The sequence below is a fragment of the Euprymna scolopes genome, chromosome 17 (genome assembly GCF_053919585.1).
Source record: "Euprymna scolopes isolate OS-2025 chromosome 17, ASM5391958v1, whole genome shotgun sequence".
Classification (NCBI taxonomy): Eukaryota; Metazoa; Mollusca; class Cephalopoda; order Sepiida; family Sepiolidae; genus Euprymna; species Euprymna scolopes.
In genome coordinates this window covers 97,479,019-97,623,197 of record NC_136498.1, presented here as the reverse complement: position 1 = coordinate 97,623,197, position 144,179 = coordinate 97,479,019, and the positions used below count along the sequence as shown (strand labels likewise).

At 33.8% G+C, this 144,179-nt stretch overlaps 1 pseudogene; it reads right to left on the bottom strand.

Annotated features, from left to right (window-relative positions):
• Positions 1-19,035: 19,035 nt before the first annotated feature.
• LOC145297424 (5S ribosomal RNA) lies at positions 19,036-19,153 on the bottom strand (annotated as a pseudogene).
• Between the last annotated feature and the right edge of the window lie 125,026 nt (positions 19,154-144,179).

The window sequence follows — 144,179 nt, the reverse complement described above, 5'->3', positions numbered from 1 at the left end:
AGAACTTATTTACTTTAGACTTGAACACAACCATATTGTAGTCAGTCGGAAAGCAGGAAAACGGAAGACAATTCCACAGGCGTGCAGTTCTAAGAAAGAAGCTTTGTTCATGGAATCTACGTTTAGGTTTAGGCACAGATAAAGAGTGGGGGAAATTATTGATAGTGTTTACAGCTAGACGAGTGTTTCTTGTGAAAGTTTGGCGAGGGGGGACCATAGATTGAAGCTCAGTTGAACACTTTCCATGAAAATAACGATACATCAGAGACAAACTCGCAACATCTCTTCTGTGAGATAGAGGTTGCAAGGAGGAGAAAAGGACATCTCCTACGAGGCTACGAAGTCTATTTTGAACTCTATCAAGGCAGGACAAGTCCTTTCTAGCAGCTCCTGCCCAGATGTGGCAACAGTATTCCATCCTTGGACGTACCTGGCTCTTATATAGGTAGAGAATAGCATCAGCAGTGAGATATCTACTGGATCGATAGAAAGATCCCACCATTTTTCCAGCGGCCTTGGCAACAGATTTGATATACGTGTTCCATTTAAGATCAGGAGTAATGGTCAAGCCCAGAAGCTTGTCAAAACTTGAGGCCTCCTGAAGACGAGAGCCATTCATTTCAATTGATGACAAATGTGAATTAGAATGTTGATGATGTAAAGAGAGAAGCTTGGTTTTAGATGCATTAAAAGTAACCAGCCACTCCTTTCCCCATTGTACTACGTGCTCAAGATCAGAGGAGAGAGAATTGGAGAGAACTTGGTCGTTTACTGTCTTAGATGTGGTACCATAAATGGTAGTGTCGTCAGCATAAATATCTACAAATGATGTAAGGATATGATTTGGAAGATCATTAATGTAGATCAGGAAAAGAGTTGGGCCCAGGATGGATCCCTGAGGGACACCGGCATTAATACTGTGAGCTTCTGATTTTTGCCCTTCAACTACTACTCTTATGAACCTATCAGAAAGAAATGATTTAATAATTGAGAAGACTTTTCCAGCTATACCATAGCTAGCGATCTTATGAAGTAAACCTTTATGCCATACCCTATCAAAGGCTTTAGATATGTCAAGAGCAATTGCCCTAGAAAGATTGCCACCGTCGAGAGATTTGCTAATCCTATGCGATATAACTGTAAGGACATCTGCTGTAGATCTAGCAGAACGGAAACCATATTGAGTGTCACTAAGAAGGTAATTTTTGTTGAGATGTTTGATTACTTCTGTATTTAACACAGATTCTAGCAACTTACTCATGACGCACAGGAGATTTATTGGCCTGTAATATCGGTACTATTTTGATTTTCTTCATCATCCAAATCCCTTTTAACTTTCTGGTTAGTTCTGTGTATTTGCTTCGTTTCTCCTTTTCTTTCATACTCACCCTGTGGTCAGCTGAGACAGCAAAGTCTACGATTTGACAGGATTTTTCTTTCTTGTTAATTATTACGACATCTGGTCTTCTTGCATTTCGTTTTCGAGTTATGTTGCGGATTTATGCTTGTACCATTTATCTGTACGCTCAAAATGTAGCCGTTTGCACAATTCCAAATGCACCGCCTCCCCACTTGGTCATGTATGTTTTTGTATTCCTTTTGGGCCAGTTTGCTGCATTCACTTACTATATGGTTTATCGTTTCGTCTCTCTGTCCACAGAGTCAGCATTTCCTGTTTTCTTGTGTTTTATCGATCCTTGCTTTGATATGGTTGGTTCTTATCGAGTCATCTTGTGCTGCAGTTATTAGAGATTCAGTTTCTCGGTTCATATGTTCTTTTCGCATCCATGTCCAGGTATTTTCGTTATTCTCATCTTTTGGCATTCTTATGAATCTTCCGTGGAGTTGTTTCTCTTTACATTTTTCTTTTCTCGTTTTGTCATTTGTCTCTCTGTTTTCTGTTTTGTTGGTTTTCTCCGTGTCTCTCGCTGCCATAATTATCCCTTCAGTCTTTTGCATTATGTATTTTTCTAGTTCTTTTTTGTGTCCTTCACATAGCCTTCTATACAGGTCAGTCCTCTCCTGTCGTCTTTCCTATTCACGTAGAGTCTGTCAATATCGTCCTTTGGGTGTAGTGCATTATGCATGGTCATGAGTTTCCTGGTTTTCTGGTCGAGCTGTCTCATTTCTTCTTTTGTCCATCCTATAAACTGTCCAGAGTATCTCACTAGTGACACTGCCCATGTATTTATACCTTTTATTAGGTTTCTGCTATATAATTTAGTTTCCAGGAGTTTTCTTGTTCTCCTGAGGTATTCCTTTCCAATTTTCTCTTTCATTTCTGTTGCTATGATTGTGTCCGCTTCCAGAATTCCCGAGTATTTATAGTCGGCTTGTTCTCTAAGTGCCCTCATTTCTGTTTGGTTAGGTAGTTCCATGCATTCTGTCGTTTCCAGTTTTCCCTTTTTTTATAACTAGTAGTGCGCACTTTTCCATTCCAAATTCTATTTGGATATCTTGGCTGAAGATCCTGGTAGTGTTAATTAGTGTCACTAGCTCTTTTTCGGTCCTTGCAAAAAGTTTCAGATCGTCCATGTACATCAGGTGGTTCATTTTTTCCTCTGTGTTAGAGAACTTGTATTTGGCTTGGCACTTTCTCAGAATACTATTCAGGGGCATCATGACTATGATGAACAGTAATGGTGATAATGAGTCTCCTTGGAAGATGCCTCTTTGTATGTTAATTTCTGTTATGTGTTGTCAATCCGCTGTCAATTCCAGTTTCCATGTTTTCATTGCATTTTCTATTACATTAGTTATCCCGCTTGGTATTTTATACGTTTTTAGGCATTCTATTATCCATGCTTGGGGGATCCTGTCGTACGCTTTTTTGTAGTCGATCCATGCCATGGCTAAATTTTTCCTCCTCCTTTTTACCTCATTTAGGATCTTTTGATCAACATATAGCAGATCATGTGTTCCTCTTTTCCCTTTTTGGCATCCTTTCTGCTCCTCGGGGATGAGTCCACGGTTATTCAGTGAGTGGTAGATTTGTTCCCTCAGTTGTGCTGTCAGTATCTTCCACATGGTGGGTAGGCACGTGATTGGCCTATAATTGCTGGGAACGGTTCTTTTCTCCGTGCAGCAGTGTGGTTCTACCTTTTGTCATCCAGTCTGTATACAACTTCTCAGGTTTTGGGCTAGCCTTTCGTGTAAGGTTGTAAATTTTTTGAACCAGTATACATGTATCCCGCCGTGCCCTGGTGCTCTCCAGTTTGCCATTTTTCCTATGGTTTTCTTTAGGGTTTCCTTGCTGATTTCATTCACTGTTCCTTCTTCGATTTGTTGTAACTCTTCTTTCATGTCTTTCACCGATTCGGCATTTCTATTGTGATCTCGTCGCTCTTCCCATATGTTACTCCAGTAGAGTTTTGTTTCTGTCGGATTTGGTTGTTCTGTTTTTGTGTTTCCTCCGTTCACATTTTGGTAGAATTGGCGTTCATTAGTTTCAAATGTTATGTTTGCATTGTTCAGCTTTATCGTCTCAATCTCGCTTCTTTTGCTTTTATTTTTTGGTTCAGTTCTTCATGTTTCTTGTTTAGCCTCTCCCTTTCAGTTACATTTCCAATATTCCGTTTTCTCCATATTGCTTTCTTCCTGTTGATCATTTTGGTTTCTTTTTTATGTTTGTGTATTTGGGTTTCTAGTCTTATTTCCCATCCAGGTTTTATCGGTCCGCTTGTCTCCGGTTGTTGTTCTGATTTGAGATTCATACTTACCATTTTGGCGCCTGCGTAAATGAGGTTGTTTAATCTATGATTGTGTTTGTTGGAATGTGTGGGAGGAGCTTGTTAACCTTCTCTGTTTCTGTTTTTAATTTCTTCTACTCTTGGTTCTTTAAAGATGGGAGTTTTATGTTTTCCTCGTTCATAAACTGTGTTATTTTATTTATTTCATTTGCTTCATTCTCTGTAAGTTCTGTTTCATTGTTCTCGGTTTCAACGTTTTTAGTCTTTGGTTTTCGTGGGTCCTGGGCCTTTGGTGTTTTTACTTGTGAGGCTTCAACTTGTGGGGTTTTCTACGGGCAGTTCCGTTGGGGGATGCTTCTTGTTCAGTTTCATCATTCATTTTTCGCTGAATTTCTGTTAGTTCTAGTTTAGAGAGCCAACCTTTCTTGAGTATCAGTCTTGCTTGGTCCGCAATTCTTTGTTCTGTCGCTTGGTGGTCACTGGAGAGGTCCCATAGTTCTTTCATTCGTTTCCGATAACCTCCATATCTATATTCAGGATGACTTCTATAATAGCATTCCATTACGAGTCTATTCTCTTTTTTTTGTCCATTTCTTTCTTCGGTTTTTCCATTTTGATGATTATCACGGGGTGCAGTGTTTGTTCGGTATCATTTTGTTCCCTGAAATTAGAGGTTATGCTTACCTGTTCAGCGTCCATGTTATTTGAGTTTCTGAAATTAAGAAGTTGGCCAACATTCGCAGGATGTTTAACCTGTGGTTCTGATACAGGTATAGTGTTTGGCCCCCACGTATACATGAGGTATCGTGCACTATCGCACATACATATAAGGCATAAACAGAAGATTAAAAAGAAATAAAAATAACAAAACAAATAAATAAAAAATAAAATAAAGAAATTAAAATAAAAAATAAATAAAAATTAAATTTTTATTTTATTATTAAAAAGAAAATTATATGTATACATAAAAAAAACTAAATAAAAATTTTAACTAAGTATTCTACTCAGTAAAAGTCTGTAGTAATGCTCTGAAAGAAGGCGTTTTATGATAGGTCTACCTTACACCATAATGGTTAGTCGCTAGAAATGTTGGATGGGAAGAAGACGAGGAAGGCAATTTCCCCTGATGCTGTGGTAGTATTTAATTCCCTCGTTCTAAGTCGGGGCAATTTCTACGTTGATATCGCAAAAAGGATTGCTTCCGGTTATAAATTCGGAGTAACATTTAGCTAAGTTATTCGTCAGTCGCCCGCCTGGCTATTTTTCGCATTCATGTTAGAGGATTTTCATTAGTGAAATTTGAATGGACAGACATCATAATCATTATTATTATTATTATTATTATTATTATTATTATTATTATTGTTGTTGTTGTTGTTGTTGTTGTTATTGTTGTTGTTATCATCATCATCATCATCATCATCATCATCATCATCATCATTATTATTATTATTATTATTATTATTATTATTGACGACGACGACGACTCACAACGAGCTTTCAAACAGGTCATCAAGATCTCTCCTTGAAAAAAGCCTGTGGTGTTTCCGGAAAACTGAGTGACAACAAGTCTCCCCAGATATTCAGTACTCTCCACCTCTTTCGATAACATTTGCAAATAAATTTGCATTATCGCAACAGCTGCTTGCAATTGATTTCTCGTTGGCAGCGGCCATTGGTCTTCACATGAATTTGAGTGGCAATAAGCCTCCCCAAGGTCCCAGTTCTCTTCGCACTCGTCCAGCGGAGGTATGGTCAGTGCTCTCTCCTCGGTCTTTCCTTCCTCCTTGACTCTACTCGGCTATTCGGTCCCCACTCCTTTTTTTTTGGGGGGGGGGTAGTGATGTGGTAATGGGAGGATGGGGTGGGGTTAGAAAACTTATAGATATGAAGCTTCAATGTTCTTAGCTCCATGTAGCGCTTCATGTTTTGGCTCTGCAGCAGTTATTATTATTATTATTATTATTATTATTATTATTATTTATTTATTTATTTATTTATTTATTTTTAGAAATTCTCGCACAGATCGATATTTGTGATTAGTCACTGATAATAACCGTTTGTGTCTCTGAATGGCAACAAGTCTCTCCAAATTTTCAGTACTTTCTACCTCTTTCGATAACTACTAAGGACTTTGCGTTATTGCAGTAGCCGCTTACCGTTGACTTCTCACTGGCAATGACAATTAGGCTTCACTGGGATTTGGATGACAATAAGCTTCCCCAAGGTTTTAATACTCTCCGAACTCTTCCTCCTACATCTTTCCATCGTCTTCCATCTTTCACAATTATTTTGTGTCATATCAGTCGGAGGTAACGCCCACTATTTTTTGGTGGGGACATTTTATAATCTTTTTAGCAGTGTCAGTTCCCTTACTTTCATGTGATGTTTTTTCGTGTTTTTGCATGTCTTTAGTTGCAGTTTCCATGAGGCTGTTTAGTGTTCATAGTTTATCATTCAAGAATTTTCGATTATTATTATTATTATTATTATTATTATTATTATTATTATTATTATTATTATTATTATTGTTATTATTATTATTATTATTATTATTATTATTATTCACTCACTAGGAGTATTCACACAAGCCATCGTCAAAGATTGTTCTTTGAGAGCAACTAGTGGTGTTCCTTCTCTGAGTGACAACACGTCTCCCCAGATTTCCAGTACTCTCCAACGGGTTCGATAATTTGCGTTATCGCAACAGCCGCTTACCATTGATTATCATTGGATGCGACCATTGATCGTCACTGGATTTTGGGTGGCAACAAGCCTCACCAAAGTCCCAGTCCTCTTTGCACTCCTCCAGCAGAGATTTGGTTAGAGCCTTCTCTCCTCGGTCTTTCCGACTCTCTTCGATCCTCCTAGCTTTGGTATGGTGCCACTCTTTGGTGACACACACCTAATAAATAAATAAATATTCCAGTTTTTGTGATTCCGTGTGATACACTTTGGTGTTTTACATGTGTTGCATTTTCTTCATATCCACTGTGTCTGTGGTTCCTGTGTATTAATCTCCGCATTCAAGGGTTGTCCTTAATATTGCAGCAGTTATCTTTACTGTTATCCGTTGTATCTAAGCAGTCATCCCCCTGATTCCAATCTCTCCCATTCTCTTTTCAAAGTTTTTCGATATTGTTCCTAGCGTTCCTACTATTAGTGGTGTTATCCTGATTTTTTTCGTCTCCCATATTCCTTTGAGCTCTCTGGCCAGTTCAGCGTAGTTATTATTATTATTATTATTATTATTATTATTATTATTATTATTATTTAAACAAAAGATAGAACAAATATTGACTGTTTGTTTCCTTTGAATTTCTCTCTTTATCCCTTTCTTTATTCTGTCTCCTTTTCTTCTCTCTCATTTTGTGGTTAACGTTCTTCTCTTTGTAAATTCTACGTCATGACAAATATTATGATTGGGGAGATAGGGAAGGAGGCTAAAGTTATTTTTATGGCCATTGTTGCTGTTTTTGCGATGTTCGTTTCGGGAGCAGGCAATACTTGTATAGTGCTTACATTGGTCGTCATATCGCCGACATGACGGGTCACCCTGAACTGGATTAATGTCTGTCCGTTTGTCGTTTGCGTGCACGTTGACTATGGACGACACGGGCGAATAAAATAAATTCAGTGACAATTTATGTGGAGCGAAAATTATTCCGGGTCTCCATCGTCTTTGGAGATTGCTCCTTCTACATCATCCTATCCCCGTACTACCTTGCTGATGTTTGAATATCACCTCCCCACTGTCGACCGTACCGAGTACCAGCACCTCTCCGCCCCAAAAACTACGGTCCTTCCCTTTCACACATGCCTCCTCTCAGACCCCCGCCTACCAAAACCATATCCATTCCGAAAACGCGATTACTTTTCAGAAACGGTTGCAATGTCCACGGAAAATGGCCGAATATTGGCCTCTTCTGCTTAGTGACCCACCCACTCGCCTTACAGTGCTCAATATCATTTACCTCCCTTGTCTCCTCTATCAAATTATTTACTTCTTCCCCCTCCACCCTCTCTCTCTCACTCTCTCTCTCACACACATACTCTCTCTCTATATATATATATATATATAACATACAGACATATATATGTATATAAACACACACATAATCTCTCTTTCTCTCTCTCTCTCTCTCTCTCTATATATATATATATATATATATATATAATATTTGCAAATTATTTTTAACAGTAGATGTGTTTATTAAATTGTTAGATGAAAATATAGAATAGTGAATTATGCCCCTATCCTTCTCATGTGAAGAATGAGTTTTAAACAATACTGTTATTATTTTGACATGGTCTGTATTCTGCATAAGTACCTTATAATTTGAATTTAATTGTTTCTATTTACTTGACTCCCCACATGAGCAAATTCAGATAGAAGGTCAGTTCTTAATGTGGGAAACATCTAGCACCCTAAAAAGGGGAGAACTTTATGTTGGAACAAAAATAAATAAACATTGCCTGAGTCTCTAAGATATCTACTTCATTAACCTTGAACAGAATATACTAAATGCAGCATCAGAACAGCTACCACACATTGATCCTAGAAAAAGGTCAAAGAAGAACCGGGTTTGTATTACTGTACACATAGATTCGAAAAAGCTGTCAAAAAACAAATATATAACAAATAACTGTTATCAAAGGCAAGATAAGTTACTTTTCTACCAAACTGGATATATTTTTCGTGTTTTTATTCAATGTAACATGTTTATTCAGCTCGAAAAGCATAAAGTGTTTACCGATTTATTGGAAAATTCAAAATGGCGCCCGACTTTCTCTTTAACACGGTAAGTTTGGGAAAAGGTATTATAAATAATAAACTAGACAAAATGCTGTTAGAAATTCGTTCAATATATGTTACCATGACATAAGTTGATATATATTCGGTGTTTTTTTAATAGTATTTTGTCTAGTTTATTATTTATAATACCTTTTCCCAAACTTACCGTGTTAAAGAGAGAGTCGGGCGCCATTTTGAATTTTCCAATACACCGGTAAACACTGCATGTTTTTCGAGCTGAATAAACACGTTACATTGAATAAAAACACAAAAAATATATCCAGTTTGGTAGAAAAGTAACTTATCTTGCCTTTGATAACATTTATTTGTTATATATTTGTTTTTTTGACAACTTTTTCGAATCTATGTGTACAGTGATACAAACCCGAAGAACCAATTGATGAAATAGTCCGGGATCTTCAGACAAGATGTAAATATTAAATATTAAATATTAATATTAAATATTAAATATTAAATATTAATATTAAATATACTCGAAGCCAAATGTTTTGATGAAAATCACATTTTTTACGGGTGCAACCTCCTTCACGGGAAAAAAAGACATTGGTTTCAGCATTTTCCAATACTGTTTCGTTAACATTTCATGCTTCCACTGCGTGTGTGGATGGTAGGATTCGAAAAATTATCTATGTACGTGATGCCCACGCCCCATATTTCATTTAATGAATTCTGAACAAAATATATTACAATCCTTCGGAATTTTAACGTTATCTTGGATGAGCCAATATTTATTTAATGTTTTCCGTGAATTCGTAAATAAAGATTGATGACGAATTCAATATTATTGTTTTAAAAAACTACTTCCCGTAAATATATCATCTGTTGAACTGCAAAGAAAAGACATTTCGGAAAATAATTGATTTTTAAAAGATTTATATAATTTACACTCTATTCTCCCAAAATGTTCAATTTTAAACATAGAACTTTGCAAGCAGTCTTTTTATGTTGTTGTTGTTGTTGTTATTATTATTATTATTATTATTATTATTATTATTATTATTATTATTGAATAATAATAATAATAATAATAATAATAATAATAATAATAATAATAATAATAATAATAACAACATAAAAAGACTGCTTGCAAAGTTCTATGTTTAAAATTGAACATTTTGGGAGAATAGAGTGTAAATTATATAAATATAATATATATATATATATATATATATATATATATATATATATATATATATCCATATGGAGCTTTCACACAAGTCAACAAACGATCTGATTGGAAACCTATGGTGGTCTCTGGAAGCTGAGTGACAACAAATTATTATTATTATTATTATTATTATTATTATTATTATTATTATTATTATTATTATTATTGGTCTAATTATTAGACGTTACTTCCATTATTCATATTTTACGCCTTTTCTACATATGTTAATAAACAATGCTTATAAAAATTCTTCGTAAATTATGCACAAAATGATGACGTTACCGACTCCATAGCAAGCATCGGAAGCCACTGTTGATCACTTAATACAGAAGAATAGAATTTAATTAATTTACAAGACTAAATAAGAATTAGCACGGAAATAAAGCTTATAAACTATATTTTAGGTGTTTATACGCACATATAAACACAAATAAATTAATTTTAAGCATATATTCATTAAAAAAGCATACTTAATATTTTTAGTTAGCATTTTTTAAAATTCCCCTAGGCAATGCCGGGAAACAGCGCCTGCTAGTTAATAATATAATATGCAAGCCAAGAAAATCTTATAGACTATCCGCAGAAACAGCTCCATCGTTAACAATACAGAAGCATTTTTCTCTTATGCATTCTTAGTGGCATTTTTTATAATACTTATGCAGCTTCAAAGATTTCTGAATCGTTGGGATTATAATGAATGTGCATATTGACGAACATCTATAAAAGTGAGAATGTGTGTGTGTGTGTGTGTGTGTGTGTGTGTGTGTGTGTGTGTGTGTGTGTGTGTGTGTGTGTAAGAGAGAGAGAGAGAGAGAGAGAGAGAGAGAGGACATTTTTTCAGCCTATATACTCAACGGATTTTTAATCTACACACTTGAAACTTGGTATATAGGATTTTCAGGCATGTGGAATACTTTTTAATCAGTTTACATCCAGAAAAAATCTGGCTGCTAAGGGGTCAGCATTGAAAAATTGGTACAGGGCGGTCGTCGGATTTTTGTACATGTTTGCCAATTGTTTCACAAATGCACATGCGTGAATGGCTCACATGACAGATTCATTATGTTAAAAAAACGTAGATTTAGAAACCACTTTTTAAAACTCGTATCAAGCCGGCCTATTAGTTATCGTACACAACTCACTGTCTTTTGATTTTAGTTTTGATATTTGCTCGAGTATTTACTTTCTTTTACTCACAACAAATGACTTTAAAAGAGAATTAGAAGAACAATACTCACATGAACATGTCTCTGTTTCTGTATGAATTAAAATATAGGTATGTGTATTTTGCGAGTGTGCAAGGGCGAGCTACCTGCTAGTATTTTATATACACTTAATGTTAATATATCAAAACCACTTTATTTTCCCCTGCATTACTCTTACCCATCATTAGAATACATATTAATCGGTATTCCCTAACTTTGGATTGATGTAACACGAAAGCTTCGAACTAGAAGGTAAATAGCGTACTCACTTTATTATCAAAATGCCCTAACCAGATGGCCACGATGAGGGCTTCAAAGTTTGGCACTGAGCCAATCAGGAGAATACACAAAGAAAATCACCGGTGGGACTACTAAATAGTAGGGGTACTAATATTTAATCCGATTGTCGTGACATGGCTCAAGGCCATAATAGTGGTGCACTCAGCAAGAATACAATTCACTAACATGGCGAAATAGTCTAATGAGACTGGTATGTTGACCAGCACGCTAGGACCGAAGGAAGACGTTTCTTTTAATTTACTAAGCTGCTTCCATGGATTTTCAGCTTTCGACCCCCATGCTATTTTTTGACAGAATATCCTCCTCCACTCTCTTTCTCTCACCCCCTCTTTCTCTCTCCCCCCTCTCTCTCTCTCTCTCTCTCTCTCTCTCTCTCTCTATATATATATATATATATATATATATATATATATATATATAATTTAAAGGAGATTAGAACAATAGTCTAAAGAGCTGAGTGTATTTTAATGTAATAGTGAAATTACTAGTTTAATTAAAATACAGGAAAGAAAAAGTGCTCGTTGTAATTTAGATATATAATAAATTATCAATCACATTACTAAATATTATATATATATATATATATATATATATATATATATATATAGTCGGTCACCTAAGCTCGCATGCATAGATCATGACGTTATAATAATTAGATAACTATGGGCGAGTGTTACGACATTTAAAAATAACCGTTAAAATTTCAACGATATTTCTCGCGGTTGAGATTGGCCATGGGGTTTGTTCCTTGTTAATGGAGTCAGAGATGGCTTCGTGGCCGGGTTCGAATCTCCCGAGCAGTAATATGTCGCCCTGAAGTGATGATTCCCGAAAGGACGTGTGTGAGAACACTTCTCAACCTATATACTCAACGAATTTTTGATCGACAGACTTGAAATTTTGTATATATTATATTCAGGCATGTGGAAAACTATAATCGTCTTGGGGAAGCGCCATGTTTTGACAAACTTCTGGGACTGACCCTCACACCCTGAAATGAACACACCTACAGTAAATCCGTTGCTAAGATCACCGGGACAATGGTAGGATCATTCTACCGCTCCGCTGATAAAATCCTCTATCTGTACAATTTTTTTTTTTTTAACACAGTGGTCACCACTTATCAAGGTCCGGAAGCCACTCAGGGATAAGGGTTATTGCAAGTACATTACGTTAGGGTGAAGATTTGATGAGGTGTTTACTTAAGGGGGCGGTTCATTAGGAATTTGTTAACGTTGGACTTGAAGACATCCAAGTTGTAGTCAGGTGGGAAGCAGGCAGACGGAACAGAGTTCCACAGGTGTGCAGTTCTAAGAAAGAAGCTTTGTTCATGGAATCCACGTTTTGATTTAAGCACAGATAAAGAGTGGGGGAAATTTTTCACAGTGGATTCAGCTAGACGGGTGTTTTTCGTGAAAGATTCGCGAGGGGGGACCAGTGATTGGAGTTCAGACGAGCACCTGCCATGGAAATAACGATAAAACAAGAATAGGCTTGCAACGTCTCTTCTGTGGGAGAGAGGTTGCAGGGTAGAGAAAAGGGCATCCCCCACTAAGCCACGAAATCTATTTTGTACTCTGTCAAGGCAGGATAGGCTGTTTTTAGTAGCTCCTGCCCAGATATGGCAGCAGTATTTCATCCTTGAACGTACTTGGCTTTTATATAGATAGAGAATTGCATCAGTAGTGAGATATCTTCTGGAGCGGTAGAAGAATCCCACCATCTTTCCAGCGACCTTGGCAACAGACTTGATGTACGTGTTCCATTTCAAATCAGGAGTAAAGGTCAAACCCAGAAGCTTGTCAAAACACGGGGCCTCTCCCAGAATAGAGCCATCCATCACAATTGATGCCAGATGGGGATCAGAGCGTTGATGATGTAAGGATAGGAATTTGGTTTTAGATGCATTAAAGGTAATCAGCCACGTCTTCCCCCACTGAACCACGCGCTCGAGATCAGAGGAGAGAGAATCAGAGAGAACTTTGTCATTTACAGCCTTTGATGTGTTGCCGTAGATGGTCGTGTCATCAGCATAGATTCAACGAATGATTTAAGTATGTGTTTAGGGAGATCATTGATGTAGATCAGGAAGAGAGTTGGGCCCAGGATTGACCCCTGAGGGACTCTAGCATTAATACTGCAGGCCTCTGATTTTTGTCCATCGACCACTATTCTTATGAGCCTATCGGAGAGAAATGATTTAATGATTGAGAAAACATTTCTAGTTATACCGTAGCTGGAAATCTTGTGAAGTAGACCCTTATGCCATACCTTATTGAAGGCCTTTGATATGTCAATAGCAATTGCCCTAGAAAGGAAGCCTTTGTCAAGAGATTCACTAATCCTGTGAGATATAACCGTCAGACCATCTGCGGTAGATCTTGCAGAGCGGAAACCATATTGTGTGTCACTAAGAAGGTTGTTTCTGCTGAGGTGGTTGACTACTTCTTTATTTAATATGGATTCCAGCAACTTACTCATAACACACAGGAGACTTATTGGTCTGTACTGAGAGGGAGATGACTTATCACCTGAATTCTTAAATACAGGGCAAACTGATGAGGTCTTCCAGGGAGTCGGAAAGCACTTCTCCTTATGGCAGCGCTTAAACAGTTTCGTAAGTATGGGAGCAAGTTCTGGTTGAAGCTTTTTTAACACTATAATTGGGATGCCGTCAGGGCTAGTTGCTTTACTGGAATCAAGGTTCTTGATTAGCTTGGCGACCTCAGGCACGGATATTTGTATGTTACCTAGCGTGTTCTGTGTCCTAGGATGAAGTACTGTTACCACTTCGTGGCAGAAACTGCTCAGACCACCCTATCTTGATTTGATAGAGTCCAAAACCAGCTAAAGAGTGGGGAAATTATTTATAATGTTTTCAGCTAGACGAGTATTTCTTGTGAAAGTTTGGCGAGGGGGACCATCGATTGGCGCTCAGATGAGCACTTGCCATGGAAATAACGATAAAGCAGAGACAAACTCGCAACATTTCTTCTGTGAGAAAGAGGTTGCAGGGAAGAGAAAAGGGCATCCCCTACAAGGCTACGAAGTCTACTTTGAACTATCAAAGCAGGATAAATCTTTTTTAGCAGCTCCTGCCCAGATGTGGCAACAGTACTTCATCCTTGGATGTATCTGGCTCTTATATAGGTAGAGAATTGCATCAGCAGTGAGATATTTACTGGATCGATAAAAGGATCCCATCATTTTTCTAGCGACCTTGGAAACGCATTTGATTCGTCTTAGTGTTACGCTGTTGTCTTGCTGATCACTGTACATTCATTTACCCTTATCTTCGAGTGATCCTAAGACTTTGATAAATTGTGAATCACTTGTAAAAAAATCGTGGACTACTTCACGAGGAACAAAATGAATGCCTACAAGGTAAAAGATAAACACGTGATCTATTATAATATACCAAAATACCATCAAGAAAGTAGAAAGAAGAACATAGCTATAGCATGGATCGACTACAAAAAGGCGTACAACAGGATCCCTTAAGCGTGGATAATAGAGTGCTTGAGAATGTGCAAAATACATAATGATTATCAATATGATTGAAAAAGCTATGAGAACGTAGAGATTTGAACTGACAGCTGATGAGCAATATATAATTGAAATAAAAATACAAAGAGATATCTTCCAATGAGACTTCCTATCACCACTTCTGTTCATCATAGCCATGATGTCTCTTAACTAAGAAAATGCCAAGTTTATTAATACAAACGAAAGAATGAACCGCTTTATGTACATGTAAGATCTGAAACTTTTCGCAGAAATCAAAGAAATGGAGACGTTAATAAACACAACCTCAATCTTTAGCCAGTATATCAAAATGGAATTTGGAATAAGAAAGTGCGCACTGTTAGTTATAAGAAACGTGAAACTGGAGGCAACAGGGATATATAACTACTCAACCAAGGGAAGATGAGGACACTAGGCGAACACGACACCGAAGAATATCTGCGAGTTCTGGAACCAGACATCATAAAATCAACTGAAATGAACGAGTAAATTATTTTAGTATACCTAAGAAGAACAAGAAACTCTTAGAAACTAAATTATATACTAGAAACTTCATAAGAAGTATAAATACATTGGGAGTATCGCTAGTAATATAACCTGAACTGTTTATATGCTAGACCAAGGAAGAATTGAGGCACCTCGGCTAGAAGACCATAAAACTGATACCCATGTGTAACGCATACACGCAAACGATGATGCTGACTGACTTCATAAAAAGGGAAAAAACGGAAGAACTAGTTAGTATAGAAAACTTTGTGAATGACACAAAAAATAGGAGAATATATTACACAGAACATAGAAAGAATCATGAGCAGAGCAAGAAACATTGTAAAAATGAATAAGACAGAAAGCAGAGAAGCAAGAAAAGAAAAACGGGAAAATAAACACGTACGATTCATAAGAATGACAAAAGATGAGGCTCATAACATTTGGACATAACTACGATAAGGACATCTAAATAGATAGACTGAATCACCGAACAAAATAATGCGATTGGAACCAACTATATTAAGGCTAAGCTCGACAAGACACAATAAAACAGTAAATGCAGACGCGGCGGAAAATAAATCACATAAATGAATGCAACAAACTAGAAAAAGCAATATAAGAATAGGCACGACCAGGTGGGGAACTGTGCAAGCAACTGCATCTTGAACACCGGGACAAATCGTACAAACACAAACAAGTTACTTGAAAATAAAAATCATAAAATCGGATGAGACATGGAGGTACAAACGGATAAATCTATACAAGCAAGAACATTGGGTGTCATAGTAAATAGCAAGAATGTAAAATCGTAGATTTCGCTATCCTAGTAATCCGCAGAAGTCGTACAGGAAAACGATAATGTCAGAATTCTTTTGGACATACGTATACAAATTGATCAGGTCCTTGAACATTCCAGATTTGTCATAATATTGCTAAACAGAAGCAAGAGAAATTGCTCAATCATTAACATAGTCTGTCTTTTTGATCTCAGAGATCAAGAACATGAAAAAAAAATTCAACATCTGAAATGGGAATTAAATTATTGAAATGTAAAGAAGTCAAGTTGATTCCCATTGTAATTGGAAAGTTTGCAATCATAACGAAAAGCCAGCATAAATAACGAAGTTACCTCAATTGACTTTTTTTCAATAAAAGTTTTCAAATAAAGTTATAACGTTGTTGTCCTTAGGGCGACAAATTCATCGTTCCATCCTGTAATACTAAAAATAAATAAATTACGCGTTTCTAACAAGCGTTACATAACCCAATGGTTCCAAATAAGCATGTCGAACCTCTATCTCTATCTCTACATTTATATAAATGCAACTTTGTTTGCGTGTGTGTGAGTTCGTTCCTTATAGACTCCGAAACAGCTGAACAGATTTTCTTTAAAATTGACAGAACTTTAGTGTGTAAGGCTAGGGGTGATCTTAGTAAAGTTTTGTCTCAGAATACCCCAGATAATTACCGATAATCGATAATCGAAATCGATATTTCAATTTATCTATCATCAGTGAAGCCAGTTTTTTTCCATATCGTTGCTTACCAACAATAATAGAACAACGGACTGTAAAAATTCTACTGTGGGTAATATGAGAGCGCGTGTTTTAATTTTCTTTTTTTCTTGCATGGCCTGGTCTGTAGATTCAAACTCCGCACGTAAATTTTTTCATTAACTGAAAAGAATTTTATAAGACTTGAAAATTGACGTGTTTTTATTTTTATCATTATTATTTTATTTAGTTATTTATTTATTATTATTATTATCATTATTATTATTATTATTATTATTATTTATTCATTTATTTATTTATTATTATTACTATTATTATTATTATTATTTATTCATTTATTTATTATTATTATTATTATTAATATTATTATTATTATTATTAGTATTATTAATATTATTATTATTAATATTATTATTATTATTGAAATTATTATTATTATTAATATTATTATTATTATTAATATTATTATTAATATTATTATTATTAATATTATTATTATTATTAATATTATTATTATTAATATTATTATTATTATTAATATTATTATTATTAATAATATTATTATTATTAATATTATTATTATTAATATTATTATTATTAATATTATTATTAATATTATTATTATTATTATTATTATTAATATTATTATTATTATTAATATTATTATTATTATTATTAATATTCTTCTTATTATTATTATTAATATTATTATTAATATTATTATTATTATTATTATTATTATTATTAATATTATTATTAATAATATTATTAATATTATTATTATTATTATTAATAATAATATTATTATTTTGCATAAGGTGGTCTGTAGATTCAAACCCCGCATGTGAATTTCATAAAGTGTGTGTGTGCTTTTTTTCTCGTTAACGGGAAAGAAGTTTATTGATAAGATTGAAAGAATGGATGAAAGTTATTTGATTAGTAAATGTAGACCAGTTAAAGTAGCAGGTCCAGCCCACAGGGGAAAAGCTGAGATAAACAGGGAGGAGTTCATAAAAAATAGACTTGAGAGAAAGACGGATAAGTAAAAACTTGGAAGGGATAATTTATTTTGGAAGCCAATTATTTAAAGCTGTCCAACCCTTGCTGGCATGTAAAACGAGCATTCAACGGATGATGATGATGATGATGATGATGATGATGATGATGATGATGATGGTGGTGGTGGTGGCACTTTTTAAACCACTTTCATCGAAGTGAAAATTCTACTTTTACATAATCTACAGGGTGGTCAAAAAGTCAGGTAACATTTTAAAGAAAAACGATATTAGCAATACACGTATATTTAAGTACCATACATTGAAATATAAAATGAAACAAACATGAAATATGTTTATTTTGTTAATTTCAAACTTAAATCTTTCTTCAAAATGTTTAGAATTGTTCCCCTTTTTATTCCTGATTGGCGTGCCATATTTCGTGATGATGTTTTGGGGGTTTCATCCACAATTGCCTGGACAGTAGCAATATTCTCATCAGACCGACCGGTTCTTGGTTTTCCTGACCGAGGTAAGTCAACAACAGAACCGGTTTCATCAAATTTCCTACTTAATTTAATTACATGCTTTCGTGTTACAGTAAAGCCAGGAAACAATGTAGAGAACTGGCGAGCAGTTTCAGCAGCATTTTTATTGTACTGAGTATACAATCTTACAATAGCAACCTTTTGCGGCGTTGTTAACATTTGGGTGGCCATTATACCTGAAAGAAAGAAGAATATAAATGACACAACACATAGATTTAAAATTAAAGTTTATATATTACACTCAAATATTTAAACAAATAATATTAAACGAATAGAGCTTATAATGGATCATATTGTTTTTTCTACCTTTAACATGTTACCTGACTTTTTGACCACCCTGTAGTTCGCCTACTTTAAATCTTGCTGTAACATATTCATTAACAAACAAAAGGTTAAACGAAGAGAAACACAAACGCATACTCACTACATTTGTTTTGTCAGTGAGTGTTCGAGAAATAAAACACATACATGAAACAATGGCGAGTGGTTGCGATTTCAAAGGTTTTATTAATGAGAGAAGTCGTTCAGGAAGGGAGAGACCAAAAATTAATACCTTCTAAAAGAGACGCTAACACCCATTCCTTCTTACTTGTTTTTCTTCGATGCCTCCATTCAGTCTCGAAAGACAAAGAATACCCACTATAGGGGCAGTTGCATGTGTACTTTAGTGGCAAGGGTTGCGCAATCCGCAACCGCAACCACCCTTCTTCTGAATCTGCACTGCTTGGGTTCAGTGGCAAGGAGAAGTCCAGAACGACTGGAAAAAATGACGAGATAAACGGAGAGCACATACAGCACCCGGAAGTCCCAAATAGTCACCCATCTGGTACTGGCCAGGTTCATCGTTGCTTAACTTCGGTGATCTGACGGGAACCGGTGTGTCAAACGTGATTATACCGTACTTAATTTAATTTTCTTAGCCTTAGAATAGTTGACGGATGGATGAAGTCTTGAGGAAATATTCACTTAGATTTCTACATTATCGGCAGCTCGAAACCCTCTACCAAACCCTAACCCGAAACCCTCTACCAAACACATGATGTAATTTTCATCTTGTAATTCGACTCCAGCTTCTAGTATGTTTTGCCTAGGAAGCTGGCACCTCGCCTCACTCACGCTAGGTGCACTGGGTCTATTTCCGTTTGCCGCCAAGCTGTCCTAACATGTATTTAATGCAACATCTCCAAAATTCATACTAGTTAACATAATCTTTACTTACTAGTCTTGGGTCCGAATATAACATTGCTACAAAATTGCTCTAAGTCATTTTTTTAAAGTTTATATTAAATTAAATTAAGTTAACTCCCTCTATTTGTTTCTTTATTTATTAGTGGATCCTCACCCTCATAGTTGTTGTTTCATCACGTTTCGGCCAACTATTCTTCTGGTCTTCTTCTTGGTTAATCGTGACGGGATAAGAATAGTGAGACTTGAAAATAAATAAAATAATACATGAATCAACTTTCATTCTCCTATCTAGTAAAGTAGTTTATCCTATTGTTTCTAATCTGTAACTATAATCTATTTTTATTAGTTTGTTTTTTTATTCTTTTTTTGTATGCCTTTTAATCTTAATATGATACCCCAATTTCCGTATGTATTATTCAATTGGAATTCATTATTGAGATGAGTATTATTTATTAATTTATTTATTGCGGACTATTATCCTCATCTTTTTTAATTGTTGTTTCATGAGGTTTCGGCCAACTATTCCGCTGGCCTTCATCAGGTGGTAATTGCGACGGGATAGGAACTTCGAATATCATAACTGCATCCTCAGTAATCACTGCCTTCCATAGTTGTTATCGTCTCACCACGTTTTAGCCAAGTAAGCCTCTGGCCGGCTTCATACAATACTCACCTGGAACCGTAGAGATTTAACGTCTCTATCCACAGGCTCCGAAGGGCGATCAAGGTTGGAGTTGTTGGTCTTATAAATCTACGTTTATTTATTATCTGTTTTTATTTTATGGATAAATTTGTCCGTTTTCATTTCTAATCGGTTATTCCCTTCTATCCATTCTTTCTTATTTTTTCCTTTCTTTTCTTTCATTCGGTCATAAATTATCTTTCTTTTCCTTCATCGTACTTCTTCTCCATTTTCTTTACTAACCTGTGCCTTCCTTTATTATCCATTCTTTTTTTCTTTTTCACTATTTCCTCATTTCTTTCGTTCCTTTCTGCGTTTGCTTCGCTTTCCGTGCCTTTCTTTCTTTTTACATTTTAAGATTTAACTTCGCTTTTATCGGCAACAGCCCCACAAAGATGGATGGTCGGGAATCGAAGTAGGCAAGGGAAATAGAGTCGGGGTGGATGAAGTATGGGTTGGGGTATTTGAAGCCGAGAACCCTTTGGATAATTACTCTGCCCATCTGATAGGGGTTCGCCCAAGATAAGAAAGGATTGACTGGTTTAGATTTCAGTGAACGGGGAGCTGATCCCCACGCTCCGTGATACAAGAGAGTTGATGTCAATTAATTGCCAAGCATGGATAAGTTGAACATTCAAACAGAGCCGCCGCCTCTCCTTCTTTCCCTTTCCACAACATGGCTGCCGAAATTCCAGCGTCTTTTGTAAACAGCGATTCTTTACCGTGTTCATCCCTGCCGTTGTAGGAATACGATTGAAGATGCGGATGGGGGTGCGAAATGTAGAAATGATAGAAAGGAGTAGAAGAAAGAGAAGGAGGAAGGGAAGAGGAGAGAGTTAGCAAGAGAGGGGAAAGAGAACTTAATAAAGACGAGTAAACGATTATTGAAAGAGAGAAGGAGAAAATATTTGTTATGCGAATAGAGGTGGATTTGTTTGCGTGACGAGTGGGGATTATGAATGATAGAATTTAAAAAAAGGCGGGGGGGGGGAGACAGATGGTTACATGGATGCGGAGTTTCTGCTTTACGGCAAATCAACCATTTTGGGGGTTATTTCATTTTTTCCAAGCTTTTTACATGGCGGCATACTATTAAGTTATTTAAACTTTTGCAGAAGACCTATAACAAAACAAAAAAAAACTACAAACCCGACAATCAGCAAAATCCCACTCCTACACTGTAGAGATCCCTAGATACCGTAAAATCTTCTACCCGAATAGCTTTGGAATTCCCTCGCGGATCCCTGCTTCCCCGACTGTACTGACATGCAGAAATCCAAGTGTAATTTGAACAGATATCTCGCTGCCCAAGTGCATAAACAATATTCCTGCAAATTTGGTCTCAAATACTAGCCCCTCACGAATAAGTGGCCAGAAAGAAAATTAGAATAGAGATAAAGAACGAATAATGAATGAATAAAAAATACACATAGATTAGAAAAAAAAAAGAATAATACAAACATAAAAGGAAAACAAAGAAAAGAAAGAAAATAAGAATGTAAATAAAGAAAATATGAATGAATAAAAACTGATTAGCAAAGGAAATGGCAAAATAATTTGAAGAAAAACAAAAAATATTTCTAAAAAGTTTTTTTCAGAAAGAAAGGCAAACCCACAATTTCACAACAAATAAACAGAATGGTTGCAGATCAGTGTGACTGGCAAGTGTTCATAACGCCGATAAAAATATTCTCTTATTCTTTATTATAAGCGGAAGAGTGCATTGTCATCCGTAAGGTGGACACACCAACGCCCCTTCCAAATCTTATCTCAACAGTATTGTCATCGCTTTTAAACACGTATTGATCCTGATAGTATCCGACGACTTTCGGTATTTTAAGTCGATTTTTTAGAAGAATTTACTTCAATTACACTTTGAAATGATAATCATTAAGTGCTGCATTATTACTATTGAATTATCGACATAAATATGAATTCCTTTAGACATCTTTTTTTACATAGACAACAGGTGCTGTCCATTGGCTATATTTCACTTTATATAAAACTAGCGGGGGTACTCGACGTGTCCCGGGTGTTACGAGGTGTGTGTGCTTTTAAATAAAAAAAAACGTGGGGCGGGGGTAAAAAAAGTTTCGGTAAGTTGGTAGGATCGAACCCGAAGCCCTGAGGCGAAGTTGGAAAATAAAATGTGAAAAAAAACGTGACACATTAACCGCTCGGCTAGCCAGAATGAGTTACTGAAAGTTGTTTGAATTTATTTAACTAATAAGAGAATTGACAGGTGCTCGCACGGAAGTCATAGAGTTATCATTTTGTGCGAGCATTACGACTACGACGACGGCGTAAGCAATAGCTTTTTAATGAGGTCAATAGCACGGTTTGTTTGTTTTTACCTAACTTTGGCGAAAAACAGCTCCTCCGTTTATTAGGATAGTGTCTCGTCTCAAAATGAAAACCACCGTCTGATATGACGACGGTAAGCCGACATTGACCAAACATTACATCGCTTTCTATAGACTACTGGCCGTGGGCCGGAGATTTGAATCGAGTTTCGCTTTTTTTATACCGAAAAACGAAAGCAATATGCGGCGATCCCAAAATTTCGAATATTTAACGTTTCAAAGTCGGACAAATTAAATAGACGGGCGACGCCTGTTCATAACTAATAGATATTATGATTTGGACGTGATATAAAAAGTTTTAAAAATGAGCGACGACCTCGAGAAGCCGCCGAAAAAAATCCTTTTGCAGACATACATAAAAAGCGAACATACATATATACACACATTTTCGCTTTTATATATAAAGATGCCGAATCTTACTATTTTGCTAAACTTGTATATTTTTTTCTAAGGAAGCGAAAGGTACATTCTTATTTTTCTTAAATACGTGTTAGGCGTCCTCTTTCAGTTCAAATGTTGCTGACATGTGTTTGAATAAAACAAAGCACATCCAAAAAAACATTGGAAAAAGTTTTTTGTCAATTTCTTTTTTAGTTTTTTGACTAGGTTGTCAGACTTTCTATTTTCTAAAAAAAATGTGTTGATTGGTAAAGTTCAGCGATTGATCTGTTGCATCCGGTCTAATAATATAATAAATTTATAACTTAAAATATTACAGCTTTAAGAATTTTTTAAATTCAATTTATAGCATTATATAATCAATTCTTAATGATACAATATTTTAAGTTATAAATTTATTATATATTTTTTACTAGAATGTCTTGTCCTTTCCTTTTCCAGTTTTAACAACTAGTCTTTTACTTTTCCATGTTTAAGCTTAACCATATTACTTTTCATGTTTTCATTTTTCTATTGTACACACAACGCCGAGTCAAACACAAAATCGAGTACACTGAACATCGTCTCACCTTCAACACTTACCCTGTGAACTCAGGGTATAGGAAATTCCCATATGCACAAAATAAAATCACTGAAAAAACAAAAATACCCTAACTAAGCGTAAGGATAATTAGTAAACGTTGGATAAAATGATGGTTAAAATTAATACGAACTTGCCAGGATTCGAACCTGTAATCTTCTGATCCGTAGCCAGATGCGTTATCTATTGCGCTACAAGTCCTGTCCGTATAGCGACTGTATTCAGACAATGCAAATTCCGTGGACATGGGCAGGTAACTTTTTCGACAATTGCACGAAACGCCCCAAAGCCCTTATTCAGGGTATTTTGTGTGACTCGGCGTTGTTCGTTACGAAACATATATAGATCAGGACAATCTAGGGACTCACACCTTTCAGAGAAAAAAAAAGATTTTTTTTAAATTCAGTGCTTTCGTTTGAAAGTTTTATTGGTATATATGCACACATAAATAAATACATAAACATTTAGTATTTTATTAATAGTATAGCTGACGCAAGTATAAATCATGTAGAATACTTGCATGAATGTAATTACACGTAATAGTTAACTAAAGATGATCATCCTATACAAAAGAAAAAAAAAACTAAAAGGGATTAAAATGAATGTTCAAAAGAATATGCAAATTAGCTAGATCTTTTGCTAGTGAATGCAATTCCACAACCCCATATATAACAAAGTTGTACTTTCTTTTTAAATAAATACAAAAAAAACGGTTGCCTTTTTTTCTTTCATGTCTTCAGACAGTTCTGATGCTGCACTTCATTTTGTTCACTTCATTTTGTTCACTTCATTTTTTTCACTTCATTTTTTGGTCTCGATTAGTGGAAGACAAATCCTTCATGACTGATGCATTTTTTTATTTTTGTTATTAACTAGAGTGCCTTTCTGGGGGGGGGGAGCTGGTTTCACCCACATTAAAAACCGACCTTGTGTGTAACTTTGCCCTCGTGGAGAGGTAAATACACAAAAACTAAATATATAGAAAAAGATCCTTGGCCTTCGGGCCGGAATCAAAGTGTAGTATCTGTTCTAATTTGTCCTTGGCCAATGCAAGGGAAACCATCTATACTGAGACAATTATTATTTTTAGTCCCTACCAGAGTGCCACTTTTGCCCTTCTTTGGAGAGCTGTTTTCCCTCCACATTAAAAACAACCTTGTGTCACATTTTCCTTTCGTGGGGAAGCAAATAAATACCAATAGAAAAAAGGTTTTTAATATGAACTAGCGGAACCTGTTAGAATTCCACAGGGAACTCATTCATATGTAATATATTGATGTAGGCATTCTGTAGATGTTCAGTGTAAATGGAGACGCTTTCATATTATTGTAGCTCTTTTGTTAACACTGCAAAAGTATTCATCTAAGCTAGTAAGGACGCTTAAATATGATATTTTGATTCTTGCAAATTCTGTTTATATATAGAGTTAATGTTTTATTGATTTTTATATATATTATAAAGTTGCGATTTTTTTATATTATAAAGGTGTGATTTCAAATATATATATATATATATATATATATATATATATATATTAAGTAATGTGATTTATAATTTAAAATTTAAAAATCAAATTTTAATTAAATTAAAAATCCGTTTCATAAGAAGGAACAACAACGTACAGATAATTGATTTTGTTGTTGTTCCTTCTTATGAAACGGATTTTTAATTTAATTAAAATTTGATTTTTAAATTTTAAATTATAAATCACATTACTTAATATTGAATTAGCTCTAGGACATTTAACTATCGAGCTTATTACATATCTAAATTACAACGAGCACTTTCTATTTCCTGTATTTTAATTAAACTAGTAATTTCACTGTTACATTAAAATACACTCAGCTCTTTAGACTATTGTTCTAATCTCCTTTATATATATATATATATATATATATATATATATATATATATATATATATATATATATATATATATTCACTTCAGGTAAGAAATTCATTTTTATAGTATGAATAAGGTTAGTAATTGCAATTAAGAATAGGAAATTGGATCAAATGTTTGTAACATGTCTTCTTCCTAAGATTAAGGGTGGTGGTGTTTGGTCAACACTGCTGGGAAGCCATGATGTAATATACTGTTTTGTTTTTAAATCCCCGAAACAGTGTTTCATGGTAAACAATTGATGATCCCTTGAAAAATAAATTATTGGTATTATAGTAAATTCGAGAGCGAATTGATGCAGTGATTGCAGGTGATTAAATGACTTACTGACTAGATGGTTTTCTAACGAATGATAAAAAATATTTTTTGTATAGTTTTAAAGGTTAAAAACTTCAAAGACTATATATATATATATATATATATATATATATATATATATATATATATATATCCATATGACTTATGTGTATCAGCTTGAATCGAAATCGAAACCAAAAATTATGAACAAAATATAGATATGTTTCTCTATAACTTGAGTTTGCACAGTTATAATCGAAATCAAAACTTAAAAAGAATACTTGATATTAATTTTAAAAAGTAGATTACTGGAGTGCTATCAGTTATAATCGAAACCGAAACTAAATCTTACGAAAAATTCTGGGTAACATTATTCATAAAAAAAAATAAATGACTTGAGTGCCATCAGCTATAACTGAACCCAAAAACTTATGAACAATTCTTGGTAAAATAATTTATTAAAAGAAATGGAATTCCATAACAATTAAACGACAGTCACTCACTGGTGTAAGCGTGACACACAAAATAAACACGCACGTTATCCTATTAATATATAGATATCACTACACACAAAAACAATTATAGAAGTATATATATATATGTATTGCATGTATAATTTTTCAGTATTTATCATTATCAAATATATATATATATATATATATAAATAAAATGATGAATGATAAATACTGAAAAATTATACATGCAATACATATATATACTTCTATAATTGTTTTTAATAATTATATATATATATATATATATATATATATATATATATAGTCATCCGCATGCAGTACTGCTTCGTTGTTTCACAAATTATCAGTGCGACTAGACTAACACCTTTCCCTGACTGACGATTGAACCTAGAACCCTCGTGTTGATAGTCAGCAGTTCTACTCATCGTCTCATGAGAGTGGTGCTCGTGAATGACTTCAGCAAATGTCCATTTAAATAAACACTTGGCCCCAACGTTTACAATGCTCGAACTGCTTGTACATTTACAAACAAACAGAGAGCTTCGCTTTATATATATATTTTATATATATATATATATATATATATTTATATATATATTTATATATATATATTTATATATTTATATATTTATATATTTATATATATATATATATATATATATATATATATATGTTTTCGTGATTTATTTTGTATAGCAGAAACCCACTTGCTACACGTGCGTCATTGTGTTGCGGCACACCATTGACCCCAGCCTGTCGGTCGCGAACCCTTGGCTGAAAAAAATAATAAAATGTAGACAAAGGTTACTGGCACAAACAACAGGTCGTTGAATAAACACAAGGAAAGTTAGATTTTACTTGAATATAACACCTTCAATTGTCTATTCTTATCAAGGAAAATAAAGAATCGATTTGATAGTCGTCAACACAGACAAGAAATTGGAAAAGCAACAACAGACTCCAAAGTGAAACTAAAACAAAGCGCAAGAAAACAAAGAATAGATGATACTCGACAGGAATCTTTCGAAAGCGGGCCACGTGGAGGTTAACGCTGTGTCCATCATAGTTAGCGCACTTGGAAGAACGCCAAATATAATATCGAAGCCTCGGATGAATGGCCAATAGAAAACGAAATTTCATTCCGGGAATTCTGGAATTTACACGAATCAATAAAAATACATAACCACATACACATGTATATGTGTGTGTATTTATATTTGTTGTAATTGTTGATATAAGCGAGAGTAGTTCCAAATACCGGGTGAGTCACGGGAAACGGATGTTTTTCAAGAAAACAAAACTGCGAATATTTTAACAAAAACATTATAGAGTACATAGTAACATTTACTAAACTATGCCATTATTGAATATTTAGAAGCGAAAAATTATGTCTGATGAATGATGGCCATTTTCACGAGCACAATTTTGAAGCCGCTTTCTAAAGTTAGCCTCAACATCTTAAGCAGGTTTAAAGACTACCTTGCTCACTCTCGATCGATTACTGTTCAAAAACATCCGTTTCCCATAACTCACTCTGCATAAAGCCTCCTATTTTTTTACTTAAAAAGTTGAAGAGCTACCAAGACGGGAGTGGTAACATTAAACCGAGCCCCAGAATTTAATTTTCTACATAGCTACTACTCTCACTGTATATCTGCCAACTATGGACGACAGCCGAGCATGGGCGCCACGAAGCGCGCTTTATCATACGAGTATTATTCCTAAAGTAAAGACTCCTTTATTTTAACTCAAAAAGCTGAAGAGCTACAAAGACGGTAATGGTACCATTAAAACGAGCGGCCTATTGTACCCCAAAAATTATTTTTCTATAAAAGTTTTTACCAGGAATCCAATAACGCATTTCTTCTTCTGATGTACGTCCATGACGGGTGTTGTCTTCTTAAAGTCTCACACCGCCAATATCTGCAACTATGAGATGAAACTTCGCGATCATGAATGCATAAATGTAGTCATTATAATAATTCTACCTAAATGAAACGTTCCGCGTTCCATTCAGGCAGAATAAAAGTGGAGCATTACTTTTGGAACGTCTCTCGTGTGTATATATATATATATATATATATATATATATATATATATATATATATATATATATATATATATATATATAAAACTCAAATGGCTTTGTAACGAGTGATGTAACCTACCTTCCGGTTTACGACATCCGGTTGCGCATGCGCGCATAAACATTAACCCATAACAACGTAAACAAGTAAACACAAATCGCTTCTTTTGCAGATTTTGATTTGCGCACTGAAATATTAACATTATTATTTCGAAATTATCATTTAACATGGGGAGAATGGGGGTGTTTTGCAACTATTCTTTATTACACCCATACTGTCGCTATTTTCTTACAACTAAACAACTTTAAGCCGTTGACAACCATAAGAACAATTGTAGTAAAGCCAGACTACTACTACTACTACTACTATGTATCTATCTATTCGTCCCTTTTCCTTCCTTTCTTCCTTCCTTCATTTATTTATTTTTTGTTTACATTTCTAGATACAAAATAGTTGTGTGAAAACGGTGAATTTGTTGACAGATTTACTAATCTGTTTTAATATTAGTTTTATTTTATTTTATTTATTTACGTTTTATTGTTTTGCTTCAGGTTTTATTTTTTTTTTTTTAGATTTTAAGTTTCTATAACTTCTATATAACAATATAGGTTTTTCATTCTTATATTTCTAATCGGTAGATTCATGTGCATTTTTGCTGCTAAATGACTTTAGTCGGCGTTCGATTCGCAGGAAAATAATGTTCAATTTTCGATTTTTGATCGATTATTCGGAAAAATAGGTAACTTTACACGAATAGGGAGGATTTATTTTTCATGTTTGAGTGATCCGTCCGTGATTTTTTCATTTTAATATACTTTCATAGAAATGTTTCTGTTATGTCAAAACAAAAAAAAAAACTATTTTCTTTGCGTCACAAGTGTCACGCTCATACATGAATTCCATAGCTAATATAACATACTGACCCAACGGGTCACGGGTAGTATGCAAGTATTATATTTTTCATACACATTTATGAAAAATAGAAAACTATATTCGTCGACGTTTCATCTTTATTCAAAGACTCTTTCAAGATGACTGATTTGAAGAAAACATCTTTGAATTAAAACATTACATTGAAGAACACATAAGCAATCTAAGATTTCTTTTTTGTATTTTTATTACATTTGACTTTTTTGCTTTTTCTATTACATTGAAGTATTAATGCCATAATAATAATAATAATAATAATTATATATATATATATAATTATATATATATATATATATGATACGTAAATACGTATGTATATATGTATATCAATTCTAATAAAGCCGTATTCCTGTATTTGTTGTTTGGTTATTTCTTCACACACGTTATATCTAACGTCATAGCACACACACACACACACACACACACACACACACACACACACACACACATATATATATTGTAGTCATGCACATGCATTCTTGTTTCGTTGTATCATAACTCATCAGTGCGGCTAGACTAGCGCCTCTCACAAGGCGACAATTGAATCTAGAACCATCGCGTTGACAGTCGGAAGTTCTAACCATCAACAATTATTAAATACCTACAGACACTAGTGTTTCATCTTTTTGGGAATCATCAGTGCTGGGTGTCACGATTAACACCGGTCGATAGATTCGAACCCGGTGACAGAAGCCATCACTGGCTTCACCAGCAAGAACCTAATGGTAAAATACAGTGTAGGTCATATATGACCTCATAGCAGATGAATTCATAGCATATAAGGTCATATATGATGTCATATATGACGCCATAGCAAAATAGTTTAAAAAGGAAAGGGGGGGGCAAAAATGAAAGTAAAGATTTCCAAGCAACGCCGGGTTCTAGTGAGATTTGGGAAAATCGATGTGATCGGTGTTCGGCCAGAAATTTGGTTGTAAGGGGCCAAAGTTCAACGATTTGACCTTTGAGAACTCTACCAAACTACTCCGACAATTTTGGGTCTAAACACATGAAATTTTAGATATAGGTTCTTTGGACATGGATCTAACTTTATAACTTGATTGGAGCCCAAAACAATAAATGTTAAGGGTTCAAAAAAGGGGTCAAAGTTTTTAAAAAATTGACCTCTGCGGTCTCTTCCAAATTACTCAGACAATTTTAGGTCTAAACATTTTAAATTTTACATAAAGGGTATTCAGAGATAGGGCAAGCTTTTTCATCGGTTTGGTTCGAAAATTTTTAGTTAAAAATGTGTGTATGTATGTGTCTTTGCATGTCTGCCTATAACTGTCGAAAGAGGCGACGGATTTTACCAAGATTGTTTTAAAGTTCGACAAATATCGAAAAATTGCCTAAAAACATTAATATCTTCACCTTCAACTAAGCATTTTTCTACAGGGGGGGGCACTTTTTTCGCCGATATTTTTGAAAGTTATAATTTCCATTAAATTGTCTAGCCTTAATTTTTAAAAATGTCGCTTCCAGTTGGCGGTGGTCAAGCCTGCTTTCCTAGTACCACTTTTTTTTTGCTTTGAAATGCTAATATATATATATATATATATATATATATATATATATATATATATATATATATATATATATATATATACAGTGATGATCATATTTATTGGCACGGTAAAATAAAAGTTAAATTTTGTCTAATAAATTCTAAAAAAGGGATTAAATTAAAGAAAATAACAAAGTATATTATGTATTTTTACTGGCCTTTCCGATGCAGCAATCGGATTTTAGAAAAAATTAATAACAAAGGAACAACAAACATAATTGCAAAAAACCCTTGTTCAAAATTATTGGCACGATTTATTTAATAATCAATTGTATAGCCTTTGGCCTTGATTACCTTCCTCAGTCGCTTTTCATAGTTTACAACCAAGTTGTTGCACTCTTCAGTAGTAATTTTAGCCCACTCTTCCTGACAATAATCCTCCAATTGAATAAGATTCTTAGGCTTCCTTTGCATTACCCTCAATTTTAATGTTCTCCATACATTTTCAATTGGATTAAGGTCTGGGCTTTGTGATGGCCACTCCAAAACATTAATATGATTGTCCTCAAGCCATTTCTTAGTCAGTTTAGCCGAATGCTTTGGGTCATTATCTTGCATGAACCACCAACGACGACCAAGTGAGAGCTCTTTAGCAGAGTCTTTCAGGTTTTCATCCAATATTTTAACATAATCTTCCTTTTTTATGCTACCTGTGACCTTAACAAGTCGCCCTGGTCCAGAGGCAGCAAAGGATCCCCAAAACATCAAACTGCCTCCACCGTGTTTCACTGTGGGTATGGTGTTCTTAGGCAGGAAAGCTTCGCCAGATTTTCTGTAAATATAAGACACTTTATTATGGCCAAATAACTCTATTTTCGTTTCGTCAGTCCATAGAACACGTTTCCAGAATGCAACATCTTTATCAATATGACGTTTTGCAAAGGCTAGCCTTGCTTTCAGGTGCATAGGCTTCAATAAGGGAGTCTTTCTCGGACGACATGCTTTTAAACCAGCTCTCTTCAAAACTCTACCAACTGTATGTCGAGATACATTCACTCCAGAGGTGCTCTGTTCATCAACAATCTCCCCAACAGAGATCCTTGGGTTTTGTTTTACTTGTCGAACAATTTTCCGTTCATCTCTTGGGGAAAGAATCCTTTTTCTCCCTCTACCCTCTAAACTCATAACGTGGCCTTGCGATTTGAACTTGTTTATTATGGCTCTAACAGTGGATTTGGGAAGGTTTAGCTTCTTTGAAATCTTATCATAGCCCTCCCCATTGGTATGGCATGCTACAACAAGCTTCCTGACGTCTTCGCTGTGTTCCTTAGTTTTAACCATGGTGATTGAAAATTATAATTTAGTCACTTATAATAGTTTAAATAAATCGCTATCTAAAAATTATCTGAAAAAAATTATTCACTGAATTAGCGTTAAACAAGCATAATATGGCTATAAAAAAGTTCAGAAAGCACGTAAACCGGAAATTGATTGATATTATACTGATACTAAAAGAAAAACAAAGCCGTGCCAATAATTTTGAACACGGGTTTTTTTGCAATTATGTTTGTTGTTCCTTTGTTATTTATTTTTTCTAAAATCCGATTGCTGCATCGGAAAGGCCAGTTAAAAATACATAATATACTTTGTTATTTTCTTTAATTTAATCCCTTTTTTAGAATTTATTAGACAAAATTTAACTTTTATTTTACCGTGCCAATAAATATGATCATCACTGTATATATATATATATATATATATATATATATATATATATATTTATATATATAAGTAAACGGTGTGTGGGTGTGTCTGTGTACATCTTCTTACGCAATAATTCTGTCACTTTTAGTCTACAGACTCGATATTTGATATACAGGGTACTGAGACTGGGAACATTTTTGTAATCGGTATTCGGACAGAAATTTGGCTATTAAGGGGTCAAATCTAAATGATTTGACATTTGAGAACTCTGCCAAACTCCTCCGCCAATCTTGGGTTTGAACACTTGAAATTTTAAATATAGGTTCCTTGGACATGGATCTAAATTAACAACCTAATTTGAGCCCAAGAAAATCAATGTTAAGGGGTCACAATAGGGGTCAAAGTTTTAAAAAAAAATGACCATTTTTTTTCTCAACATTCACCTCCAAACACCCGAGCAACGTCGGGCTGAAGTGTTAGCACACACACATTTATATATATATATAAATATATATATACATATATAAATATATATATATATATATAAATATATATATATATATATATAAATATATATATATATATATATATATATATATATATATATATATATATATATGTACATAAGTTGAAGTTGCACCTTCTTTAATGAATTGGGAAAATATGCATTATTTAAACTTCCTGTTGTCAAATGCTATCATGACAACTAGCTAACTTGACTTTCCTAAGTATTTAATTGTTTTCTTTGTAATGTTAATCGTCGGTAGTCGAAAGGAAAGAAAGGATGAAACACTAGTGTCTGTAGGTATTTAATTATTATAGTAAAAAAATAATTATGACAGCCCCTTTAAGAAATACGTTTCTTATCGTTGAGCACTTTCTGTTGAATTAAAAGTCGGTCAATTTAGCTCTTATGCGTAGATCATCGTATAACGATTTGATCACTGTCTGTCTGACGTAATGAACATTTAAATTTAAATGTTTAAAAATTCAACGCTATTTCACATGATTAATGGTAGCCGAATGGATACGGCCTCCGCTAATCGAGCCAGAGATGTCTCGTGTCGCGGGGTTCGAATCGTTCGACTGGTAGTAATCGTGACACCCTGCACTGAAGAATCCCGAAAGGATGAAACACTAGTGTCTGTAGGTATTTAATTATTATAGTAAAAAAAATAATTATATATATATATATATATATTGTTAAATAAACATGTTTACATCCCGCTGCTACAAACAGCCATTTGTTTCAATCAAACAACAGATATCATCAGGCAGCGACTTGACTATTCAAATGCTCAATGAATAAGGTTATTCATTGAACATTTTAATAGTCAAGTCGCTGCCTGATGATATCTGTTGTTTGATTGAAACAAATGGCTGTTTGTAGCAGCGGGATGTAAACATGTTTATTTAACAATAAATAAGTATTATTAGCTCTTTTTATTGAGCACTATCTAACAACCTCGTTGAATTCATTAGTTTATTACTTTTGAATAACAAAAAACCGAGTATATATATATATATATATATATATATATATATATATATATAAATATATATATATATTACTTTATTTCTAAAATTCAAAATGGCGTAATGGAAACATATTAAAGGTTTTTGCAGCTTCTCTTCCACTTTTCGGATTTTAATCATGTCAAAACGAACTTTCTTTTCTTTTGACAGGTTGATTGTCATTATTTCTTCTGATGCGTTAAAGGGCAAAATAGATTCATTAGTTGATATAATAATTAAGTGATTGATTTTGCGCTACGAAATAGATACTGTTCAGATTTGTAAGTGTCAACTGAATTAAAGGAATAAATTATGAGATAGTAAACATCATGAACCTTGGAATATAGACTTTTGTCATTCATTCATTCATTGAAGCTCTACTCCTTACTGTAGTATCGAACTTCTTTGTTTTTTGTTGGGATAAATATAAGCATTGATACTTATATTGAAATGAAACTTGACCAGTAAATTTCCCCCTATTCATTGCCTCAGTTTATATATATATACACACATATATATATATATATATATATATATATATATATATATATATATATATATATATATATAAATTAAGTAGTAGCTCGCGGTTTGTTTACAAACAAACGTTTGAGCCCTCTACGAGTGGCGGACGGATGTTTATTTAAATAGACATTCGGACAGTTTAATTTCGGCCACCGATTCCGTAGTCAGGGGGTAGAACTGCCGACTGTCATCACGACGGTTCTAGGTTCGATCCTCGGCTTCGGAGAGGTGTTAGTCTAGCGGCACTGATGAGTTGTGAAACAACGAAACAGGTCTGTATGTCGATGACTAAAATATATTTTATAATATGTATATATATATAAATTAAGTAAGAGTATAAAGAATATATATATATATATATATATATATATATATATATATATATATATATATATATATATATATATATATATGTGTGCGTTTGTGCGTGTGTCACTTGCTGAGATTTACGATGCGTGTAAATAAAAGGTACGATTTATTCCGCTCGCATTTCAATATGACTGCTAGGGTGGGTGAATGTTTAAGATTGGAATTGGACTGAATTACTTTATCCCCAGGGTTGAAATATTTGTCCGACCTTAATTATATAACGAGAATAGAAAGTGAAATTTGGAGTTTACTTTTATTTTTTTCATTTTTCTTTATTTCTCACATTCTATGAGAGATGTTTCTTACAAAGATGTAAAAATTACTGTTTTCTGGATTGGAATCTACCAACTAAGCACGTATAGCAAACCAGTTTTTAGATTGAAATAGTATTAACTTTTTTTTTAGCTAGTTATGTAAAGTGACTTCATGCCTTGTCTGGAACGATTTATATAAAAACATGGATGTTTGGTAGTGAACATGAAACGTCATATATTTTAAATTTTCATGCTAACTTTAGTTTTTAATTCATGTGCTTAACAGCAAAATTTCTAAATATTATTTTACTAACTACATTTTCTCTTATGATATGAGCCAGTTATTGAAAAAATTGTCATAAATTTTTAAGTGAAATTTTAAATTGTATATATATATATATATATATATATATATATATATATATATATATATATATATATAAAGCTGAATGTGTGTGTGTGTGTGTTTGTGTGTTTGTGTGTCTGGTCACGAATAGGCTCCTATATGGTTGACTATTTTAAAAAACTGATTACATATAATGATAGAAGATGTATCGAGACACAAGAATGGGTATGTTTGATCTGACATAATGATGATTCATTAAAATTGTGGGGTCTGAGTACGAGCCTGGTCCACAAAGTATGGAAATAAAAAAAAAACGTTTACAAGTGTTTTTGATATAGATGTACATAATAATACTTTGATAAGTATGTTTTAACTTAAATAGGAATGGTATAATAAAATTGTGGGGTCTGCATTCGCGCATGGCCTCCATAGAATGGAAATAGGCACAAACTTTAATAAAGACTTTTCATATCTATCTGCGTGAGTATACTTTGATAATTATGTTTCAGTTTGAAGAAATGTGGTATAATAAAATTATGGGGTGTTCGTTCGCACCTGACCTCCATAGAATGGAAATATGTGTCAAAGTTTAACAAGGTTTTTTAATATATATCCACAGAATATTGTGATAAGTGTTTTAGTGTGAACATGTATGGTATAATAAATTATGGAGTTTATCTATTTTATTTTTACTTTCATCATATTTTGCTTTGGTTTTGATCCCCCCAAATTCAAAGCTATCTATTTACAACCCTTCCTTTTCATAACCTATCATACTTTTATAAATCAGAGTCCATTTTCTGTAGGCTGTTTTTGAACCCAGTCAACTAACAGTACTTTTGCTAGTATATATATATATATATATATATATATATATATATATATATATATATATATATATATATATATATATATATATACTTGGAAGATTTTAACCTTTAAAACGATATAAAAACGTATTTAATTTTTATATTTTTATCAGTCGTTGAAAACTATTTTGTCAGTAAGTCATTAATCACCTGCAATCACTGTATTTCGAATTCACAATAGTCCTAATGTTAACTTAAGGGATCGTCAGTTGTTTTCTATGAAGCACTGTTTTGGGGATTTAATATATATATATATATACATATATATATATACATATATATACATATATATATGTATATATATATAATTAAAAACATAATTTTTACAACACAATGTGCCTGTGAATGATAAAAGTATTCTTATCGAAAGCGCTCGCTAAAGAAACTGATGGATCCAACCTAAACACTTTTGAGAAAACGCAGAAATAATATTATCAGATTGGAGAAGATAAAAAAGAAAGCATGAAAACAGAAAAATTCCGTGATTTTTAATAACACTTGTCTCAATGAGAATATATATATATATATATATATATATATATATATAATGTTAATCATGTGTAGTTGTTACAGTTAAGTATGTGCATATGTTTATGTGTTTTTCTATAACATTTATTCCTAAACTAATTGACTAATAATTATAAGCTTTGGCACAGGGTCATATAGGTTGGTAATATAGACCATCTTATGTTTCATTGAATTTTATGCAAAGAGCGTAAAGAGCGGGTTGAATTTCTCCATGGAAATTCAGAGAATTTCATTCTTCTTCTAATTAAACAATAAGTAATAAACATCAATTAATAAATTTCAGTTCCTTTAGAACATTTTCAATGTTTTAAGCGGCATACCATGAACACAACCATTCCGATTTGAAAATACAAAGCTATGAAGATTTTGCATTGTATATGATCCAAAATAATTTGACACCAATTAAGCATGATTCTCTCGATTTCTTCGGGAGACGCTTTAAGTTTGCTTTAAATTTCAGACATTTTATAGAATCAAAATTATTTAACTTATTTTAATTAAAATTGGAGCAATGAGAGTAAGAGGGAGGGGGAGATCAATAATTTATATAACTATAAACTAAGAGAAAAGTAAATATGAATAAAACATACTTAATTAGACGTGTGAACACAATATATGAATATGGATCAATATGAATTAGATGTTCAGATTGGAATGAAAGGGAATAAATAGGAAAGAAGGAATGAAAAATAAAAATAAAGAAAATAAGAAAACAAGAAAGAATAACAGGAAAAAGTAAGGGAGAAATGATAACAGAAAGACATTAAACAAATAGAGAGAAAAGCAAAGATGGACAGATACATTTAACGAATGAAACAAAAAAAAACGAAAAGAAAAAAGGAGAAGAAAATGAAAAAAGAAAGAGAAATGAAAGAAGGACGGAAATATATAAAGAAAGAAATAAAAATATGAAGAAAACCGGCGAAAGGAAGAAAGAGAAAGATGTAAAATGAAATGAAAGGAAAAAAATAACTGAAAGTAATTAAAAAAGAAACAATGAAGAAAATAAAACAATAATCAAAGGAGAGGAAGTGATGAGCAACGAGAAAGTCTGTTAAACCTCCGATTGCCAATAATTAAAATATTTACGCTCGCAAATTAGGTTGTATTTACGGCAAATATGTCCGACCGAAACAATGAAAAACGAAAAGAACCGAAAAGAACCGAAAATGTACGGAGAACAAACAAAACAAATGAACAAAGTAGAGTAAAAGATTGTAACAAATCCATAAAAGACAGTGAAAGAAAGCTTCTCCCCCCTCCCGATCCCAAATTGTATCTGTTCTATCCCCTTTTTATCTCCTTTGACCATCCCTTTCTTACCCATCCTCCGCTTCCGAGTCCGTTCAAGTTGGGGTCCCGTACGAATAACTGTGGTCGGCGCATTTTCGGGAGAAATAGCTTTAATGATTTATTCAGAATTATGCGTGGAAAAATGGTTGGTGTGCTGGACTCGGTCTTGGACGATATAAATCGATCCGAAAGCCCTCATCCCCATTTGGCCCCAACCTGCAGTCTAAGTTGCTCCCTTGTTTCGTCCCCTCCCCAGAGCAGCTCCGTTCGTTGACGGCCCTTTTCTACAATCCATTTCCTAGAGTTTTTCATACCCTCTAACATTTAATCGACGACTCGCTTTTTCTCCTCCCCCTCCCATCCTCTCTCTTTCTTTCTCAGTCTATCTACGTAACTCTCTTTCTCACAGACATAATCACTTTCTCACAGATCCTCCACCATCTTTTTATCTCTCTGCCTATCTATGACGTTTTTCGACCTTTCTCTCTAGATATATCATCCATCTACCAATATATCTCTACAACTCTCTTTCTCGTTCTCTCTCTATATATAATATTATATACATGTATACACATATATACACACACACAAACACACACACACAAACACACACAAAAACACACACATATACACATACACACATAAACACACATATATATATAGATATATATATATCAGTAAGAAAATATATATGGCAATTTACTTATAAATAATTATCCGCATTTCATTATATATACGTATGTATATATGTATGTATGTGTGTGTGTGTGTGTGTGTGTGTGTGTGTGTCACTTTCTTTCTTACCGGAGGTCTTTCTTTCTTTCTTTCTTTCTTGCGTTTAACTTACGATTTGCCTCGCTTTTCACTCTCCCGCTCTGTCTCTCTGTCCCTGTCTGTCTGTCTGTCTGTTTCTCTCTCTTTCTCTCTCTCTCTCTCTCTCTCTCTCTCTCTCTCTCTCATTCACTCATTCATTTACTCACCTTTTCTCTCTCTATGTCGTTTTCTTTTCTATCTATGTAACTATCTCTCGTTCTCTCTTTATATATATATATATATATATATATATATACTACTATTACTACTACTCTCTGTCGTTCTCACTATCTCTCTCTTTCGCTTACTCTCTATATAACTCTTTCTCCCTCGCTTTCTCTGTCTCTTTCTCTGTCTTTCTCTCTCAATTACCCACTTTGATTTGTGTTCGTCTCTCCCTTAACCCTTTTTACAAGGAAGGCAATTTATATAAACATAAAAAGGGTCCCGGTTCGGTTAGGGATATTCCATTGGCAAGCCCCAAAACGCCAAGACGCCCATTCTGGGGTTTGAGGGTTCGCGGCAATGAAACACTGTTAATAAATCTTGACTATCTTTGAATACATCTATAACTTTGGAACTTGCCTTTTTTTTCGGGAGGACCTTTTTTTTTGGCTTGTGCCCTTTTCTTTTTCTTCGTCTTATGCTGATAAGCAAACTGTACGGAAATTCTTGAGCAAACCTGTACGTGGCTTTCGGACGTTGGGATGGTCGGTACGCTCTGTGGGTACAAGTCGAAAAAAGGGTTGTCGGAATCCCGAGTTTTGATAGGAAAGAGAAAGAGAACAACAACAAAAAAGACCCATCGTCTTTTGGGTTGGTAGAGGAAGTGATAGGATGTTTATCGGATATATAAGTGGTAGTAGGTGTGGCAAGGGGACGCGTTGTAAAATAGTTAATAAAAACATGGAAGAAATAGATAACGGAAAAGGAACAAGGGGAAGAAAGTAAAAGAAAACAACTGTCTATGAATTAATTAGGGATTCTATAAAAACTGAAAAAAAAAATGAATCGTTTACGAACAATCTTTATAAATAAAAGTTAATGTATGTGTTTGAAAAACATTCTTACAATTTTCTAAAGTCATTAAATATAAGATAACAGAATGGACAACCCTGTTTTCAACACGCATGTAAAGGTCTCTAGCATGTCGGCAGCGTCAAGCATCTAAACCATGACCGTTTAACGAAACAAAGGTGATATTCAAGTCAGCTAATATATATATATATTATTTTTAAAACAGTAATCTACGTACACGCGTGTTTCAAGGTTTTTACTTCTCATCAGCGTAGTTTAACTGTTTCTAGGGATCGAACCTCAGACCATGTTTACCACAGTCCGGGGCCTTAACCATTAGGCCATAATCCCTAGATTAATTATACTGTTTATTTTTATCGCTTATAAATTTAGATTTTGTTATTGTTGTTATTTTTTTAAGTGACGGTTAATATTGGCGCCGCCTCGGAGCTCATTTTTTTATTTACTTAGAAAGTCGCCCTTTTTAATTTGGACGTATATACCATTTTTATTTATTTATTATTTTTAAAACAGTAATCTACGTACACGCGCAATAATAATAACAAAATAACAATTACAATATATATATATATATATATATATATATATATATATATATATATATATATATATATATATGCCGCGCCCCATATGGGGGTACCAAATTGGTTAAACGGAAAATTATTCCTAACTCGCATTTAGATAAAAATGCACTTTCGTAAATAATTGAATTTATTCAAAACGTAGGACGACCAATCGGAATATTTGAGAGTATTGGAATCGGAAAATTTGTACCGGTTTTCCGATGCCAAAACGATTCTTTTAATTGTCTTTTTTATTTGGTTTTGTTTAAAGCAAAATCTTCCATTGCTAGTAATAATGATAAAATAATAAATATTTATTGATTTAAAACAACCAGTGTAGCTAAATAGAGAGATCGTCCCCCACAACAATTATATTTTTAAGTTTAGGAAAATATTTGCACATTTAACATGTGTGTTTTGACGGTAATCAGAGAAAAATACAACTATATAGTTAAATATTTAGAGATTTATTAAGAATCGGAATCGGTAATTGTATCGGAATCGGGAATTTAGTGCGGAATCCTAATTCTATTGGAATCGGGAAAAATATTGGAATCATCCCATCATTCATATATATATATGACTACTTCATTTAATCACATAAATTAATATACGAAATATTATGTTCTGCGTAAACTTTAAGTATTTACTTCAACGGTGCTCAATACATAGGTAGATCTAGGTAGTAAGTTATAAAATATACATGGCAATTAAGATATACAGAATATTTCGCGTTTCATCCACGCTCGGCTTGATTGTAAAAGTGAAGTATCATGTCGGAATTGTGCTTTAAGCAGAAATATTCATTTCGAATGCGCACTGTAATATCAAAGTAACTACTGTTGAAAATAAGCCTGACGAATTCGAGCGTGGATGAAACGCGGAATATTCTGTGTAGCTTAATTGCCATATATATTTTTATAACTTACTATATATATATATATATATATATATATATATATATATATATATATATATATATATGTAAGGAACTTTGTCTCTCTCTGTGTTTGTAAGTGTGCGCGTCTGTGAGTTCATTCCCTATAGACTCGAAAACGGCTGGACCTTTTTTCTATGAAATATCGCACGAAGATACTTTATGTATCTGACAGTGTTCTTAGTTCTCATTTGAGAAGTTTTATTACCACGCAAGCAGAACTACTCGGCATATAAAATCAACAGTAGGTACTTTGATATTACAGGTGCTCATTCGAAATGAATATTTCTGCTTATAGCACAATTGCGACATGATACTTCACTTTTTCATTTTGAACTTAAATTCAAGTGATTATCACCGCATAAGCAGTGAGGAGAAGACTATAAAATCAACAGATATAATAAAAATGTAACAAATAGACGAAATAAAAAGAAGACGGTTACTGAAAAGTAATGGGATAGAACCTAAAAAAAAGCTTGAAAACAGTTACTATGAAGAGGAAAGGCCCTCTAAATCCTCCTAACAAAAAATATATATCTGGTCCAATGTGGTAAAGTTTACGGAGCCATCTTGAATTCATCTTCATATATATATATAAATCAAAACGCGGATTCCATGAACAAAGCTTCTTTCTTAGAACTGCACGCCTGTGGAACTCTGTTCCGTCTGCCTGCTTCCCACCGGACTACAACTTGGATGTCTTCAAGTCCAATGTTAACAAATTCCTAAGGAACCGCCCCCTTAAGTAAACACTTCATCAAATCTCCACACTAACGTAATGTACTTGCAATAACCCTTATCCCTGAGTGGCTTCCGGGCCTTGATATGTGGTGATCACTGTGTAAAAAAAAAAATATATATATATATACTAGTTTTGTCAATATTAATATTATTATTAATATTAATAATGTTAATTAAAGCGATTTAGTTAAAAAAAAAACAAAAAAGGGGGATAGCATTTTAAAAAGCTTCTTCTTATTCATTGATTTCAAATTTAACACCTCCGATTTTTTAGGATTTGTGGAACGTCTGATGTCGCTAAAATGTTGAAAACAGATATTACATCTTCATTCTTGCCAAAATTCCAAGGAACGATGAAAAACTTTGTTTTAATGCCTAGGTATTTTTAATAATTTTTTAAAATAAAAACGATTAATATAATCGAAAGAAATTTATATTATATTTTAATAAAGGAGGATAGCGTAGCATCGATTCTGTTCTTACATATCGTACTTACAGGCATTACCGTCGCCATTTAGTGTGAAGTCCGTCCAATTATTATTTTTCCTTTATATGAATAGAATACTGTAGTATTTGTTGCGTTATCATAATACCATACTACCAGGCATTACCCACCCAAAAGTAGTTTAGTATATTTTCTTTCTTAATACTAAATTTCCTCCTAGCATTACCTCGTATTATACTTTTGAGGGAGGAGGATAACTGCGCAGTATATATTCGATGTCCATGATATCATTGACACACCGGTTCTCGTTAGATCACCGAAGTTAAGCAACGTTGAGTCTGGCTAGTACGATTTGGGAATTCTAGGCGCTGTATGTGCTCTCCGCTTATCTCGGCATTGTTTCTAGTCGTCCTGAACCTTCACTTTCCACTGGTATGTAACAATGTCAACTCAGGAGAGGTGTGTTTGAAGGTTGTGCAACTCTTGCCATAAAAATTTCACGCGCATGTACTCTTACAGTGAGTATCCATAGTCTGTCAAAGACTGAAGGAAGCCACCATATATATATATATATATATATATATATATATATATATATATATATATATATATATATATATATATATACTGTGTCAATCGCTTTATTGCAGATTAGTAAAATATCAATATTTCACTAAAAAATCACAACAAAATCAAAATTATATCATCAAACGACTGCTTTAAGGTTAGTTATTTCCAAGCATTTTATTCAAAAATTCATGCGATATTCACAAAGTTATGGCATTTTATTCTTTATCGAAAAATTTCCACTGTCCATCGCTTTATTGCAGGTCTCTTAAAATATTTTTTAGTGCAAAAATACAATGTCTTATCTGGCGAACTTTACTTTTTATTATATTTTTCAGACCAAGAATATTAAACAAAAACATATCCTAGATATGAGCCTTATATAAATTAATTATTTATCGACATATCCACCGTTATTTTTTTTTAAATAACTTAAAACAACCTTTTGTCCCCCGAGGAAGTCAATTCTTTGATCTTTAAAGGTATTATGGTTCTAGCAACATAAACTATGTTCCTCCACAAGGCATCCTTTGAAGTACATTGGTCCCCTCCCTCATACACTCCTCTTTTTAATATTGACCAGAGATATTCAATGGGGTTAGGGTCTGGAGAACATGGTGGTCAGGTCATGAGAGTTTCCCCAACGAATATCATAGGTTCAAGGAAGGATGCAATCGTCCCAACAGAATGGAATTGTACATTGTCATGTATACAAATCATCTGAAAACGACGTGACAATGGTAGGTAATCTAGCTGTGTCGATAAATGATTACCAAAAAAGGCCATGCATGCATTGCTGATAAGTTTTACACCCTCTGGTGCTCGGAATGGTCCAACCAACTTATCCCCAATGATTCCCGGCCAAAACATGATGCCTTCACCTCCTTGTTCGCGATGAACTCTATAATAGGTAGGAGTTCCGTTCGGGTTTCAAACTTTGGTCCATTTATCTGGACCGTCAAGAGTAGCATGGGCCTTATCCCTCAATAGGGCCTATTGGAAATCCATTTTCATGTAATTCTGTGACTAAGCCATTCGTTTTTCATTATGTTGTTTTCTCAATGGAGGCATTGGAAGAGGTTTGATATGCCTTGCAATCTCATTCAACACATTGTATCAGGCATGCCTGGATCTTGGAGCGATTCCAGCTTTTTCAAAAACGAATGCACTCGTGCTGTATGTGTTTCAGTTGACTTCCCATATATATATATATATATATATATTTCTGACTTTAATAAGATGGGTAATTATGTCAGATCCTTTAAGAAACTCGTTTCTTATTGGTGAGCACTTTAAAGTTGAAATAGAATTTCGGTCACCTAAACTCGCATGCATAAATCATGATGTTATGATCATTAGATCACTATGACCGGATATTATTACACTTATAAAATAAATGCTAAAATTTCAACGATATTTCTTGCGGTTGAGATTGGCGGTGACGTTTGTTTCTTGCTAATAGAGTCAGAGATGGTTTCGTGGACTTGTTCGAATCTCCCAACCGGTAGTAATCGTGTCATCCTGCACCGATGATTCCCGAAAGGATGAAACACTAGTGTCTGTAAGTATTTAAAAAATATTATTGTAATAATTATATATATAATGCTCCTCATCTTGAGTTGAGCATAATGAGAAGTGATACACGAATTACCATTAGCACATTAAGCGATGCTCTTTGTGTAAACAAACCGAGCTTAGATATTTCGGGCGATGTCAAAACATCGTTAATTCACGACTCGCACAGCAGCCGCCGATTAGCGTAATGGTTAGGAGCCTTGACTGCCGTACAGGCGGTCGGGTTACAATCCAGGCTTTAGGTAGTTGCCTGTCTAGCCGCACTGATGAGCTTTGAAACGGCTAAACAGTACTGTATGTGAATGACTATATATATATATATATATATATATATATATATATACAGTAAGTTATGAGACTATATATGGCAATTAGGCAATAATTTACTACCTAGCTCTAACCATGTATTAAGCACTGTTGAAGTAAGTACTGAAAATTTACGCATAAAATTATATTATATATATATATAAAATATAATTTTATGCGTAAATTTTCAGTACTATATATATATAATATAATTTTATGCGTAAATTTTCAGTACTATATATATATAATATAATTTTATGCGTAAATTTTCAGTACTTACTTCAACAGTGCTCAATATATATATATATATATATATATATATATATATATATATATATATATATATATATATATAGATATATAATTCAACTTGGCTGGCTGTGAAAAAAATGGTTGTTTTGTTTGAGTAAAATAGTGTTCAATGTAAAATTTTTGTGTATTTCTTTTGCTACAGAATCTTCGTCCGGGAACTATCTTTGGTCTTCTAGTGAGTTGCATAAATTTAAGATTCCGGTAATTACATGATAAAAGTTTGAATACTGAGGTTCATTTTCGGAGGAATTAGATTCCTATATGACACGGTTCCAACGATATGACAAAATTGTTTTCTTAGTTTAACACACATACACACAAACGTATTCATACATATGTGTGTGTGTGTGTGTGTGTTTATGTGTGTCTAGCGGCAACTATGTGTATTGAAGTGAGGAAACATGTGTCTGTGAATATATATATATATATATATATACATGTTTGTGTGTGTGTGTTGTGTATATATATATATATATATATATATATATATATATATATATATATATATATATATATATATATATATATATCCTAGCGATGGGAGGGGCACTATATATATATATATATATATATATATATATATCCTAGCGATGGGAGGGGCACCCGGCTTTGCCCGGGCGTAAAGTACGCTTAAATATGATATTTTAAGTTGTCCAAATTTTGCATATATTATTATAGGGTCTTGATTTCAAAAGTAAAAAAAATCAATATTTGAACGCATCCGCTAAAATCGAAACCGAAAGCAAAACTGTCACATTTAAAGCTCCTGACATTTCCACTGTATCAATGTGACACGCATATGGACTGATTAAAAATAAAAAATTAAAATAAACTAAAATGAATGTACAAAATGTATAACGATTTTTTTTAATTTTGACCCATTTTTGACTCTTAAAAATTATTTTAACCAGCTAAAAATCCATAGAAGAACGGTCCGTGAAAAGTCCAATCATTTTAGCTTCCTTGTGCCGGTCTACAACTTTTAGTTGAATAGTTGAAATAGAGTTTGAAAATATGGAGACAGTCTGGCAGTATGTGTGTGCGCCTTTGATATATTGTGTGTATGTGTGTGTGTGTTTGTGTGTGTGTGTGTGTGTGTTGGGCATATTTTATTGGTATGAAAATATAGGTTCTTTTTTTATAAATGTTCATAAACTTTTATCCACAGTCTTCAATAAACCTGCAAGTTTTCGTGTAGTTTCATTCCATAGAACAAAAGGTATGAGCACATCAATATTCAATTTGGCTACAGTATAAGATTTATCCGTAGATATACAACAGTTTGGCAATTTTGCAAGTTTCAAATCTCAGCGACTATTGATCAGAATTTACCAAATGAAGACTCGTTGGAAATGTAATGACATGAATTTTGTTGTAAGCTATGTGGCATCTGACTTTAAACTCGAACATTAACGGGATGATCCATCATATATTATAACATTCATAACCTAGTTTTGGCATTTTTTTACAGCCCTAAAATGTTTTAATCATAGTCATTTTGTTTCCTAGTTTTGCATATGAATTACAAAATATCTGATATTTCCCCAAAAACCTTTGGTATTGATAGAGGGAAGACTAAAACTTGCTGCTATAATTTCAAATGATCTGAAATAACATCAAAAGGGGAGACTTGATTCCAAATATTTCTCATATGTTATATCTCCTCTCTTTGGTTTTCATACATGAAGTAAATTTCACAATGTATGACGATTATTTGATACTGGGGATATTCATAATTGTACTCTATTTCCAAAAGAGGAGAGATATAACATATGAGAAATATTTGGAATCAAGTCTCCCCTTTTGATGTTATTTCTGATTTTTGAAACCATAGCAGAAACTTTTAGTCTTCCCTCCATCTTCAAGAGGTTTGGGGAATATATATATATATATATATATATATATATATATATATATATATATATATATATATATATATATATATATATACTAGCAGGGTGACCCGACGTTGCTCGAGATTTAAAGAGAATTAACAGATGTTTCACACTTCTAATACTTTATTGTCACCGAATTTGGTAAAATCGCTCATTCGTCAATCATATCAATTAATTGATTGCTCTAGTCAGGAGCTCACCGTTGTGCACTGTGAGGAAGCTGCACATACCTCCCCGTAGTGACTTAGTCCACAATTCATTGTAGTAAAGAACCTACTGTTGATTTTATGAAATTATTTTTACTTTTATATATTGATTTGAATTAAGTTTAAAATGTAAAAGTTAAGTACAATGGTCCACTTATACTCTAAACATAAGCGTTCATTTTGAACGCGCCTCTGTCTTATCAAAGAACCTACTGTTGATTTTATAGGCCGAGCCATTCTGCTTGTGTGGTGATAAAACTTCTTGAATGCAATTATGTTGGTAGGCTGCATAAAAGTGTTAACTTTGACCAAAATTGGACTGTTTCGTCTTTAAACAAATTTCTTCGATTATTGATTTTTGATACTTATGAGAGGCATTCCGATACAAAACCTATACAAAAAAATACCCCCAGTCACATAATGTACTTGTATGTGAAATTAAAAAAAAATCGGCCCAGTCGTTTTGGATTTTATAGGGAACGAACTCACACACACACACACAAAATGCCTTTTATATATAAGTAGAAAATAGATAGATAGATAGATAGATAGATAGATAGATAGATAGATAAGTGTGTGTGTGTGTGTGAGAGAGAGAGAGAGAGAGAGGATTGATAAAAATATAATGAGACAGACAATCGGGTAGACAAGTACATGTGAAACAAACGAGATGGATGGAGCAGGTGTCGTGAGGTGAGCTATCAAGTAGACTGACTTATTATCTCTTGATAGTGAACACGTTTAGAAAGCTGAAACTGATTCGATGTGACAGCTGACATACAGATTTTTTTTATCAACAAAGCCAAATAAATTCCGCTAGACATACAATTTGCGCTTATATAAATACACTAGAAAGAAAACTCGTCACACGACGGGTAAAATGAATTTTTTCGGAATGAATATATCTGCACTATTTTATGTAAAATTGTGTGGATTTTTTTTTTGTTTGTTGTTATTGAATTCAAATTCAATAATTATGGATAAAATTCAATGTAAATCCAAGATATTTATAATCTCAAATGGAAGTTTTTGTTCATATTTTGCATTTCAAAAATTCTTTTAAAAAAGAGCGAAAAAGATCTAAAATTTCAAGAATATTTATTTTCACAAATATCAGTCTTGTTTGAATTTTCACAAATGACTTTCTTTTTTTTTAACCTTTTGCATTAAATTAAATCAAAGTAAATAAAGCCAACATTACAATCACTAACGCTTATTAGTGGTGTTGGAAAATTCATAATAATCTGTTAATTAATCTAGGAGTGAATCCCGTACATATAAATATATATATATATATATATATATATATATATATATATATATATATATATATATATATATATATATATAGTTACACACACACACACACATATATATATATATATATATATATATAGATAGATAGATAGATAGATAGATAGATAGATAGATAGATTTTTTTTCTTTATGTGAATACAGTCAGATCTTGCTATGGTGTGCAGACCATTTCGATCATAATTGATCTAATCTGGCAAGAAAAAAAATTAAAAAGGGTTCAAGACCATATAAATGGAAATGTATAAAAAAAAGAATACGAAAAGTATAAAAGCTTATAACTTTTCTTTATTCGTTTTCAATTGGTGACGTGCAGGAATACAAAATAATATTATGAAAAAATATTAAAAAACTTTTTTTATGAGTACATATTTTCGACCGATCCTTCAGTCTTCATCGGTGTAGTGATATCTATATATAAATATATATATATATAAAAATAAATAAATATATATATATATATATATATATATATATATATATATATATATATATATATATGCACTATGGTATTACGTTATGAAAAAGAGAAAGGAAAAACCTGTAGTATTAGAATATATCAACGTTTTCTCCCCATTTTAGAGGGACTTCTTCAGGATGATAAAATGCTTGATGAAAATTAAGTTAAAACCATGATGAGTTGAAGTATTTTCCTGCTACCTTTTTTTAAAGGCGATCATTTATAAGGTAGCACAGAACTCTTCGACTCATCATGGTTTTAACTTAACTAGTACTAACAGTAGTAGCAATTTTATTAGTATTTTTTTTTGTTTTATTATTACTATGTTGATTATTTCTACTATTAAATGTATAATATTTTTCTCTATTAGCATAAACATTATTATTACTATTATCAACGATATCAGTTTTCTAAGTAGTAATTAAAGTATTATTACAATTTTTGTGATTATTGATTTTTGTATTTATTAGTGATGGGAAGATTCCAATCTTTTCCCGATTCCGATACAATTACCGATTCCGTACTAAATTTCCGATTCCGATACAATTATATATTCCAATTCAGATTCTTTATAACTATCTAAATATTTAACTATAAAATTGTTATTTTGTCCCAATTACTGCAAAAACACATCTTAAATATCCTTATATTTTTTCAAACGTAAAAACTCACTTGTGAGTTGGTTATCTAAAGATTTTAGTCTTACCGGAAGTTTAAATCAATAAATATTTATTATTTTATTATTACTACAATCAGTGGAAGATGTTTTATTAAACCAAAAGATAATTTAAGGAATCGTTTTTAGCATTGGAATACAGGCTCAAAAAGTTCCGATTTTTCCGATTCCGATTCCAATAATCGTCCCAACACTAATATTTATCTTGCTAGCAACACTGTCATGAAGTATTATCATCATTATTTCTAGTTAGGGTTTATGCATTTAAATTTCGTTACTTACTATGAATTTCCGGGCGACAATGGGAAACGGGTAGACTAGTTATATGTATTATTCCTTACTAGCAGGATCCGTTTCCCGGTGGAGCCCCCCCCCCACATTGCAAAAACAAGTAAACAACGGTTTGTGTTGGTCCCTGAACAATTCAGACACTGGCGGTCGTGGCCGAAATGAAATAATCTAGCGTTCACTTGTGATTAGTGCTGGTTTAGGGCGTTAACATGCAGGTACTGTTTGAATTAAAAAAAAAAAGAAAACTATTATGGAAATGCGTAAATCAGTATGAATTAATAAAATTACAAAAAAATGGTCCATTAAAAAAATAATGGAAAGTAAAAACAGAAGTTTTAGAGTTTAAAGATTCTCACTGCATATGAACTGTTTAGATTGATCGAAATCAGTGTAAAACAAAACAATTCCGGCTTTTTTCTCTTCACTTCTTTTATATTGTCATGTTAAGAACGACGTTCGGAATAGACATCCCAAACTCCCCATGTCAAGAACTGCTCTCGAAATAGACACCACAAACCTCCTCATCTTAAGAATAGTGTTCGGAATAGTCACTCTTAACATCCCCATGTAAAGAACGGCTTTTGGAGTAGACAACTACTTTTTGTGAGGGGGGGAATGATTCCCCCAAATTTAACTGTGATAATCGTTGTCAGCATACCCACCCATAGATGCAAAAAAAAGATTGGTGAATGGCAGTGTCAGTAGGAGAGAAGTAGTGAATTACAGTGCATTAACAAGTTTTTATATATCTTTAAGTACTTGTCTCTGCAAAATTTGAATGAGATTTTCTTAATTAGGATAGTCAAAACTTTTTAAAGTCATCATTCTAAAGAAAATTGTGGACCTAATATACAAATTTACCCCCACTCATAAAAATTCAAAAATCCACTAAATGATATTGCCGAAACATTTATTTTTTTAATTCAACGACGATCGTAATAGATGGTGCATGGTTTAAATAAACTATATTTAAATTAAATACATGAAAAAGTAACTATGTTTGAAAAAATATAATTAATTGAACAAATATACAAAGCAAGCGAGCGAGAACGAGAGGAAATAAATGTTTGTTGTTTTTCTTCGGCATCACCGTGAAGAAATGTAAAAAGCGAGCAAGAGAGAGAGAGAGAGAGAGGGAGAAAGAGAGAAAGCTAGAAAAAGAGAGATAATTGCGAAGAATATATACAGAGAGATATGGAGGGAGGGAGAGAGAGAGGAAATGCAGACTTTCGCTGTTAATGTAAAAAAATGAACGCAGCAAATGTACAAAGCGAGCGAGCTGGAGCGAGAAGAAATAAATGTTTGATGTTTTTCTTTGGCATCACTGTGAAGAAATGTAAACAGCGAGCGAGAGAGAGAGGGAGAAAGAGAGAGACATGGAGAAAGAGAGAGGGAGAGCTAGAAAAAGAGAGATAGTTCTGAAGAATATATACAGAAAGAGATAGGGAGGGAGGGAGAGAGAGAAAGAGGAAATTCTAACTTACGCTGTTAAATGTAAAAAAAATGAACGCAGCAATTTACTCAGGGGGCAAAAGTAGGTGTCATTGCTACGCCATATTTAAATAGAACATTAGCTTTCATTTAGTTTGTGATTACCATTAATCCGGAATAAAGGAATGGTCAGAGGCCAGCCAATCCGAATGTAGCGGAATTAGTCTTTATTATTTATGGATCGGAAAAGGGGCAGAGTATGTTATGCCTCAGAGTTTATGACCCAGTTACGAACGATAGAACCCATATCTGTTGAAAGTGCAGAATTCCTCTCGGTGATGATTGGGGGCAGTAGGCGGGCTTGATATTTAGAGAAAATATAGAATCTACTTCCTCTAAAGATGGTTTCGATTGTGATGATATAGCCCTTCTGATGAATGTAGGATTTTATTATAACGACTAAACGTGTCTAAAATGCCGTTCGAAAGTTACATAAGAGTAGTGGCTAATAGTCTACACATAATAAATTTGTATGTGGCATCTGTTGTTGCAAACCTACGGAACCTTGGTCCAGAGGGAAATATTTGCAATCAAAATATTATATATGGATATATGAAGATGAGCCAGTTTTTATTTGGTAGTAAAGTCCACGAAATGATTGGCAAAACATTGAGTCTTAGGTCTCTTACGTTCCAATTTTAATTCGTACCGCCGGATTCATTTCATCCTTTTATTAACGCACGCACACACACACACACACACACACTGAGGCAGACACACACACACACACACACACGTATATATATATATATATATATATGTTCTTCAAATAAATGTTAATAACTTTTATACCTACAAACATATGTATTTTATATTTATATCATTATCAACGTACAACATTGTAGTTATATGCTACCACCAACCAGACGATGTTTCTTGCAAAGAAACAAAGAAAATACATCCGACTCAGCTTTTCTGTTTAGTGAAAATAAAACCCATTTATTTATGGTACTTTCCCAACTATGCCTCGCCGTCATACACATGCTTTGCATCGCTGTTTCTAGAAACGTGTTTTTTTTTTTTTAATATTTTCATTTCTTTCCGCTGATATGTCTGCAGCTCGTCCAACGGCATCCGAATGTCTGGCCATGTTTTTGTTAAAAGTTCGGATTGCATCTTGTTTTAAAAAATTGCTTTCTCACCGTCTACGTGGTCCCTTTTTTTCTCTTCTTTTCTTTCCTTCCTTTCCTCCACTGTAACGTCACCTCAAGCACTGGCTTGATCATTTGTATACGTGCATGCTTCTGTTGCTACATATACGCCAAATGGTTTTATTACAATTATTATAATTACTACTATTGGGGACGGAAGATTCGAACCCTATCAAATAAATCAACCTGGGCTTTGTGGGCTAGCATGTTTCCTTTCAACTACGAGTAATCAACATTTACATGAAAGAGAATTAAATGCGTATGAATCTATATAAGCGGAATATCATAATAGTATTAAATAACAGGAAGTCGGAATGATACATATTTTTAGTGGTCCGCTTTTTCTCAATTCACTAAAAAACTAAATAGGGCTCATCTTGTATGTGTATATATATATATATGTGTGTGTGTGTGTGTGTGTGTGTGTGTGTGTGCGTGTGTGTGAGTTATGTATATATATATATATATATATATATATATATATATATATATATATATATATATATATATATATATATGATGGTCGCTAGCCATTGCCTGGTCGTAAGATACGCTTAAATATGTTTTGCTTCATACAGATTACGAAACAATTATCATAGAAACAATTCACTATCAATTATTATTTTGAACAAAATATACAGTAGTGAGATCAAAACTAAATATATACATATATATATATATATATATAGAGAGAGAGAGAGAGAGAGAGAGAGAGAGATAGAGAGAGAGATTCCCTAGACGTCGCACCCCCATTATGTTACCTAGCATCTTCTCTACTCTTCTTATGAGAAGCATTAGGCTTCGAAATTCCTTGGCATAAAGAGTCCCTTCTATCCCCCAACTAAATGTTTGTACACCCTTATAGTGGAGCAGATTACCCAAACAATCGTTCATTTAATGTTACAAGCATGAAATTTGGCATAAATATTCGCTGGATAGTAGATTTTAAGAAAAAAGTGCTGTCCACCTGAAATTCCAATATGGCGGGCATTTTCCAAGATGACCGCCATAGGAGTCCACATTTTGAAAAATTTCAGCATATTATTATATAATACAGTGCGTTTATCGAGCTTAAGTTGGTTTTGTTGTCATAATATTACTCACTTTAAGCTCGTTCAGTATTCTAGTGTTCCTGTAGAAGCTTGACAAGGGCAACTGCAAAGTTTAGTACAATGCACCCCAGTCTTTTTACATCTGCACCTTCCACCACAGTCAGTCTTGCATCCACATTTTGTCAGTTCACTGCAGCATTTTGAAATCGGTTCCAGTGAAGTCCACACAATTTTCCAAGAGTCATCTTCTTTTGACCATCCCCACTTTGAAGGACACTGAAGTTCTGGATCACGTATGACACTTTGTTCCCAAACATGACCTGCTTGATAGGCAGCTCTTTTGGCATGTTCCTTGAGTGCATTTTGAGTTGGTGGGATTAAGTCATATGACCTTTGCTTCCGTGCAAAGAGGTCAAGTCTTGCGTCATCTACTGATGAGATTGCACTGGACCTATCATACATGAGAATTACATATTTCTACAATACTTGTAGATCAGACTCCTCAATTTCAGATGGGCTGAGACTGAGTTTTGCAAATGTGGCTGAGACTTCATTAAATACATTCCATGTCTGCAAGGCTGTCTTTTTTCCCTTGCCATTGAAAGAAGATACAACATCACACCCTGTGAAGGCATGGAAGAACAACATTCCCTTGGATTTCTCTGGTCCTAGATTGGACACAAGGTCATGTATAGGAATCCACCTAGTGTGTTCCCCCTTGCCGAATCTCACCCACATTTCCTGAAGACCAATTGCTGTGAGATATGGCAATTACTACAATGTCTGTGTCATTTGCATCAACCAGTACAGACTTGTAGCCCTCCTTAGCTGCATGCCAAGCATGTAAGAATATCCGTGTGTCGGCCTCCTCATGCGTACAGGGTGCCAGTTCTTCTAAGCTGAAGTTGGTGTAATTGGCACTGGTAAGGACGATTTCCTCCCTAGTCATAAGGACTGCATTGCTTGTGGTCATTTCAGCTATGGCATCGGCAAGGAAGTGGAAGAGTTCTGATTTGTTAGTGCTGTCTCGAAGGAAGCTCTTCCAGTTTGTAGGCGGTTTGCTCTTTGCGGTAACTCTCCTCCTGATGGCCTTTCCACGTTTAGATCTAGCTTCTGACTTAAGGCTGGTCTTATGGTATACATCAAAAATGATATCTGTTCTCTTGTGAGTGTGGCTGTAATTCTGCACCAAGGGAAGAATATCGTTTTGGGCATATTCCTCAAATGTCTTTGCTGTTTTTGGTGCAACAGCATTCACCAGTGAAGCCCCATCAACAATCAGTACATCAGATTCTGGCTTGGACTCTGGAAGCTGGACTTGCCCTTGGAGAATTTCCACAAGATCTGACTTGGTACTTGGACGTAGGTTACCATTCTTGCTGAGAGAGGGGGGAAACAACTGGTTCTCATGCTTGAAAAATTCCTGTAGATCACAACCTCTAGTTTGGCAAGAGATGAAAAGGCGGGAAAACAGGTGGCAATCCTCCTTTAGCAGTTTCTTCTCAGATTGTTTGCTTTGGCCAGTCCCCGTTTTGAAGAAATCTATGCTGTTCTTCTTGATGGACTGGTAGAAATATTGACCATCGTTAAGTTTATCCATAAACGTTTTGAACTGTTCTTTCCCCTTCTGAAGATGTGTAGCAACACGTTCAGCCGCAGATGATTCTGCTATGTCCTTTGTGTCAAGGGTCAGCAGATCATCTGTCACCTCAGTGAATGGATTGCCCATTTCCTCTAGGACCATGGTGAGCCTTTGAACCTTCTCAAGGAATGTCTTCTGAGCTGTAGGTGACTGTTCATGGTGACGAGTGTCACTCTTCACATCCTTACTCCCTGATGCTGTTTCATAGTCGGCCACCAACTTCCTTATTTCTGGCCCAGCCACCATCCATCTTCGAAGAGCTGCTGGATCTTCTGTCAGCCCAATAGCTCCACCATCTCCTTTGATGCTAGTATTATTTTGTTCGTGGGCTTGGTCAATGGCGACTGATGAGAAATGCCTGTCAGATTTGTGAACTACAAAGTTTCCATTTTGGAATTGTTGTGCAACCTCTGGGTGTTGCCTCTCTAAGCTTATCATATCTCGAAGATGAACTGGAAGCCATCGTGCGTAATTAACACTGTTGTTTGCGAAGAAATAGGGTATCAGCTCTGCCAGAGATTCATGATACAATGCGAAATTTTCCTCTCTGAAAGCACGTATCAGTGTCAGAATGGTCAGCTCCATGTTCAGAATCAAGAACCAAAACTGAAACAGAGGACTCTCTTTACTGCGGAAGCCACACCACTCTTCAAAGGTGACAGTTTTCTCATCACTGCCTTCCTGTTCAACAAGATATGCACTGTAACCTTTCTTCAAGAGCTTGAATAAACTGCTTGCTGTAACCTGATGAGCTTGGCGAGTCTTTGTAACATTTGTAGCTGATAGAAATGAATCTGCAGAGCCTGAAGATGCTATTTCTGCCTCAACAAGTGCACCAGTCCATCCGCTGCCCTCTGACATTGACCCTATTGATTTAAAGGCTGTCATTTCAATATGTAGTCCACCAAACATTATTACAAACTTGTCCTCCCCATATATGTCTGGCCAATGCCACTGTATCTGTTTCGCCAGTGCATAGAGTGGCTGGTCTGCTGTTATAACGGGTGTTTGTCCTGGGTTGAGGAACGACACAGTTTCCTTGATTTTGTCCATAGCATGCTTTATGGTGGCAACACTGTGTGCTTGATCTCGCAGAAGGGGAAGCAAAGCATTTATACTAGTTACAAATTCTGCTCTTTGGTTGCTTGCATGATGGGCAGACCATGTTACATTTGGTGAACCATCTACATCAGTGGTATTATGGACCTTTTCCAACCATTCATTTTCAAGCTTGACCTCCTCTTGGAAAAGACTGGGATCTGGAAGTGAAAAGTCCTCACGGATGCTTGGTTCTGGATTCTTCTTACGGAAGAAGGCTGGTGGAATATTTTTATATGACTCTGGAAGATCCGAGACCTTCTTCGTCCGACCTTCTGCAACATTGGCCGAGATGCGTGCTTCTCCTACATTATCTGAACTTGGGTGCTGGAACATTGAAATACTTGTACCATGGAAAGATGTGCTTGATGTTGTTGCTGTTGGGTTGTGATCTATGTTATCTACAGCAGATGTTGTGAACAGCCCTTTCCTCAAATTTGGTGGACACACGACATCATCTTCCACATATTGCTTTACAACAGTCTCACCCAACTGTCCTGATATTTCCAAAACTCTGTCATAAGATATGCTTATTCCATTCTCATGCAGCTTGTCGATCAGTTGTCTCTTTCTTGTCTTTGCAAAAACTTTCATTCCAACATAAACAGCAAATGGTGTTTCACGGTCTTTGGCATGTCTTTGAGATTTCGAACCTTCCCTGTACTTTGAGTAACAGTTGAACTGCAGTAGTTGAGCAATGGCCACATCTGACTGCACAATACCATGATTCAGATGGAACCTTATGTCCACCCCATGCTCAATACTGCAAACAAACTGCAGAAGTGCCTGGAGAACGGCTTCCTCTCCAAACCCTTCTTGAAATGCCTGGCTGAATTTTGTCTTGTGAGCCAGCATCTCTTTCCGGATGATATCAGCAGCTTTAGCCAGATGAATGGCTTCACTGTTTCTTGCTACCATCAGATAGAATGGTGCTTACATCTTTTCTGAATGCAAGAAGGACATCTCGCCCTTTCTTATGTGCTTCAAGCTCAGGGATCCTAGAGAGTAACTGCTCTTTTAATCTGGTAGAATTGACCTCTTGGGATTCCACACCTAGTTGTTGCAGCCGACGCTTGTAAAGTGGGGCTAGATCAGCAAGTCGAAATATCACTGGTGTTGTTTCTGTACCGGTAACCATGCTATCCATGATGTAGATCACAAGCTCTGAAAACGCTAGGGGGTAAACGTCTTTCCCTTGACCGCTGTCATTCTCCTCTTGCTTCATGACATTAAGATGTGCTCGCTCTTAGTTGTATAACTGTGCCAAGCATCGAGGGTGATACTTCAGCTCTTGGGCAACAACATCACCAGCACTTAACTTTGCTAGGAGCTTTTCATTGTTTAGGGTCCGGGCACACTGATTAAGCCTTTCATGCAGCTGCATGGTCATTGCCTGTCTTAAATTTGATATTTCATCCTCTTCTTCACATAAGAAGCACTGTACCTCTGGAGGGTCTGAGGTCCTTTGTCTCTTCTCACGGTTCTCTTCTGTGCCTGATATACTGTGGGTTATTTTCCTTTTCTGTCCTCTTGACAGCTTTGTGTTATTGAACAATAGTCGGCAGCTTTGGTGATATTTTGCTTTATTTCGTATCAGTGTGGCTTCTATGCCTTCTCCTTCATCTAACCGTGCTGGATTAAAGGGTATTGGCATATCATTAAGGGCATAAAACAAAGGCACATTTTTTGCAATTTTCGCATATCCAGCAAAGTCCTGTTTCCTCTGGAATAAGCTAAGAGGTGAAATTAGAGTTTCATCTCTTTTGTCAACCTTACAAAGGCAACATTTACTCCAGTCAGTTTGCTGTCTAGTTTTAGCATCCATCATAAGAGTCGTTGAAGTGGTGTAGGCCCAGGGTTTATCCTTTTACCACCTTTGCTCACTTTGATGTATGGGATACAGTTAGGTTCATGCTGCTGCCTTACACCTAACCCGATCGTTCATCCAATATCATTTAAATCCCGTGGGATTTATACACCATCCGGATAACAATAAAGCCCCTGTCATCCTTGGCTCGGCTCTCCCGCGCTGGCACATCCTGTCAATCCAGGTGCGGCTATCCAACCTTAGGGGCTAGCTAGATAGCATTTGGGATACTAAACTGGAGTTTAGCTGATATTGAACCCCATGCTGAGTTCCACAGCAGTGTCTGTCACCAGTGTGCCCTTGTAGTGAGCGACATACACTCTCGTCATAATATTCTGCAAAATTCTCCTTCTGTGAAAAAAACGGTGGTACTTAATTTGATCCTCGTGAGATGTGCCGCCTTGGTCACAATTTCTCAATGGGTTGATTCAGGGGCTTGTATGGAGTGAGGAAGGTAACGGAATTAAGAACACCTGATTTCTTCAGGATGGCTAGCATGGTTTGTAAGCCTTTTGGGGGCATTTTATAGGCAAAAACAGGTTATCCACTTTGTCATCCTTGCATTAGCAGTCCTTTTTAGGCATAAAAGTTGGAAAAAATGAACGTTTATGGAAATTTGTGGTTTTCTGGCGGCCATCTTGAAAAAATGGTCGCCATATTGGAATTTTTGATGGCCAGCACTTTTTTCTGAAAAAGTAACTTACAGAGACTATTGATGCCAAATTTCATGCTTGTATCATCAAATGAACGATTCTGGCAAAAAATCACATTAAGCTGCTCCACTATTATTGAATAAATGAACTAATCTATATTTACCAATATATAGTTTTTTTGACTTCATTTTTATTCCTATTGTTTATATATATATATATATATATATATATATATATATATATATATATATACACATATATATACACACACATATGTGTATGTGTATATATATAATATATATATATATATATATATATATATATATATATATATATATTCACCTGCCAACCCTTTTTCAAAGGTGCAATCGCCCGATTGTCGAAGACAAGATTCAAGCAAGCATGACAGGACTGTCCACAGTGTTTTATAATTACATAGATAAGGAAGTAAAAGGGTATTTCATGTTTTTTTAAACCATCTGGTGTTAATGTTTTGCACGGTGACTTAAAGGAGGTTAGAAAAGTTGCCATCTCTAAATCCAATCTTGTTTTGGAAATGGATGACAAGTTTCTCAGGTTGAAGTTCAATGCTGGAAATGGCGTGCTAATAGTTCGCCTAGTGCGCGTTAATTCCACCAATTTGTCAACACTTGTTCCGTTCCCGCTGTCGATTATTGTATTTTCGGCTGAGCATACCAGCAGCGAACACGCACTTCAGCGAGGCATATTTAAAGAGCCCGACCGCTCAGCAACACTAGAGGAGAATGCAGATTCTGTAGAACTTCTTCAGACATTTGTTTTCTCCACGACCGCCTCTACCATGGGTAACTCTCTCATGCCACCCTTGCACTGAAACAAACACGAATCTACCATAACGCCTTCACCTTCCTTTCCTATTCCCTCTTACTCTCCCTCTGTCTCTCTCTCCCTCTCGTTCTTTCTCTATCTCTCTGTCTCTCTCTATTTCTATTTTTCTCTCTCCTTCAATTCGCCTTGTTACAATTGTATTTATTAATAGTAGTATGTTTTTTCGTTATCACATATTATTTATATTTTCATTTGCTTGTCTCTATTCGATAAGTTAAGTTGGTGAGGCCTTACTTTATTCTACCCCCTCCACTCACTCCACTACGAACAAATTCGCATCACCCACCCCCTCCATGCATCCCTATCTTCCCTCTTGTCCGTTTCATTCTTTCGTCTCGATCGCCATAAAAGAAAACAAATTGGACGAGAGGTTTCCGATAGTGGTTGGCGGAGGTTCCGTAGATAGACCGAAAGAAATACGCGGGTTTGACGTAGGGAGGAGGGGGTTCAGCTAGGTAGGGAAGTGTTGTCATGAATAGAAGAGTGAAGACCAAGACGGGGAGGAGACGACGGAGTTGCGACGAGGCTGGTTGCGGTCCCAACAACGGAAAACACGAAACCAAACATAACAGCTAATACAAATACTACTACTACTACTACTACTACTACTACTAATAATAATAATAATAATAATAATTATAATAATAATAATAATAATAATGATAATAATAATAATGAAAAACACGAAAAATAAGAGAATGGCAGTGAAAATCAAGATGCCGTTGTTTTCGGTGTTGTTCTTGGGAATGCAGATAGTGGGTAGGGCAGGGGGAAGTGATTGGAACAAATGAAAATGTGGTCGGGGTTTAAGTAGATGATGGAGAATGTTACTGTGTGTGGGGTAGTGTCAATCGATTTCTATACCTTCTTTCCAACCCAGTTCCTGTCCGATGCCTTCGTGGGTTTTTTTTTTCATTTGCGACAGTAAAAAAATTAAATGCTATTACTACTGCGACTAAAACAAGTACTAATACTAATATCACTACAAATAATAATAATAATAATAATAATAATAATAATAATAATAATAATAATAATAATAATAATAGTCCAGATCACCAAACTGAAAAAGACATTGAAACCATACAGAGAATGAAAGAAAACAGATTTCTAAAAAAGGGGAAATTTGGCGCATGAGGAAGATTTAATAAGAAATAGGAAGAACAAAAACAAAAATAGCAACAAACGAGGGAAGACTTAGACTTAGTCCAAATCGAAACAGTACAAACAAAACAGTACCTTTGAAATCAATATAAGATAATCTTATCAAAACGTGAACGGAGGAATAACAGAATGAAATGACCAGATCCAACAAAAACACTTCTGGAGTTCGATATGGGGACAGCCTCAAGACCACAACAGAAACATTAAATGGCCGAAAGATATGAAGAATGAATTCAGAGACATAAACAATTATAAAGAAAATGGCAAACTGGAAAGGACCAGGCCAAGAATGGACACATGTATACTGATTCAAAAAATTCACGACGTGTTATGATAGACCTGGGGCAAAGTCTGAGAAGGTGCATCAGCAAAACAGAAGTACTAGAAGTGGCGATCAAAGGAAAAACTACGTCAATACAAAAAGACGCTAAAAAGGAGACGGCGCCAAACAATTAAAACACGATAACTTTCTTATCAAACATGTGGAAAGATTAACAGCACAACTGAGGGAACAGATTTACTACACACGCGTGGACTATTGCCCGAGAATCAAAAAGAACTGACGGAGAGAAATAGCTGCATCTAAAAGTAATATTTCAAATTTAAACGTGACAGATCACAGAAAATCTGTTTATTCTTAAATGATCTTTAAACTCTTGGGTCAATTTCACCAGGATTTTAAGCACGTTCACAGAGCTATTGTCACAACTGTTTCAGCCATTTATATCCGCATTGACTGCATAGTTTGTTTTTGTTTTGTTTTGTTTTTTTTGTTTTTTTGTTTTTTAATATTTCGATTCATGTAAAAAAAATAACTCAAGTGTGAAAGACCGACCCAGTTAAGAAAGAAAACACGAGGACGCATTCTGCAAAAGAAATTCCTTCTCGAAATGTAATGGTTTTGAAAATAATCTGGCAAACAGCAATGGCCGCCGCTGGTATAGGGCAGTGGTCGTCTAAGTCTTCCAAATGACCTTCTTGGTAATTACAAGGTCCACAGTTAAATATAGAAAGTACGAAAGCGGAACGTGGCAGCCATCATCAATCCGATCGAACATTAATTACTGCTCCAGGAACATTGATTGTCTCCATTTCTTTCTCCTTCTCTGTTACGTTATTTCTCCACCCTCCCTCTCACTCTCTTTCTTTTCACCTTCTTTTTTCTCGCTTTACTAAAACAAACTTATAATCTTACTTTTTCTCGTATTATTTGCACTCGCCATTATAGACAAAAATAAGTGCTATCTTTTTTCTTGTTATACGCCATTTAATCAAACAAAACTGTTGTTATTTTGCAATGCAGAAATACTTAACATGGTATTCGATCCATTTCTTTCTTATCTGAATAATTGTTTTTAAATAAAAAGAAATGCAGTTTTAATTTCTTATACGTTCCAAATATACACAGCACTAGCATAAGCCTACTCACATCTGGAAATACACAATTATAAAAGCGTATAACAGTGAGAAAAATTTATTTTGGAAAAATAAATAAATTGAATAAACAAGAAATCTTAACTTAAATTATTGAATAGAAAACAGAGATCGTCGGCTGTTTACCATGTTGCCGTTGTAGAGATTTAAAAATAGAACAATGTGAACTTATCCATTTAAAAAGTAAATGAAGGGATATATGCCTGGTTACAAAATCCGAAAATCGGAATAATAATAATAATAATAATAATAATAATAATAATAATAATAATAATAATAATAATAATGTTTTCTTTTAGTTACGCCATCTTTGAATTTTCAAATATATATTTTTTTAATTGGTGAGTCCTTATTCTTCTGATGAGTAATGGCTAAATAAATTCAAAAATTGACATAATAATTACATGAATGTTTCTGCGCTTCAAAACAGGTGATTTAAAAATTGAACATTTTTATATGATAATAAACGGTAAAATAGACATCTTGAAATTTGGAATATCGACTTTTTGTCATTTATTTGTATATGCTCTTAAGGTATATCGAGCTTCGTAAATGAAAGGATTTGTATAAATAAAAGATGAAATATAATTGTATAAACATATTATTTCGATAAACATATATGTACACACACACACACACACACACACACACATATATATATATATATATATACATATATATATATATATATATATATATATATATATATATATATATATATATATATATTAGTATTGGGATGATTAATCGAAAATGTAATTTTACGTCTGCACATATTATATGATTTTTTACTGTAACCCAAAATAAATCAAAACAACAACGAAAATTCTTCAGCTAAATAGTTTGAGGTATTAAAAGAACTAAAATCGGAAAAGCATATCAGAATCGGGAATTTAAAACAGACTTCGTGATTATAGTGAAAATGTGTGTGTGCGTATGTGTACATTTCCCTACCAAATGACTCTGTCAATTTTCGGTCTACAGACTCGATATTTAACATAAGGAGTATTGAGATTTGGGAAAATCTTCCTCATCAGTTTTCAGCCAAAGATTTGGCTGTCAAGGGGTCGACCTTCAACGATTCGACCTTTGAAACTCTACCAAACTCCTCCGTCAATTTAAATTTTAGACGTAGGTTACTTGGTCTAGGTTTGGCCCGAGCAAAGCTGGGCTGAACTGCTAGTATATATATATATATATATATATATATATATATATATATATATATATATATATATATATATATATAGCATATATATATATATATATGCTATATATATATATATATATGTATATATATACATATATATATATGCTATATATATGTATATATATATACATATATATATATATATGCGATATATATGCATATATATATATATATATATATATATATATATATATATATATATATATATATATATATGGGATAGAGTAAGCGTGTGGATAGGGCGAATGGAATATGTTAGGTAAACAAAGAAACGAATGCCTATTTTTCGAACGACGTTGTTGCTTGCCTTTCTTTCTACAGCTTTTCATCTCTTGATAATGACGAGAAAAGATGCAGAGTTGTGCGGGAAGCAAGAAAAACAACAACAACAAAAAATAATAGCTGGCTCGATGCCAATCTTTTGTTTGCGGCGTTTGGCACCGTATACATCTCAACATTGGCCGACCCGAAATTAAGGTCAGAAGGAAGACACTCCAAGTCAAGCTAAGGCAAGGAAACAATATCCATAGGGAACTGGGCATTTACGGTTTAGTGTTGAGGGTTGAACCCGAGACTGAACGATATTAGGTAAGAGAGTTTTTACCCCTCCTCCCTTGCTCGCCTTCAAAGATCAATATAATGTTCATATATAAAAAGAACAGAAAACATAAACAAAGAATAGAATAGTCTGAAATTGTTCAGACGGTTAAGTTGAAGTATGTGCGAGGAGCATTTCAAAGGTATTGCCTCCTATTTTATATTCCGCCTGAATGGATCAAAGGGCATTGTAAATTGCATTGTTATGATGACTGAACTTATGCATTCATAGCCTGAAAGTTACATCTCTCAGTTGCAGATATTGGCGTTGTGAGACTCTAAGAAAGCAACTCCTGTTATGGATGTGCGTCAGAAGCAAGGATACGTTATTGATTACCTCAATGCAAAAAAAAAAAAAAAATGATTAAATGGATCAACATTCATCGGCGCCTGTTGAATATTTACTAAGTTGATGCTTTTAATGTCAGCACAGTTAGGAAATGGGTTTGTCGATTTCAGAATGGCGACAGAGATAACAGTGACACAGCGCGCTTCGAACTTTTACGACCAGGGCATCAAAAGAGGCTGACAAAAAGACATGTATCAAGTTGGTGACTATGTAGGATAATTAATGCTGAAGTACAAAAGATCGCTTGTTTTAATGATAACACTTCCGTCTTTGTAGCTCTTCAACTTTTAGATTAAAAAAATAGGAGGCTTAACTTTTGGAACGATCCTCGTATATATAAAGAAACTTTTACACAAAGAATAGAGGCGTGTGTTCTGCTATTCTTGTGAATATGACACGCTTTTTCAAATATCATATTTACTAGGGAATATAAAGACTTTGGAATTAGTCCTCAATTACTTCATAGATGTCTTTTATTGATTATGATCGATTTGCATTGATTGTATTGATCCGACATTCAAACTAATTGCACACTAGTCTTGTTGTTAAACTTGGCTATGAGAAACATATCTTAAATAACGGAGAAAGAAAGATCATATCATTATAATATTAAGATGTTACTTTATTCACTATATTCGCACGCATAATGCAATAAAATCATTCTTTACATATTACTAGGAGGACACATTGCTCGGTAGTAAAATACACTTAAATATGATATTTTAATTCATGCAAATTTCGTATTTATTATTATAGAGTAAGTTCTCTATTGATTATTATATTGTACCCAATATATTGTAGTGATTTCAAAAGATAAAAAATATTAGAATCGCAAGCAAGCCATTAATGCTCTAGCATTATTGGTAACTATCTGAGCTAACCACAGATTGATATCAAAATTTTACAAATAGCCGACTTTAACGTAGAAATGTATATTTGTGCATGCGTAGAAAATTAGAAATTACACGTTTTATTGACTTTCTGCCAAGTTCCAATGTTTTCATTTTAATCCCTTAACAGGGATTCATAAATGAAAGGATTTGTATAAAAAAACAAATCGAATTTGCTTCAAGATCAAGACTAAAAACCCAATCGAATTTGTTTCAAGATCAGAATAACCTATCGATCAACTTTCAAGTCTGTAAATATTGAATGAGTTCCGTGCGCGCACACACGCACACATACACACACAAAGTCACTTATATATATATACAGGCGGTCGGGTTTCAATCCTGGCTTGAGGTAGTTACCTGTCTAGCCGCACTGATGAGCTGTGAAACAGCGGAGCAGTACTGTATGTGGATGCCTATATATATATATATATATATATATATATATATATATATATATATATATATATATATACATACACTAGTAGGCCACCCGGCATTGCCCAACCGTGAAATATGCTTAAGTCTTATATTTTAATCATGTATGTTTTGTATTTATTATTGTAGAGATGATTCTCTATTAAGTATTATATTATAATCGATATATAATAGTGATTTCAAAAGTTTCTTTTTAATATTGACTTGGTTTTCATTAGTTAGAATCGAAAACAAAACATTCAGCGGTCCAGTTTTAGTCGTTACTATTTCAGCTATCGACAATGCGTAAGGAAACTAAAAATTTCGTGACTTGAACCAATAATAGTATATTTGTGCATACGCAGAAGTAACATGGTTTAGTCGACTTACTCCTGACAAGGTCATTTTTTTACTATTTTGGTGCCTTTAGCAGCTTTTTTAATTGGCTAAAAGCCAAATTGAATTTGTTCACCAAAATTGTTTATATTCCAAGTTTCACGTCTTTAGCCCAAAATCGAGAGTGACACTTTCGCACACACAGAGACAAAGACATATATATATATATATATATATATATATATATATATATATATATATATATATATATATATATATATATATATATATTTATATATTATATTCCGACATTTTCATCATATATATATATATATATATATATATATATATATATGGTGATAATGAATACATCATTTTCATCATATATATATATATATATATATATATATATATATATATATATATATATATATATATGGATGTGGTAAACCTTTTTCATCGTAAATACTACGCAATTATGCCGAATATAAAAAATATGCATAAATAGAACTGTAAAGCGAAGAGTTAAATAAAATCAATCATCCAATAAAATACATAAAAATGATTAATTCATGAAAGTTCGTTTTTCAAAGAATATGCAAATTAGTTTACCTTTATTTAGTCGCTTGCATATCCATGACTGAGTATATTAAGAAGTTTGTTTTACTAATTTTTAAATAGAAAACGTAGGCTTTTAATATCACTGTATGTGCGACGAAAAACTCGACTTTATAGAAATATAGATATATAGGTAGCTATAGGTTAGAGGCTGCTTTTTGAATCGTGTTTATTTTTAACAGATGAATAGGTTTTATTTTTATAGTCAGCCAGTTAAGGCAGTCTAGAAGAGACACAAATCATGTAAATAGTGGTATTTATTTACGTGTCATGACGGGAAGATGTGACACAAGGGTCGAGAGAAGGAGAAGTTTGTTCTGAAAAAAATGCCTGGCCAGCTTCGTCAGTATTTTTGTCAGGGACGCTTTATGCGATTAGCAATAAACTAACTTGTTCTAACAGAGAGAAAGTAAAGCTCCGGGGGTTGGCATCCTTAAACAGCACAGTACAACCAACAGGAAAAAAATTCAAGAATCGTATAGACTTTGTTGATTGTGGGGCTGATGTAAAAATTATGTCAATAACAATTGCAGAAACGTCTTCGTTGCGATCATCTGGAAAAACTGTAATTATAATATAAAGTCGTAAGAATTTATGATGCAACCAACCGGCCGATGATTTTTCACGAAATGGAATCAATATATGAAGATTTTTATTATTCTATCCCATCTGTGGTTATCAATTGATTTTCAAACATATTGCTTCTAATAATTTATTAACAATAGGTGCACATTGAGTTTAGTTGCTGTAACATCGTAGCAGTCGCTTCATCACATACCAAATAACAATAAGGAAACCATAACGGATATATTTATAATAGCGCCATTCAATGAACAAGGTTTAAACGATAAAATTGTCGCTCTAGAAAAGACGACATGGTTTCATTTCCGTTTGATGAAACCCCCTTTTTTCTTTTTTTCTTTTTTTTTTTTTGCAGACCATCTACTTGTTGGCCAGTTGTATACAAATCCCAAAAGTGATAGGAGTCTTTTATCATGTCCGAAAGTGATACAATCTTTAACGAGTGACATCGGAGATGCGCCGCTGCACAACTCATGCACTCTACCGATTCAAGTTATGACAACAAAGCCATTGTCAGCAACCTCAAAAGGCATCTCTGGATTGCCACGAATAACAGGGACGGACCAAGGCTGATAAAAGTTTCCCGCCATTGTTATGATCTTTGGTGTGGTTTCAAGTAAGGGCTATATCATGCCACATCACCTGCTTCGAAGTCGGCTTGAAAGGCAACACCAAAGTGTGCTGAAGAGTGTGGTGATCTCCTGGTGCAATCAGGTGGTCGCTGGCAGACCCTGGGTGTGACAGCAGGACTCAGTGCCGGCCCAAAGAGACCCAGGCTTGGCTCCAGAAAGTGTGCTACGACCTTGTACCCTTCTCTCACTTGCCTCCCTCCTCCTACCCCAACTTGAACTCGCTGGACTAGTTTGTTTGGTCATACATCGAGAACATCACAAATATTACCATAATATCAATGCCAAATACAGCTTGCTCGCCGCCAAGTGCCGAGTATTCGGCGAGCTTTCGTTGACGCATGTGGAAAAGGCATGCTCCTAGTTTCGGACCCGTATCAAGGCGGTGATTAAGGCGGAATGCGGCTACATTAAATAGATGTCAGCTCTGCTACATAATCAAGTTATCTGAATTGATTTTTTTCAATAAAATTTTTAAAACAAAGCTGTAGTGTATTTTGTTTAGAGCGACAAGTTTATCATTCCACCTTGTATCTTGTAACGACAAAAATATTTTAAACATATGCGTGACAGATCAGCAGGAAAATAGATTGAATGAAGTAAAATAAAAAGATGTGATGACAAACCAAAGACAATAATGTTTGAAATTTCTTGATAAACCAAAGAAAATGTATTTCAAACTTAAGTTTGACAAACAAAAGAAAATTATGTTTCGAACTTAAGCATGATACGTCAAAAATAAGAAAAAAAAATTATTTAAATAATTCGCCCTACTGTTTCATCTTGAATGTTATTCTCGCAACATTCCGAATATTGTAATTCCGACTTCAACCTTTGTGAAATCTGTATGGAATTTCGAACAGAAGCCTTCATGGAGTAGTTGTTTTTTTTTGTTTTTGTTTTTTTTTTGTTCCATCAAACAAGACCAGGTAATAATTTATAATTGTATCTTTAATATTGCCCGCAATGTGGATTGAACCTTCAACCACCAAAAGACTATCATTTAGCAATGATTATAACTTTTAGCACTTTATTCCATAGAATAATTCCCGAGTTCGACAAGACACATTTGAAGAAACTCTCGTCGTAAAAATAATACCCAACGTGAGAGCAGTAGTCCGAATAATCCAAAAAATACGAATTATCAATGCTCATCTAAAATATTAAAAAACAATATCTTTATTATATTATTATTATATTATTATATTTTATTATATTTTATTATATTAATGTAAGTTTGAACCAATATTTTCTTTATCCTATTTAATCTTAGTTAGAAATAGCATTTTCTTTGTTTTATTAATTTGTAGCTTGTGATAGAATTTCATTTGTCATATTAGGTAGTATTTAACTTGTCCTACTTAAACTAAGTTAGAATTAACTGTTTTATAGCTAAAAGCGCAAATTCACTAGACGCATATTAAGACAACCTGTTCTTATTTGTTGCTATTGAATTGACGCATATTAAAACTAACTGTTCTTGTCTGTTGCTATTAAATGGACGCATGTTAATATATACCTGTTCCTGCCTATTGTTATTGAAAGGACGCATGTTCAGACTAATTGTTCTTTTCTGTTACTATTAAATGGACGCATGTTAAGATAACCTGTTCTTGTCTATTGCTATTGAATGGACGCATGTTCAGACTAATTGTTCTTTTCTGTTACTATTAAATGGACGCATGTTAAGATAACCTGTTCTTGTCTATTGCTATTGAATGGACGCATGTTCAGACTAATTGTTCTTTTCTGTTACTATTAAATGGACGCATGTTAAGATAACCTGTTCTTGTCTATTGCTATTGAATGGACGCATGTTCAGACTAGTTGTTCTTTTCTGTTACTATTAAATGGACGCATGTTAAGATAACCTGTTCTTGTCTATTGCTATTGAATGGACGCATGTTCAGACTAACTTTTCTTGTCTAATATGTTTTTTGTTAAGAATATAAACCCACGTTGTTGTCATCGAAATGAACATGAATTTAACCAATTTAGACAATTACCAAAAGACGAAGACATCGAGTTAAATATGTGATTGGCCCTCGGCGGAAGTCCGAAAACGAAAACCTACAACGATAGAAACATTTCGACGACGACCCGCATCTCTTTTTGACTCCGGAGAATCTGTTCTCAAATAAGTAACATACTTTCCCTTTGCATCCTTTGCTTTCGTTGGAACAAGCAACGCTAGAAATATTGTAAACGAACAAAGGGGCCTTTTATGCACATGAACGACCGCCGACGTCGAGAAAATGCCGAGCCGAGTGCAGGGCGGGAACAGCACGGCCTTGAATATATTTCCTCCTAATGAAAAGACTGTTGCCTCGAGAAAATATTGGCTCGTTTCCAGAAAAGGGGAAATTGTTTAATATATCTGCCGAAGCGATGATTTCCTGTTACACCAATGTGTACATTTCAATTGCTTTTCTTTGCATTCTTCCAAGAGTTTATACATATAATTATATATATATATATATATATATATATATATATATATATATATATATATGTATGTATATACGTATATATATATATTTATTTATATATTTATATATATATATATATACATACATATACATATATTACATCTAAATATACATATATATGCACACAACGCATCATATATATATACATTTTAAAATATATATATATATATATATATATATATATATATATATATATATATATATATATATATATATATATATATATATAACAATTGCCGGGGTATTCCGTCTTATACCGCTCTCATTCGATTAGTTACAAAAATGTACACATATGAAAAATATGGAATTAATTTAACATTTTATGCAACCATTTGACAATGAGTTTATTTTTGCGATTTTTTTTTTTTTTTTTTTTTAGAGGATTTTTACGAATAGTGTTGCGGTTTGTTTTTCTGGGTATTTAGGAACTTCTGTTTTTATTAGATTTTATATTATATGATTTAAAATAAAAATTGCTTTGAACCTATTGTAAACAACATGAATACTTTCGCGTATATATTTTAGCATATGCAAAAGATTTTAATCGCCATATGTGTGTGTGTGTGTGTTTGAGTACGCGTGCATGTGGTGTGTGTGCGCGTGTGTGTGTACTCAGTTCCATTTCACTAAATGTTAAATTACCGACATTTGTAAGTTTTTAATTGATCTTTGCGTTTAACTCATGAGACGAATAAATGATACGCTCAATGAGGTTGATTTTCATCTGGCAGAAATTGTTCACTCTGATTTCTCTTGGATAATTTCTACTTTAATTTTTTATCTATAAATATAATCCCGAGGATGCGCGTTTACGTCGTCCACTGTTTCTAATGTTTATATGATAGAGCATGAAATATATTTATGGCATTAATCTACACAGTCGTGTTCGCGTTTTATCAAAACATGAAATCGTAAGACTAATCGCACAGATCTATTGTTACTTTTTTCATATTGAATGTTTTTTAGTATATGGAATTAACCATTCAGGTCTATTTTTATTCTCTCCTGCGTGTTAATGTTTTCATTAGCCAATAACTGAGTTTCTTTCAGACAAAGTCTCGGCTGACCATCAATTGACATATTTTTTTATGCGGCGCACTTGGCTAAGTGGTTCCTTGAAATAGTGAAATGCGGATGCCTCTGTGTAGCTTAGTTACAATAATTATATTTTCGTACTTTTCTACGAAGCTGTAGTCGCATATAAAGCACTGTTGAGGATCTATGCACAATATATTCTATTAACTTACATGTGTGTGTGGAAAAGACATAATAACTATTTTTTCAAAGAAATCATCACTTATCAAGACCCAGAGGCCACTCGAGGATGAGGGTTAAAGAGTGTATAGTAGTCAAAAGGACAATGTCATAGTAATCGTTAGAAGTGTATATTTGGTAAATTGGCTTACTTAAGGAGAACGGCTTATCAAGAATTTGTTTATGTTGGACTTGAAGACGCTTATATTGTAGTCAACTGGAAATTAGGTAAAGGGAAGAGAGTTTCACAGGTGTGCACTTCTAAGAAATAAAGTTTGTCCATGGGATCTACGTTTAGATTTAGGCACAGATAAAGAGTGGGCGAAATTATTGATAGTGTTTTCAGCTAGCCGAGTGTTTCTCGTGAATGTTTGAGGAGGGGGGATCATAGATTGGAGCTCAAACGAGCACTTGCCATGAAAATAACGATAAAATAGAGACAGGCTCGCAACGTCTCTTCTATGAAAAAGATGTTGCAGGGAAGCAAAAAGGGCACCCCCCCACTAGGCTACGAAGTCTATTCTGAACTTTGCCAAGGCTTCCTAGCAGCTGCTGCCCAGATGTGACAGCAATACTCCATCCTTGGACGCATCTGGCTCTTACATAGGTTGAGAATTGCATCAGCAACTAGATATCTACTGGATCGATAGAAGGATCCCGCCATTTTTCCAGCGACCTTGGCAACGAATTTGATGTACGTGTTCCATTTCAAAGTTAAAAAACTTCATTAAATCAGCAAATCAATAAGGGAAAAATAAGAAAGAATATATATACTAGCTGTATATACCTGGCATTCGCAGGTGTAAGTATATTGGCGAGGGGGGGTTTAGTCACATACTATTTAGATGCACCGAATTTACGGTTTTGCTGACCACACGTTGGATTCATAGAAGCATAAACCACATTATTGTCTAAAGTGGAAATAACATAAAAAGCTAAAAAAGGAATTATCTCTCACAGTATAAATAAATAAACTTACTCCTGGCTTTAAAGGCATCTGATGTTGGTTATAAATAATTAAAAAATTAATTAAATACAAATTAAATTTAAAATAAATTAAATAAATCACCTTTAAACAATATTTCTAAATAGAATAATTAAAAGAATTCTATTACAGCAGCAATTAATAATATTATGCTAAGTATTAAAATAGATTATATTTAATGTAATATACAAATGAGGTTATTTCTTGAACGTAGATTTCCGTTGAATAAATTGTATGTATAAAAGTCTTGCTCAATAAAAGTGTGTCTGTATGAAAATTTATTTGTGAAACTTTACATTAATCAAATTATGAACACACACACACACAAACACATACACACATGTATATATATATATATATATATATATATATATTAGATATACATATATTATATATATATACTAGCAGACAGACCCAACGTTAACTGGAAGTAAATGTGTCACACTCCCATATTTTTATTGTCAGCGAAATCGGTGAAATCGCCCATTTTTCAATCGAATCGACTAATTGCCTGCTCAAGTGTTAGGATACAACGGGTGGAACTTTCGAATCTCTACTTGCATCAACTTAGTTCACAACACATTGTAATCTACATTGCACTGTAGAGAGCTTACTGTTAATTTTATTAAATATTTTTATATAATAGCTTGAATTAAAGTTTAAAATGCAAAAGTCAAATATCATAGTTCCATTTTGCACTAAAAAGAAACATTCATTATAAACGTGGCCATGTCATATCAAAGACCCGAATGTTTATTCTATATGTCTGGCCTTACTTCTTGTGCAGTGATAATGGCTTGAATTTAAGTTTAAATTTAAAAAGTCAAGTATCATGCTTCAAATGTGCTATAAACAGAAACATTGATTTCGAATGCGCCGCTGTTATATAAAAGACCTTACTGTTGATTTATTCATCCACAAAACAAACTGATTGATTATATCACAACCTTTTAGGACGGATATATATATATATATATATATATATATATATATATATGTATATATATATAAATATATATATATGTGTGTGTATATATATATGTGTGTGTATATATATATGTGTGTGTGTATATATATATGTGTGTATATATATATATATATATATATATATATATATATATACTTATTAAAACAGACATGATTAAAGACAACAGAAAGCTTTTGTTTTGTAATATCTATTCTATTATAATTTTTTTTTTAATTTTCGTATTATTTTTTTTGTATATACGTAAAAAGTATGGATGTATGGTCCAAGCATTTTTTCTTTTCTGATTGTCCGCGTTTTTTTTTTCTTTAACTTCTAACTTTTCGTGTAATCATTTATACATCTTCAGAAATTTTTGTGAGAGGCGCGGTGGAATTATGGGAAGATTTATTTAAATAATAGATTGCTAATATTATATATATATATATATATATATATATATGCATATATATACACGCACATATATATATGCATATATATACACACACACGCATATATATACATATATATATATAAACATATACATATATATATATATATATATATATATATATATATATATATATATATAAACCAAACAAATCATTATAAAATCGGGGGTAGTTGGTATAACGATACTATTACATATTACACTGGCCAAGAAAAAATCGTCATGGTGCCTAAGATGTTTCGCCTGTTTTTTTTTTCTATCAGATCTTGTTTTTCTGCTGTAATGAAAAAAACCCTTTGTAGAAAGCCGATAGCTAAAATAAAAACAAGCAAATCGAAGACTCAATATTTTTATGTAACTTTAAGACACATATTCATTAAATCACTCCAAAATATTCCCAATAGAATGCTAAGCATAGACATTATTATCCATAAATTGACGTTTTACTCATTTTCTAGAATGGGGGGGTCCGGCATTATTGCGCTTGATAGCCCAACAGTATTTTTCAAGCATTGTGGCATCCCAACGCCATTGATGGCGAAATTCCATGTCGCTGGTGTCTCAATGGAAGCGCTTTCCTTGCTCGTCGCTCACATCACCTAGATTTTTTAGAAAACGGGCAAGTTAGCTGTGCATAAAAGATGTAACTTGATGCTCATATTTGCACCCATTTGATGGAGACTTATGAGTAATGTTTATTTTTCCCAAGAAGAATTATAGTACATTTGTAAATGTCATTCAACCACTCAGTTCTGCCAGATTCATAAAATTACAGAAATTTGTGTCATTTATTAAATTCCGAATCTGCGGTTCATCAAAAATTCAAGTTTTTAATTTCTCTATGGTTAGGCCTTAACATTATATTTCAAATATATTTGAAACAGTCGCCATCTTTCTCAAGAGCCTTTACAAACTGTTTCAAGTTGCGAAGCTTTATGCGACAAAGAGGAAACACAATTTTGGAACGCTCCACCAAAGGAGAAACCAGAACATTGTAAGAGCCAGTTAATTACGCACGGGCCAATTTTTGTTTTATCCAGTGCTTTGTTATTGCCTTTCTATCGCACAAACACAAGAAGCAAAGAAATGTTGTGCAACCAACTTGTAGCCCGAGGAGTAACCCAACTATTTTCAAATCGACACATATTTGATTCTGTCCGTATGAAATCTTTTCCAGGACAAATTTGATTTAATATTTTTCTTTGAGAGTCGTTGAATGGCTTCGAGGAAGCGATACATATGTTGCTATTGAGAAGAACACATTTCTAACTTCTTTTGGAACTGTCTATAAAAAGGCGCCAATTTTGAGAATTATACTGTTCAACATCAAGAAGAAGGAGAAAGAAACCCGACATCTAAAACAGTGGTTTCACAACTGTCAGTGGACAAAACAGAGACTTGGTCTTCTTCAGAACCAGGCGATTCCAATTCGGGCCGATCTGTAATCACCGGAACAGGAATATCATTGCAGCGTGGAATTGGCCTAATTGCAGACTTGAGGTTTCGATAAACTAAAGAATTCCTGTTTTTCCTCGTGATTACCTTCGTTTTGACCGCACAGAAATAGCAGTCACCGAAATGGTTTTTCGGTTCACATTAGACCATTGGAATACCAAAACGGATTCTCTATCCTTTGTGTCCACTGTCGAAAATGCTCAATACATTACTCGCATACAATATGGCGTGCCCATGCCTTATCTTGACCACCCAGCATTACTTTAAAGTAAGCAAGATTAACACACTTTACAAATTCACTGATCCATTTCCTGTTGGATTGCAAGGTATATTCCTCGCAAAAAATGGCAAAACACATTTGGATTGTTTAAACAACGTTGCCATGCTTAATTTTGTCCAAAGATTTGCAACGAAAGTAACATAATGCAGCTTAATCATTTACTGCCTGACTAATAAAATGAAGCCCTAACATTTAGAGAATAAACCTTACTTTGACCCAGAAATCAATAAAAACATGCCACAATCGGTAAGCCTATTTACTACTCAGTGTCCACTTTTTACTAACTACATACCTCATTGTTTAGCACATTTGACTTTTAGTTTATAGTTTGTGATGTCATAATCAATTAATATACATCACAATAACAACATACAATTGTTAGTATGAAGCTAGAATGCATATAGAAAAACCCTTAATGTACTGTCGTCGCACATACCTACGCTTCACAGTCAAATAAAATATTCTAACAAAAATAACGATTCTGAAGACTAGTACATAATCCACAGGTATATTTATTTAAAAAGGAAAAGTAAATACTGAAAAAGAAAAAAATGACGGGTATGAGAAAGTAAAAACAATAACAACAATCGAGGTTAGGGAATTAAAGACGTTAATGTAATCGAAAGACTGAATAAGTTCATAAAGAAATGGAACATGAAATGTCACGTTGCATGAGAAAGTAAACAAACACATTGTCCAGAAAAAGAAATGAGTAAAACATATCGTTGATACCGGGGATGGGAGAACATAAAGAAGAAAAAGGTGTGCTGTGTCGCCAGTGGTTGCAAAAAATTAAGTAAAGACCAACCGGAAGAAGAAATTAGAAAGAAAGTAAGTTTTTAGTTAAGAGTAACTAAAACAGAGCTAATCAGTTCAAAAGATTTTTAAGGTAAAAAAGTATAAAATAGCAAATATTTCAACAACTTGACCTTTGATAAGAAAAAATTAATATGATTTTCGGAATCAACTACCTTAAATAAGTCTAACTTATCTAAAAAACTTGGGTACTAAAAATGGGTTGAGCAGTGTTATTGATATTATATATATATACATATATATACATATATATATATATATATATATATATATATATATATACATGCGTATGTACATAATATAATCAATCGATAATATGTGATGGTATCATTATGCAAACAACCTCCTTTTTTATAATGATTTGTTTTGTTTGTTTCCATTTTGCGGTAAACCAATGTTTTATGGCTATTTAATTCATAAGATAATTATTATTTTGATCGCTGTATTGTATCTCCTTCCATCAAACACACCGTAAAACAATCACAACTTCAAAACCTTGAAAAGTATTAAATGAATATCGGTTTCACGTTTTCGGCACCTCTGTGGTTCTCCTTTTTTGTTGTGTACTTTATTCGTCAAATTTAACAAGAAATGTTTCTGACAAAGGGGAAAGAATTGTAATTTTCTGGGTCGGCTGTTCGTGGAATTTCATAATTTTAAATCCTCTTATGGCATTCATGATCATTCAACTAACAATGTAATCAAATCATTAACTCGACTTTTTTATCTTAATAAGTGTCTGATCATTAATTAAATAAAACAATTGCTTGTTTTCCCGTTGTGAACTTCTAGACTCACATCTTTCTAAAATGTATTATAGTGTAACTGATCTCAAAGTATCGAATAGGATAGTTAGAATCGCCAATTCCAGAGTCAGCAACTTTATCTATTTGGCTTATTATGTACTACATGCAATCATATATGCAGATGGATTTTAAAAATAAATAAAAAACGGAAACTCCCTAACCTAAAAAAAAAAACTCAAAATCATGTTGTGTTGTTAGCCGAAGAAAAAAAAAAACGGCGAGAATTTTCCAGTAATTCCGATAAAAAAAACACTAAAACCAAAAAAAAAAAAATCAAAAAAAGAATCGATGTCGATATTTGTTCTCCATTCCTTGTAACTGAAGGAATCTCCCTGACCTTCACGAGACCGAAACGAATGTGTGTTTCCCCCAGACTGGTAAATGTTAGACTGGCCAAGGCCTTTTTGTTGAGTGTCGAGTAGAGAGAGGAAGTGTTTTGAGAGCATTTTTGGAGGGTGACGAATAAAAACAATTACCGCAGCCATATTTATGGGAGGAAAAGGAAATAAAGGTAGAAGTATTGAAAGGTAAAGAGATTTTTTGCATCATGAATTGGTTAGAACGTGTGCGATGTGTGTGTAATGTGTGTGTATGTGTGTGATATATAAATGTGTAATATGTAAGTGTGTGATGTGTGAGTTTGTGATTTATAAGTGTGTAATGTATAAGTCTGTGATGTGTAAGCGTGTGATGTGTAAGTTTATAATGTATGTCTGATGTGTAAGTTTATAATGTGTCTGATGTGTGAGTTTATACACAAGTTTATAATGTATGTGTGATGTGTAAGTTTATAATGTATGCGTAATGTGTAACTATATGATGTATAAGTGTATAATGTATAAGTTTGTGATGTGTAAGTTTGTAATGTGTGTGTGTGGTGTTTACGTATGTAATGTGTGCCTAATGTGTGTTTGATGTGTAAGTGCGTTATGTGTAAGTTTGTGATGTGTAAATGTGTGAGTTGTGTGTAATATATAAGTGTATGATGTTATAGCATGTGATGCGTGTAATGTGTAACTAAGTGATGTGTGTGCGTTTATGGTGTATAAATGTGTGATGTTAAAGTGTGCGATGTTAAAGTTAAGAGCTTGATGAAGAAAGGGAATAAAGAAATGGTGAAAGTGGAAGAAACGTTCCGAATCAGAAATGTTTGGTTAAATTAAGGGAAGAAACGACCAGACAATAGATATCGGAAAAGTATGATATAGAGAAAAAGAAAGAAAGAAAACGGATGAGAAACTGAAGGAGTTTTGGGGGAAAAAAAGAAAAATGAAAGCATTAAAGATTATTATTCCTACAAAAAGGTAAATAAATAAAAGAAATATATAAAAGAATTATAATGAATGATAAAATGAAAGGTCATCAAATAATGGAAAAGGTAAATAAAAGAAAATAATATGGAAAACACAGAAACGTATTTTTGGAGTAAATGGAAAAATGAAGGTTAAAAAGAATGGAAAGAAAAATAAAGATATTAGAAGAAACGAAAGGAAGAAAAGTGTAGAAAGACAGAAAGAAAGAGGAACGAAAATGACAAAAAGAAGAAAAAGAATAAAATATTAAAGAAATAAATTGAAACTTTAGAATAAAGTAAATTAGAAAAATAAATTGAACTAAGTAAATTAGAAAAAAATAAGTAAATGAAATGAATTATGTTTTTACAAACGCAGAAACGAAAAAAAAAAGCAACAACAAAGAAAAAAACAGAAATCAGAAAATAGTGTGAATGAGGCAGGATATCAAGAAAGAGAGAAAATGAAAAAAACTAAGATGGAAGATCAGATGAAAGAGATGGAAATGGACGAAGGAAGCACAGAACAAAGGAAAAGTGAAATAAGATGGGGAGTGGTTAAGAAAGAAAAAGTAAATCGAGCATGAAGGCAGAAATTCTATTTGTGAAATAAAACGAGAAGAAGAAACAAATAAGAGAAAAACAGAAAGAATGAAGGCAGAAATTCGATCATGCAATGCGAAATAGAAATTGCAGTTCCCCTGCGTAAAAGGAGATATGCTATAATGTCATGTTGAAAGAATATAAGATATTTATGGGTGGAATGATCCGAAGACAAAACAGACAATGGTGAAATCATTTGGTTTGTGTTAGTGACGACGTCGCGTCGATTCGGATTCAATGGATCTCTTTCCTCTCGATCTCTACAAAGCATGGAAGAATGGAAGAACAAGTATTGAAGTGTGAACAAGGTTTTTTATATATATATATATATATATATATATATATATGTGTGTGTGTGTGTGTGTGTGTGTGACGATTGCAACGTCTTGTCAGACGAGTGCCACTCCATCAGACACTTAAAGTCCATGAGCCCAAAAATGACTTCGATCGCCACAGGACCATTTTAATAGACAAATGCCTGAGGGAGTATCAATACAAGATGATGTTACAGAGTATTAGCTTTGTACGAAAGCTAAGTCTCTCTCTCTCTCTCTCTCTCTCTCTCTCTCTCTCTCTCTCTCTATCTATCTATCTATCTCTCTATCTATCTCTCTCTGTTCAAAATGTTGAGATCCAGCAACAAGCAAGAGCAAGATAGTCAGCAACAAGTTAAACTGCAGACCAGCTTAATGCGGGTATTGGTCTCCCACTTTATGGTTTTTTAAATCAGAGATTTGCTTCTCCTAGAAATGTTGCCTTCACCATGGCTTACGGGAGCCCTCTCGACCCCAACACACACATACATACACACAAACACACACGATGCTAGTTGGCCGTTGATCCCGAAAAAGGGTTCATTCGCCCTTTGGAAGGTCTTGTTTTTAATCCTTCAAGGAGACTAGCCACCCTCCTCACCAAACAAGTCTGGTGGGGGAACCAGTTCAGTCGCCGGTGACCCGACCATGAGGCAGGTAGTACTGGGTTACATGGTACCAGTAGCATATGACATAACCTCACACACACACACACACACACACACACACACACACACATATATATATATTGTGTTGAGACGATTAATCGGAATCGGGAATCAGAAAGATGTCGGCCTATTTTCTGAAACCAAAAACGATTCTTTTGTTTGTATTTGGTTTTCTATTTGTTTGTTTGTTTTAAAGGGGGATATTTTGTTTAAAAATGAATTTTCCATGGTTGGTAGATAAAATAATAAAATGATAAATATTCCTTGATTTTAAACTACTAGTAAAAATAAAATCTATATCAACCCCCACAAGTCTACTTTTACTTTGGACAAAGTATGTGCACAGACTACATAAAGTTTAGGGTAAGTCGAAAATAAAAATTAAAAAAATTAAAAATAAACAACTTTATGGCTAAATATTTAGAAAGAAATGGAATCGGTAATTTTATCGGAATCGGGAAAATATTCAATCGTCCCATCACTAGTATATGTAGGTGCGTGGGTGTGTATGTGAATATACATACATACATACATACATGATGATTGCAACGTCTTGCCAGACGAGTGCAACTCCCTCAGACATTTAAAATCCATGAGCCCAAATGTCTGAGGGAGTATCTATACAAATATGATGTTACAGAGTCTTAGCTTTGTACGACAGCTAAGTCTCTCTCTCTCTATTCAAAATGTTGAGATAGCCAGCAACAAATTAAACTGCAGACCAGCTTAATGCGGGTACTGGTCTTCCGCTTTATGGTTTTTTAAATCAGAGATTTGCTTCTCCTAGAAAGGTTGCCTTCACTACGGCTTACGGGAGCCCTCTCTACCCCAAATGTGAATATACATACATACATACATACATACATACATACATACATGCCAGGCAAGATCAGGGCTTACTCACAAATGGATTTTTTAAAAATGGCTGGCTTACAAACAAATGGGCAGTGTAGGTTTTGCCGCTCAGCGATTGAAAGCCCAAGCCATCTAATGTCTTCATGCCCAATCTTATTTGCAAATGGACATTACACTGCTCGTCACAACAAAGTATGCAAGTACCTCCATTGGAAGATCTGTGGAGAGATGCAACTTGACAGACGGCCGAACATCTGGGAACATGAACCACCACCAATAACATCAAACAGAAATGTGACAAAGACATACAGGCAGGCAGATACATAAAAGACAAGGCCATCAAACCAGATATTGTTATATGGAACAAGCCTGAAAGAACTGCACTCATTGTCGATGTCGCAGTCCCAAATTATTTCGGCCTTAACAGAGCTGAACGGGAAAAGATAACAAAATATCAGGACCTAAAAAAAGATCTAAAAACGACATGGTCTCTGAAAGAAATAAACATTATACCAGTTGTGATAGGAGCAACTGGCTTAATAAAAAAGAATCTCCAGAAATACTTAGAAGCAATCCCTGGAAGACCAAGCTGTAACGAAATACCGATAGCAGCCATAAAGGGAACATTATCTATTCTTAAACGAGCCCTCGGATATAAATTTAAATCATGACAGCATCAAGTGTTAGCTCCAGGAGGGAGCCCCTTGATCTCTTAAAACTTACTGAAGTAAAATAAAAAAATAAAAAATATGTGTGCGAACTTTTTTTTTCATCCTTAGCAAGTCGCACTCTCTTTACCATCTCAAAATTCTAGAAACTATATATATTAAGACTCTGAGATCTTCTCTTTGCAAACAAAAAGAGAATCTCTTAGGGCTCAATCTAGTTTCTATTTAATAATTAATGCTCCCTTACTTTTTTATACATATATATATATATATATATATATATTCCCCCTTCTTTTTCATCTCCGATTCATTGTTCCCCGCCTTTTCTTTTTAAAACATAATTAAGCTCGATTTTAGTTCTGTTGGGCGAGCTTCGAAACCGGTCAGCTAACGCATTCATTTTTATTTTTTAATTTCACAATCTAAAATAAAGAATGTTTTCGAACAGGTTTAAATTTAGTCTTTACATAGACATAATAAAATTTTGTACCCCGCAAAAAATATTTAAATATCTTAAGACTGGGTACCCACTTGGATTAATCAATGGATTAAATTCATTGTGTAAAATTAGGAGTAAAATAAGAACTATGCAGAATAACCAATCTTTTTTATATACGTGCCAGAGCAATAAAGTGGGTCCCTCTTTTATTTTGTTTAAAATAAAAAAGCTAATTTACATCCTGGACAAAAGATTGAAGATGCATTTACTCCAATTTTTTGTCTAAACTTTCTTGCGATCTGGTGTACTTGAGAAGGAAGTACTCTGAATTATGAAGAAATTATACGATTTATTCGTTATGTTGCAAGAATACACGAACGCAGCCTTTCCAGGTTGAAGTCCAAACACAAGAATAAATTGCAATATTTAATATTTAAAAAATTTGGTTGCTCGACTAGCCCGGATATTGCTAGAAACGTCCTTAATATCTCTTCCTCGCATTTGTCCCAACTCGAATTGAATATACTTTCACGTGGGTTGGACTTCTGCATTTCCCCTTCCAACCCCAAACGTGGAGAGATTTATTCTGAATTCGAAGCCTTTTTTGCTCAATTCCCAAGACTTTCCCCTGCTTCTAACAGTAAGGTTAGTGACCTTAAGGCGAAATTGAATGATATTGCTCATTCATATGCAGGTACACCTGTCTCGTTTAGTGAATAAAAATGGCGAAATGAACATTTCCGTGCTATCAAAACACTAGCCAGAATAAGTCCCTTACTATCACTAAACCGGATAAAGGTTCTAGTATTGTTTTACTTGACCACCAGGATTATGTCAATAAAATGATGACAATCCTCAATGACACCTCTAAATTTGTACAGCTAGGTTTGGTAAAGACACATGACTCTATTGTATCTATTGAATCTAGATTCCAAAGACGTCTGGTCAAATGGGTGAAGAGTGGAGCTCTTTATTCCTCCATTTCTGATTTAATCAGACCGACTGGTTCACTACGTCCCCGTATCTATGGTTTACTTAAAACTCATAAGAGTGAGGTATCTTTAAGACCGATATTATCCATGATAGGTTCCGCCCAACATAAAGTAACCAAATGACTTACTAATATTTTAGAACCAGTTTTGGAACAGTGTAGTTCTTTCTGCATTAAAGATTCTTTTTCTTTTGCTAAATTTATACAGAATTACACTCAGACTGACAAATTTATGTGTTCTTTCGATATTGAAAGCCTTTTTACCTGCGTTCCACTCTCAGAGACTATTGATATATGTGCCGATGCCCTTTATCGCAGTCAACTCCCAACTCCCCCTATTCCTGAGAATATTTTTGTGGAACTTATGGAATTCAGTTTTAATAACATTATGTACAGGCAGATAGATGGTGTTTCGATGGGTTCTCCCCTGGGACCGACTCTGGCAAATCGTAGGTTTCCACGAAAAGGGTCTTTTATCTGGCTTTCAAAAACCAAATATTTATTTTCGTTATGTTGACGACACTTTTTGTCTGTTCAACAATGGAACGGAAGCGGATACCTTTTTTGCATCCCTTAATAATATTCACCCAGTTCTTAAATTTACTAAAGAGAAAGAAAGTAATTCTTCCCTTCCATTTCTATATGTACTGGGTTGTAAAACACCTTCCGTTTTCTTGACTTCCATCTACCGTAAACCTACGTCCACTGGTCTTTACACACGTTGGGACTCTTTTTGCCCCACCAAACAAAAATATAATCTTATCAAACCCTTATCCATAGAGCTTGTATGATATGCTCAGAGATCAAATTAAATGAAGTCAAATTTATTACCAAAACTCTTTGCAATAATGGTTTTCCATTGCAAATCGTGGAATCTACAATTAGAAATAAAATTTCTAATTTCAATAAAATTAAAAAGGCATCTGTCGACAAATGCCCTATCTACCTAGGCCTACCTTGGCTAGGTAATGTTAGTGAAAGATTTGCCAAGTAAATTTCTTCTGTCGTGTTGTTACTTTGCATCAAATACCCGTGTTGTTTTTTCTTGTAAACCCATTTTGTCTTCAATTTGTAAAGACTTTCCCTCCCCCCTACCATAACAATTCTATTATTTATTTATTCATTTATTTAAATGTAGCTGCGGTGTGCGTTACGTCGGGCGAACGTCTCAAAGATTAGATAATAGAGTAAAACAACATGTTCCATCCAAAATTCGAAATGGAAACTACCTACCTTCGGACGTTTTGAACAATACCCATGGTTCATCTATAGGAGAGCACCTTATAAATAATCGTATTTGTGCTTCGAATTTTAGTGCGGGCTTTTTTTTCCATCCTTAGCAAGTTGCAGTCTCTTTACTCTCAAAATTCTAGAAACTATATATATTAAGACTCTGAGACCTTCTCTTTGCAAACAAAAAGAGAATCTCTTTGGGCTTAATCTAGTTTCTATTTAATAATTAACGCCCCCTTACTTTTTTTATACATATATATATATATATATATATATATATATATATATATATTCCCCGATACTTTTTCATCTCCGATTCATTGTTCCCCCCCCCCCCGCTTTTTTTTTTCTTAAAACGTATTTAAGCTCGATTTTAGCCCTGTTGAGCTAATGCATTCATTTTTATTTTTTAATTTCATAATCTAAAATAAAGAATTTTTCAAAACAAAAGGTTTAAGTTTGGTCTTTACATAGCCATAATATATATATATATATATATATATATATATATATATATATATGTGTGTGTGTGTGTGTGTGTGCGTGTGTGGGGGGGCGCTCGTGTATGTGTGCGCATAAGATATTGGTCTTAATAACGTAGATCCACTATTGAACCGTAGTGTGGAAACGTATTCAAATACATATCAAAAAATGTTTGTATAATGAAAAGAATGTATACAACACACACACACACACATACACACACGCGCGCGCGCATTATATATATATATATATATATATATATATATATATATATATATATATATATATTGTATTTTGTGTACAGAAAGTTGTTAGTTGAGATAAGTCATTGGTACCGTCGGTTTCAAGTCCGATAATTAGAACTGTTTTAAATATCCATATAAACTCTGTTCAGCTTAGATGAGGAGAGCTTTATATGGATATCTAAAACGGTCCTAATTATCGGGCTTGAAACCGACGGTACCAATGACTTATCTCAACTAACAACTTACTGTACGCAAAATACAATGTATAAATACGCTCTTATTTTTTGGATTTTCCTTTTAATTGAGCACTCTGCTGTATTTCTTTTTTCAAAACCTAATCATATATATATATATATATATATATATATATATATATTAAGTATCGAAAAGTAATAATTATGTCAGCCCCTTTAAGAACTTTGTTCGTATTGTTGAGCACCTTAATGTTGAAATAAAGTCGTACACTTAAGCTCGCACGCGCAGATTAATTGTTATAATAATTAGATCATTTGGTCCGGAGTCTCTACATTTAATAATAAATGTTTAAATTTTAACAATATTTCTATCTGTTAAAGTTGGCCGTGTGGTTGGTTCTCGTCAATGGAGTCAGAGATGGCTTCGTGGCCTGGTTCGAATCTCCATATATATATATATATATATATATATATATATATATATATATATATATATATATATATATATATATATATACGGTGTCCTAAAAGAAGCTGATGGTTAAAAAAAATTAATAACTTTCTTAATTTTTTATATTTTTCTCTTATTTTTTCAGATCATCTAGAGTAACCCTTCCAAAGTCCTAATGAGTCGTTACACCACCGAGGCGGGTATTTATTGTAGAGTTGTATTTTCGGTTGAATGAGTCAATATCAGAAACTCAAAGAGAATTTCGACAAAACTTCAACACAAGAAATTCCCCTACTCCCAATGTAATAAAAGCTATGGTGGCTCGATTTCATGAGCAGGGTCTGTATGTAACCTCCCTTAATTTTGTAGACCGCGTACGGCAAGAAGTGATGAGAATCGTCAGAGATTAGCAGAGAGTGTGGCCGAGGATCCATCCACATCAGTAAAAAGGAGATCGAGTTAAATTGGGGTCTCTTGATCATCTCTTCACAGAATGCTTCATGAAGAGGGCAAATTTCCATGTAAAATTCAATTGGTGCAAGAACTTCAGCCAAACGATCCGGAAAAAAGGCTGGAAAACGCCATGTAATTCCAAGATTTGGCCAATGGGGATCAAAACTTTTTCAAAATCTTCATTATGTCTGATGAGGCCCATTTTTATCTGAATGGGTTCATAAATAAACAAAATTGCAGGATTTGGGGATCAGAAAATCCTCATACAAAGCATAACGGAAAATACACCCTCAAAAGTGTACGGTATGGTGTGGAGTAACGGCAGATGAAGTAATCGCTATTGGTGGACATTTGAGTAACATCATTTTTCATAACTAAAATTAGACCTTGTGAAAAACATACCCTAGATTAAGTTGTGTAAATAAAATTAGAATAAGTAGACTTTGATATCTTACTATATCTAAAAACAATCACGGAGAGGCTCATCTACCTACATATGAAAATTGGTAAACATAACTTAAATATTGAGGAAGTTTTGGGGACGCCCTATATATATATATATATATATATATATATATATATATATATATATATATATATATATATATATATGAACCTTCCATGTTAAGGACGGCGCCGCAAAATAACGAAAAACATAAAATGTTTTGTGCCAGTGCCACGCTTTACGAACAAAGGATGGTCCCTAATGACCTGTCCCTATTTTTAACATTGTTTTGATTGTGATGATGCGGTGGGTGCACACACTTGCCACTAGGGCCCTTTAATTCTCACCTCAGTAACCTTCAATCCATTTTGTCCCCTCCCCTAATACACTTTACTCTAATTAGGCCGGTTGTCCTTAGACAGCAGATTGTTTAAAAAGAAAGAAATCATTAAAACATTGAAGCATTCAAATACAGAAAGGGAAAAGAAATGGAAAAATGAAAGAGTAATAAAAAAGACGGAAACAGGAATAATTATTTCCGCACGATTCTTTCTCAGTAATTATTTTTAACATATTTAGATTATCATTTATTCTTTACTTTCTCTGCAATCATTCGGTTTGTTTTGAGTTTAATCAATCAATCAATAGATAGATAACTCAATACAACCACACACGCACGCACGCATGCACATACGCACATACATACATTCATGTCCGGATAATATATACGTACATACATATATATATATATATATATATATATAATATATATATATATAGTACTGTTCCGTTTATGATTGCTACTTTTTGATAGAAGCTTACCATCACTTCAGATTGATGTAGCATGCGTATGTAGATGGTTCTTCAAACCAGCTACACTCTTGCAAAATCGTTCACATAGGTGACAGGAGAACTTGGCAGTATTTGGTGTTGTTTTTGGTGGGACTTCATTATGCACCTTTGAGAGTTTTGTGAAAAAGCTTTGCTGAATTAGAGACAAAACCAGAGGTATTGCAGCAATACTTGTGTGGTCTGGAAAGCAGCACAGCCTCATAAAATTGTGTTAAGCCTGACATTGTGTGACCTCACATAATTTTCGAAACCGGTTTTAGACAAAAGAAATCTGTCATAAATTAAGCATTTCAGTTCTTGTTTCAATTCGGCAGGAATTGTGCATTCATCCTGCTTTCTAACTGCACGTTTCAATACTGCATGCTTAAAACGCTTTTCAACTTTTCTGCATGTAATTTTCTCTATTTATTTCGATCCGCAGTTTGAACTTCACAGTCGTTTGTAACAATCTCTAGCAACTTCACGTTATCCATCAATACATTCTTAAACCTATCCGTAGCTTTTTGCTGCGGTCTCTTTCTGTTGTGGTGGCACACATTCATTTGCATATGTGGATAGTAATTACGCATAAATAGGAAGACACAGTTAGTCTGAGTGTGTGTTCACCAGAAGCCACCGAAGGCCGTCGAGAGCAGATATGTTTCTCCAGCAAAGACTCTCTTATTTGACACCATTCTGTAAATATCCTGTAAATATACCTTTTCCTAATACACTTCTTATTTGATCTACCTTTGGTTGTTGAGTCGTCATTTGTATTGCTTTCTACGTTACTTGTTTCAACCTGCAAACTTAACACTTTCTAATGGAAATCTCACCATAAAGCAATTGTTTCAGTATCCCATCATCTTTCATCCGGACGTAGAAATTTCCAGGTTGATATCTGGAGGCGCGTTTTATCCACTGGGAAGGATGCGCTCTCGTTAAGTCTTTGCTACAAACTATAGATACGAGTTCAAATTTCGTATGAAACAAAATTCTCATTTGAGTATTTGAACTCTGATTTATCTGCATTTATACACAATATTACTACAGATTTTCCCCTCGGATTTTTAACGAATTTCATTGGTTTGATGTTATTCGTGAGATCATTTCAATATAGTTTTACAAACTAAATCTATTTTGCGAGCATTACGATTTTCAAAGTTTCCATTTGTATACTAAGTAGAATTTTATAGTATATTCTCCAAATATTTCCGATATATTGAGCGAAATCTCTTCTTTTTTTTTTTGAAATGTGCAAACAACTAGGAGTATTTGGGACCAGATATGAAAGTATGGTTATATACCAAAGAAATTCCGAATCACATTCATGTAGTTTTTCTAACGTTGCAATCAACATGGTGCATTGTCTTAGCGAAAGTGCACCTGTCTTATTCGAATGCACCAATAATACCTTGTGAATCTCAAAATGCCTGATAATGTTTGCACGTTTGGTCGGTTTAGACGGTATCACCTACTGCTATCCATTCACCGCAATTTGAGTCCAGAGTGAAAGGGTAGACATGTTTCATGTTTTGTTGCATATTGACGCATTTTTTTATGTTGCATTGAAACATTTCACAACAAAGCTCTGAATCGTCCATGTATTGTTTTTTTTTTGTTGTTGTTTTTTTAATCGGTTGTGAACCAATGTTGAACACCGCTTTCTCATAACTAATGTAAAATGGCGAATTCCAATGCCTGCCGATTTCTTCAATCTACGTGCTATTACATGTAACTTCAGTTTAGCTCGGACAAAACGACGTCAGCATTCTCCAGTAGATGTGCCTCAGGCAATTAGCAATAAACTAACCCATTCACACATGTGAACCTTATAGAACATCACATGACAAAGGGAATAAGTTATCTCAACAGTCTTTTATCTTCTGTTGGCTTTGGTGCCGAGGGAAAACCCGGCTCATGACTGAATTATGTTCATCTTTCGAACAGAATACTTATGTTGTGATATCTTATGCATCTATTGATGGTTATAGTAGCCTTGTTCATAATCTACCCTTGTAACAGAGTATCTCTATCGCATTCTCCCTTTGTTTCATTCTAAAAGTGCATCCTATCTGTACTCCCACGTGGTTTCCTCATCTCCATACGCTATAGTTTTACACTTTGTGTTCATTAAATGTCAAACATCGAAGGGAAGTCGAGGCCATAAGCCGACCGATGACCTATCGGTTATAACTGCGCACACTTACGCCAATTCACCATTTATGACAAAATAGTCGACTAAAACGATAATTAATCCTGAAAGTTTCATCTCGAAGCGTTCATGGTTTTTTATTTTTCTACAATTTTTGGTCAGTTCGTTTTACATGCGATGATCCCGGTTTAAAACACGGAGCATTCGCTTTACAGCGAGAAAATTACTAATGACAAGGTCTTACCAGGGTTTTTTTTTTTTTGTAATCATTACTCCACGAGACATAAATAATGAAAAGTTTAAAAAAAAACAAAAAAAAACTGCACTACAACATATGTATTTTTTTCGATATTGACAATTGAGTATATTTAAATATCTTTTTATGATGAAGCATTTACTTAAATGCTAAGAAAAGAAAATATTATGTTGTTTGGCCTGTATTTAGCCATTGTTAAATTCTGTACCCCCCCGAAAAATTATATATATATATATATATATATATATATATATATATATATATATAATATAAATTCCACAGCAAAACACCGTCGCAGCCCACAAGGGCCATGACAGTTAATGAACCGGAAGTCCAAGACTCGAGTTTCGCCTTCATTTGGGCTCATCGGTTAGACATATCAAAACTCAGGATTCGAAACCCGAGCCTCTTGCATGCGAGGCAAGCACTCTCCCAACTGAGCAAACAGATTGTATATAATAAATTCCACGGCTAAACAACGTCGCTGTGGAATTTATTATATACAATCTCTCACATTCTAAAAATCCTATCATAAGTTGCTCGCTTGGTTAGATTACTGGATGGCATCGTCCTTTCGAGTTAAAACTCCTACTTGTGAGACATCGGCTTGGGGCTATTATCTGGTTGGATGACCGCGTCCCTTGTCGAGACGAAGTAGGTTAATTTCACAGTCGGATTTCGGCGCGGTTTGCTTGCTCTGTGTTGGTTAATAGAAATTCTTGTGTGCGAGGCGTTTGCTCAGTTGGTAGAGTGCTTGCCTCGTATGCAAGAGGCTCGGGTTTCGAATCCTGGGTTCGGATGTGTCTAACCGATGAGCCCAAATGAGGGTGAAACTCGAGTTTTGGACTTCCGGTTCGTTGACTGACTGTCATGGCTCTTTTTGGCTGCGACGTTGTTCGGCTGTGGAATTTATTATATACAATCTCTCACATTCTATATATATATATATATATATATATAATGCAGCCAAAAAGGAAGTCCGCACTTGTTAATCTTTCAAAAACCGAAGATAGCTATCGACAAATACATATATTGTTTTGTAAATTGTATTGTGTTGTACAGTGCGTTACATTTAATAAATAGATAAAAGTATTTTACATGAAAGCTTTAGAAAGCTTTGCTATTAAAGCAGTCAATTGTTGTGTTACTGTTTTCCCATTGATTTAGGTTTTTAGGTTTCATAGTTTGAACTCATCTTTTCCTAATATGGATTTACAAATTTTCCTTTGTAAGTTGGAATAATCGACAAATACATTTATTCATAAAATTACTTTTATGATCTTTTATGGTGATGAACGGCTGTAACCTGTCAACTTGACTGACGTTGACTATTCGCTGAAAGTATAATCCCAGCCGATGCCATATCCTTGGCCATTTAATACTTTTCTGTCACATTTATTATTGTGAAAACAAAGTCACTCCCACGTTTATTGATAAACATTTTCCACTAATTATGGTTTTATTTTTTCTTTAATGAATAAATTAAAACAAAATCAGATTTGAAATATTTATTTACCCAAGTTATATTTCATTTTATAACAAAAAATATCAATTGTGTAAATCAATATTTATATAAAGATTCTAATGTAGGCGTTAGAGTGAATAGTGTAGGCTATATTTAATTAAATTCTTTATTATTGTAAGGAAGCAAAGGAGATGCAGAGGCCATTATGGAAATTCAGATATTATGAAACAATACGTATTAATGAATATTCATTAAATTCCAGTTTCTTTATGAGTATTCTAAAGGGCTATTAAAATATTTCAGATTTGCATTAACTGTGATCCACATTCATTAGACTGATATGAAGCAAGATTTTCTCATTTTCAGTTTCTTCTTGAGACTACTTAAGCCTTACATTGTAGACATTTTCTTGAATCAAATAATTTAATTTTGATCAACATTAGATAAAGTATTCTAGATACGCGTTTTATTACATGTTGGATTTTTATCTTCCTAACATGACATAAAAGTCATGTAGAATTGTTATGGTTGGGGAATTACTTTTACCCGTCCTAGGACGAGTATTCTTCATGTTTAATATAAATGTAATCATTACACACACAGACACACACACACACACACACACACACACATATATATATTCATATACACACCCATATATATATATATATATATATATATATACCTATAAATATTAACCTAGTATTAAAGTATATATATATATATATATATATATAGATATACTTTAATACTAGTATTAAAGTATTTTTCAGAGATAAAATATCTAATAAATTTAACGAGTAGAGTAGAGCAAGATATACTTTTTTTTAATTTGTTTTTGACTACATCATCAGGTGTCGTTGCTTTCTACAAAAGTCTATACTTAGTTGACTGAACATAGTCATGAATATTTAGCGATACCCAAATGTTTATGTAAAAATAAATAAATTATATATATATATATATAATATTTATTACGACACTATATGTACACATTTCAAAGTCGTACCATTGGTTTCATTACGCCGAATCAACCATAAGAGGTTAAAAACAGTCAGCGTAAATTCATCAGCGACATTGAAAAACTGAAAACAATGTAAAGTGAACAAATAGAGAAAAATAATGTTAACCGAGCGTTTAAGACTCAGAGTTTAAAATTTAAAAAACATAATTTAATAATCGATGCCAATAGATTATGATTATGGAAGAAAGAATGCGTTTGTGTGTGTGTGTGTGTGTGTGTGTGTGTGTGTGTGTGTTTTATAAGTCAACTGAATCAAAGGAATAAATTATAAAATGGTCAACATCATGAATTTTGGAATATAGTTTTTGTCATTTATTCTCTCGCTCTCTCTCTCTCTCTCTCTCTCTATATATATATATATATATATATATATATATATATATATATATATATATATATAACTGTTTGACGAAGTTTTCTACAATTCATCCCGAACAATTCCGCTACAAATAAAAGCAATAGAAAGCAATTAACTTAATGGTATTGTTGCTGTCGGGTTGAGGTATAGTCCTACTCAGTCTCAGAATATTAACCATCCCAGACTCTACCTATTTTAAGAAGGGCTTAGTTTATCGCTAATTTCCTGGGACGCCCCTACTTGGATATGCCGATAGGGATGGTCCGACAATTTTGAATAACAGATTGCGCTATCCTAGTGCACTGTTTTGTTTTTTGTTTTTTTGCTTTTCTTTTCAACTTATCGCTTGACGCTTCGTCTAGTCTCCTGGAGAGATAAGCAAGAACAATAGGACAGTTATACGATGATATTATTTGGATTATTGTGACTACTGGTCTCATTTTAATTGTTATCCTCACAACGTTTCGATCGATGTAACCATGATCAGATTTTAAGCAGTTCTTAATTATATTCGTAGTATCGCCTTCACCAACTTATTACTTCTATCATGTTATAGCTCGCGAATTAAATAAAGAGTTCGATTCGAAATTCCGTACAGATTTCCGAGTTCGACAAAATGCACTAGAATGGGACGAGATTCTATAACAGCCGGAACGTTGTATGAATAGCATCCAAGATGCGAACAATTATCAAAAAAAAAAAAAGAAATACGTCATCAGCATTTGTTAATGAAAGTCAGAACTGTAACTTAAATCATCTGTAATGTTATCTTCATTTCCATCTCTTAGAAACACAAGCACAGTCTAATAATACTAAACTAAAAGTGACAATGGTGATATAAGCGTAGAATATAAATATGCATGCAAATAAGTGGCGTTAAACAGGTGTCATAAATTTATTAAAGAAAGTGAAAGAAAATCTGACGTTTAACCGCTAATCCATGCCGCGACCGGAAGTTCGAAATGTTAAAGTTAGACAAAGTTAATCAAACCGATACGATGACTTGCAAAATTGGCTCGCAAAAAAATCGAATCCTCGTTGTAGAAAACTGCCCAGTGGAAGGTGAAAGAATAAATATTTTTGGCCAATTTTTCGATATTTGTCGTCCGAGACGTTGTGCTTCAAAATGATACCGATCTTGTGAAAATCCGTTGCCTCGTTGGAAAGTTTTAGGTATACATACATACATACGTACATACATACATACGTAATTACATACATACATGCATACATGCATACATTTAAACAAAGACTAGGAAGATTATAAGTTATTAGGATCATATATAAGCACACGTCTGCAGGTTTAAATAAACAAATTATTTTTAAAGTCGGAAACATCCACATTTTTCGTGAAATATTTTATGGCTTCTTCATCTTCATCCCCTTCTCTTCTTCCTTCTCCTAGTCCGCCTCTTCTTCTTCTTCTTCTTCTTCTTCTATCTTAATTTGCCTGTTTCATTTTTTTAATCTGAATTGCCGACATCATTATATTTGCATTTGAAGAGCATCTCTACGAATAATAAGGAATTAAAAAAAAAATTTAATACTGGCCGCGGGTAAGTGAAATCGTGGTAGCTCTATTTTTGTCGAGAACAACTATACACGCGCACATACACACAAAAATGGGCGTGCACAACACATTCATACACATACACAATTTTAGACAGAAGAAACACTGTAAATGTACACATGCACCCACATACAAATCCTTACACACAGACTTATAAATACAGTAAAGACAGTAGATGCATGCGGATAAACGCACGCAAAAGCATGAACACGCACACATGAAAAACACATATACACATTCTATTATGCATACAATTATCGACGCAACAAATTTCGATTAAAAATTACGTTTCTTTTTATCTTTTCTATCGTTATTATAATATCGAATATATGCGCACATGTATTTGTACTTCCAAATTAGATGTCATCATTGTGTAAAATAATACATGCTCAAGTGTGTGTGTGCGCGTGTATCTATGTTTGAGTGTGTACGTTCGAATCTGTACGTTTGCGTGTCTGTGCGTATGCGCGCATAATCTTTCGGTCCATAGTTCTTGTCTCGCGAAAAGAATTGTGTTAGTTCAAAATGGCGACCATATATCACGTCATAATATTGGCGCGTTTCCAAGAAGAAAATATGGCGGGAAAGGATGGACGTGCGTTTTTACATACAAAATTAGGTAAGACCGTGCTAGGCGTCATAACATTACTCGAATCCGTAAACAACTATTTCCAACCCTCTCCTGCTTTCTCTCTCTCCCTCTCTCCCTCTCTCTCTTTCTCTCTTTCTCTCTCTCGTTCTTATATATATATATATATACATACACGTATCCACACATATATACATATGTATATAATGTAAATATGTACATTAGATAACCTGCTGAAAAGGAATTTATGAGAGAATCGTCGAAATAAAAAGATATCGAAAAAGAAGTGCTCAAAACATAAAAATATGCAAATCCACTATAAATTTAAATCAATTTTTTATCATATATATATATATATATATATATATATATATATATATATATATATATACGCCTTTAGAATCATAATAAAAAGAAGACGGAGAGAAAGAAATAGAGAGAATGGGACATATATAACAAAGAGAAAAGATTAATATTGAATTGTTTTCTTTTTTTAATATTTATCTTTTTATCTCTGTCCCTCTTCATCTCTTTACACATAAAAATATTATATGCGTGTATAAATGTATATATATATATATATATATATATATATATATATATATATATATATATATACGCGTGTGTGTGTAGAGAGAGTGAGAGAGAGAGAGGCAGACGGACAGACAGACAGGCAGAGACAGAGAGACAGAAACAGAGAGAGAGATAGAGAATATTAATATGTATATATATATATATATATATATATATATATATATATATATAGAGAGAGAGAGAGAGAGAGAGAGAGAGAGAGAAAGAGAGCGATACAGAGTAAAATAATAAAAAATTATAAAAATCGAAATAGAAAAATAGTATTTTCTGTTTGTTATATATACCCCTTATCTCCCCCTCTATATCTCTCTATCTCACTCTGTCTCTCTCACATACACACAGTTTCTCTCTCACATACACACTCTTTCTCTCTCCCCCTCCCCCTCTCTCTCTCTCTCTCTCTCTCTGTTGTCTCTCCTAATCTTTCTGCGGCTTCAGCAAATTAAATAATATTACAACCTGCAGTGATACTTCATGTTGTACATAATGAACTATTCCAAATATTTTATTTTTCATTCTTTATTATCTTCGACTTCAAAGTGTCGGAAACATAGTTCATACTATGTCGTCCAAGTTTACAGCTGTTTCAAGACGCGTTGAATTTCATTGTTCTGAGACAAAAAATAATAACAAATATTAGGCAGAACAAATTTGTCAGCTTCTAATTAAACCATGAAACATATATATTCAACGATCTTAAAACTTGATAGTGATTGGTAAAGTATTATGAAAAGCGCACTAAAACTTGACGTCAGATATTCTTGTTAAATTATGAATAAATATATATATATATATATATGTGTGTGTGTGTGTTTGTGTGAGTGTGTGTATATATATATGTGTGTGTATGTATATATATATATATATATATTCCCTTTTTTTATTTTCTTCTTTTGGAGATTGTAACGCTGAGTATGGAGCAGCGAAATCAGCTGCTAACATTGCCCTACTTCTTTTTGAAACTAACCGAGAGGTCTTTTTAGTATCCTCGTTGTTACCTTAAGGGCAATTGTCTGGATCTCTTTTGCACTTAGTTTCCTCGGGAATATTAGGTAGGACTTCAGGTACTTCTTCATAAGCCCTCTGGCACCTATAATAACTGGTTTGATTGATATCTCTCTAAGATTCCAGTTTCTTTTCATATCATACATGAGACCTTGATATTTGGTATGTTTCTCCCTTTCAGCTCCGTGCAGACCTCCATCATTAGGGACACTCACTTCAACCAAGGTTGCCACTCTTTATGACTTATCCCATATAACTATGTCAGGTTTCACAGCAGCATTTTCACGGTAGGTGGCTGTATGGATTACATGGGTGTAATGTATGGTATATAAGTCATTTCCAACTATTCTTTCAGGTTGATGCTTCCAGGATTTCCTGCTACATTCAATTGGATGTTTAATTTTTTACAGATGATCCAGTGGAGGCACTTACATCATGCCTATGTGTGCTTGTGTTTGAGTTTTTATACTTGGTCATCTTTAATTGTTTCCATCCCTCTTCTTTCTAAAACGACGGTTGAACTTCTGCTGAACAACAGTAACAATTTCTGTTTGTGTCTTGTTAATCCATCCTTTTCTATTTGTCACACCAGTTATTTTATGTTCTGTACTAGTGTGAATAAGAACTTGCCATATCTGCAACGTTTTCGGAGCTCATGATTCTTCATCAGGCACGTAATTACATTATTGCAATTGTATTACAAAATTACAATTAGCGAATTTATTGTGAAATTCGATTAAAAAGCTTCAATGATAGGGACGCGCAGCAAAAGATAACAGTATTTTTAGAAAAATAAATAGAATATGCATATATATATGTGTGTGTGTGTGTGTGTGTGTGTGTGTGTGTGTGTGTGTGTGTGTGTGTGTGTGTAATGACGTTACCGCTACACTTTATCTATGTCGTTACATTTTTCAACCACTCGTACCCGCACGTTGTCTAAGACATCATCGCAAAAGAAACAAACAGAGAAAAAGAACAGAAATAAAGAAGATTTCATAGACTACACACGATAATATGTACGTGTGCGTATGTGTATAAGTGCATGTGTATGTGTGATTAAAATAAAATATATTTGGGTTAATAAATGCAATTATCTCTAAAGTACATGGGAGAGAACTGAGAAAATTGCTAATTGAATTATATCTGTTTGACTGGACGGCTTAACAAGTTATGTTGATATGTATCTTCTATAACACGAAGTAATTTCTAATTGGGTCCTTAGAAATTTAGAATTAAATAAATTTAGATTGGACAATATTGATTTAGTTGATATATTATTATGTTTATACATACATATATATATATATATATATATATATATATATATATATATATATATATACACCCATACTTTATAACTATTAGTAAATTACCAAACAATTTAACCTTACATGGAGAATAAACAATCTGATAAAAATTTGAAGATGACCGCATAATATATATTAAATACTATTGGAAAATGTAAAAAGTTAGTTTCGTATCCACAACCTAAATAAACTCATTTTCGATATAACGCAAGTTAACATATAACAATCAATAACTATTCATTTAATAAAGTAATATTATCATATAAATAATTTCTTTATAGAATAACATCTTTTTAGAACATTTTTAACTGAAACGTTAACTTAGACTTGACTAGCTTTAAACTTAAAAACCCAGATGCCTACTTAAATAAATACGTGATACTGAATCTTCTACGGGATTTCTTTTTTTCGAACATTATATTGTCATGAATTAAACAAAACCTTCTAAGCAAAAAATATTCGATACTGACATAATAATAATAATAATAATAATAATAATAATAATAATAATAATAATAATAATAATAATAATAATAATAATAATCTGAATCCGTAATAACGGCAGCACAAGATTACTCGATGAGAACCAACCGCATCAAAGCAAAGATCGAGAAAACACAAAATGCAGTAAATGCAGCCTCCGTGGACAAAGAGACGAAACGATAAACCATGTAGAAAGTGAATGTAGCAAAAAAGGAATACAAGAACAGGCATGATCAAGTGGGAAGGGCAGCACATTGGGAATTGTGCAAACAACTGCATCTCGAACGCACAGGCAAATTACAAAGGCATAAGCCAGCAACAGTAATTGAAGGCGAGAATCACAAAATTCTATGCGACATGGACATACAAACGGATTTACCTATCCAAGCAAGAAGACCGTATGTCGTAATAATTAACAAGAAAGAAAAGTCCTGCCAAATCGTATACTTTGCTGTTCCAGCTATCCACAGGGTAAATATCAAAGAAAAGGAGAAATGGAGTAAATACACAGAACTAGCCAGAGAGCTGAAAGGGATATTGATGATAAAAAAAAAACAAATCTAATAGTAGGAGCACTAGGAACAATTCTGAAAAACTTTGAAAAAATAATGGGAGAAATTGGAACGAGAAGAATGGCTGGAAAGATACAACGAATAACAATAATGAAAACAGCTGAAATATTAAGGAAAACCTTTGAATGCGGAGACTAATACACATGTGTCACATGAGCGGGCCAGACGAACTGCTGCAGAAACAAAACCCGGAGATGTTTTACATGGAACCAAGAACAATGGAGATGCATATCTATAAGTTCTATATACCCCCCATTACCCAATCACCCCAAAAGAATGATGCCAAATAGCCGAGAAGGGTCAAGGTGGATCGAAAGACCGAGGTGAGAGCACTGACTAGATCCTCGCTGGACATGTGCGAAGAGAACTGGGATCTTGGGAAGTTTTATTTCCACTCAAATTCCAGTGAAGACCAATGACTGCTGTTGGCGAGAAATCAATGATAAGCGGTTGTTGTGATAATGCAAATTCATTTGCAAATGTTATTAGAAGAATTGGAGAGTATTGAAAAGCTGGGAATACTTCTTGTCACTCAGCTTCCATGAAAAACTGCATGTTGTTTTTAAGGAGAGCTCCTTTATGACCTGCCTGAAAGCGCCTTGTAATAATAATAATAATAATAATAATAATAATAATAATAATAATAATAATAATAATAATAATAATAATAATTCCGATTTCGTTTACCAACGTCTCCCTGAAAATAGATGGGATTCATTCTCAGGGGATTTTCTCTTAATCCTGGCTCTAAACCAGGATGTTCAAAGATCAAGGGTGTTTCTATGCATATTGATGGTACCTACAATAGCAGAGGTTTGAAGGCCGCCCAAAACATCAGGGATTCGTAGTTTCTTCAAATGTCCTTCCAGACGACTTGATACTATACCTAGCGTACAAATTACCACCGGGATTATTTGTGCTTTAACCCAGTGTAATAGCCTTATCTTATCTCCAAGGCCAACGGAGCATAATTGCTCCACTGCTCGTTTTCCTTCTCTTGCATGTTTCTGTCCCAGTGTACTGAGAAGTCTACAATTTGACACTTTTTTAAGCAAAAAGACGAACGATTATGTTTCATCATGGCACTTTTATCCGACCATACCTCTACCTTGCCATCCTCACTTGTTCTCACTTCATCAGGCACTTTCTCGAACCACTTTCCAGCTCACTTCACCCAACCTTCTTACAAATCTTTCAGTATATCCGGAGCATATCGGATCGTGTCTTTTGCGGTACTCTCTATGAGCTAATACGCTACACCCTGCTGCACAATTGACTGAAACCTTTCCACAAATCCGGCATTCTGCAGCAACATTCTCTCATAGAACCACTTCTTTGAACAGTTGCGTCCCTAATGCCTGCTCTTGTGCTGCACAAATAAAAGCTTCAGTACTCTTAGCCAGATACCTAACTCTAAGCCATTGCCATGATCGGCTACATCTACTACATACTGGAAGAACTTTCCGTACATTTTCTTCCAAACCAGTTCCTCTGGCATTTATCTGTCTATACATTCCAGATACTCATCCTTGGTCTCATTTCCACTTCATTAGCCACAACCTTCAGCATCCCTTCCTCACTTCTAACCACGTGCTCCTTCAACCACGCCACCTTAGCTTGAACACAATTTTTTATACTTATCAATCCTCTCCCACCATCTTTCATCTTCTAATACAACCTAGTTACGCTACTTCTAATGTGGAATATACCAAACATTGCTAAAACTTTTCTTGTTTTGATATCCATGACATGCAACTCCTTGTAAGACATTCTAAAATTCTCGCACTGTACATCAAAACACTGGCTGCCCATGCATTCACCGCTTTCATTAGGTTTCCTCCATACAATTTCGACTTCACAATTAGCTTCACTCTTCTAAGATACTCCTGACTCATGACTTTCTCTTTCATCTCACTGTTCTTGACGCCTACACCTTTCATCTCACTGTTCATGACGCACTCCTAAATACTTAGGCCAAGCTTTTTCTATTTCTTTCATAACTTCTCCATTTGACAACACTATTCCATTCGAATGCACTTTTACTCTCTATTTTATCACCAACATTGCACACTTACTAATCCCAAATTCCATCCCAATGTCTTCCGACTATGTTCTGACGAAATCTACCAGTCTCTTCATTTCCTTCTCATTTCTACAAAATATCTTCAAATAAACAGTAGATGATCGAGGCGTTTGCCACCAGACCCAAAGCTATACCCCAGCTTCTCTCTCTTCAAGAGGATGCTAAGTAGAATTATCACCATTACAAAAAAAAAAAGCGGAGATAACGAATCTCCTGGAAATATTCCACGTCTAATGCCAACTTCCCCAAGCACTTTTCTGTCCGCTGTCACAGCTATTTTCTATTGGGCCATACTTGTCGCCAAAATCCCTATAACATTTCCAGCAACTTTCATCATCGACAGTGTTTCACGGATCCATGAGTGAGGAACCATGTCGTATGCCTTCCTGTAATTAATAATAATAATAATAATAATAATAATAATAATAATAATAATAATAATAATAATCGATTGATGGATTTGCTTCTGTGTTAGGAAACAGATTTATCAAAAATGTACCTAAGTTTTTATATACTGAAAGAACGGTTTGGTAAGAAAAATAGCCTTTGGAACTTGGAATGTGACTATAATGCTATTCTTTTTATATTGTTATATTTAACAAATTTGGAGCTTATATAAAAAAAGGATTGGTATACACACAGGATAAAATATAATTGAAAATCATGTTTTACAAAAGCACGCACACACACATTGCATATTATCATAAAACCCAGAAGAAAGTCCATGTGTGATGCGCGTTCAAGTTTTCGATTTTGTAATAACAGCTGGTAAGGAAGATCATTCTTATAAGTAAAGAATATAACCAAGGGAGATAATTAAGATTTTTGCCTTTTTTCTCTTTCTTTTCTATTTTTCTCTTACTGTTTATATATGTAAATTTCTTTAATTCTTTTCTTCTTTTCTCTTTATTTTTGTTTATATGTTTTTTTTTTTCCTTTATCTAATTTGCTGCGTTTTTCCGTTACCTTCGTTTTGTTTTATTTTTATCGTTTCCACTTTTCTCTCAATTTTCTTCTGTCTTCAAGTCTTTTTCTTTTTTTTTTTCACTGTTTTCTTTACTATAACTTTTACGTCCTTTTACATCTCTTTTGCCTTTCTCATTTCCTTGTTATGTTTTCTTCTTTTTCTTCCGTCATCTTTTCTAATTATTTCACAAGTCAGTGAAAAGAAGTTTTTCCATGTTTAATTTGTTCGTATTTTTTGTTTTCAACCGAATCCTGGACCGCCAAAAGGAAGCATCGGTAAATTTTAAAATCCTAATCTGCAGGGTGTTGAGTAAATGCTTCAAACTAAATAACACTCGTGTCGTATTTATGAAGTCTCCGATTTATATTTAATTAGGCTGGGAGCTATAAAAAACATGGAGGCCGTGGTACAATATGAAAGCATTAACGACTATTAAATATTCAGCAGTATGAATCGTCAAAGCTGAAATTGTAGATTGTTGAACTGATACAATAAGAGTTAACATATTTATGTCAAGACTCTACGATATATATATATATATATATATATATATATATATATATATATATATATATATATATATATATATATATATATATATATATACTATAATAATTATCAAACAAATATTTACAGACACTATTGTTTCATCCTTTCGGGAATCATCAGTGCAGGGTGTCAAGATTAACACCAGTCAAGAGATTCGAATTCGGCAACAGAAGCCATCTCTGGATTCATTAGCAAGCACCTAATCCATTCAGCCACCGTTAACCACGGGAAATACTGTTGCAATTAAAACATTTATTTTTTTAAATGGTTTTTAACGTCTGTCAGAGTGATCAAATCAGGATGTGATGATCTGCACATGAGAGCTAAATTTGCCGACTTTATTTCAACTGAACGACGAAAAGAAACGAGCTTCTTAAAGAAGGTGGCATATATATATATATATATATATATATATATATATATATATATATATATGTGGGGGGTATGTGTGTGTGATAAGCAAAAACTAGATTCGATATCTGGAATGTTTTTGTTTTTATAATAAAGGAAAGTCGTGTTTGATCAACACGGCTGGGGAGCTATTAAAGCAGTTATTATTTTGTTTGTAGATCTCTGAAATAGTTTTTCACGATGAACAACTGAAATCCCAAAATTAATATTAGGAATTCTCAGAAAGAAACTAATACAGGTATTTCCAGAGATTAATTGACGTACAAGCACAATGGTTTTCCAACGAAGGACTTCGGAGTAACCTTTGATTTTTTGTATATATAGTTTGAACGTTTAAAAAATCTTCCATATATGTATATATATATATATATACATATATATATATATATATATATATATATAAGTTGAAATCTGTGTGTGTGTGTGTGTGTGTGTGTGTGTGTGTGTGTGTGTGTGGTCACGAATAGGCTCCTATATGGTTGACTTACTTTGATAAATCAGAGTCCATTTTCTGTAGGCTGTTTTTGAACCCAGTCAACGACGGGTACTTTTGCTAGTATATATATATATACATATATATATATATATATATATATATATATATATATATATAGTTATCCACATATAGTACTGTTTCGTTGTTTCACAACTCATCAGTGCGGCTAGACAAGCAACTACCTCAAGCCAGGATCGAAACCCGATCACCCAAACGACAGTCAGAGCTTCTAACCGTTGCGCTATTCGACTGCTGCTATGCGGGTAGTGAATTAACAATATTTTGTACATTGTCCAAATACCTAAGCTCAATTTTTTTACACAATTATATATATATATATATATGTATTAATATAAAACTATATAAATGTTTATATATTTTCTATTTCTCATTTGTTGACGCATTAGACAACATTCTTTGAATTAAAATTTTGTTCTTAATTTTTTCATTATGTTTTAATCTTAAATTTTAGACATTTGCCAGAATCGGAATTTGTCAAACTTTATATTTGTAAAACTTGAATATATTGAAAGACTTGTTAAAACATATATTCAAGAAAGCCATTTTTAAATTGGAAAGTCATTTTTAAAAGATGGCATAAATGGAAATCAATTTAATACAATACAAGATTTTTAAAAAGATTATTTAAATCAGAATCCTATATATTCAAGTGAGCGCCATTTCTTTATATACGAAGGCGTTCAAAAAGTAAAGCCTCCTATTTTTTTAACTCAAAAGTTGAATGGATACGAAGGCGGGAGTAATACCATTAAAACGAGCGACTATTTCTGTGCCAGAATTTGCTTTTGTACATAATAACCACCATTTTCATTGCACTTTCACTAGCAATGAAGAATGGCTGTGTATGGACATCCGGAGAGTATGTTAAAGCATTTTTACGACATAAATCGATAAGTGATAGATGGCATATAATTTAACCGAAGCTTTTCTTAGCGTAACGGTTAACGCACCTGCTTACAGGTTCGTGTGTGTGAATTCTGCTGATGAGCTGTAGTGACGACGAAACATATTTGAAAAGTCAGCACACTAGGAATAGTGCACTTTGGCCCAAAAGTCTTACAGGCCTACAGTTTGGACAGTCCCGTTGGCATTCTCCTGTAGGGGTATCTTGGTTGTTTAGCAATAAACTCACCCTCATTTAAGACAGAAGATTAAGCCTGAGAGAGAGGGCCTCCTATGATTGAACATAACTACACCTCAGCCGGACACACAGGCAAACCCACAACGTGTTTATTAGTCTAGACAGATATTATAAAGATGATAAAAGATGACATTTTTAATGTTTTTTGTTATTATGACTGAATGAAGACTTTGTGCTTTTTTATATATAAGCTTTGTTCCGTATTCTTTTGAAGATAATTGTCTCACAATTAAGACAAAAAATTCACATTATGTTTTTTTTTTCTTTTTAAGGTTTGTTATTGTTTCTAAGTTGCGCAGAATCTTAAAATCTATGAATCTATTTTGGTACCGAGCCAATGTAGGAATTTGAGGGTTAGGAATTTTGTCCAAAACAAGGTAATTCTGGCATTGGGATTTCTTTGCTTTTGCATGGAAGGCAAGAATATCGCGTCTTGCCAAAGGAGAATATGAAATCATTACAGTGAAAAGGATGGGCTTCAAGAAAGGGAGATAACTAAATAATAAGAAATAAGAATAGGTAAAAGCGAGTACAGTGTATATAAAAATGAGAGAAGAAGAAACAAGAGAGAGAGAAGGAGAGGGGGAGAGGGTAGATGAAAACGATGAAATGTATAACATATGAAAGAATAATAGAGAGAGAGAGAGAGAGTAATACGGTAAATCAATACAGAGCGAAAGACCGCGAAACAGAATAAACGAAAAAGAGGAAGGAAAGGAAAGAGAAAGAAAAGGAGAGTAAAGTAGAGAGAGGAAGTCGAGAAACAAATAAGAATTAAGAGCGTGCGAAATTCATAGTTAAGATAAAAGAAACCAATAACGAAAGAGGACTAGAATTGGAGAGAGAGACAGGGTTAGAAAAATTAGAGAGATCAAGGAAGTGGAGAAAGAGAGAGAGAGAGAGAGAGAGAGAGAGGGTTGGTGGGGATGGGTTGGAAATTGGAGGTAGTGAAATAAAGCCAAAAATTGGAAGCATACCAGAAACTTCGGAAGGGAATGCAAAAGAAAAAAACAAAGAAAAAAGAAATAACATAACAATGTTACACATTCGAGGTTAAAGTTGTACTTGTAATAGTTGTCTCCCTTGAAACAGTGCCACAAACACTTGGGGGCAGGATGAGATAAGTTTGAAAGTTAGGGAATGATAAAGAGAAACATGAACCCAATCCACCGAGTTCCTGTGAGAGAACAATGTAAAGTGCTACTAATTTCTCAACCTCAAGCCGAAAGTCCTTATTTACTTGCTTTGCCATGAAGACAGAGTAAGACACAAGGTCGATTTTTAATGCGAGAAAAAACCCAGCTCTTAAAAAATGGGCACTCTGGATTGGGACAAAAATATAAATTGTCTTCGTTAGCAGGATTCTCCTTCATTGACCGAGTACAGAAAAGATAAGGTGTAATATTAGAACAAATACTACACTTTGCACACCTCCAAAAGATAGGAATATGCGGATACATCGGATACATAAATAATAATAATAATAATAATAATAATAATAATAATAATAATAATAATAATAATAATAATAATAATGAAAGAATTTTGCTATGTCATGGATTGACTATAAGAAAGCGTATGACAGAATCCCGCAAGCATGTATTATATAATGGCTGAGAATGTAAAAAATACCTGGTAAGATAATCAGTTTGATAGAAAATGCAATGACAACATGGAGACTTTAATTTACAGCTGATGGACAGTACAGAACTGAAATTAAAATGCAAAGAGGGATCATCTAAAGTAGTTCTCTGTGACCTTTATTGTTCATTATAGCCATGATGGCTCTGAATGACATACTAACAAACTGCCAAGCCGGATACAAGTTCACTAACACAGATGAAAGAATGAACCACCTAATGTACATGGATGACCAGAAACTTTGCAAAAACAAAGACAGAACTAGAGACTATAATAAATACGACTAGTACCTTTACCCGGGATATCCGAATAGAATTCTGTATGGAAAAGTGCGCACTGCTGACAATGAGGAGGGAAAAACTGGAAGCAACAGAAGGTATGGTATTACCCAATCACACAAAACAGAGATGAGGGCACTAGGTGAACATAATAGCTATAAATACTTGAGTGTGCTGGAAGCAGACACCATCAAAGCAACAGAAATGAAAGAGAAAAGTGGCAAAAAATATCTCAGAAGAACAAGAAAACTCATTGAAACTAAAATATACAGTAGAAATTAAAAAAAAAATAAACACGAAGGCAGTGTCGCCAGTAAGATACTTTAAGTCGTTTATAAGCGGGCCAAAAATTAAATCTCAACCAGGAGACCAGGAAGCAACAAATACAGACTCTATGGACAAAGAGACGAAACAATAAACCACGTAATAAGTGAATGCAGCAAACTAGACCAAGAAGAATATAACAATAGATACGATCAAGTGGGGAAACAGTACACTGGCAATCATGCAAACGTTTGAATCATAAACATCCAGACGAATGGTACGCACAAACTGGCGGCAGTACTGGAAAATGAAAGTCACAAGATTCTATGGGATATGGATATAAAAACGAAAAACCCACCCAAGCAAGAAGACCAGACATCATAATAGTTAACAAGAAGGAAAAGTTCTGCCACATTGTAGATTTTGAAGATCAAGGAGACGGAGAAGCGGAACAAATATATTGAACTGACCAGAGAGCTCAAAGAGATCTGGAAAATGAAGAAAGTTAAGATAACACCACTAATAGTAGGAGCGCTAGAAAACAATACCGAAAAACTTTGAAAAAAGAATGGGTGAGATTGGAATCAGAGGGATGGCTGAAAGGATACAACGGATAACAATAATGAAAACTGCAGAATAATTGAAGAAAATCCTTGAATGTGTAAATTAACACACATGAACTGCGGGCAAAAACTGGACACACAGAAATTGCTACAAATGTAAAACACAAAGGAACATCAGATGGAATCATTAAAACTGAAACTGCACAATTGTAAGATACCGCCCCCCCCTTTTACGGACATCACGCAAAATAATGAGGAGGCTCAAGGAGGATGGAAAGACCTAGGAGAGAAAACACTAGCTAGATATACGCTGAATACAAAACGGACTCGGGCCATTGGGGAGGCTTATGCCACCCACATCCAGGTGAAGACAATGGTCGCTGCCAATGAGAAATCAAACGTAAGCAGCTGTTGCGATAACGCAAATACTTTTGCAAAGTTTATTGAAAGAGGTGGAGAGTGCTGGAAGTCTGGGGAGACTTATTGACACTTAGATTCCAGAGAACACCACAAGTTGTTGTCAAAGTGTAATCTTTGATGATGGCTTTTGTGACATCTTGTGAGTAAATAATAATAATAATAATAATAATAACAACAACAACAACAGTAACAATGATAATAATAATAATAACAACAACAATAACTATAATAATAACAACAATAATAACAACACTAATAATAATAATAATAATAATAATAACAATAATAACAACACTAATAATAATAATAATAATAATAATAATAATAATAATAATAATAATAATAATAATAATAATAATAACAATAATGGAATCAAAGGAATTGAAAATACAACGAACAACAATAATGAAAACAGGTAAAATATTAAGAAAACCCCTTGAATGTGGAAACTAACAGACGGGAACAAACTGCTACAAAGGCAAAACATGAAACGCTATATGGAACCAAGAAAACTGAAGCCGCATATTTATAAGTTCTCTCTCCCCCACCCCTATCCTCCCATTACCACATCACTGCCCCTCACAAAAAAAAGTGAGACTAAATAACCAAGTAGAGTCAAGGAGGAATGGAAGATCTCCGCCGGATAAGTGCAAATAGAACTGGGATCTTGGGAAGGCTTATTGCCACTCAAATTCCAGCAAACACCAATAGCCGCTGCCAACAAGAAATCAATGGCAAGCAGCTGTTGCGATAATGCAGATTTATTTGCAAATGTTATCGATAGAGGTGGAGAATACTGGAAACTTAGGGAGACTTGTTGTCACTCGGCTTCCAAGGAACACCACAGGCTTTTTTCAAAGAGTGATGACCTATGTGAAAGCTCCTTGTGAGTCAATAATAATAACAATGGTAATAATAATAATAATAATAATAATAATAATAATAATAATAATAATAATAATAATTCTCATTTCGTTTATGAACGTCTCTCTGGAAGAGATGGGATTCATTTCCAGAAGATTTCCCTTAATCCCGGCTTCAAACCAGAAGCTTCAAAGATCAAGTGTTTTCCTAAGGATGTTGGTGGTACCTATAATTGCAGAGGTCTGAAGGGCACCTAAAACATCGGGGATTTGTAGTTTTTTCAATTGTCCTTCCAGACGAATTAATACTACTCCTAGTGTACCAACTCCGACCGGGATTATTTGTGTTTTAATCCTGTGTATATGCCTTATCTCCAAGGCTAATGGAGCATAATTGCTCCACTTCTCATTCTCCTTCTCTCTCACATTCCTGTCCCAGGGTACTGAGAAGTCTACAATCTGCTAGTTTTTTTAGAACTTGTAAATGACGACCAAATCCGGACGATTATGTTCCAACTGCTTGGTCGTTATGACACTTTTGTCCCACCATACCTCTACCTTGCCATTCTCACTTGTTCTCACTTCACCAGGCACCTCCTCAAACCATTTTCCAGCACACTTCACCCCAACCTTCTTACACACCTCCCAATATATCCGGAGTCCCATGCGACCGTGTCTTTTGCGGTACTCTCTCTGTGCCAGTCCACTACACCCTGCTACAAAGTGCGCAATTGACTCTGAGGTCTTACCACAAATCCGGCATTCTGCAGCAACTTCCTCTCCTAGAACCACTTTTTGAACAATCGTGTTTCTAATGCCTGCTCTTGTGCTGCACAAACAAAAGCCATGATCTTTCAACCTTAAGCATGCTACATGCTCCTTCAACAACACAATGCTCTCCCATCATATTTCCTCTTTTGATACAGCCTTGCTACGCTACTTCGAATGTGAAATATACCAAACATTGCTAAAACTTTTCTTGTTTTGATATCCATGGCATGCAAATCCTTGTCAGACCATTCTAAAATTCCCGCACTCAAAACACTGACTGCCCATGCATTTACTGCTTTCATTGGGTTTTCTCCATACAGTTTCGACTTTGCTATTAGTTTCACCCTTCTAATAATAATAATAATAATAATAATAATAATAACATCAACAACAACAATAATAATGACAACAATAAGAAGACTTATCAATTTATGACGTAAAATTGTTGTTATTTTTAGCGATAATTTTATCCCTGGTATATATATACATATATATATATATATATATATATATATATATATATATATATATTGATTGATTGTTGGAGAGCTATTGGCTATACATTGGCAAACGTGTTTCAATGACCCCCTAGCAGGGAAAATCACCTCATCAGGCCAAAAACCATCCACCTGATGAAGTGATTTTCCCTGCTAGGGGGTCATTGAAACACGTTTGCTAATGTGTAGCCAATAGCTCTCCAACAATCAATATATTGCTCTGTTTCATGCATTGAGCACTCTTTGGAATGACATATTGTGTTGTTGTTATGAGTTACTGAAAAATTCTACCAACAGTATAATAATATATTTATATATATATATATATATAAAGTAGTAGCGTTCGTGTGTGGCTGTGTGTACAACTACCAATGACCAAAGAAATATAAAGGCTATGTGTGTGTACACCTCTCCTTGTGATGAAATATTAATGCCCATGTTAGGATACTTCTGTCACCGGAGACAACATATGTACTATTCTATATGTACTTTCAATATATAGGATTCTTCAAACCACTTTTACATTATCGGGTTACGGTCATTAACATATCACATTAAATGAAATCTATTTAAATAATTACCTCGACTACATTACTTATTCGACATAATAGTTTTGTTTCAACAGTACTAATTAAAACATTTTTCAGTATTTAGTTCATTTAAATTTAAAGTTATATTTGATTTAACTTATTATATCTGAAATCTGAAACCGTTTTATTTTCAAACCAAAAACCAGAAAACCAAAAGGGGAAATAACTGTGATAGTTTAATTAAAAAATTACGTTATTAAATATTTTCTGTTTTTGTTTTCATTTCGAAATATAATTCTAAGCTGAATTATTATTTTTATTTTTAATTCGGAGGAAATTGTTTTCGCTTATTCTTAATTTTAAGTAACCTTTTTTATTTGTTAAGAAAATTAAAACTAACGTCCTCATTTACTTGCATCCTCACGAGGATAGAGTTAGTCAGAGACACACGTGAACAAAATCCATCATCCCCTGCGCTTTCTTTTGTTTATAAAATTTAATCGATGTTGCCCAGGATTTATGATAATAATTATACCATAGCAAGTGTGTTTAATTGCCTGCGAAACAGATTTTCTTTATAATTTATTCAATATCTTAAATTTAAAATGGTCAATTTTTACGACGTGACCACTCGTCGTTTAACCCCTAGAAAAAAATGGTCAATGTAAAGTTTCTTTCCAACTCCTCAAAAAGCTTGAAAATGACGACTTTTAATTGTTTTCGATAGTGCTGAAAACGAATATCACATTTAAATTTGGTGCAGATAAGTAGTTTTCATGATATGAAAAATTACTTTTTCAAAAAGTGGGGGATCACTTTCCTATATACATTTAACGTAAAATGGGCACTCACTTTCTAACCGCCTAATAATTTCTTCATATCATAAAACAAATTTAACTGGGATATTCGTTTTCAGCACAACCGAAAATCGGCGCTGTTTTTTACTAAGAGATTCGTTCATTTTTTCATAATTTAGAACGTAAATAATGCTGTCAGTAAGCTTACACGAGCGGTCGGTTTACAAAAATGTATTTTTGTTTAACATTTTTTTTTAGGTGGGTATTCAATTATAGAATTTGTATAGTTTTTATCAGGTACTTCTGTAGTTTACTTAACCGCCTCCTAATGTAAACAGAATTTTTGTGAAATGTTAAACTGCAGAGGCACCTGTTCACAACTATACAAGTTGTATAATGAAAAAAGAACGAAAAACAAAAGTATGTGTTTTGTAAACTTACTAACAGCATAATTAGCATCCTAAATTATGAGATGAAAAAATGAACGCATCTCTTAGTAAAAAAAGCGCCAAATTTCGGAAGTGCTGAAAACGAATATCACAGTTAAATTTGTTTTATGATATGAAGAAATTACTAGTTGACCAGAAAGTGGGTGCTCATTTTACGTTAAATTTATATAAGAAAGTTATTCCCCACATTTTGAAAAAGTAATTTCTTCATATCATGAAAACTACTTATCTGCCCCAAATTTAAACGTAATATTCGTTTTCAGCACCACCGAAAACCATAAAAAGCCGTCATTTTAAAGTTTTGGGGGGAGTTGGAAAGAAACTTGACATTGGCCCCAAAAATTAAGACTTGTTTTTTTGTGGTCTAATACGTTTAAGCAGTCTTTATAAATTGTATGAAAGAAGAAATTTTGAAAAAAAAAAAATTAACATTTTAGCGTAGGGGATAACTTTTCTTTATAAATTTAACGTAAAATGAGCACCCACTGTTTGGCCACAAAGCATTCAACTAGACATGTCATCTCTAGTATTTTTTTCAAGTTTGCCGATCGACGATTACAGCATTTTTTAGTTTTTTGTGGTGAGGGGCGGGAATTACATTTGAAACATAAAATAACGATAAATGTAATTCATTTTTATGAAACGATTCTGTAATTTCACCTAACAATTTTATAAGCAGAACGAACCCCAAAATATGAATAATTCAATTTTTTTCGGGTTGGCAGAGGATTACATTAGAAAGATAAAATAACGAAAAATATAATTTAATTGTTCTTGGAATTACTTTTTGGTAGATCTTTTTTCTTCTTCTTTTTTTTTTGCGATCGCACGGGCATTCACTGCTATTTTTATTGAAACAAAAGTTGTAATGATTTATTTTTAATTATCTTTTCTTTGCACGGGGGGGTCTTTCCAGCGCTCAATGTCTGGAGAATAGTTTCTTCTCTTTGTAGCACTTCTGCCAAAATATCTGGTGGAGAGGGTATCATGTACTTCTTTTCTTGGACGATTATATTTACATGTTTTCATCCGTTCTTTTATTTTTGTTGTAGGGGTAACCACGTTGCCCATGATGAAAATGATTAGTATACCGGTGTGTTTCAAACAGAACTTCACGTCAACCAAGGCAACGCTAGGTACCCATGCTAGTATATATATATATATATATATATATATATATATATATATATATATATATATATATATATATATATATATATACTAGCGGGATTGACCGAGGACATCAAATGTTCCAGCCCCTTATAATTAATTGTCATCGAAATCGTCCATTTTTAATCAAATCGATTAGTTACCTGATTTAAATAGGGACCCTCCCCACTCTACAGTGTTCCGGGAGGAAGCTTCATAGGCCTCTCTGCACTGAATTAGTTCACAATACATCGTAGTTTACATTGCACTGTAGAAAATCTACTACTGATTTTATAAAATTATAACTAAATAATGGCTTTACTTAAAGTTTGAAATCCAAAAGTCAAGTATCATGGGTCAATTGTGCTCTAAACAGAAAATTTATTTTGAACGCGCCCCTATCGTATCGAAGGATTGACAGTTGATTTTTTGAAATTATTTTTACATAAGCACCTCGATTAAAATTCAATGTACAAAAGTCAAGTATCATAGTTCAATTGTGCTTCAAGAAAAAACATTCATTTCTAAGGTGCCCCTGTCTTATCAAAGAATCAACTGTTGATTTCATGCGCCGAGTCTTTCTGCTTGTACGGTAATAAAACTTCTCCAACGCATTTGTTTTTTTTAGATTGTATTAATGTGTTAACTTTGGTAAAAATCAACTTTTTGTTAGTTTTGTTGTTGGAGGGTGATTTAAGTATGTTTATTATTGCTATATAAAGGGTTTCTGCACTTTCATCTAACACATCTGTTTTTTGTTTTCTTTTTTTTTTTAATCAACGAAAAAAAAAATTTTTTTTTTGCTTTCGAAGTATAGTGCTGAGGGAAACTACTATTTAAAACTATACCCCCACAAGAACGTTTTTAAAGTCTATTTTCCATCCATATTTATTCCATAATTGTACAATTATACTAGCTTGCCCTTTTCCCCGTTGCCCAATTTCCCGGGCATGACAAGAACTAAAATATTCCTGATGTATATCAGAATTGGGTATTAGTGCACTTATTGATCCATGCTGAAATAATAACATTATTATTTAGAAAGCCATTCTTAGCGTGAAGAAGGGAGTGTGCTTTGTACCTATTCTGTCCTTTAACCTTACAATTTAATAAAAACAGATATAAAACTGTAATTAAACGTGAAAATACTATTTAAAAAATAGCGCAGATCAATAACTGCACTAGTACCCAGAATTGTTTTGCAGTACAATTACCACAGTCGAGAACAGTTTCTCATTCGCGGAAACAGTATAAAAAATAAACAATGGTTTTAACACTGTCTAATACTGCTTTTTTTTTTCTTTTGTATGTGTGTGGGAGCTCATATTTTTAGAGAAAATTCGTTTGCCGTTTCTAATACGCATGCACGTGAGGGACGTACGATTTCAATTTCATAAATTGTGTACCTTACAAAAAAAGAAGAAACGTAAAGTAAACTACTATTAATTAAAAAACGAAAAAAAACGAGACTAAAATCGTGTTTAAATTTTACATTATCAAACCTTGAAAACAGTGTTCTTGTGTAATGGCCGCATCTGATGATAATCAATAAGTAACAAAAACAATGTTCTTTACTTCCACTATTCATATTTTACGCTTTTGTTTTATCCGTAAATAAACAATACTTATATACAGCTTCGTAAAGTATACAAAGTACACGCAAAATTATGATGTCACCGATTCTATGGCGAGCAATTGAGGTACCTAAAGATGAATACATACATTCATTCAAAAAGAAAATATATAAATCTTTCTTTCTCTCTCTCGCCCTCTCTCTCTTTCACTCACTCATTCTGTGTAATATACAGCGTGGGTCACAAGTCACGCACGAAAGAATTAAGTGATGTGAAACTGTCAGATCTGTGGGGCAAAATATATTTTATTTTCTTATGGAATGAGATACATCTTCTTTTATGATTGTATCAGTGTGTCCAACGTGCTTTTTCAGTTTATTGGTTAAGTTTGGTTTTAATAAATAACGTTTATTACTATCAGAATTATTTAAAATCCTTTGGTGCGCGACTTATGACCCACCCTATATATATATATATATATATATATATATATATATATATATATATATATATATATATATATATATATATATGCGTATGCTCGTGTAATATATGTCTTTTAATTATTATTATATGTTCATCAGTATTGTAGCTGAAAATAATCAGAAATCATTGGAATGACATTCAAAGAATCCGGAAATGCGTCACTAATCGCAAATTGTGCCCACCAATCTAATCACCATTTGTTCTCGAAACCAGGCTGGTCAGTAGAAATTCTTTTCCTTATATTTCATTCGCTGCCTCCACTAAGCAAAGAGGGCAACATTTCAAGGCGATTAAATCTGTGGGTGGTCAGTCTTAAACCCAGTTTCGGCGACTTTACAACAACATGATCAAAAGAAAAGAGTTGATTTTACTTCATTTGAGACGATTGAAGTTTCTTGGAAAACACTTTCTGGTTTTGTTAATACATTGTGACTTTTTTGTTTTACAAATGAAGTGTTTTATAACGTTTACTTAACAAGTTTTACTCTATATCAGTTCATGTGTGGTCCCTCTCAACCTTTTATTTTCTTACAAGTCGGTGCCATTTTTACGTCTCCATACTTCTTCAATGTTTTACCTAAGGTAGATATTCAATAAGCTGAATAAAGTCAGAAACAACGCCAACTTAGTGGGGCGATTAGTTTTATATCTAATCGATTGTCATATATAAGATAACTAGCTTGGGTGCCTGGCGTTGCCCGGGTGTTTGGAGGTGTGTGTTGAGAAAAAAAGTGATAGTAGGCAGGCAAGCTCGAACCCGTACCGCGAAGTAGGAAAGGAATGTGAAAATAAAGACGTGACGTCTTTGATGTTGCTCCCATCGCCAAACCGGAAGTGGCGAAGGTTTAAATTAAGGCTAGTAAATCGAAAAGTGGGGATGACTTTTGAAAATATCGGCGAAAAAAGCGACCCCTCCCTGTAGAAAAGTGCCCAGTTGAGGGTGAAGGAAATAATGGGTTTAGCCAATTTTTCGATATTTGTCCGCCAAAGGGTCGAGCTTCTAAGCCACACCGAATTCGTGAAAATCTGTCACCTATGTCGAATGTTTTAGGCAGGCCTACATACATACATACATACATACATACATACATACATACATTTAAACAGGCAGGTGAGATTTATAGTATAGATATTATTGCGAAAAAACAATTATCTTAATATTATAATACCCATTGTTAATAGCAACTAATGATACACATGAATCGTTTACATTCTGTTTAATAAATTCAGTTGATTTGTAGGTAAAGACACAATACGATATATGTATATATATATATATATATATATATATATATATATATATATATATATATATATATATATATATATATATCCCTAAACCCTCTAGCCTTGATGAAGAGGAGACTAAAACTTGTTGCTACGATTTCAAATGATCCGAAATAATAGCAAGATGAAATGTGATTCCAAATATTTTTCATATGTTATACCTCCCCTCATTTTGTAAACAGGGTACGAGTATGAATATCTCCAGTATCAGATAATTATACACTGTGAAATTTACTTTATGTATGAAAACCAAAAGGGGAGATATAACATATGAGAAATATTTGGAATCAAGTCCGCTTTTACTGTTATTTCAGATCATTTGAAACCAACGGAGCAAGTTTTAGTCTCCCTTCTATCAAGGCCAGAAGTTTTGGGGAAATATCAGATATTTTATAATTCATACGCAAAACTCGGAAAATAAATGACTATGATTGACACATTTTATGGCTATAAACATGTGCCAAAAATAGTATCTGGATAATGGATGCCCCCCTTAATGTACGAGCTAAAGGGCGAATATCACATAGTTCACTAGACAATTCAGGTCATTACTTTTCAATGAACCTTCATTTGTGAAATTCTGATCAATAGCCACTGAAATTTGGAACTTCTAAAATTGCCAAAAAAGGTTGTATATCTATATATGGATATATCTATATTTGTAGCCAAATTGAATATTAAAATGCTCATATCTTTGATTCTATGGGACGATACTACATGAAAATTTCCAGGCTTTTAGAAGATACAATTCTACAATTAAAATTTTATGACGTTTGGTAAAAAAAGAAGCTATATCTTCAAACCAATAAAATATGCCCAAATTTGCCTACATTTGTAGACATAATGCCCTGCAAGCCAGTTTCAGTTTTGCTGTTTCAGTTGTCTCCCTTGTGGCCTTGCTAGGCTACTTATATATATATATATATATATATATATATATATATATATATATATATATATATATATATATATATATGAATTGAATGTTCTTAGGTTTTGTAGCGGAATGCTTCAGATAAGTATAACAATTGATAATCGAAAAATCCGATTATAGAAAGAAGTCCGATTTTGACCAAAGTTAATGCCCTTATACAGTCTAACATTACAATTGCATTCGAGAAGTTTTATCACCGCACAAGCAGAAAGGCCCGGCTTTTTGTAAGAAAAGTGTGCGTTTGTAATAAATGTTTCTTTTTAGAGCACAATTGAACCATGATACTTGATTTTGTATTTTAAACTTGAATTCAAGCCATTATATATAAACTATTTCATACAAGCATCAATAGGTTCTCTAAAGTGCAATGTAGATTACAATGTATTGAGCGCTAAGTCAGTGTGGGGAATTATGTTAATCGATTTGATTAAAAAAAAATGCCGATATTAGCAGTTTCTATAGTAATGAAATATGTTACGTGGAACATTTGTTGATCCTCATTCAACAACCGTGAACAACGCCGGGTCTTTCTGCTAGTATATATATATATATATATATATATATATATATATATATATATATATATATATATATATATATATATATCTTTAGAAGCCCAATGTGATTGTTGTTTGGTCACGTAATTTGGCTATTATAAAAAATCGGTCTTTTCGCAGCTTAAATTAGTTTCGTATATATAAACAGCTAGGATAGTTTATAATATGGTTGACATTATTTTCAAAATTATGTATACATAATTAGAATTATTGAATTTATTAATTATTAAATAGAACATTTTGTTATGGAGATACCATAAATTAATTTGATAGTACGAATAGTTGGCTTTCCTTTTCTTTTTTTTTCTTTTTTTTTTTGTAGCTAAGTTTAGGTTTCGTACATATATACATATAAGGTGGTTTATAATTTTGTTGATATAGTTTTGTTGATATTATTACCATAAGTATGTAACCATCACTTAGAAATAATAAATGTACTAATTATTAAATAGAAAACTTAGGTAGTAGATTCATAGATTGGGATTGTTAGTACGTATAGTGAGTTTTCCTTCTTTTTTTTTTACAAGGTGGTAACCACTTATCAATTAGATTTAGTTTCGTATATAAGGACATGTATACTGATTTATAATTTATAATGTATATTTTGGTGATATTATTCTCGTACGTAGGTATACATAACTGAGAATTGATAAATTTAGTAATTATTAAAGAACTGTAAGGATCAATTGATGTAAAGGAATAAAATAAAAAATTGTCAACATCATATATTTTTTAATATAAATTTTTGTCATTTATTCTATCTCTCTCTCTCTCTTTCTCTCTCTCTCTCTCTCAATATATATATATATATATATATATATATATATATATATATATATATATATATATACGCCTAACTTCCTCATGGTACGAATGTTGTATAGAATAGACACGCCAAACCTCGTCAGGTAAGAACGGCTTTCGGAATAGAAACTCCACTTTATGAGAGGGAGGATTGTCAAAGTATTTGCCCGAAGTTTAACCTTTATATATTTTGTCAGCATGCCCAACTGCATAAACTATTACTCAAAACAGAAATTGGTGGGGCGGGTGTCAGTGTCGTGCAAAGAGAAGAAAACTTGTTCATTGCGCGTGTGTTGAACATTGAATTATAGGGCAAAATGCATGTTATTATATCCCGAAAACTACTTGGTTCCGCTAAAGTTAAAAGAGACATGATAAAAAGAAAGCCGCGACGGAGTTTTTTTATTACCCAATATGTAAATAACGTTAATTTAAATAATGCAAAATGGCATAATTAACGACGCTGAAACCGATGAAGCAATGGCATTTGCAGTCGATGTTAACATTGACAGAATAGGTTGCGCTGATTTTTATCAAAAGTACGACTATTTATTTGTGTAACTTAAAACTAAAGGTTATGGTAAGTTTTTATAAACATTAATCTGTAACATCGCGAAAAGCCGACGATAGGAAATTATAATTGATTTAAAACAATACGTGCCGATAATGTGTGTGTATATCTACGTAAAGTATAATTTTTTATTTGGTGTAATATACATAAAAGTAATGTTTGGTGTAGACTGAGAAGCCATATTGAAAGGGTTTGACGTGTTCGTTTTTTTTTTTTGTTTTTGTTTTTTTTTTTGTATGAATCTATGTATTCCGGAACAATAGAATTTTATGGTTTCAGCTAAAGAGAATAGCCAAAAGGTTTGTAGGGAGAAATCATTATTTTCGAATGGTTAAGTGTAAATGTAGTTTTATGTGTATGAGTGTTTCATCCAGTCAATAAGGCTGTCAGGGCAATATTGTTATAATCTGTCAACAATTAGCCAATGTTGACTAGGAGCGTGGGAGGACTTTTGTTTTAGAGGAGAAAATACAGACTAGTTCGTCTAAAGGTCTTAGCGGTCGCTCGTAGGAAGTAAGGTAGGATTTTATGATAAAGAATAAATGTAAAAGTAACGGCGTTCGAGAGTTGCATGAGACGGTGGGTAATAGTTTAGACATAATTTGTACGTAATTTTCTTTTCTTTTTCTTTGTCATTGTCTGATACCACGTGGGCTTGGTGGTACAAGAAAAAATCTGACAATGTCTATAAGCACGGATACGCTAGTTTGTATAAGTAGAAATATAGAATTTTTTCAATATAAAAACCCATGAAAATTTAAAAAAAAAAAGATGAACGCAAAAATGACAGGAGAAATGGAGAAAAGAAAGAAAGAATAAACAAAAACGAAAAAGATGAAGCAAAAAGAAACGAAATTTATAAGGAAATGAAAAGAGAAATAAAATTGAACTTTTATGAAACGAAAGAAAAACATGAAGTAATATAATGACCAACGAAATAAAGATAAATAGTAAAAAGAATGGTAAATGTCTGAACGAAATAAGGCGAGAAAAAGACAGAAAAATAAACAAATAAACGAAATAAAAAAGAAAGAGAACAAAAAAACGATGAGAGACAGGGAGAGACAGAGAAAGAGAGAGAGAGCGATAGCGAGCGAGCGAGAGAGAGCGAGCGAGCGAGCGAGAGAGAGAGAGAGAGATTATCGTATAAAAGTTGACTGTCTGTCGGATGAGAGACATCTAGTCTCCGTTGCAGCAGAAAGAAAGTGTCGTCGCACGCAATCGCGCCTTTGCTGGCTTCCGGCCTGGCCAGGGAATCGCGGACAAGATGGCCGTCCCAACAGGGTTTCATTTCCGTTCCCTTGCGACCCAACACGTGGCAGCGAAATATAGAACAGCGGACAGCACATGTATTATTCATTCGTCTTCTTTAATTTTTACTGGAATTGATGGGGGGGGAGAAAGAGGGAGATTGTCTAATGATAAGCAGCTTCGGGTGTCAAACAGACCATCTCTGTTCTATAGAGTCACAAAAGGGGCTTCGGGAAAGTCGAAAACAAGGTGTCTGTGTGTGAGAGAGAGGGGGGGGGAAGAGAGTGAGTGTGTGAGAAGATGAAACGAGTTAAACGTTTATAAAAAAAAAAATAAAAGGCAAAGAAAAGCGAATGAAAGAGGATGCGAGAGTGAAAAACACAAACGAAAAGACAACAATCTAAAAAAATTTTGAAATTGTTTTTAGTGCTATTAAACATAGTAGTAGTAGTATTAGAAGTAGCAATATAGTAGTAGTAGCAGCAATATAGTAGTAGCAATATAGTAGTAATATAGTAGTAGTAATATAGTAGTAGTAGTAGCATTAGAAGTAGCAATATACGTACAATTTTTACCTTACCATTATTTCCAAGCTGATTCATTTAATTTAATTTAATTCTAACCACCGGTTTTTTAAACTTATCTATTCTCTCATAGAAGTACTAGCAGGTCGCTCGGCATTGCCTGGTCGTAAAATTCGCTTAAATATGATATTTCCATGAATGACGATTTTAATAGTAGATTGGATTCAATATGTAGTAACGATTTAAAAAGTTTTTTTTTTTAAATTATGAGAATTGAATCCAAAACGTTCAGCTTACGATTTACTTTTTCCTTTGACGTTAATGCCTAAGCGTTGAAGACATGTTTGCTGCAAGACTAAAAATTAGGACGTGAACCTATAGCTATTACGTTATGCATGCATATCCGTAACGCCGTCGTTCGATCTTCACTTTGCAAATTCCATTTCTTTAATTTTAACATTTTCGCACCGATTGTCCCCGGCTAAAACCTAAATATAAAGTTTTTCATGGGTTCGAATACCTTATATATTAAGTTTCATATCTTTAGACTAAAAACTGACAGAGAAGTTTGATGGAAAAAATTTTTTAAAAAAATATATATGCGCATACATACATATATAAAGTACCCGTCGTTGACTGGGTTCAAAAACAGCCTACAGAAAATGGACTCTGATTTATAAAAGTATGATAGGTTATGAAAAGGAAGGGTTATAAATAGATAGCTTCGAATTCGGGGGTATCAAAACCAAAGCAAAATATGATGAAAGTAAAAATAGATAAACCCCATAATTTATTATACCATACCTGTTCACACTGAAACACTTAGCACAATATTCTGTGGATCTATATTAAAAAAAAAAACCTTGTTAAACTTTGTGACATATTTCCATTCTATGGAGTTCAGGTGCGAACGAACACCCCATAATTTTATTATACCATATTTCTTCAAACTGAAACATAATTATCAAAGTATACTTACGCAGATAGATATGAAAAGTCTTTATTAAAGTTTGTGCCTATTTCCATTCTATGGAGCCCAGGCGTGAACGCAGACCCCACAATTTTACTATACCATCCCTATTTAAGTTAAAACATACTTATCAAAGTATTACTATGTACATCTATATCAAAAACACTTGTAAAAGTTTTTTTTTAATTTTTAATTTTTTTATTTACATACATTGTGGACCAGGCGCGAATGCAGATCCCACAATTTTAGAACCACCGTTCTGCGGGATCAAACATACCCATTTCTGTTTCTCGATACATCTTCAATCATTATATGTAATCAGTTTTTTAAAATAGTCAGCCATATAGGAGCCTATTTGTGACCAGACACACACACACACACACACACACACACACACACACACTCACACTCACACACACACAGTCAGCTTTATATATATATATATATATATATATATATATATATATATATATAAAGATGTTTGTGTTTTCTATAACCTTTTTATGCAAATATTACGCAAGTATAAATCATGTAGAATAATTATAATTACACGTAATACTTAACTAAAGATGATCATTCCATTAAAAAACTAAAAAAAAAAAAAAGAAAACTAACAGGGAATTTAGTAAGATGAGTGTTTAAAAGAATATGCAAATTAGTTAGGTCCTTTGCAGATGAATGCAATTTCACGACTTATATTTAACAAAGTTGTGTTTATAAATAAACAGAAAAAGGTTCGCCTTTTTTTTCTTGGCTTTCGGGCCAAATGTTTTCAAAGTGTAGTATCTCTCCTGGCAGATACTGTAATCAAAGACCATATGCTTCATACCAGTTGTCACTATCCAGTTCCCTCTCAGGGTAACTGGTCCCTTTTCCTTCACTCTCCACATTAAAAAACGGCCTTGTTGCCATATATGCTCAGTGGGGAAGCAAATAAATAAATAAATAAATAGAAAAAAGTGTATTTAATATGAATATCAATAGAGAAAAAATATACAAAAAGGACATAGAATTATTTTAGTAGTAGTATTAATAGTAGGAGTTACTGTTGTTTTAACTCACCCTTGCAAGGATGAGATATAGGTAAAATATTTTCGCTTGTTTTCTTTTCCTTATAAGGGAAATGGTTTCCATAATGTTTTGTTGTTAAAGTGTTTTTTATTCAATAAGTCTGCTCTTGTGAAAACTGTTCTTGTGAAAACTTCAAACGACATAATGTTTGAATTTGTTCGAATAGTCTCGAAATATTTGTAACTAATGATGGAATAAACTATTTGTTGCTATCAATCCGTTCTCAGATGCCTTGGATTTTGTTAAATCAATACTCACACACACACACACACACACACACACATATATATATATAGATGGGTGTGTCTATAATTCTCCATGTATGCTCGTTGATTTCGCATTTAATTTGCTTTAATTCTTTTGTTAATTCTCTGTGACTTGAGGTAAGATGCTAGCCTATAAAGTCAAAAGAACATATGTGATTAGGTTCGAATCTTCTGATAAGCAGTAATTAATATTTCATCCACTGATAATTGCGTAAGTATAAAACATTAACGTCTGTATGAATGAAATCATTTTTAATATTCATCTAAATATATATATATATATATATATATATATATATATATATATATATATATATATAATTATGATTAGTTTTTTTTGGAAAAAGAATTCCAGCAGAGTGCTCAATTAAAAGGAAAATCCAAATTTTAAGAGCGTACTTATATTTTGTGTACAGAAAGTTGTTAGTTGAGACAGATCATTGGTACCGTCGGTTTCAAGCCCGATAATAAGGCCCGTTTAAGGTATCCTTATCAAGCTCTCTTCAGCCGAAAAAGACGAATATTGGCTGAAGAGAGCTTGATAAGGATACCTTAAACGGGCCTTATTATCGGGCTTGAAACCGACGGTACTAATGATATGTCTCAACTAACAACTTTCTGTACACAATATATATATATATATATATATATATATATATATATATATATATATATATATATATATATATATATATATATAAAATCTGAAGTTTTTCAGCCTTTAACTTTAGTCCTATGTCCTTAGCTGGAAAACCCTTTTGCTTGTAAGCTAATTAACCTGTTATAATTGTTGCATTAGTTCACTTTCAAGAATTTAAGCTAGTTTTAATATTATTATAGGGATAATTCTTTGTTTGTCATCGAAAACTACTACGGAGATTTCAAACAAAATAGTATTTTATCTGATGGCGCCCCATCAATGTTGATAAAACATCACCTCTTTTAAAAAAATGTTCTGAACATTTATCCCATTCTGTATTACGCATAAACACGCGCGCGCACACACACACACACACACACACACACGCATACATGCATACATACACATACAAAAGGTGATTTTATTTAGATATGACGAACTTCAAATTAAAATAAATCACAGAAAAATATGTTCGTTATACAAATATGTGGTTTATTTCAAAAAATGATTTTTGACATTTATTATTTAAATTTACTTAAATTTATTATGTTAAATTTAATTTTGAGCATATGATCTCCCCTTTGTAGTTCGCGTGTATATGGCGTTATCTAAAGATCAAAATAGGCTGTATTTCGGCAATAGCGCATTGAATGCTGTTTTCCAGGTTGTCTATTGTCTAGTTATTAGCGTAGAAATGAGACTTCACATATCTCTAAAGAAAAAAATCGTGAATAATCTGGCCAATTGACATATCAATTTCGTGAAGTTATTCGTTCATAAAATATAAATTAGTCGTTTTATCAAATGTAAATAATATAAATTTGTTCAATTTGCAAAAACTGCTCAGATGCCAGTCTCTTCATGAAGAATTGCCAAACCAAGATGAACTAAAAATAACCGATAGTTACCAAATCTGAAATTAAAGAAAATAGAGTTGTAAATTTAAAGTTTGCCGCTTCGCAAAAATCACTTTGTTCAATTTGCAAAAACTGCTCAGATGCCAGTCTCTTCATGAAGAATTGCCAAACCAAGATGAACTAAAAATAACCCATAGTTGTCAAATCTGAAATTAAAGAAAATAGAGTTGTAAATTTAAAGTTTGCCGCTTCGCAAAAATCACTTTATATAATATGTTATTCCGGCTACTATTTTCATCTTGGATATATATATATATATATATATATGGGAAGTGAGTCAGGGGCATTACTTATTGCACACCCCTCGTGTATGTATATATATATATATATATATATATATATATATATATATATATACATATATATAGTAAGTTATAAAATATATATGTCGATTAAGCTACACTGAATATTCTGCGTTTCATCCACTCTAGGACTCTTCAGGCTTAGGCGCATAAGCCTGAAAAGTCCTAGAGTGGATGAAACGCGGAATATTCAGTGTAGCTTAATCGACATATATATTTTATAATGAGTAACTAGCTCTACCTACGTATTGAGCATTTTTGAAGTAAATACAAAGTTTACGCATAAATTTATACTTTCGTTTATTTAATTTATGTGAGTAAATGAATATATATATATATACATATATATATATATATATTTGCTAATATTTTCTCTCCTCTGATGAGATGGTAGACATCGAAACCCTGTAGGTTAAGGAGATTAATTTTCTAAAGCATTCTTTGTCTTGCTTAGAATAATAAAAATTCTTTGATATGAAACTCAACCACTTCATTTCATTTCAATGAGAGTTTTTTGAAATTCATTGATTTACAATTTTATATATATATATATATATATATATATATATATATATATATATATATATATATATATATATATATATATATATATATGATGAAAGTAATGGAAATAGTATTCCGACAAAATAGAGAAAATAAAAAAGAACAAACCGTATTATGTGTTCATCAACGTTTCGTCTTTATTTGGTTTCTTAATCTCATTCATCCAGAGGAAGTCTCGGAATAAAGACGAAACGTTGATGAACACATAATACGGTTTGTTCCTTTTTATTTTCTCTCTCTCACTCTCTCTCTCTCTATATATATATATATATATATTAGCAAGCCGCCTGGTATTGCCGGTCGTAAAATATGCTTAAATATGCAGATTTCGTATTTATTATTATATTATCTTCAAGACGTTTTTTGCAAGACTAAAAAAAAAAAAAACAGTAACCAATAGTTATTACGTTATGCGTGCATATTCATAATGCCATCGTGTCGACCTCCACCTGGTAAATTCAATTTATTTAATTGTTACACTTTTGCACCGTTTTTCCCCCTTGGCTAAAACCAAAATATAAAGTTTAGCATGCCAGATTTGCGTTGAAGTGTACACGGACGAAGTTTTCTCTATCTTACATAGAGCTCCCTACATTTTTCGAGTCTATTTATTTAAGTCAACCGTCTCTGTGTAAACAAAAACAACAATTTAGAACTCATAGATGTCTGTTGAGATTGTTTCTTTATCTCCTCTGTCTTATACTATTGTGTATTTGTTTTGTTTCATTCTCACTAATTATTTATGGTCTTTTGACTACGTTATTTAACAATTTTGCGCCTCGTTGCCGACGAAAGCAATCTAAATTATTATTATTATTATTATTATTATTATTATTATTATTATTATTATTATTATTATTATTATTATTATTATTATTCCCCTTCTGTTTAATGTGGGTTTTTTTTTACAATTTGAATTGGTATAAAGGAGAAAACATTTTTGAAGTGTTTTTTAGTTTTTGTTCTTTAATAATATATGTTAAAACTATATAAAACAAGTAATATCTCAACAATTAATAATAATGGCATTGTGCTGAGTATTATTCAAATGTTATATATATATATATATATATATATATATATATATATGTGTGTGTGTGTGTGTGTGTGTGTGTGTGTGTGTATTTCAACACTATCTACAAATAAAAGGCACAGCCATGAGAACAAAAATTGCTCCCAGCTATGCCAACATATACATGCATGCATTTGAACAGAAATACATTCACACTTGCCACCTAAAACTATTACAGTACTATATGTACAAAGATGACATCTTAATTATGTGCGACAGCATAAAATTCACCACAAAAACTCCACAACACACATCCAATTTTTAAACGTCTTAGTAAATATCACCAGCAATCACATCACCACATCGCTTTACACCAAACCCATCGAAGGCCATGGTTACCTCAATTTTAATAGTTGCCACCCCATCAATACCAAAGAGTCTATCATGTATAGCCACTGCCTAGGCGTCAAAAGAATCTGCTCAGAGCCGATCGAGTACAACAAAGATGTAGGAATTCGGGCCAACCACTTCCTCCATAAAAATTACCCTCTTAAAATAATAAAACAATCAATCAGGAAATAAGAGAATATAAGCAGGCTATATCTACTTACGTACAAAAGCAACAACAAATCATTAACAACAAATCATCCTCACAAATACCAATAATATTTGATTACAACAGCACCGATAAACATCACAAACCCCTCAAACAGATACTCAAACCACTACAACAAACCCAGGTGCAAAGTATGCAAACATATTAATGCCGACGACACATTCACAGCTCTAGTCACAAACATTCAATATAAACTACCCCTAATATTCTACCTAATATATTGAACCAGATGCACAAAGAGTAACTACGTTGGAGAAACAGGCCGGAAGTTTCACCTATGACTCAACAACCACAAACAAAGAATTAGGGACAAATTCACACAGTACACAGTAGCAATGCACTACATCCTCCCAGACTACTGCATAGACACCATAAAATGCATCCTTGTAGGCTCCAACTTTCGGACACAACAAAAAAGAAGACAATATGAAAAGAAACTCCTTCTGAGTCTCAACACCCACATCTGCGGTCTCAACGAAAATTTTGGACCACTAAATGAGTATTCTTTTTATAAAACTCAAACCGACCAAAAACATTTTTCCTACATGGCAAGGGCAGAGTTAGTGTGCACGGTGGAAGAACAGCTTAGCAACCCTCACTAAGAGTCTTTTGTTTTCGCAATGCTTTGGATTTTTGTTAGTTTCCATATATTTTAATTTTTACCATACATTTAATTCTATTTTCCGAGTGTATACAAATGCGCGTGTGTATATGTGGGTGCATACTATAGTATTCCTCTTTAAAAATATACGGGATGAGGTTTATTATTATTATTATTATTATTATTATTATTATTATTATTATTATTGGCTCATAAGGAGCTTTCACACGTCATCAAAGATCTCTCCTTGAAAACTACCTGTGGTGTTCCCTGGAAGCTGAGTGACAACAAGTCTTTCCATATTTCCAGTACTCTCCACCTCTTTCGATAACATTTACAAATAAATTTGCATTATTATTGGCTCGCCTGGAGCTTTCACACGAGTCAGCAAACGATCTGATTGGAGACTGTACTCTGGAAGCTGGGTGACAACAAGTCTCCCCAGACGTCCAGCTCTCTCTCCTCCTCCTTCGATAGCATTTGCAAATAAATTTGCATCATCGCAACAGCCGCTTACCATTGATTTCTCGCTGGTAGTGGCCATTGGTTTATACTGGAATTTGAGTGGTACTAAGCCTCCCCAATAGTAGCACTAAGCCTCTCCAAGATTCCAGTTCTATTATTATTATTATTATTATTATTATTATTATTATTATTCAACTATTTGTTTAAGCATTTCAATATATCTAACTTTGAGTTTTAATTCCAGCATCAGTTGTTCTTAATCTCTGCTTGCCCTAACTGGCATATTGAGCTGCCAATTATTGTGATAGCTTTTAATTTAAAAATAATACTTTTCCCTTATCTTTGTCATTTTACGTATGTATGTATGTATGTATGTATGTATGTATGTATGTATGTATGTATGTGTATACGAGTGTGGATGTCTGTGGAAGAAAGGAGGGGGAGAGAGAGACGTATGGACACACAGACAGACAGACAAAATGTTAGATATCAAATTGCCCAAAATGCAAGAGGTTTTCACTGATATTTTATTATTTTTGAAAAGTAGAAATAAAATTAAGTAAATAAAAAAAGAAAATTAAGAAGAATCGTCTTAAGTGTACTTTTAAAAAAAAAAAAACAATATGCGTGTATATATCAATTAATATAAAGACATAAGAATCTATGGTTGAAATAAACTTTATTATGTGTAATTCTTAATATAGCTTTATTCAATAGAATATCTATCTCTCTGTCTTAATTCGGTTTTATTTTGATTTTCGGAAGTTGTTTTTCTATATATATATACATAAATGTGGGTGTGGTTATATATATATATATATATATATATATATATATATATATGTGTGTGTGTGTGTGTGTGTGTGTGTGTGTGTGTGTGTATGCATATGTGCATGTACATTTACATGTGTCGACACGCGAGTGTGTACGTATATATCTATATGTATATATGTGTGTATGTATACATATGGGTGTATGCGTGCGTGTGCGCACGTGTGCGTGTGGGTGTGCATATGTGTGTGCGCGTTTATATACATATGTATATACAGGTGTGCGTGTGTGTATGCATGAACGTATGCGTTCAGATATGGATGAGAGGCAAATAAAATTAACATATCAACTGAAGATAGAGGCAGCCGTATGCGCGGACGTGTGAATGTGTGGAGGGGGTGAGCGGGCGGCATACATAAAATTCAGACAAGCAAAGAAGACGTTACCCTTTCACCCCGTCCCATATCTAGAACCGTAATAAGGTTATGATTCCAATGGGAACTACCAGCTTTTCGTTAGTACTTTTCACTTATCTATATGTCTATATCTGTTCTTCATTCTCCATGTGTATGTATACGTACGTCTATAAACTTGTGTTTGTGTGCATATTCTGTGTGTACAGGTATGTGTAGAAGCATGTATGGCAATGTACGGGTGTACCTGCATGTATGTTTATATATGCGAGTGTGTGTAGGTGTACACTTCAACATTTTATGAAAGACTTGGTTTTGAATAAAGGCCACCATTCCATTCCTGACCATTCCATGTCCACAATATTGGAATGATCGTATTCAGATACATCTTAACCTCATTTGCATTACTCGTTCTTCTCGTGCTGTTAGCTACGACCGCCCTGCCCCCTGCACTCATGTTTCCATCATTCACACTGAAGAAGACCGAAGGACCTGTCGAAAATGTTGTGCCTTTGAAAAAAATACATTTTCGTTTTTGTATTCCTACACGTCAACAAATAGGAAATAAATACAAAAGATATAAACATTTATATATTTTTATATATTTTTCGTGTTGATTTTTGTATCCATATATATATATATATATATATATATATATATATATATATATATATATATATATATAAAGCTGAATGTGTGTGTGTATGTGTCTGGTCACGAATAGGCTCCTATATGGTTAACTATTTTAAAAAATCTGATTACATATAATGATAGAAGATGTATCGAGACAAAGAAATGGGTATGTTTGATCCTGCAGAACGGTGGTTCATAAAAATTGTGGGGTCTGCGCTCGCGCCTGGTCCACAAAGTATGGAAATAAAAAATTAAAAAATTAAAAAAAAAACGGTTACAAGTGTTTTTGATATAGATGTACATCAGAATACTTTGATAAGTATGTTTTAACTTAAATAGGGATGGTATAGTAAAATTGTGGGGTCTACGTTCGCGCCTGGGCTCCATAGAATGGAAATAGGCGCAAACTTTAATAAAGACTTTTCATATCTATCTGCGTTAGTATACTTTGATAATTATGTTTCAGTTTGAAGAAATATGGCATAATAAAATGATTGGGTGTTCATTCGCACCTGAACTCCATAGAATGGAAATATGTCACAAAGTTTAACAAGGTTTTTTTGATATAGATCCAGAGAATATTGTGATAAGTATTTCAGTGTGAACGGATATGGTATAATAAATTATGTGGTTTATCTATTTTATTTTTACTTTCATCATATTTTGCTTTGGTTTTGATATCCCCAAATTCAAAGCTATCTCTTTACAACCCTTCCTTACTTTTATAATCAGAGTCCATTTTCTGTAGGCTGTTTTTTGAACTGAGTCAACGATGGGTACTTTTGCTAATATATATATATATATATATATATATATATATATATATATATATATATATTCAGTTCAATTCTGATTACTAGTTTTTTTTTAATATAATATATAATAATAATTATATTTCATAATCATATACGATCCCCCATATGGGGACATCGCAGCGTGTAGTTAATTCTTCCGGTATTCTTTCTTCGTACTTTCTTCTATTAGCTCTTCGGCACTCAGTTTTAAAAGAGTTATGGAACTCTATATTTGTATTCTACCTCTATACTCCAATTGTTACTTCTTGTTTAACTTTTTAGCATGCTGTAGAGTTAAAGGGAGGTGGAGATACACCAGCTGCACCCGGCCGCGCGTTATTTAATGGGCTGGTAAATCAAAAATGTGAAATATGAAACGTTTGGCATATGAAACGAAACATGCGTTTCGGTTATGGAAAGAAAATCATTCATTTAACTGGAATTTGCATACCAATAAAGAAACAAATCAATATAATCGACTGTTTTCGTTTGCAATGTTTTATTTGTTCTAATCAACTTCTCGTTAAATGCAAAATATTTCGATAAAAAAACAACAGTTTAATGTATTCATTTATTCTATTTGTCAGGAAAACAAAGATTTATGTAAAACTAATGTTTGCGTATATAAGTGTCCAGTAGCGGCCATTTGGTGGCCATATAGTGACTAAAAACACTATAAACTTAATTAGATATGTCGAAGGGTAATTTATCTGGCCTTTGATAACGTTTATTCGTTATATATTCGTATATATTCAAGTTTGATTGCAACTTCTTCGTATGTAATAACTAGTCGGAAAAGAGAAGACGAAAGAAAAACGATGTACAACGCCCCCCCCCCAAAAAAAAGCAAAAAACAACAGCTTAATTCATTTATTTATAGTATTATTTTTATTCAAATTTCAGTTAAATGAACGATTCTTTTTCAATGGGCAGAATGTGTATTTCGTTTGATTTGCCCGACAACGAAGGTATGTTTTAGTTAAGACGCATGCTAAATCGAACACACGCACACAGAATACTCATGCACAAACTATAATAAGCATTACGCACATTGAGAGAGAGAGAGAAAGAGAATAAGAGAATAAGAGAAAGAGAGATGTGAGTAATCCCTCAACAAACAGAAGAATAGATAGCAGCAGTATGTAAACTACAAAGCAGGTATTAGTTGTTAGTAACGTACGCCCACACATGTACAAACAAAAAACACACACACAAAGAAAAACATATGCACAAACAATTGTAATAATCTATGCATTTAATGGACTTCAAGCCATGCGGAAAGATATTATGTTAGTGACGCCATGTTGTATTTTTAATAAATGTTTGTTTATATAGAGAAGAATAGAATTCCGGAATATCTGAATGTTCAGAACTCAGCCAATCAGAATGATCAGATTATTCTTAGGGAGTCGTTATTATGAATCACAGAAAGGAAAGTTTATGTCATGTCTACGTGTTTATGATTCAGATATGATAGCTGTAACCACATTATCTGTAGAAAATGTAGATTTTCATCCCGGTGTTGGCTTGTAGTGGTAGGAGTACTAAATATCTAGAAGGAAAAATAGGAACTCCTTCCTCTAAAGATGTTGTCATTGTGAGGGTGTTGCTCCTAGTATGCAATGTAGCATTTAACTATGACGACCAAATGTGTCTAAAATGGCGTTATAAAGTTAGATAAGATAGTCTAGACATATAAAGAGATAAAGTTAGATAAGTTAAATTTGTACGTGACATCCGTTGTTGCAAACTTACGGTACTTTAGTCCAGAGGGGAATTTCAGCAATTTTGTTATATAGGAGACTAAGCTTTTTGTAAGCCCAGATTTGTAAATGCTTTATAGAATTTTTCTTCTCCTCCTTTTCTCTTTTACTTTCTTTTTTCTCTTCTTTTCTCTTTCATTCCTCTCTCGTCTTTCATCTCTCTCTCCCTCTCTCTCTCTCTCTCTCTCTCTCTCTTTCTGTCTCTTCCGAGCTGGAACACCTTGTGGTTTGCTAAGCCATCTGCCTCTTCTGCTCTTTTTGTTAACTTCTTTTTCATGCACGGCACTCTCATCAACCCAAACTGTCCCGGTTATCCTTTATAAATGTTAAACGATCCACACACGCAGCAGACAATCCTTTCTCTCGGCCACCAGTTGCCGGAAGATCGGACCGACTAACGAAGCTTTTGTTAAAAATCTTTAAATATTTAAGAAAAACAAAACAACTCTTTGTCATCCATTTTATGAGGAGAGAATATTCATGAGACCAATTTTGATTTCTTTTTTTTCAATTTTTTTTTTTGTTTTTTTTTGTTTTTTTTTCATAGGTTTTAATTAATCGTAATTTTTTGTTTATTTTATGAACTGTTTATTAAATCATTGAATACAATTTTAACGCTGGTGTTAAAAACACTTTTTAATTTATGTTTTGTAATTTTTGGATGAGAACTGATAATTTGTATTTAGATTATTCGGACTACTACTCTCATGTTGGATGTTATTTTCACAACGTTTCGGTTGATGTAACCTCTTTCATAAGAATTAATTAAAAGTTTTAGCCAGTTCTACCTCAGCTGACGCAACGAGAGCAGCATTCCTAATTTTGTCTTCTCTCTTTGAGAAGGAGGTTACTTTATTGTTAATTTCGTGAGGTGCCCCTATATAGGAATGCCGACGGGGCTGCCCAGGCATTTTTTGCATGCCAGAATGGTCTTCCACTTTAAAACCCAAGTGTCACATCTTATTGTTGTGTGTGTGTGTGAGAGAGAGAGAGAGAGACAGACAGACAGACAGACAGACAGACAAACAGACAAACCTTAATCCAATGTGCCAACTCGTCATGAATAGAGACATCTGACCACCTTCTTAACACCATGGAGAAGATATCACCACTTACCTTCTCACAAGATTACATCGCATCATGTAGTAAATACACAAGACAGGAGTTGGTTTGGTTCTTTCAGCATAGCCGACAGGATGCAACAATTCCATAAGCTACCGAAGCAAGGCATAGTTTGTTTCCGATGGAATAGCAAGCTGAAAGAATTCTTCGAAAAATCCAAAAAGTGTCATTGTCCACGATATAGAAGGGACAGTGTGCATACGTGACACTTGCAAACCTACGTGTCTCGCGATTTATCTCCGACACGAGTTTTATAATTAATCATTTTCAAATAAGTTTTCTGTTTATACATCAATTAACTTCAAAAGAGTCGGCTTTAAGGCAAATTTTATTATTTCTCATCATATGCTGAATATCCCAACAACAAAAAAGAATCCTGCGTCTAATTTTGTCCTCGCAGGAAGGCAAGTAAATATGGAGGGCAACACTCAAGTATGCTTTGTCTAATTGTGCACTCGTTAGGACGCAATAAAAATATAAACATCCTGGGTGTGTCAAGTTCGAACTTAGTTCGTTTCACAGAAACATTTACTTTAAGGACGTCGGCAACCTTCATATCTTTACCTGATATCCTTTTTAGGAAGAATTCTTAATAGAAAGACATCGGAGAAACGAATGCCCACAAAATGATGCCCAACAACAACAATATTGTCTTTGGTCGTTTGTCCTTTTGATTGTTGCTCTATTTTTATTTCTTTTCTTGTTTCCTTTAACTGTTGTAATTTTCTATTGCCCGCTTTTTCATAATTTCTATTCGCGTTTTCTTTTTCCTCATTAACTTCTTTGTTTCTTTCTTTTATTGGTCGCCTATCGAACCAATAATAAACCGGCGCCGTTATCATCCGTGACTGCACTGAATGACACTCTATCCTCCCCATCCACTTATATATATATATATATATATATATATATATATATATATATATATATATATATATATACGTTCACACACATACACACACACACACACACATACACAAGAATGTCGCTATAAATAAGATAAGATGGATCAAGAATCGACCAACAATTATTCGGTACGCGCACACCCGCAACAACTACGCACAATACTCGCATATAACTAGGATCTTCGAGACAGATTCCAATTAAATCTTTAAGTTTATCCTGGGCGAGGTGAGGGTGGAAAAACCCACACATTTTTTTTATGCAGTAAAACTAGAATACATAGCAAACACAAATTATTTATAATCAATGCCGGTTTTATACTTGGTGAAGCCTAAAGTATTCGAAGAATTTGAGATTCTGCGTTTTAAAAGTTACACCTGATGACCTCGCGTAACTTTAAATAAAGATATATATTCAATATTAAAAATCAAAATTTTGTTCTTTTTCTGTGTCTAATTTTTTTCCCCCTCAATATTTATTGTTCTTTGCTAGAAAGCAGAGGAAAATGTCTAGTTTGGGGCGACAGCTGTGACAAATTTTTCCACCTGAAAAACTTACTGCAGTTACGGTAGATGCTGGAATAAACGAAGCGAACGAAATGTCGCACACTGACGGGTCAATACAAGACATCCAGTTTCCTAAGGAAAGATTGCATGTCGCCCTTGCGCCTTTGGATACAAATTGGTAAAACAGCACAACGACCATCGCGACATGTGGCCGTTTAAACGCGCATCAAACGTTAGAAACGGAAAGAACGCAATGTCTGTGATGTCGGCTCGCTCATCGATACGAGTGTATACAAATGTGTATTTAAGTGTGTTTTAAATGTCTTCATCTACGGCATATCAACCCTTTTAGTGATATTTAATGCCATATTTAGTCATTTTGGTAAATGGGTTTATGCTTCAATTCTTAACATGAACACACGCGTGTGCACACATACACATATGTAATGACGTAGGCGGGTGATTGTGAACAATCCTGATTCACGGAAATAATTAGTTTAACCAGGCTGTCTCCACTCTCTAAACGCAGGGGCTAACCCTGTGCCCGTAGCTACATTCTTATTTTCGTCTAGTGATGGACCCTTCAAAATGTAACTAGATACTGGAACTACCGTTGATGCTCAGAGCGTACAAAACGCGCACGACACCAAGTCTGTGTGGCAATAGCTTTAACACATTAGCTGGCCGTTTCTTGTAAGACTTTGGGTTGAGTTCTCCTCCTAGGTGCTCTGAAGTTGCTGGTATATCGCTTCTCACAGCTGAAGCTTGGTGTCGGGTTCAGGATCGATCTAAAATCACCTGGTTTATTCTCCACAAACAAAGCAGTTCAATAATCAATGATTACTCAAAGATCATTTTCTTATAAACGAAAATGATTATTGATAAGATATTTCAATATACACTTTGTGTAAAGAAAAGTTAAGTTCAGGATTTTCTTGTGCGGGTTTTCAACTTAGATTCCTTCAAACAAGTTCTTGGCAGGAGAATGAATCTTTTCCACTTAGCTCTTTTGAGGAAACTTCCAGTTTTTAAGATAAAGCCCAAAAACCGATGTGGCCGGTCCAACGATTAGCGGGCAAGTCCTTTCTCTCCTCTGGCAAAAAACAAACGGTTTTATCAATTTGCGGTTTCTCCTTCTCCTTAGGTCAGATTACCATTTCCTTCTTTGACGTTTGAAGATTACAATTTCCTCAAACTGATCTCTTTCCTTTTCTCTCTCGCTCTTAAATACCTTTTCATTTTTCCTCTCTCTTTTGTTATAAAGAAATTTTATCATCAAATTACGCCAGTGGTTTGCCATCCAACCATATAAATTCAACAATCCCTCACTGCATTTTATCAAAATTGAATATACGGATAGAAAACAGGGCATGTATAAAATCTCTTTTCAACAAACGTCCATTTGGATATTGATATTTTTCTGGGGAGCTGTCATCTCAATTATCAGTGAGAAGTTTGTTTTTTTGGCCATGTTGGGAAAATACATATTTTTTATCATTCTGCTAAAGAATCTGGATTCTTGGAGAAAATGTGTACACCACTGATTACACCTAATCATCATGATCATAAGCAAGACCATCTGTTTGCCCGAGTACATGGAAATTATGTTACACACACACACACACACACACACACACACACACACACACACACACATATATATATATATATATATATATATATATATATAATGGATGAATGATAAAAGTCTATATTCCAAATTTCATGCTGTTGACCATCTTACAATGTATTCCTTTAATGCAGCCAGACTTTGTGGGCACCGTGTAGGTTATGTAGCCAGACTTTGTGGGAACCGTGTAGATTATGTAGCCAGATTTTGTGGGCACCGTGTAGGTTATGTAGTCAGACTTTGTGTGCACCGTGTAGGTTATGTAGCCACACTTTGTGGGCACTGTGTAGATTATGCAGCCAGATTTTGTGGGCACCGTGTAGATTATGTAGCCAGACTTTGTGGGCACCGTGTAGGTTATGTAGCCAGATTTTGTGTGCACCGTGTAGATTATGTAGGCAGACTTTGTGGACACCGTGTAGACTATGCAGCCAGATTTTGTGTGCACCGTGTAGGTTATGTAGCCAGACTTTGTGTGCACCGTGTAGGTCATGTAGCCAGACTTTGTGGGCACCGTGTAGATTATGCAGCCAGACTTTGTGTGCACCGTGTAGGTTATGTAGCCAGACTTTGAAGGCACCGTTTAGATCATGCAGCCAGATTTTGTGTGCACCTTGTAGATTATGCAGCCAGACTTTTTGGGCACCGTGTAGATTATGCAGCCAGACTTTGTGGGCACCGTGTAGATTATGTAGCCAGACTTTGTGGGCACCGTGTAGATTATGCAGCCAGACTTTGTGGGCACCGTGTAGATTATGCAGCCAGACTTTGTGGGCACCGTGTAGATTATGCAGCCAGACTTTGTGGGCACCATGTAGATTATGTAGCCAGACTTTGTGGGCACCGCGTAGGTTATGCAGCCAGACTTTTCTAAAACACTTTATTCCAATAATGTCCACGAAGGGCGAAAGTGCTTGATTGATGGCCGATACCGAAACACTTTCTTTATAGAATCTACTGAAAATGAAAAAATACTCATCTCGTCATGTTATACAACAGGAGCATTCGTGTGAAAGTAAATTAAAATGAAAACAATATAGATAGATTGATTTCGCTGAGTCAGTTCAATATCAAACCTAATTATACCCCAGTATATGCGTGTGTGTGTTTGTGATTATCTTTACTCGATTTTATATGCATGACGAAAACTTATTAATTAACGAATGTTTTATTTCTTTTTTGTTATGATGAGGTGCAGCGAACTAAGTATTATGGTATCCGTTCGATGCACAGTTAAGAATTAATATGGACTAGTACATTATAAGTATGCCATAAAGCACTTATCATAAGCCAACTGCTCTAACTATTGCCTGTTTTTAACAGGCTAAGTGTTTCTTGTTTTGGGTAAGCATTAAAGTATTAACAAACATTTACAAGTAATTTTAACGTCTTTAAACTGGCAATGGAAGAATCTAATGCAATAAAAAGAAACTTTAAAATAGTTTAAATCGTAAAAAACTAAAGCAAATTCGTAGAAATCTCGCTGCTATTGCGTTTGTTTTCAGTTACAGTTAGAAATTCGCTTTTAAAATTAAAGGGATCTGAAATAGAATTCACTGGTTAAATGTTTTTTTTATTTCTTCGCTATTTCTTAAGCAACGGGTTAACTATAAGATGTCAGTTTTATTGCCTTTGGTAACAGTTCCTTGTGCCAGTGTTTGTTATGTCATATTTATGAAAACAGTTAGATGTTATTATGTGTTGATAGGTAAGTAGTTTCTTTTAAGAAACACGGTTTCAACGACTGTGTTTTACATATATGCGAGTAATTTTTATTCTGTGAACTTGCCCCCCCCCCAAATTTCTTATGCGTTCCTTGCGTATCAAATAACATTTAAATATTTTTCTTTATAATGCATGCTTATTAGCAACTAACTGGTCTTCTACACAAGTCATATAAGTTTTTATTTCATGACCAGGGATTTATATTTAAACCATGTTTAATTAATTATCATTGTTTTTAAATGAACCACGTTTTAGTGAAAAAGGTTGAAACAGATCTCCTGGACATGCACGAAAAAATCGTGTGCAAATTAAAACTATGCCGGGAAAATAAAGCAGCCATCTTTATTAGCAAGAAGGGCTATTTAAAAAAAAAATAGTTCAAGTTCGTTAAGATGGCGACTTTGTTTTTTGACCAGTTTTCAATTAGTCGTCACACGAATACGATGTAACTTATTATGACTTGTTTTTATTATTTCGATACTTATGTAGTGAACGTACCGTGCTGAAACAATAATGTTATTATTTAGAAACCTATATTTAACATGGCTGAAGAAGAGTGTTTTGTAACTATAGCTGGATTATTCTCATTTTAGATTCTAAAACTGGATTACTATCTGAATATTGCCTCGTATGACAGTTTTCTTTCTGTACCTACCTAGTCGCTACATTTTTTTTTATTACATTTTCACCCCAAACAAGGCACATTGCCACTTTGGTGTAGGAGGCTACTATCAGGGGCAACAACTACTGGGGTACTATGTAGGGATTTGGGCAGCAAGGTGTCGGTTCACGTTACACTTGAACTTCTGCACGTCTGTACTGTTGGGGAAGCAGAGACCTGGAATGGAATTCCAGAGTCTAGCGGTTCTGGGGAAGAAACTATTGGAGTAAAAAGATCTTTTACATCTAGGGATCTCTACAGTGTGGGGGTGGGATTTAGCAGCCTGTCGGGTTTGTCGAGGGTGCACACGTCGTGGGGGCACAAGTGATTGCAGTTCGTCAGAGCATTCACCACTAAAATACTTGTAGAAAAGGCAGAGGGATGCAACATTTCGTCGATGGGACAGAGGCTGAAGCTTAGATGCCAGTTCAGGGCCTATCAGGTTTGCGACTCTCTTTTGAACCTTGTCAAGGAGCGAGAGACTAGTAGCAGATGCACCAGCCCAGATGTGGCAGCAATACTCCATACATGGGCGAATGGTGGCCTTATAGAGGTACAGGATACTTTCGGGTGTTAGTAGTTTTCTAGCACGGTAGAGAGAGCCCACCTTTCTCGCAGCGGCCCCGGCAATGCCTTCAATGTAATTCTTCCAACTCATGTTTCCTGTGAACGTTAGGCCAAGGAGTTTGAAAGATGGACTCTCAGATAAAGAGTCGTTGGCCATTGCTATGGGTGGTAGAGAGGGTTTCTTGTAATTATTGAATGAAACTAGTTTAGTCTTGGCAGCATTGAACGCGACCAACCACTTTTGTCCCCATTCCACTACAGATTGGAGGTCATTTATGAATATCAGAAACAATAGAGGTCCAAGGATAGAACCCTGGGGCACCCCCGCATTTATATCATATTGTTTAGATGTACGACCGTCGAGGACAACCTGGATTTTTCTCTTATCTAAGAAGGATTTAATTATGTTAATTATTCTACCAGTGATACCGTATGATCTGATTTTACTGAGGAGACCCTCATGCCATACCCTGTCAAAAGCCTTAGATATATCTAGAGCTACCGCTCTGCCCTCCCCCGCGTTGTCCAGTGAATGGTATATACGTTCAGAGATCACAGTTATGATGTCTGCTGTGGAACGGGCTTGTCTAAATCCATATTGTTTGTCAGTCAGTAGTTTAGCATCTGTAAGATGATGGACAAGAGCATGGTTAATTATGGTCTCAAATATTTTGGCGAAAAGTGGGAAGAGGCTAATGGGGCGATAATTTGATGGGTCTGTCCTTTCGCCAGAATTCTTGAATACTGGTACAACAGAAGCAGTTTTCCAACAGACCGGAAAGCAAGCTTCATTAAGGCATTTGTTGTAGAGTTTGGAGAGAACTGAAGCTACTTCGGCTGAGCACTTTTTTAATAGCACAGCTGGGATAAGATCGGGTCCACATGCTTTTGAGGTATCAAGGTTTTTTATGATAGCATGCACCTGAGCAGGGGTGGTTTTCAGATCGTCTAGTGTGGCGTCTATCCGCATAGGAAAGTCAGGTAGGGGGTGGTTGGAAGGGTCCAGTGTGGAGTTTGAGGCAAACCGACTGGCAAGCATGTTAGCCTTGTCGGTTGCTGAGGAGACAACCTCGTGATTGTTGGTTGGTGGGGGAATTGTTGATTGCCCATTATTTACTACACTGTTGTAGATTTTCCAGAAGTCTCGAGTTCCTAGTTTTTGTGCTTCGATGCGCTTTTTAGTGGTTTCCGTAAATTCTCTCTTAGCTGTCGCTATTTCTTTCTTAACGTTATTTCTAGCTTCTATATACTTCAGTCTGTTTAAACTGGACTTATGTCGGTTAAACCTACGGTATGCATGCTGCTTTTGAGCAATGGCAGTTGCACAAGTCGACATAAACCATTGGGGAGAGTGCGGCTTGCTATAAAATTTCCGCATGGGAACATGCGCTTCGATTGCAGTTTTGAACCAGTCAGTGGTCTCGTTTGCACATTGTTCAGCAGGGAGAGAGAAAATATTTTTCCATGGAGCATCTCTAATTAGTTCCCTGATGGCTTCCCAGTCAGCCTTATTATAATATCTCGTTGTTTTGAGCACTGGCTCTTCAGTTTTGGGTCCTTTTTTCTTCATTTTTCATTTTTCTTCTGCATTTCATAAACTCTTTCTACTAATTTTTATGCATACATGATTAGTTTCATATTGTGAAGTTTCAATTTATCCTAGTATCAGCAATTATTTTGCTAAAATCTTCAACTTCTCTGAAATTCCCCTGATTAAGTAATTCTTAATGTTTATTTCTGAGTTCCTCGTCGAATAATATATATTATTTACTATAATAATTATTAAATACCTACAGACACTAGTGTTTCATCCTTTCGGGAATCATCAGTGCAGAGTGTCACGATTAACACCAGTCGATAGATTCGAACCCTGAAACAGAAGCCGTCCCTGGCTTCATAAGCAACGACCTAATTCATTCGGCTACCGTTAACCGCGAGAAATGCTGTTGAATTTAAACATTTTTTATTTTTTTAAAATGCTTTTTTACGTCGGTCACAGTGATGTAATTATTATATATATATATATATATATATATATATATATATATATATATATATATATATATATATATATATATATATATATGGTGTCTTTAACTTCTCTCCCCTTCTATTTTTGCCGCTGAGGAGACTATGTTTTTAAAGGACAAAACTTTTGTTAAATTATTCTCAATACTTATTGTCAGTTCCAATAAAATGAACATCGTTTCCGAAACGATCGTACAATCGAGTTGATTTTGGTTTTGGTTTTTTTTCCTCTTGAAACTGATTTTTTAATTTAAAATTATGAATCGTTTTTATCAATATTAAAATAGCTCTGGGATATCTATACCTATTGAGCTTATTATATATCTACAGTACAATGGATACTGTTTTCTTTTAAAAGTATTAATACATTTACTAATACATTAAAATAAACTCTGCTGTTTAGAGTTTAGACACCGGGTCTAATTCCCTCCAAAAAAATAAAAAATAATATATATATATATATATATATATATATATATATATATATATATATATATATATATATATATGTTTTTATTTGTTTTTGTTGGTGATACTTTCTTGAAAGAATTCAAGTATTTATACGAAAGTGCATTTTTACCTAATAGCTTGTTGGGAATAATTTTCCCGTTGACCAATGTCAGTGGATAATTATATTTTAAAAATAATATATATATATATATATATATATATATATATATATATATATATGACTGCTTAATACTCTAGAATATACAGTAGTATATAATATAAACTTATTGCAAGTGTTTTATTCCATCGAAGGAATTTGTCAGACGAATTATTTTAGTAGAAACAAACAAACTGTGTAGCTTACTTGCTATATATGTGTTCGTGTGTGTGTGTGCGTGTGTGCGTGTGTGTGTGTGTGCGTGTGCGTGTTTGTGTGTGTATTTTTACATTATTACATATATACACACAAATCATTATAATAATATATTTACAGAATATTATGGTTTGTTCTTAAAATAGAAAACGGGATTTTTATGTAGAAAAAAAATCAACGTCTATTTTATTCGTAAAACGCGTACACATTTGTGTTTTATTTGTTTGTTTTAACACAAAAGTCATGATTTTAAGATTGAGTGAAATATTTAAAAAAATGAAATTCATTATTTTTGTATAGTTATACAATAATTCATAAGATTCCAGGAAATATCGACTTTTATTCGATAAGCTAAAACGTACACCTACCGAAAAGAAAAAAAGAATGAAATAAATAAAATAAATAAATAGAATAAGTAATCAAAATAAATAAAAATAAATATAATAAATAAAATATAAATAACTAATTAAATGATTAAGTAAAATAAAGATAGATAGACAGATAGGTAGGTAGGTAGATAGATAGATAGATATGTAAATAAATTGACAGAAAAATATATAAATAGACAAATAGAGAGATGAAATATAAGGGTAGATAGATAGATAGATAGATAGATAGATAGATAGATAGATAGATAGATAGATATGTAAATAAATTGACAGAAAAATATATAAATAGACAAATAGATAGATGAAATAGAAGGGTAGATAGATAGATAGATAGATAGATAGATAGATAGATATGTAAATAAATTGACAGAAAAATATATAAATAGACAAATAGAGAGATGAAATATAAGGGTAGATAGATAGATAGATAGATAGATAGATAGATAGATAGATAGATAGATAGATAGATATGTAAATCAATTGACAGAAAGATATATAAATAGACAAATAGACAAATGAAATAGATAGATAGATAGATAGAAAATAGATAGATAGAGAGATAGATAGATATGTAAATCAATTGACAGAAAAATATATAAATAGACAAATAGACAAATGAAATAGAAGGGTAGATAGATAGATAGATAGATAGATAGATAGATAGATAGATAGATAGATATGTAAATCAATTGACAGAAACATAAATAAATAGACAAATAGATCGATACATGAAATAAAATACTGACGATATATCAACATATATACTCTGGGAAAATTGATAAAAAATATGTCTATCTCCTTATGTTTTCCATAGATCGATAGATATGATACGATAGATACATATGATAGAATAAG